The 138,890-nt window shown below is 35.6% G+C and overlaps 3 protein-coding genes across 6 annotated transcripts; all 3 read right to left on the bottom strand.

Annotated features, from left to right (window-relative positions):
* Positions 1-1,170: 1,170 nt before the first annotated feature.
* Positions 1,171-47,552, bottom strand: LOC127861781 (rab effector MyRIP-like). The gene is made up of 5 exons (XM_052400462.1): positions 46,782-47,552; positions 41,393-41,528; positions 30,814-31,035; positions 22,155-22,285; positions 1,171-1,289 (listed from the first exon to the last, which is right to left on the bottom strand). The coding sequence occupies exons 2-5, from the start codon at positions 41,509-41,511 to the stop codon at positions 1,171-1,173; spliced, it is 591 nt and encodes a 196-aa protein (XP_052256422.1). The 5' UTR covers positions 41,512-41,528; positions 46,782-47,552.
* Positions 47,553-52,448: 4,896 nt separating this feature from the next.
* LOC127862620 (STING ER exit protein-like) lies at positions 52,449-75,322 on the bottom strand. 2 transcript variants are annotated; one of them, XM_052401824.1, is made up of 7 exons: positions 75,146-75,322; positions 65,974-66,088; positions 63,487-63,528; positions 62,565-62,688; positions 58,303-58,392; positions 55,041-55,133; positions 52,449-54,126 (listed from the first exon to the last, which is right to left on the bottom strand). In XM_052401824.1, the coding sequence occupies exons 1-7, from the start codon at positions 75,264-75,266 to the stop codon at positions 54,073-54,075; spliced, it is 639 nt and encodes a 212-aa protein (XP_052257784.1). In that variant the 5' UTR covers positions 75,267-75,322; the 3' UTR covers positions 52,449-54,072. The 2 variants fall into 2 exon arrangements, with proteins under 2 accessions (XP_052257784.1, XP_052257785.1); XM_052401825.1 differs by lacking the exon at positions 75,146-75,322 and adding an exon at positions 69,445-69,575.
* Positions 75,323-90,290: 14,968 nt separating this feature from the next.
* On the bottom strand, positions 90,291-122,807 carry LOC127862150 (DNA primase small subunit-like). 3 transcript variants are annotated; one of them, XM_052401141.1, is made up of 13 exons: positions 122,619-122,807; positions 118,462-118,619; positions 116,701-116,807; positions 110,778-110,851; positions 107,195-107,331; positions 103,103-103,161; positions 102,772-102,885; positions 100,359-100,458; positions 99,667-99,799; positions 97,855-97,924; positions 95,185-95,246; positions 94,152-94,250; positions 90,291-93,537 (listed from the first exon to the last, which is right to left on the bottom strand). In XM_052401141.1, exons 1-13 carry the CDS (start codon positions 122,728-122,730, stop codon positions 93,518-93,520), a joined length of 1,245 nt encoding a protein of 414 aa, XP_052257101.1. In that variant the 5' UTR covers positions 122,731-122,807; the 3' UTR covers positions 90,291-93,517. The 3 variants fall into 3 exon arrangements, with proteins under 3 accessions (XP_052257101.1, XP_052257103.1, XP_052257102.1); XM_052401143.1 differs by lacking the exon at positions 97,855-97,924; XM_052401142.1 differs by lacking the exons at positions 90,291-93,537; positions 94,152-94,250; positions 95,185-95,246; positions 97,855-97,924 and adding an exon at positions 98,423-98,646.
* Between the last annotated feature and the right edge of the window lie 16,083 nt (positions 122,808-138,890).

A 138,890-nucleotide genomic window follows, 5' to 3' on the forward strand; every position in this document is an offset into this window, starting at 1 on the left:
CTTCAAGCCAATGGGAACTGTTCATAAACGTTCTTTTAAAGTTCCTGAGCTTGGTTCATGAACTTTTGGACATGAACTGTTCTTAGAAGACGTTCTTGAACAGTTTATGAATTATTGTTGAACACTTCAAAGTTCATGAACAGTTCTTCATCTAACCATAAATACTTAGTGATGAACATTTCATGAACCATTATTTTCTAATGACTTTTCTGAGACAGACTTTGAGGATCCATCATGAATAATTCATGAATTCCTTTGTGCTAGATGTTTCATACATATTTTTGAAAGTAATATTGAAATGTCTAACATACTAATCTTGTAAGTTGGGAGTGTGTTGAAGACATGGAAAACAATTTGAAAACTAGCCTCTGTGCTAAGCCTGGCAGTCTGTGGCTGATGACATTGTTTGTAGTCTCTCATGTTTGCTTACACTTATGATAACTTTTGTTTTATAAGACCTCAGTTGATGAACTCGTGAAGAATTATGGTTCATGAACTATTCACTGACAGTCCATGAACAGGAAATGAGCCATTGACAAATAGAAGAAAAGTGTTCATGAACTGTTCATGAACAGCAAAACCCTTAAGAATTGTTCACAAATTTTGTTGTTCATGAATAGTTCAAGAACACGTCATGCCATTAGGGTTCATGAAAAGTTCATGAACACTTCATGTCATTAGGGTTCAAGAATAGTTCATGCACACTTCATGCCATAAGGGTTCAAGAATGGTCATGAACACTTCATGCATTAAGTTTCAAGAATATTTCATGAACACTTAATGCCATTAGTGTTCATGAACAGTCCATGAACTAAAACTCAAGAACATTTCACAGACATGGCTCATTTCCTGTTCACTGACTATTTGTAAAATATTCATGAACTTGGTTCGTGAACAGTTCATCAATATTTCATGAATTATTCATGAACTGCAAAACAACATTTCGCTGAAGGGTAATAGTTTAAAATAAATTGTATCCTCTTTCTATGACAATGCAATGCCACACGTTAAGAATATGAGCCGCGTTCTGGGGAAACAGGGTTTAATGTGTGTGCATAAAGTGTTATGCCAGAGATAGTCAGTGCAGTCTGCACAGACTAATCAAGGACGACACATTCCACGTTAATGGAAATTATATTATTAAGGGAGAGTTTCATTATGCACATGCATTTAAAGACAAGTTTTCCCAGCAGTCTTATATAGCAAACGCCCTTTCCCCAACACAACCTTGTGCAAGTTCCACATGAGCTCTGGATCTTCCTCTGGAAATGCTTCCTCTCCATCGCTATCTGTAGGACAGATTAATGTTAGTTCCCTTCAGTTTTTGGACATTTTAACATTTGAATTTTTAGTTCTTGGTGTCTCTGGGGGTGAACTTAAGAAAGCTCCCCGAGTTGGGATCAACCCGTTGCCTCCTGGAACCAGTTGTTGAAACTTGGGTAAATTTTAACCCTGGGATAAATGTCGGATGAATTTAACCAGGGGTTAATTTTTTGGTTAAGTGTTGTTGCATCATGTTGGTTAAATTTTGTCTGGGTAAATTTAACCCTGGTCTAAAGGTTGGTTAAAATTTATCCATGTAAACAAAAAAATAGCCAAATTTTATTTGTATCGTAATCCACGTAAGAATCGCCAAAATTCTTTGAATGTTGTGTTATATGATGATGAAATGCGGAATCGATATCGGTTCAAATGAAAATGTTAAAAGAATTTGTAATTTAAATGGCGAAAAATATCGAAACTACTACAAAGCATTTCATGCTTATATACCATGCTTGCTTTAACGTTTACAAATGGCAAGTTCGAAATAATTCGCTTTCTTTACACTCATGATCGCGTTAAAGGTTAATTATACACGTTTTCATTCGCAATTATTTACAGAATCACGAAAAATGCCAAATACAATACATAAAATACTTACTTGTTTCAATGATCTATAAATATTTTAATGGATTGGATATAACTGATTTAAAATTTACGATTTTATAATGTTATTAAATCTTTTTCCAGAATATGCTGTCCTATTTATAGCTTGACAACATGTCGGCCATATTGCTTTTACAATGGATTATGGGATATGTGTGAAAGTTAACCAGTGGATAAATTTACCCAACATGGATAGTTATCCAGCCTGGGTAAATATTTCCAGCAACGCATTTATCCAGCCTGGTTAGTTACCCAGCTTGGATAACTTTAACCCGCGGTTAGCGCTAACCAAGGGGTTAAAATAACCTAGTGTACGAACAACTGGGTCCTGGTCACTAGGCCGAAACCATATCCGTTACAACTTGGTGATCTAGTTAACCCTTTTCCACTTAGATACGTATTTTGATGTGTTTGTAGTTTCTTAGAAATTTATATTTAATCGAAGACCTTTCTTACTAGATTCAAGTTTTAAAGGCCTCATTTCAAACTTCCCTTAGATACTGATGAGTGTTACTCGCAGGCTGTTCTGGTTTATGCTGTTTGCACATAGTAATTTTTTCTTTGCCTCGGAGTGGGAAAGTGTTCAAAGCCCACTTGACAAAGATTTACTCAATGCATTGGTAGAATGTCAAGATACACATTCTGACCAAGTTTCATTCAGATTGAGACATAAATATGGCATTATCAAGGTATGCTTTTTAAACAAATGACCAACTGACCTAGTTAATTGACACACTTGACCTAGATTCCAATTTGGCGTTGATATTGTCAAGATGACCATTTTTTTCACCAAGATTCAGAAATGTATCTCTAGAGTGGGTGAATGTTTTGTCCAAGATTTGACATGGTGACCTAGCAAAGGGACACAAGTGACCAGTATTTAATCTACACCTAGATATTGACAAGACAAATATTCTATCCATGTTTCCATCAAGATTGGATGAACAACGTGGCTTGAGTGTGGTAACGAGCGGACAGTGAAACATGTATGATACAAGACGCACAATGCATTACACAATGCTGGAAAAAAAAAATTATGATTCCTGATGGGAACCTATAACATGTTTTTTGTGAGCATCACAATATTGTAAAGGTATTGAATATGTATATAGTTGTCTTCTTCCATCTGTATTTTTGCTTTGCTCCTTCACCCATAATAAGATAATTTATTTGAACAAGAGTACCGCATAACGGGGGTGCCAACACTCAGCTGAAAAAATGAAAGCTTGTCAGAATTTTTTATTTTTTTAGAGGTCACAGCAACCTTGACCTCTGACCTATTATCCCAAAGACCCAAAAATGGGTGTGGTGTGTAGAACTCATCAGGTGCATCTACATATGAAGTTCCAAAGATGTTGGTGGAAGCACTATGATTTTAGAGCAAATGTCAAGGTTTTACCAAGACGAGGACGGCGGACACTGGAATGCCGACGACGAGCTGGCTATGACAATACCTCAGGTTTTCTCATAAAAAGCCAAGCAATTAATAACCATTTTTCAAAACAGTCTGAATTGGAAAGTTACAGTACTTAAAACATACATATCATAAGGTTAGTGTTAGAGCTCATAGCCCCTGCGAAATGTTTTAGAACTGTTCTATAAAATTTCTAGAATTATTGTACTGAAACAAATGACTAGAAGTGTTCTGGAATCATCTTTAAAATGTTCTAGAATTATTTTAGAACAGTTGTTGAACGTTAAATGAGAATAATTTCTAGAACAATTGTTCTAAAACAGTTCTGAAGGTTTTTTTCTAGAACAATTCTTGAACCATTGTTTCAGAACTATTCCAGAATTGTTCTTGTATAAATTTCCAGAACTGTTTTAGAACAATTGTTTTAAAAAAAATATCATTTAACGTTCAGCAACTGTTCCTTAAAGGGATCTTTTCACGCTTTGGTAAATTGACAAAATTGAAAAAAGTTGTTTCAGATTCGCAAATTTTCGTTTTGGTTATGATATTTGTGAGGAAACAGTAATACTGAACATTTACCATGGTCTAATATAGCCATTATATGCATCTTTTGACGATTTTAAAACCTAAAAATTATAAAGCGTTGCAACGCGAAACGATTGAATAATTTGGAGAGTTCTGTTTTTGTCGTTAAATTTTGTGAAACTACGAAGATTGCTTATATAAGGTATAAAATACGACAAGTATGTGTACTTGGCGGAATAGCTCAGTAGGCTAAAGCGTTTTTACTTCAGGACTCTGGCAGGACTCCAGGGGTCACTGGTTCGAAACCTGCTCCGGGCAATGTTCTTTTCCTTTTTTTAATTTTATTCTTGATTTTTTACTGGAGCTTTTACGATCCAATGTTTACATTTATCAATATAAAGCATTTAATGAATAAGTTAAAAAATGCCAAAATCTGTGAAAAGGCCCCTTTAATAATCTTAGAACATTTTACATTATGATTATAGAACTGTTCAAGGACATTTTCAGAACTGTTCTAGAACGTTTGTTCCAGACTTATTTGAAGCAAGCCTTCCGAACTGTTCTAAAACATAGTTCCAAGTGAACTGTTCATCAGAATTAACCTAATTACCTTACATTATTAAATAAAGTTTATATAAGAAAATATATAAACTGTATTAAACTACAACAATATACTTCAAAAAGTTACAGAATAAGAAAATAAGTATAGTATTGTTGACATCAATATTATGTATTATAAACAATAAGTATAATTAATATATGAAAGACCATTTTAAAGGGAGGAAATTGCTCTAACATACAGGGAGGTAATATGTAGAATAATTGTAGACCTTGGTTCTAGGCCTGTTCTATATGTGTTCTTATTCCCCATTAGAACTTTTGTAGAACTTACAAATTTGAATTTGAAGTCAAATGATAATTGTCTGAAATAGTTTATTTTAAATATGTAGAACAATTGTAGAAAAAATGTAGGCCTTGTTTCTAGACCTGTCCTTTGTGTTCTTATTCCCCATTAGAACTTTTGTAGAACTAGTTCTAAATGTGTTCTAAAACTACATTTTAGAACATTTTTAGAAATTTCTTGAACTTATTTTGTCCTTGAAATGTTCTAAAAATGTTCTTGAATATTATTCAGAACAGTTTAAGCCATGTTCCACAAATGTTCTTAATTTATTCTAGAAAACTGTTTTGGAACAATTCCAGAACATATGTTCTAGAAGGCAAATATGGAACATTCTAGAACTGTTCTTGATGTTCTAGAACAGTTTCCAAACCGTTCCAATTTTAGAACAAATTTTGGGCAGGGGAGATTATATCAATGAGCCAGTCATTCCAAAATGAGCTCGTGCCCGCAATGGAGAATTATTATCCTGTCAGCCATAATGGCACGCGGGTTCAGGGTTGATCCAAACCAGACTATACGTGAATGTGCAGGCTGTTCTGGAGATACGCTGGCAACACATAGAATAAGACTTATATATTGCATGCCGCCGCTCAAAAACCATAGGAGGTTATTGTAATAGTGCATACCAAGGAGAGCCATCTCTCACGAGATTGAAGCTGAGATCGAAGCCCGAGGGTTGATATTCTTCTGTTAGGAGTCAATATTTACTACATGTTTACCCGAAAATTAGCTTGGGCAGGATAGTTACTGCGTTATAGCGTCACAACATATTAGCATATACAGGTTGTACCGGTATGGAAATTTAAAGTGGCCTTTTCACAGATGTTGACATGTATTGAAGTTTGTTATTTAATGGTATATAATTGATAAACGTAAACATTGGATCTAAAAAAGCAACAGTAAAAATACAAGAGGGCCATGATGGCCCTGTATCGCTCCACTGCTGAAAAAAGGCTGAAACAATATTCTCTGCATTACAAATACTTAAATATAGGCCCTATTTAAGCACAGGTACACTTTTGGTGACCCCCTGGGCTTGGTCAGAATTTAACCCCAGGGGAATACTTTGAGGCAAACTTTGTAGAGGGACTACTATATCTCACTACATGTACATACAAATATGGTAGCCCTAGGTCCCAGATTTAAGGACAAGAATATTTTTAAAGTTTTCACAAATAAGCAAGATTATAAGTGTAATTAATCTTCAATTTTATGACCTGCGGGTCAGGCTCAAATTTGACCCAAAGGGCATAATTTGAACAAACTTGGTAGAGGACTATAAGATGTTACTGCATACCAAATTTGGTAGCCATAGTCTGAATGGTTTTCGACAAGAAGATGTTAAAGATTTCACAAATAGGCACTTTATAAGTTTTTATTCAATTTTGTGACCCCCCCAGGGCAGGGTCAAAGTTGACCCCAGAGGCATTATTTGAACAAATTTGGTAGAGGTTTATTAGATGTCACTACATACCAAATTTGGTAGCCCTAGGTCCAATGGTAATGGACACAAAGAATTTTAAAGTTTTCACAAATAGGCCCCATATAAAGCGTATGTTCAGTTTTGTGACCCCCCCCCCCCCCTGGGCGAGTCAAATTTGAACCAAGGGGCATAATTTGAACAAACTTGGTAGAGAACTATTAGATGTCACTACATACCAAATTTGGTAGCCCTATGCCATATGGTTAAGCACAATAATTTTTTACAGTTTTCACAAAATAGGCACTATATAAGCATATAATCGATTTTGTGGCCCCCAGGGCAGGGTCAAATTTGACTCCTGGGGCATAATTTGAACAAACTAAGTGGAGGACTATACAATGTCACTACATACCAAATTGTATAGCCCTAAGCCTAATGGTTATGGACAAGAATTTTTTTCAAGTTTTCACAAAATAGGCATTATATAAGCGTATGTTCAATTTTGTGACCCCCAGGGCAGGGTCAAAATGACCCCAGGGGCATAATTTGAAGAAATTTGGTAGAGGACTTTAAGATGTCACTACATACCAAATTTGGTAGCCCTAGACCAATGGTTATGGACAAGTAGATTTTAAAGTTTTCACAAAATAAGCCCTTTTAAAGCATATATTCAATTTTGTGACCCCCGGGGCAGTTTCAAATTTGACCCCTGGGGCATAATTTGAAACAAACTAAGAAGAGAACTAATACATGTCTCTACATACCAAATGTGGTAGCCCTATGCCATACAGTTATGGACAAAAAGGATTTTGAAAGTTTTCACAAAATAGGCCTTATATAAGCATATGTTCAATTTTGTGACCCCCGGGGCAGGGTCAAACTTGACCCCAGGGGCATAATTTGAAACAAGATGTGTTTGTGAAACACAATGTCCCCCTATATGACATTTGACCTTGAAGGATGGCCTTAACCTTGACCCTTCACCACTCAAAATGTGCAGCTCCTTGAGATACACATGCATTTCAAATATAAAATTGCTAGCTTCAATACTGCAGAAGTGACATTACATGAGCAATTTTGACCCATATATTTGACCTTGAAGGATGACCTTGACCTTGACCTTTCACCACTCAAAATGTGCAGCTCCATGAGATACACATGCATGCCAAATATCAAGTTGCTATCTTCAATATTGCAAAAGTATTCATAAAATAAGCGATTTGGGCCACATATATTTGACCTCTGACCTTGAAGGATGACCTTGACCTTGACCTTTCACCACTCAAAATGTGCAGATCCATGAGATACACATGCATGCCAAATATCAAGTTGCTATCTTCAATATTGCAAAAGTATTCATAAAATAAGCGATTTGGGCCACATATATTTGACCTCTGACCTTGAAGGATGACCTTGAACCTTGACCTTTTACCACTCAAAATGTGCAGCTCCATGAGATACACATGCATGCCAAATATGAAGTTGCTATCTTCAATATTGCAAAAGAATTCATAAAATGAGCGAATTTTGCCACATATATTTGACCTCTGACCTTGAAGGATGACCTTGACCTTGACCTTTCACCTCTCAAATTGTGCAGCTTCATGAGATACACATGCATGCCAAATATGAAGTTGCTATCTTCAATATTGCAAAAGAATTCATAAAATGAGCGATTTTTGCCACATATATTTGACCTCTGACCTTGAAGGATGACCTTGACCTTGACCTTTCACCTCTCAAAATGTGCAGCTTCATGAGATACACATGCATGCCAAATATGAAGTTGCTATCTTCAATATAGCAAAAGTTATTGCAAAATGTTAAAGTTGGCGCAAACCAACCAAAAGACCAACCAACCAACCAACAGACCAACCAACCAACAGACAGGGCAAAAACAATATGTCCCCCACTACTATAGTGGGGGACATAAAAACTTGGTAGAGGACTTTAAGATGTCACTACATACCAAATTTGGTAGCCCTAGCCCAATGGTTATGGACAAAAAGATTTGTAAAGTTTTCACAAAATAGACCCTATATAAGCATATGTTCAATTTTGTGACCCCCAGGCAGGGTCAAATTTGACCCCAGGGGCATAATTGGAAGAAATTTGGTAGAGGACTATTAGATGTCTTTATATACCAAATTTATTAGCCCTAGGCCCAATTGTTATAGACGAGAAGATTTTGAAAGTTTTCACAAAATAGGCCTTATATAAGCATATGTTCAATTTGTGACCCCTGGGGGCAGGGTCAAATCTGATCCCAGGGGCATAATTGATGAAATTTGGTAGAGGAATATTAGATGTCTCTACATAACAAATTTGATAGCCCTAGGCCCAATGGTTATGGACGAGAAGATTTTGAAAGTTTTCACAAAATAGGCCTTATATAAGCATATGTTCAATTTTGTGACCCCCGGGGCAGGGTCAAATTTGACCCCAGGGGCATAATTTGAAGAAATTTGGTAGAGGACTTTAAGATGTCACTACATACCAAATTTGGTAGCCCTAGGCCCAATGGTTATGGACAAAAAGATTTGTAAAGTTTTCACAAAATAGACCCTATATAAGCATATGTTCAATTTTGTGACCCCCAGGCAGGGTCAAATTTGACCCCAGGGGCATAATTGGAAGAAATTTGGTAGAGGACTATTAGATGTCTTAACATACCAAATTTATTAGCCCTAGGCCCAATGGTTATAGACGAGAAGATTTTGAAAGTTTTCACAAAATAGGCCTTATATAAGCATATGTTCAATTTTGTGACCCCCGGGGCAGGGTCAAATCTGATCCCAAGGGCATAATTTGAAGAAAGTTGGTAGAGGAATATTAGATGTCTCTACATAACAAATTTGATAGCCCTAGGCCCAATGGTTATGGACGAGAAGATTTTGAAAGTTTTCACAAAATAGGCCTTATATAAGCATATGTTCAATTTTGTGACCCCCGGGGCAGGGTCAAATTTGACCCCAGGGACATAATTTTGAGAAATTTGGTCGAGGACTATTAGATGCCTCTACATACCTAATTTGATAGCCCTAGGCCCAATGGTTATGGATGAGAAAATTTTGAAAGTTTTCACACAGTAGGCCTTATATAAGCATATATTCAATTTTGTGACCCCCGGGGCAGGGTCAAATTTGACCCCAGGGGCATAATTTGAAGAAATTTGGTAGAGGACTATTAGATGTCTCTACATACCAAATTTGATAGACCTAGGCACAATGGTTATAGACGAGAAGATTTTGAAAGTTTTCACAAAATAGGCCTTATTTAAGCATATGTTCAATTTTGTGACCCCTGGGGCAGGGTCAAATTTGACCCCAGGGGCATAATTTGAAGAAATTCGGAAGAGGACTATTAGATGTCTCTACATACCAAATGTGATAGCCCTAGGCCCAATGGTTATGGACAAGAATATTTTGAAAGTTTTAACAAAATAGGTAGTATATAAGCATTTGTTCAATTGTGTGACCCCCGGGGCTGGGTCAAATTTGACCCCAGGGGCATAATTTGAAGAAATTTGGTAGAGGACTATAAGATGTGTCTACATACCAAATTTGATAGACCTAGGCCCAATGGTTATGGACGAGAAGATTTTGAAAGTATTCACAAAATAGGCCTTATGTAAGCATATATTCAATTTTGTGACCCCCGGGGCAGGGTCAAATTTGACCCCAGAGACATAATTTGAAGAAATTTGGTAGAGGACTATTAGATTTCTCTACATACCAAATTTGATAGCCGTAGGCCCAATGGTTATGGACGAGAAGATTTTGAAAGTTTTCACAAAATAGGCCGTATATAAGCAAATTTTCAATTTTGTGACCCCCGGGGCGGGGTCAAATTTGACCCCAGGGGCATAACTTGAACAAATTTGAAAGAGGTTCACCCAAGGAAACTTCCTGAGAAATTTCATCAGAATTGGACCAGTACTTTAGGAGAAGAAGATGTTTAAAGAAAAAGTTAACGCACGCACGGACGCACGCACGGACGCACGCACAGACGCACGCACGGACACAGGACCATGACATAAGCCCCGCTGGCCTCTGGCCAGTGGAGCTAAAAAACAGAATTAAATTAAAAACAGAAAGGAAAGGTACCCTCAACTGGGCTCGAACCACTAACCCCTGGAGTAAGTCTATCCCTTAGACCATTCGGCCATCCGTGCTCATACAATGAGTGATATATTTGATACTTTATATAAGTAATCCTCATAGCATCACAGAATATTTAACGACAACAACAGAACTCTCCAAATTATTCAATTGTTTCGCGTTGCAAGGCTTTATAATTTTCAGGTTTTTAAATCGTCAAAGGATGCATATAATGGATATTTTAGAGCGTGGTAAATGTCCAGTATTACTGTTTCCTCACAAATATAATAACTAAAACGAAAATTTGCTAATCTGAAAGAACAAATTTTAATTTTGTCAATTTACCAAAACATGAAAAGGCCTCTTTAACATGTTATCATGGTGAAGTATACGTGAGGGTTTGATAAAAAACATTATACGTGTATTTATTTTCCTTAATTTCTAAATTAAAACTGAAAGTTATAACCATAACAAGGGCTGTTTGGTAAAACATGCATGCCCCCCTATATGGGCTATAAGTTTGTAGTAGCAGCCATTGTGTGAATACGTTTTTTGTCACTGAATACGTTTTTTGTCAATGTGGGTGGTGGTGGTGGTGGTGGTGGTGGTGGTGGTGGTGGTGGTGGTGGTGGTGGTGGTGTGGTGGTGGTGGTGGTGGTAGCAGAAGAAATAGTAGTAGTAGTAGTTAGTAGTAGTAGTAGTAGTAGTAGTAGTAGTAGTAGTAGTAGTAGTAGTAGTAGTAGTAGTAGTAGTAGTAGAAGTAGTAGAGTTAGTAGTAGTAGAAGTAGTCGTAGTAGTAGTAGTAGTAGTAGTAGTAGTAGTAGTAGTAGTAGTAGTAGTAGTAGTAGTAGTAGTAGTAGTAGTAGTAGTATTAGAAGTAGTAGTCATAGAGTAGTAGTAGTTGTAGGTGGTGGTGGTGGTGGTAGCAAAAGAAATAGTCGTAGTTAGTAGTAGTAGTAGTAGTAGTAGTAGTAGTAGTAGTAGTAGTAGTAGTAGTAGTAGTAGTAGTAGTAGTAGAAGTAGTGTAGTAGTAGTAGTAGTAGTAAAGTAGTAGTAGTAGTAGTAGTAGTAGTAGTAGTAGCTAGTAGTAGTAGTAGTAGTAGAAGTAGTAGTAGTAGTAGTAGAGCAGTAGTAGACGTAGTAGTAGTAGTAGTAGTAGTAGTAGTAGTAGTAGTAGTAGTAGTAGTAGTAGTAGTAGTAGTAGTAGTAGTAGTAGAGTAGTAGTAGTAGTAGTAGTAGTAGTAGTAGTAGTAGCAGTAGAAGTAGTAGTAGTAGTAGTAGTAGTAGTAGTAGTAGTAGTAGTAGTAGTAGTAGTAGTAGTAGTAGTAGTAGTAGTAGTAATAGTAGTAGAAGAAGTAGTAGTAGTAGCAGTAGCAGCAGCAGCAGCAGCAGTAGTAGCAGTAGTAGTAGTAGTAGTAGTAGTAGTAGTAGTAGTAGTAGTAGTAGTAGTATGCATTACAAAAATGCAGTTAGCCTTACATTTGGTAAAATTTAAATATATTACAAGGGAGGCAAATCTGTAACAATAAATTTAAACTTATTGCATTTGTTTCCCCTGTAGTGTATTACCTCCCCTGTCCTGCTTATATTTATATTAATCAACAAAATTAAACATTATCACAATATTTAATATACAAAATATACAAAAAATCTCATATTCTGATAATATTTTTACTGATCCACTGTATTTTACTAAAAGGATGAAGTTTCATTGGACTGATAATTATAGATTTAGGATTACAGACCAGTTGCTTCAGTAATATTGTTCAGAGTGTGCCCTGTTGGCCGCGTATGCATTCTAAAATTATCATTCAAAAAAACCATTTTACTATTTCGTGTCACCGTGACCTTGACCTTTGACCTAGTGACCTCAAAATCAATAGGGGTCATCTGCTAGTCATGATCAATGTACCTATGAAGTTTCATGATCCTAGGCACAAGCGTTCTTGAGTTATCGTCTGACAACCACCTTGTGGACGGACCGACCGACAGACAGACCGACCGACCGACAGACCGACAGACCGACATGAGCAAAGCAATATACCCCCTCTTCTTCGAAGGGGGGCATAATTAGCTGACAGTAAAGTTTTGAATAGCAAGTTTTGACATAATGTCTTATAAAATTGTTGTTTCTTACAATAAAATGTTCAACCAGTCTCCGTTTTGATAAATTGATGTCCATCAAAACCAATTTTTTAAGAAATATTTTTCTTACAAATTTTCATGAGGAAAAAGGAGACGCAAAAATAAAAAAGTCAACATACTTATTCTGTTAAATGTTTTCCACATCTGGCTGCATCAGTAATGTATTGAATCCAGAAAACACTCAAAAACACTAATTGTTCACCACAAGTCACATTCTTATTTTTATTACTTTCATAAACATTAAAACCTTTCTCTGTTCATAGCGCTTAAGTAAATTGAGATCTTTATGAGGTGAAAACTTTCTCACGAAAACATTTTTAATCGTGCAGAATTAATCTGATTAAAAGGCGACACAATTTTATCCACCTGTATTTTAGGTACAATGGATGAAAAACAATAAGCTTAATCATTTTGATGTTTAAGGTTGTTATTGAAAATGTATTTAAATGTATTTAAATGCCATACTGACAGATCACAGTGGAAAATCACACTTGTGTAATAACTTAAATGCTATTCATGAGTACGCAAATTTAATTGTGATTAACTTACAAAATTAAGACACCGACCTTGACAGTACCACCTACAAACTTTCTTTCTGACTGTACAGAAAGTGTATTTTATCCCATTGCTGGCTTACAGTAATTCAAATTCATACTGTATTGTTTACTAACGTTCGCACAGATCAATGTTTTAATTGCTTAGAGCCAAAAATTATACAAGGAGACCATATTCTTTTTTGACTTTATACTGATATTCATGCACAAATGGTCGGTTAAATCAACTGATTAGAAAACAAGATAGGAAACCTTTGAGTCCGCACAGGCTAATCTGGGACGACACTTTATGCACATGCATTAAGCCCCATTTTTCCAGACTGTTCCAATATTTCTTATACTAAGTTCAAAATATCACATGACCGTCAATCATATATATAAATATAGAAAAATACAGCAATTTAACTTCCATTTGTATTTTGAAGAAAATTATGTTACTCTATTCACTTAACTATATGGACAATCCATTTAAACTTCCAACTCAATAAAAGTTAGGTTCTAATCTCTCCTTCAATGGGCACTTTCATTTACAACACAGATCATTTCCATCACTTTTAATACTTTTAAAACTTTTACGTTTAATGACACATCCTTCTTTTGAACATTATTTGAATCACGCGGAGTCAAACGTATTCATTTGGCTAAATTTTATAGACCTAAACGATTTGATCAATATTTAAATATTTCCTGGTGTATGCACACAAAAAACATCCTTGATACAACCAGCAGTTAAATCCTTGTGCAAACATAATAAAGGGCTTTCAAATTCAATTTGGGTAGTCAATCGCTTCTGAAACATCAATCAAGATTAAGCCCACCCTTGCTGGTAGAAAGTTTAAAGATGCTCTCCCTCACATATTTCTAAGATCACAGTATTTCCTACTTTGTAGCAAGTTTAACCCTTTCAATGCTGGAACTGAATTTTGAAGGCCTTTGCAAACAATTTAGATCCAGATAAGACGCCACAGAACGTGGCATCTCATCAGGATCCAAACTGTTTGCTATTCTGATAGTATTTTTTGGAAAAAAAATCGAAGAAAATGCTAATTTTATAAATTCAGCAGACAACATTTTAGCAGACGACAAATTTCCCAGCATGCAAAGGGTTAAATAGACTCTCACTCACATATCTCTGTGATCACAACCATTCCTAGCCCGTAGGAAGTTTAACCCTTTGCACGCTGGGAAATTTGTCGTCTGCTAAAATGTTGTCTGCTGAATTTCTAAAATTAGCATTGTCTTTGTTTTTTTCGAATAATACTATCAGAATAGCAAACAGTTTGGATCCTGATGTCAGACGCCACGTTCTGTGGCATCTCAACTGGATCCAAACTGTTTGCAAAGGCATTCAAAATTCGGTTCCAGCACTGAAAGGGTAAAATAAGCTCTCTCATGCATATTTCTGTGATAACAACCAACCCATGTGAAGGACCAAAAATTTACAGGACATGAGGTCCGATACTTATAAATTTCACATTTTTTAACAATGCTAAATAATATAATTTATAATAACAACTTAATTTATACTTTTTCTATAAGAACAAAACTTTCCATTAAAAGTGAAAAAAGTTTTGATGATTTTTGTGATCGTTGAAACAGCCGCTGGTGGTGCTGCTTTTCGCATCAATTTTTGACATGGAACAGTCGACAGTCCAGAGGTTCCCAGCTTTCGATTTGATCATCACAAGTGTTTAAACAAGTAAAATTTAATTCAACAAATATAAAAAAATTGTTGTGCGGCTTAAGTCACGAAACAAGGTGCAATATTTGACTGGTTCCAAGAATAGCACTTTGAGTTTGTTACGTCACAATCAAAGACAGCAAGTTTGACTGGTTTGTAAAATCCTTTTTCTGTCGTTAAACAATCTATCGAAGTTAAGAACAAACATGAACCTGTCCGTATTTTGTTTTCATAATCCTAGTTTCATTTTCAGCCAAAGGAAATTTTTACATATTGTTTTGTGTTTTTTTTTAAACACGAGGACCGACAGTTTCAGGAACAATACCAGACCTCAGTAAATGTAATCAGAAATGTCCCAGGTCCGACTTCTTTCGCATTTGTTGATCACAACATTTCCTAGAATCTGGAAAGTTTAAATTTGCACTCTCATACATATTTCTGTGTCTACAACATTTTCTAGGCTATAGAAGTGTTGATAGGCTTTCCCTCACATATTGTTATGGTCATAACATTATACAGTATAAGCCTGCATAAAATTTTTAAAGATACTGTTTCTTTCATATTTCTGTAATCAGAACATTTCCTATCCCATAGAAAATTGAAATAGGCTCTCCATCACATCGCCCCCATTGGTACAAAAAATACCATGTGCCATCTAATTTCAAAGTCACATGGTACCTTTTTGCACCAAATGGGCAACATATTCCTGTGATCACAACCTTTCCTAGCCAGTATGAAGTTTAAAGATACTCTCTCACACATATTGATCTGTGATCAAAGCTCTGCGAGCTGCACAGGCTAATCTGGGAAGACACTTTTAAGGCATGCTTAACCTTTTTCCCCATAAAAAGCATAGTGAAAATGTCTTTTGCAAACAGCATAAAACCAAAACAGTTACTCGCAATCTGTTCAGGTTTCATGCTGTTTGATGCTCATCAGTATCTAAGGTTTGGAAATGAAGCCTTAAAAACTTGAATCTAGTAATAAAGGTCTTTAATTAAATGTAACTTTCTAAGGGACTACACATGCGTGAAAATACGTATCTAAGTGGTAAAGGGTAAATTAAAACCCCAGAGCCAAACTCAAATACCTGAAGCAAGTAACTTTTACATGATGGGGAAGTTGTCTAAGCGTTTGACTTCAACTCCAGGGGTCAGTGGTTTGAGCCCAGTTGAGGGTAACTGAGACTTTTTTCTTTCTTTAATTTTATTCTTGTTTTTTACTGGAACTTTTTAGATCCAATGTTTACATTTATCAATATAAAGCATTTTATGACAAACATCAATACATGCCAAAATCTGTGAAAAGGTCCCTTTAAAACCCCAGAGCAAGACATATGATTAGCAAGCAACTTTAACAAGATGCATTTTTGACCAGACAATGGGTCTACAGGTCTGTATCAAATTACTTTGCCCTGAGCAAAGACTTTTCAACATAACAACTGATAATTATGCCATTTATCAATGGCTAAAGATACCTATTTAAGGTTATCACAAATTCTACTGTTGAAGAAGTCAAGGGAATAGTTTAAGCAATTTTAAAAAACAGATAGTGAAAATTTCACATGCACGATTTCCTATCCTTACATAAAATATGCATTCAAGTTTGAGTGTTGTACGATGAAAAGTAAAGGAGTACTGACTGACCATCAGTACAGATGTCCTTGTTGTATCCACTTTTATCACCACTACTTTGTTGAATCATCCAATTATGATTTTTTCATTGTTGTCTTTAAATCAATTATTAACGTAATAACATTAAGTTCTTAGGAACAATTTAAACATCTTGCTTTGACAATAGGATATGGGTAAGCCATGTGTAAAGCGTTAATTGTTTCAACAAAAAATAGCAAGTGCTTGTATAATAACCACGCTGCATAGAATACATTTCTTTTGTATACGTTTCATTTTAAGCTATTTGGTGAGACCATTGTCTATTACAGGTATACATAGTTATTTACCCAATAACGCATATGTAATGGTCCATTGCCCTATTAGGCAGTCACCTGCCAGGTTTCATGACCTTAATCCAGTTGTAAAAACGCAATGATGAAAGGGTAAGTAAAAAAGCGCAATATAGGGCAAAATTCTGGTTAAATAGCAATGTGAATAAACTGTCAGAATATTAAGTGTCATTTGTAATGGATCAAAACCTGTATGTCCGAAATATTTATAGTTACGTGAAATAAGTATTTTTGCTAAAAAACAAGGTTGTCCAAAAAATGTGAGTGTCTGAAAACTTTGAGTAAAAACAGCACTTGTTCTTCATTTAGTTTATGCAAATTGAACTAAATCATATCATAAGGACCAAGTGGTTGACAAGTGGAGGAGAACTGTGTAGGATGCAAATTTGTGTCTATGGAAAGACAGACGGATGGACAGACAGACAGACAGACAATGATAAATCTATATGCTCTCCCATCTCATAAAGTGTGGACAGTGTGTTTCCATCAATTTTCTCACTTAGTTACACATTATAACATAGATAACTGATGTAATTGCCTGAAAGCCATTACAAGAATCATAGTACCACACAGTTATCTGATCTTGCTCTGATACATGTGTATGTGAAATATGATAAACCCTTGCATGTTATGAAAAAGTCCTGATTTAAATCATGTCTTTAATCTTAAAAGAGCCACTTTCCCATGGTCGTACATGTACCTCGCTCATTCATTCTTCATATTCAATCCCAAATCTCTCCAGAGAATTCCTAACTACATAGCAACGAAGAAGTGCATTGACAACGTTAATACCCACATTTGTTTACATATTCAGACCAGTTATGACAGTGGTTGACATCTTACAGTAATGTGACATTTACCACAGAAGCTATCATGCCAACATACAGCACTTAACAGGCAGTTAACCCTTTGCATGCTGGGAAATTTGTCATCTGCTAAAATGTTGTCTGCTGAATTTCTAAAATTAGCATTTTCTTCAAATTTTTTTAAAGAACACTATCAGAATAGCAAACAGTTTGGATCCTGATCAGACACCACGTTTTGTGGCGTCTGATCAGGGTCCAAACTGTTTGCAAAGGCCTTTTAAATTCGGTTCCAGCCCTGAAATAGTTAAAGAGACATATTACAGGCATAAAAGTAGAAGGTATTTCAATAGCTGTCTCATCAAAGGGGAGTAAATCTGCAATAAACTTAGACTTTTTAAGAGCAGGGTATAGGTTATTCATAGGCAATTTATTCTCTGTACATTTGCTCATCCCACAGGCAAAAGACAGCGATATGCCTTTCAAACTTACACCTTCCAACAACTTATAAAGATCCTCAAGTTCCACATAGATCTGTGAATGAATTCATGTCCACTGAATCACACAACATTGCCAGATTTTTAAATCATGCAAAAAATGTTGATATATATATATAAAACCTACACGTACTCACCCTGTAGATTTATATGTGAATTTTCAAAACATATGGTCTTTAACGCCACTCTGGAAGTAGCATTTATTAATGCATCATCAAATAGAGTAGGCGCCCATGATTTAACAGCCGTTCTGTAGGACCATCTGATATTAAACATGAAAGGCTGCTATGCACCAAACTTTCACAGCTTACAGGTTCATATATGCCTGATTATATAACTTAAAAAATATATGCAAGTTGATCAAATATTGAAAGAAAAGATTGTTTTCAATCATAATAAATTCAATCAGCTCAAAAGACACTTTGATTAGAAAGTTAATTCTACATGAATAGGCGTAGATGAATGAGGCAAGTATATGAAAGAATAATTTGCTTTTGTGAGATTCAAAATAAAATTGTTAGAACCCATGACCTAATATGTGCTTGATGGTTGTAAAACTATGCAGCAGTATGCATTATGTTGATTCAAAACTGCGGCGTTGCGTCAATCACATATAACTTATTAATAAGTCGTATAATTATTTATTGGTGTAACCCAGCCAAAAAAAAATCCCCAATCATAATGGGGATTGAACCCAGGCTTTCCTGGTTCCATATCAGGTGGACACTCTATCGGGTCGCTATAAAAGCTAGCTTATATAGCAACACAGTGTAAATTGTCCTTTAACCCAACCCTGCTACACACTCCCTCTCCATTTGCAAATTCTTCAACAAATTTCCTACTGTCCCACGTTAGGCGCCCAATTTAACCCAGTCTAAAAAATCCCAGCCCACAGTGAGGATTAAACCAGGGACCTCCCGGTTCCAAATCAGGCGGACACTCTACTGTGTCGCTATAAAAGATAGCTTATATAGCAAGACAGTAAAAGTACTCCTTATACCAAACCCTGCTACATTGGTAGTACGTCATTATTTACCAAAGCACAACCCAAGTCGCTCATATAATGTTTTGATACCAGTGAGCATTAGATAATATTTTATGGTTCTCTAGTCAATAACTGTTTTTTTTCCTAACATCAAATATACGAATTATCTTTTATTAAAGTTATACAACTAATGTTAGTACAAAACAAGTAAACACATCCCAAACATTGTTATTGAAAATGATGTCTTTCACATGATGTCAATTTGAGATGTCTTTATTACCTGTAAAATTTTAAATGGTATTTTAATAAAATTTCCAACTAAACAGCCTGTCTATTAAATTTCGAACACATTTATACAAAAGTCTTTGATTGGCAAGTATATCCCTGTTGACACCATTGCTAATCTTACAACTACAAAACATTCCAGCGCAATCAAGCAGCAAACTAATAATTGAGAATGCATTCCTTATTTTACTGAGAAGAAATGAATATGAAATTATGAATTAAGGTATAATAGGGAATTTCATTTTGTACTTTATGATTTTAGTTTGTCAGTTTTATGATCAGTTTGTCTTCGAAACAAATCATGCTTGGTTGTGTTTTAGTCGAACAAGTGTCATCAAGCTTAGCTGTTCAAAGTACTGCTAGTATCTGAGTTAGCCATAGGATGGCCAATCTAAAAACTATTTCTCTACCGATCCACAAACAAGTCATTGCGGCAAGTCAATGGGGCTCAAACTAATTGATCCTCATCCTGGGAAAACAGGGCTTAATGCATGTGCTTAAAGTGTCTTCCCAGATTCACCAGGGACAACATTTTTCACCTTAACTTGATGTTCAATTACAACAGACTTCTTTTAAGCAAACAAATCCATAAAGTCGAAACAGTCTTCCCTGATTAGCATGTGTGGACTTCACTAATGTTGGACTAAACTTTCCCTGATTAGCATGTGTGGACTTCACTAATGTCGGACGACACTTTCCCTGATAAGCCTGTGCGGACTTCACTAATGTTGGACAGCACTTTCCTTGATTAGCATGTGCAAACTTCACTAATGTAGGACGACACTTTCCGTGAAAAGCCAGTGCGGACTTCACTAATGTAAGACAAAACTTTCCGTGAAAAGCCAGTGCGAACTTCACTAATGTAGGACGACACTTAATGCAATGCAGACTTCACTAATGTAGGACGACACTTAATGCAATGCAGACTTCAATAATGTAGGACGACACTTAATGCAATGCAGACTTCACTAATGTAGGACGACACTTAATGCAATGCAGACTTCACTAATGTAGGACGACACTTAATGCAATGCAGACTTCACTGATGTAGGACGACACTTAATGCAATGCAGACTTCACTAATGTAGGACGACACTTAATGCAATGAAGACTTCACTAATGTAGGATGACACTTAATGCAATGCAGACTTCACTAATGTAGGATGACACTTAGGGCAATGCAGACTTCAATAATGTAGGATGACACTTAATGCAATGCAGACTTCACTAATGTAGGACGACACTTAATGCAATGCAGACTTCACTAATGTAGGACGACACTTAATGCAATGCAGACTTCACTAATGTAGCACGACACTTAATGCAAATTAATAAAGTTTTCCCAGAACATGTCCCAAATGAACATCCAATTAACAACCAGCAGCTAATCAGCCTAGATAGCAAACAATTTAAACCTATAAACTTAACCCTGTCCCACTCAGAAGCAATCGAATAATTGATATGTGCAAACAGCACAAAACCAGAACAGCTGCGAGTAACTCGCATTCAGTTCAGGTTTTATGCTGTTTGCTACTCTTATGGTTGGAAATGAAGACTTTCAAACATCAATATATTAAGAAGGGACTTAAATCTAATTTGATTTTCTAAAGGACTTCAAATGCCTCAAAGTGCATTTCTGAGTGATAAAGGGATAATTGTAGAAGTGTTTTCAAACTGTGCTAAGTAAAGGTGAAAGGGCGGCAACTCTATGCTGGCATCTTTAACCCTTTGCATGCTGGGAAATTTGTCGTCTGCTAAAATGTCGTCTGCTGAATGTCTAAAATGAGCATTTTCTTCGATTTTTTTTCAAAGAATACTATCAGAATTGCAAACAGTTTGAATCCTGATGAAACGCCACATTTTATGGCGTCTCATCTGGATCCAAACCAGGGCTTTTTTTCCTTCTTTGGGATCCGCCGAAAAATGGCCCTTTCCCCTCTGATTTTTTTCCCCTCAGCAGGTAAATGTTCCCCCAGACTTCATTTCCCCCCCCCCCCATTTTTTTTTTTAAACTTCAAATACATAAGTTAACCTGATCCAGTGTAGAAAATATAACATATTGCATAATTAAATCATCTGTTGCCTTGAATTTGTTTTAAAAACAGCAAAATATGTTAAATTGATTATTTAAGACTTTCCTTATTTCCCCCAAAATCCAGCGTTTTGCATGATTTTTTTCCCCAAAATCCAGCATTTTGCGTTATTATTTTTCCCCTCAAAAAAAGCCAGGCTTTTTTCCCCTAAATAAGATAAAAACCCCTTCAAACTGTTTGCAAAGGCCTTCAAATACGGTTCCAGCACTGAAAGAGTTAACTCAAGGCAGAGAAATTAACTATATGTAAATAACAATGTTTATGGCATACTCCTTCAAAATACCAGATTTGTATTCCCACTTAAGAGTATATGCTAGTGTATCATAAAGACAACACTGAAATGCATTCATCAACAGTGTCACAGAAATAGCATTTGTACCAGTACACTGCATTGATGAGGATTAGTTTCATCTACGTATCAAAATTATTTGATTTTTTTGGTCTAATTTTTTATCCAAACATCAAACGATGTACTCTTCATGCCCAAACATTTTAGCATTAATTGAGCAGGCATAATTGATACTTGAATTATTAATTGCAATCATAAACTTTTACGAGATAACAACCCTCACACTTTGGGGTACATAAGTCTTGTTGTGGAAAAACTGGGCTTAAAACATGTGCATTGAGTGTCATCCCAGATTAGCCTGTGCAGTCCACACAGGTTATTCATGGACAACACTTTCCGCCTAGACTGGACTTACGCTAAGACAAGACTAACTTTAAAAAAAAAAATCTATAAAAGTTGTCCTTGTTAAGCCTGTGCAGACTGCACAGTCCAGTTTATCTGGGACCACTCTTTACACACATGCATTCAACCCATTTTGCACAGAACAGACCTCATATGACAACTTACAGTGGAACTTTGTGTGTCCAGATCCGTCCGTGTGCTTGTACAGCGTGCGCACAACCTTGGCGCTGCCGAACCTTCGATACTTTCGGCTCACATCCGTGTAAAACCATGACTGGGACTTGAACTTCAGCTCCCTACAACCAACAATACAGACATAGAAGCAAACATGTTTAGACAAACAAGATGACCAAGAGCTTCAAGGCGCTCACCTGAGACTCCAAGAAATTGAAGTGTTCAGAGCAGGTAGTGTTCACAAGGTTTAACCCTTTGCATGCTGGGAAATTTGTCGTCTGCTAAAATGTCGTCTGCTGAATTTCTAAAATTAGCATTTTCTTCGATTTTTTTCAAAGAATTCTATCAGAATAGCAAACAGTTTGGATCCTGATGAGACGCCACATTCTGTGGCGTCTCATTTGGATCCAAACTGTTTGCAAAGGCCTTTGAAATTCTGTTCCAGCACTGAAAGGTTTAACAATACACTTATAAGGAAATTCCCTCAACATCTGACTTGATTACATTACATACCAAATGTTTGCAACATATTATAAACAAAAAATGTTTGATGCTGAGTCAGACAATTAAAAAGCATGGAGCCTAGGGGCTTCCCAAACAATGATATCAGGCTACTAAACTTTCCAAAGGCACACCCTGCAGGCTAGGATAACTCTTGTAAATGAAATGGTACAAAATATATTGTCTATGAATATAGACTTACAATTAGCGTTAGCATTTTTATGTAAAAGGTAGAGTGGGATTAAAAATGGCTTCCAAATGTATTAAGCAGTATATTTCAATAAAGAAAAACTTACAGATTTGCTAATATCTATATATAAACAGTGTGCGAAATTCGCAATAGCCCGAAGGGTTTTGGCTAGTGAAAATCCATTCGGGCTAGTGGGAATTAAATAATTTATATAGTCGGGCTAGTAAGAAATTTTACTTTTTATATATGTGTATAAGAATTTGGGCTATAACTTTTAAATCCAAATTTTGCTCACTGTATAAAACACATTGATCTGATGAATACATATAGGGAAAATATATATCAGATGATATGAATACATATAGGTAAAATATAGATCTGATGGATACAAATTCATATACATGTAGTAAAATATAGCTCAGATGGATACAAATACATATAGGTAAAATATAGATCAAATGGATACAAATTCATATAAATGTAGTAAAATATAGATCAGATGGATACAAATACATTGTAGGTAAAATATAGATCAGATGGATACAAATAGATATAGGTAAAACATAGATCAGATGGATACAAATACATTAAGGTAAAATATAGATCAGATGGATACAAACCTTAGTGAATTGTAGCCTAGGCCTCTCTCAAAATATTTCGCATTTTTCTCGTAAGTTGCCTTGCAGGCAGATGACAGTTTATCGTAAACAAATTGAATAAATGCCATGTTAAGTCCAGGCAAAGACAAGTGCAATAAAGTCACTCATGACTAGTTTCAATGCCACTTCAAGACGTTGCAGGTATTATTCCATAGAAAATGTTGCATACATGATGTCCTTTCCTATTAATGGGCAATTAATCTAAAAATTATATCCCTGAAAAGGTTTTCTTTTATTCAAGTTCATAACTGCATGCTTGAAGTAAGATATTTCAGGAGAAAGAGATACTCTGTACCATTTTTTATAATAAATAGCGATTGATACAATTCAAATTTAACAAAATTTAATGTTCTATCAGTAGCACCAATAATCCAAAAGAAACACAGTTAACACAAACTACTTCGATTTATGTAGGATAACATAACAAAAATGCTTTATTTTTCTTCTTGATAAGCGTATAAAATAAAAACAAACACAATTACAAATATTAACTGTACACAAAAAGATAGTGACTAATTGATAACGATCTCAGACATAACACGAAACAATTGGTTATTGAAATTTGCAAATGAAAAAACTGTGTCAAAGATCTTTAACATATCAGGTTTTGCTCCAGTATATTGCTAAACCTGGTGGTAAGCATGTAGACATATTTGGTCACAGAATTAAACAGGCATATGACCTTTCGGTCATAGAATGGTGAATATAGGATCAACTTTCATATTCTTCAGCAGGAAACAGTCCAAATTATTTATGCTTAAATATTTGTCATTAACATATGTGTATCCAACAATTACTGTTTGATTTCCTTAAACAAAGTTTGGGTCCCATGAAAAATAGGTTTAAATGCCAGTAGGGCTACTAATAAGACTCATTTGGAAGACTCAAACAGCGCAATGAATTCTTTCACCAAATAATGTTGGCAAAAGTATTGTAAATTTCAATAAAGAATCCTATTGCAAATAATTGGGCAAAAAAGTATTTGAATATTGAAAATTTATTTGCATATTTGGAAAGACTCCAATACCGGGAAATAATACTTCCTAAATTATTAATTATTCCTCAGAGAATTGGGATTGGGGGAAGGAGCATCATTAAAAAAGTGGGGTACAGCCAACACAATTATATTTGAGCTGTGAAAAGGGGGCTTAATGCATGTGCATAAAATGTCATCCCAGATTAGCCTGTGAAGTCTGCACAGGCTAATCAGGGACGATACTTTGCGCCTTAAACTGGATTTTTGCTATGAGGAGACTTTCTTTAAATGAAAACTGTCAGGAAAGCGGAAAGTATCGTCCCTGATAAGCCTGTACAGACTGCACAGGCTAATCTGGGACGACACTTTACGCACATGCATTTAAACCCTTTTCACAGAGCACAGCCCATTTGATTTTATACCCTCTATCACCCCCCTCCTACTGATTTTCAATACATCCGCATTCCTTCCCTCCATCCTGTTATACCTTGAATTTAAGCACTCAGTACATTTTGATATGTAGGCATACTAACTCAGCATTATAGCATTATATATAACCAGTTTTATAGTTTAATTATTTATTTGTATATCATATTTTATGTACCTATTGGCTACTCATAGACTGTGCAAACTGGAAAATAATACGAGAACAGATCAAGAATGGCAGTTCATGAACACTTACTAAACAGAAGTTCATTGCAAAAGCAAGAACAATTAAAGAAAATATAAATGTTTTAAATGATGATGGATTAATATGATGATAATTGAAATTAGAGCAATTGGGATTTGTTATACTGATGATGATGATGATGATATAAGGTCATGTTAATGAGAAGAAGAAAAAAATAACATGATGATGATGTTGACGAGGGTGTTTATAGGTTAACTTCCAATCAGTAACAAATGTATTTAAAGTCTGATTTAAGACAACTCATTTAGAATTTTACATCTTCATGAATTAGAGTTGTAAATAATTATATTAATTAAATTGTTATGTTATATCTTGTATAGCTTGTAAAACATGTAATTTTGTGCAATGTTAAAGAAATGCTATAGATCTCAAAATCTTCATTATTATAATTATTTTAGTTTTGGGAAAAAAAATATTTCTTAGAAAAAAAAGATCCCTATTTAAAATTAGAAGTCACCTGTATCTTTTTTTTTATCTTAAAACACGTCTCCTTTCCTTAAAGAAAATCACAAAATATAATGGATGTAGGATACTGCTGCTTGACAACCCTTGGAAAGGGCCTCAACAATCGAGTAAAACAACAACAACAAAAATGGAATTTAGTTTTCCACTTAATGAAGTCCAAATTAATATACAGCCATCTAATTCCACAAGTGCACCATCTAATCCATAGGTTGATATTATCAATTTCAAGAAACAAGAAGACTTGTCTGAAGTCATGTAGGCAAAATATTTAGCTAGGTCATAATTACAGGTGTATTAAAACACCTGTGCATCCTGAACCAGATAATACAACCACAATTGAACCCGCCATACAGACCGATTGGCAAAAATCTGCACAAGTATGTAATTATCTGTGACCATCTTATGGTCATTATAATGTCATTAATACAACTGACCATCAATGTTAGAAGTACACAAAATCCAAGTTCATATTTATTTTTGTAAAGCTAAATATATATATTTATTATTGTAAAACAACCATTCAAAGTTAATATTTATTATTGTAACAAAATAAATCCAAATTGATATTAATTGAAAACAACAAATTCAAGTTTTGTCTTATTATTGTATCACAATTGAACCGAGTTTATATTGATAATTGAAGTACATTCCATTTTATTTTTATTTTTTTGTTATTTATGATTACATAGTGTTAAAATCCCCTTGAAATGAACGGCTAAAGCTCCTAACAATACAGGATTTTAATCTTCATAAAAGTTTTGCTATGATGTAAAATACTTAAGTTGATAAGCTGTAATACCATTTAACAGATATTTGGTACTTGTTGACATGTGATAATTAGCATAATTAATATGCATGATATTTTATACAATATTACCAAGACAAACAGTCCTGTAGTTTACCGACTTAGTATATTCTGGTATTGTAGAGATAAATATGGAAAATAGTTGTAATGGGAGACATAATAATGGGAAACATAATAATTAATAACAATTAATAACAATTAAAATACACATCAGTTGCGATATTAACTGATCATCATTTGTGATATATACTTATTAAATATAAACAATTAAAGTTTTCAGTGAAAACACTCTATAAACCAATCATATGGAAAGCAATCTAAACTAGAGCTTTGTCACAGACGTGACGTATACCCCCACGTGCCGCATTAACACAGACTATTTTGCATGCTGTCTTAACAAAACAAGAGAATCTAATTTATGGAGATTTTTAAGAATTATTATGCTGTTATCATTTATAGCCATTTGACCTTAAATTCTTGAATTCTTTCACATGACACGCCGTCCAATGACTGTGAACAAAATTAATGTACAGAGTCATTTTAAAATCTCATAATGAATGACATAGTTATGGCCATATGGCCAGGACAAAATAATGTATTGCCATTTTTGACCTTTGAACTGAAAGTGCGACCTTGCCTTGGAGATATCGACGTAATTCTTTCGTGCAACTCACCGTCCAATGATAGTGAACAAATGTGCAAAATGATTTTAAAATCTCACAATGAATGACATAGTTGTGGCCCGGACAAGCTCATTTATGGCCATTTTTTACCTTTGAACTCAAAGTGTGACATTGACCTTGGAGATATCGACATTATTCTTTCGTGCGACACACCGTCCAATGATGGTGAACAAATGTGCCAAATGATTTTAAAATCTCACACTGAATGACATAGTTATTGCCCGGACAAGTTCATTTATGGCCATTTTTTACCTTTGAACTCAAAGTGTGACCTTCACCTTGGAGATATTGATGCAATTTTTTGGCGTGACACACTGTCCAATGATGGTGAACATATGTGCCAAATGATTTTTAATCTCACAATGAACATCATAGTTATGGCCCAGACGTGCTCATTTATGGCCATTTTTTACCTTTGAACTCCAAGTGTGACATTGACCTTGGATATATCGATGTAATTCTTTCCCACGACACACCGTCCAATGATGGTGAACAAATGTGCCAAATGATTTTATAATCTCACAATGAATGACATAGTTATGGCCCAGACAAGCTCATTTATGGCCATTTTTTATCTTTGAACTCAAAGTGTGACCTTGACCTTGGAGATATCAATGTAATTCTTTCGCGTGACAAACTGTCCAATGATGGTGAACAAATTTGCCAAATGATTTTATAATCTCACAATAAATGACAAAGTTATGGCCTGGACAAGCATTTGACCTTTGAACTCCAAGTGTGACCTTGACCTTGGAGATATCGACGTACTTTTTTCACACCACACACCGTCCCATGATGGTAAACAAACGTCATTTAAAAATCTAACGATAAATGACATAGTTATGGTCCAGACAAACTTTTTGGTTTAAAACACACTATGTGACCCAGTGACCTAGTTTTAACCCGGCATGACCCATATTTAAACTTGACCTAGACATCATCTAGATACAACTTGTGACCAAGTTCGGTGAAGATCGAATGAAATTTCGGGACAGACAGACAGACCAACAGTCCGACAGACCTGCAGACAGACCGACAGACAGACCGACAAAGTGACTTCTATATAGCCCCCATTACCATTTGGTAATGGACTAATGGGGGTATAATAAAATCCAGTGTAAAAGAAAATCTTCTAAAAATCCAGCAATTGATACCTAAATCGAAAAGTTTAGAACAAAGAGGGACGAAACTTACAAATCCAAGTCTTAGTCCAAGTCTAAGTCTGAGCCATTCATACAGTTACAGGGAGTAGGTTTTGAAATTTAGTTGAAGTATGCCTCAATACAGGTTCATGCAATTGTTGACGATAATTGACGCAAAATAGTGGAACACTGCATATATAGGTGACTACCAGTAAAAGTCTAAATGTTGATCATTCATGGGCCACAACTCTTCAGTTACTGTGTTAATTTGGCTGATGCACACATGGGACAAAAGATTGCCAATTTGGTTAAACCATTTGGGAAGTACCACAATGACCTTAATAAGTGTGTCATTGAGTACCACAATGACCTTAATAAGTGTGTCACTGAGTACCATAATGACTTTAATAAGTGTATCATTAAGTATCAAAATGACCTTAATTAGTGTTTCACTGAGTACCACAATGACCTCAATAAGTGTGTCATTGAGTACCCTAATGACCTTAATAAGTGTATCATTGAGTATCAAAATGACCTTAATTAGTGTTTCACTGAGTACCACAATGACATTGATAAGTGTGTCATTGAGTACCACAATGACCTTAATAAGTGTGTCATTGAGTATCACAATGACCTTAATAAGCTTGTCATTGAGTACCACAATGATCTTAACAAGTGTGTCATTGAGTACCGCAATGATCTTAACAAGTGTGTCATTGAGTACCACAATGATCTTAACAAGTGTGTCATTGAGTACAACAATGATCTTAACAAGTGTGTCATTGAGTACCACAATGACCTTGATAAGTGTGTCATTGAGTACCACAATGACCTTGATAAGTGTGTCATTGAGTACCACAATGACCTTAATAAGTTTGTCATTGAGTACCAAAATGACCTAGATAAGTGTGTCATTGAGTACCACAATGACTTTTATAAGTGTGTTATTGAGTATCACAATTTAAAGGTATGTCAAGGGAGACAATCCCACAGTCTTCAAACAAAATTACCATAAAAATGTTTTGGGATATTTATCATTAAAATGACCCTATGTGTAGTTGAAATGGCAACAAGTTCTGCAAAAAGCATAAATACCTATAACTACAGTTATTATCAATAATTACACGTATGTATGCTCATAAATACAAGCACTTATGTTGGTGAATATGAAAGCAAATTTATAGGAATTCCCAATATCATATCAAAGTCCCAAGTTAATATCACATAATTATGAACATAATATAACATAATCATGAAATATGACCATAATAATAATTACAAGGTCAGCAATGAAGGTTCAACAGCCAAACATACTTTTTTACCAAACATGCATTAAATAGAAAATGTTCATTAAGTTGACCCTTTTTATGTACAAATAGCTTTATACAGTGTAGTTTATACAAATAGGAATGACTTTTCTTTTCAAACCGCAATAAAAGGCTATGCAATAATCTTTTAAGTGGGCCATCATTATTGTAAGATTTACAAATACCACTGTATAGAACAGGCCAATAGGCATCATTATACCAAATTATAACACGGATCAAAAGCTATGACACTGGTGTAGAAATGTAGATAAGTTTGAAGTTCATTCTTTCGCCTTTAATTCATCTCCAATTCAGCATGACAAAACAGTGCAGATAAAGTGTGTGAATTAACACAAAACAATGTTTGAAAATAACTTTTAAAATATGTATAGTCCCATCAATGTATAATACAACACATTGCACATCTTTCCTGTAAATATTTTTTGTCATAATAGACTGTGGTATGATTTGGCTCTGGGAAAAGGTTGCTTGATTCATGTGCGTGCAGTACCAGTATTGTCCCGGATTAGCCTGTGCAGTCTTCACAGGCTGATTAAGAACAATACTTTCGGCATTATGGTATTTTTCATTTAAAGTTATTTTTTTCTTTATAAAAATTCATTTTTGGCCGAAAGCGTCATTCCTTAATAGATGGTGTAGACTGCACAGTCTGCACAGGCTAATTAGGGATGACACTTTCCACCTTAACTTGATTTTTGTTAAGGAAGACTTTCTTTATACTGAAAATATCATAAAAGCGGAGAGTTGTCCCTGATTAGCCTGTGCTGACAGCACAGGCTAATCTGTGATGACATTTTACGCAATCACAGAGCATGACCCATTTGATTGTTTCACATTTGAAACGCTTTACAATTTTCAGGTTTTAAATCATGATAAGATGCATACAAAAGATATATATATGTTAAATTATTCTATTTCCTTGCAAAAAATCCACAACTACAATGACAATTTGTAAATCTGAAACTTTTTTTTCAATTTTGTCAATCTACCAAATGTTAAAAGGGTCCCTCAGTTTTCCCTAATAGAGGCTTCTATAGTTCTTTCATTGTGTAATGCAACACATTGCACATCTTTCCTGTTGATTGCTTTATCATAAAAAACTGTTTTTTAACATTATAACACTCATAGTCATTAAGCAGGAGTTTCAAATGATTTGAGGAATTGATACTGTATAGGTTTGCGCATCGTAAATAAGCCAAAAAAGATATACCTCTCTTTTATGCAGGCGTTGCACGTGTATCCTTTTATGCCATCCTCGTACTTGGCGCAGGATTTACATACGTAGAGTTTACACGATTGGCACAGCTGGCGTCGATTGAAGATCAAACCAAATGTCTGACAGCAGCGGATGCAGCAGTTCTCATTGAACTTAAGCTGCTTCGACAGAACCTCGGTCTTCTGGTCTTCCTCCAAGACATCTTCCTCGATTTTACTGCATGACAAATGTATGGCATAATAAACCCTTTCCCACTCAAATGCAAAGTGAAAATGGCTATGTGCAAACAGCATAAAACCAGAACAGCCTGCGAGTAACTCGCAGTCTGTTAAGGTTTTATGCTGTTTGCTGCTCATCAGTATCTTAGGGTTGAAAATGAAACCTTTAAAACTTGAATCTAGTAAGAAAGGTCTTTAATTAAATGTAACTTTCTAAGGGACAACAAATGCTTAAAAATACGTATCTAAGTGGTAAAGGGTTAAAGCTGTAGAAAATAACTTTATGTGGGATATGGTTGAAATAAAATGTTTAATACTATTCCTCTTATTATTATTCAGAGAATGTCAATGCTATAAGTAAATTGTATGCAGCAAACAGCATAAAACATGAACAGCCTGCAAGCTTCTTTTTTACATTGCATCTGAGCCATAAAGGGTTATTTTTAACTCTTTTAGGTAAATTCAATGCTAAAAAAATCAACATCTTTAAGTGTTTCGGGCAAACACTGATTAAATCACAAACTATTAAGTTCACAATTGAACAGAAAAATACCATAAAAAATTTGTCTCAATGATCCCCCAGCTACTGGGATTTAAATTAAAATCAAGCACTTCTTTAAATCATTAGAAAATCAATCTTAGAAAAACAAAAATCATACCTATCTATCTGTTTGACTACAGGTATTTGCTACTTCGCTGAACACTTTTTGTTGACCTCAAACCAAGCAAGATAGTGATCTAAATGACTTAGTAAAATAGCTCAGCCTTATTGGTTGATACAGGGATTTTAATAAATTTTTAAAATCAAGAGTCAAATTACCCCATGCTTGAAATTGCCAGGCCCTGGGTCAAATGAAATTTTCAGGGGTCAAAATACTGAAGTCCACAAATTTCAGTGTATTACTGTGCTAAAAAAAATCTAAGAATAAATATGTTTCTATATGGTTAGCTTCTGGGAAACATTTGCATTAAAATGATGCAATAAAGATGATTTGCATGAGTGAAAATGAAATTGCAAAATGCTTGCATAAAAAAGCACGATTCTGCTTCAGATGAAATCTGTGTACCCTATTTAACAGGTTATAAGTCGCAGTGGCCCTATTTTACAGGTTATAAGTTGCAGTGGAGTATAAGATGCATACCATAATTTCTAAAATTTTAAAGTTTTGTCCATATATAAGATGCACCGAAGTATATGACAAACATAAAATATGGGCAGGGGGTGGGGTCATGAAAACAGCCAAAAGAACAGGTTATGATTATCACTTGCGCATTTATATGATTCTAACTTTAAACAAGAGGGCCTGAAAGGCCCAAAGTCGCTCACCTGAGATGACAAGATATTATTGGGACAAATCTTCTGACCAAGTTTTATGAAGATTGGACAATAAATGTGGCCTCTAGAGTGTTAAGAAGGTTTGACTAAAGCCATATAAGGAAAAATGCCCTGCGCCCTGGCAGCCATGTTTTTCAACATACTGGAATCATTTTTGAACTAATCCAAGATATTATCAGGATGAATCTTCTGACCAACTTTCACGAAGATGGGACAATAAATGTGGCCTCTAGAGTGTTAACAAGGTTTTACTATAGCCATATATAGCCATATAAGGAAAAATGCCCCGCCCCTTGGCAGCCATATTTTTAAAGCAAATGTAACCATTTTCAAACTCATCCAAGATATTATTGGGACAAATCTTCTAACCAAGTTTCATGATGATCGGACAATAAATGTGGCCTCTAGAGTGTTAACAAGGTTTTACAAAAGCCAAATATAGCCTTATAAGAAAAAATGCCCCGCCCCCTGGTGGCCATGTTTTTAAAGAAACCAAAACCATTTTCGAACTCATCCAAGATATCATTGGGACAAATCTTCTGACCAAGTTTCATGAAGATCGGAAAATAAATGTGACCTCTAGAGTGTTAACAAGGTTTTACTATAGCCATATAAGGAAAAATGCACCGCCCCCTGGCGGCCATGTTTTTCAACAAAAGATCCTCAGTTTTGAACGCGTCCAAGATATTATTGAGATGAATCTTCTGACCAAGTTTCATGAAGATTGAACAATAAATGTGGCCTCTCGAGTGTGAACAAGATTTTACTATAGCCATACATGTATAAGGGAAAATGCCCCGCCCCTTGGCAGCCATGTTTTTCAAGCAAAGGTTACCATTTTCAAACTCATCCAAGATATCATTGGGACAAATCTTCTGAGCAAGTTTTATGAAGATCGGAAAATAAATGTGGCCTCTAGAGTGTTAACAAGGTTTAACTATAGCCAAATAAGGAAAAATGCCCCGCCCCCTTGCAGCCATGCTTTTTCAACCAACCGGCATCACTTTCAAACTCGTCCAAGATATTATTGGGATGAATCTACTGAGCAAGTTTCATGAAGATCAGACAATAAATGTGGCCTCTAGAGTTTTACCAAGATTTTACTATAGCCATATAAAGCCATATAAGGAAAAATGCTCCACCCCTTGGCAGCCATGTTTTTCAAGCAAATGTAACCATTTTCAAACTCATCCAAGATATCATTGAGACCAATCTTCTGACTAAGTTTCATGAAGATTGGACAATTAATGTGGCCTCTAGAGAGTTAACAAGGCAAATGTTGACGCCGCACAATGGACAACGGACAACGTATGACGCACGATGGACAAAAGGCGATCACAAAAGCTTACTATGAGCAAGTTTGCTCAGGTGAGCTATAAATGTATGCGAAAAAGTCCTTCACAGTTTAACATTTAATTTGATATTAAAATCAAAAAGAATGGTAATTTTCTCTTCTATAGGTCTAAGTTGTTATTATTGTATATAGTATTTAAATAACCCTTTTCCAACAAATGGAGCAATATTCGAGCTTTTTGAAAACTTGGTTAAGTGCATATTGGTAAAGTGTCTTCCCAGATAAGCCTGGGCAGTCAGCATAGACTAATAAGGGTTGAAAGCTTTAATGGTATTGTTTGTTTAATAGAAGTGTATTCTTAGCAAAAATGCATTTTAATTGAAAAGTGTTGCCTATGATAAGCCTGTGTTGACTGCACAGGCTTATTTGAAACAACACTTTAGACACATGCATTAAGCCTGGGTTTTCCCAGACCTAGGATCCTTTAATTGTTTAAGCAGCTAAAAAAAGCAAATGTACAGTGTGTATGTCCAAATGCAAATGTACACTCCAATGTCAAAGCATATTGAAAACTAATAAACAAGGAACAAAAATAACTTTCTAAAGGCATACAAAAATATCAAATATCACCCACAACAAAAATCAAATATTCTTACGGTGAGAGAACAATTTACTCAACTGCCTTAACGTTTGACATTGTCAAACAACTTTTTAATCTGGTATTTAACAGTGATGAACATTGATAATAAATACAATAACAATCATACATGTAATAACTTTATAGTGTAATGCAATCTCGGTGTTTACAACCGGATGTGGTCATTCGATATTTTTAGATGTTATCTCGATAAATGTCAACCACGCCATACAAATAAAGAAAAGTAATTTAAAACAATTCAACCTTCTTGTTTTGCTTATTCCTTCACTAAAGTTATAAAACTGGCGACGAGTTATTGACTTCCACGATGCCTAATATAGGAAAGGTCACAGAATTTGCGGAAGGAAAGGAATCGTTCAAGAATTATGTTGAAAGATTGGAGCAGTTTTTTGCGGCAAACGAAATCAAGAATGAAAAGAAGGTAGCAGTCTTTTTATCTGTGGTTGGAGCGACAGCCTATGGGGTCGTTCGCAACCTAGTACAGCCATATTTGCCAAAGGACAAAAGCTACCAGGACGTCATCAAGTTGTTGAAAGGTCACTGCAACCCTAGACCTTGGATCATCTCAGAAAGATTTAAATTCAATAAGAGAAATCAAAACGAGGGTGAAAAGGTAGGAGAATATGTCGTAGAGCTAAAGCGTCTTGCTACAAATTGCAATTTTGGTACTTTTCTAGACGAAGCCTTGAGAGACAGATTTGTTTGTGGCTTATCATCGGAATCATTGCAAAGAAAGCTATTGGCAGAGGACTCGCTAACATTCGACGCAGCTGTCGAAATTGCACAGGCAATGGAAATGGCAAAGATGGATATGGTATCTTTCAGCGCACAAGGAAAAAACACTGAAAGCATAAATAAAGTTTAAAACAAATCAGCGGCACACCATCACAAGCAGCAGCATAAGCCGTGGAAGAATCCAAGTACATCATTTAAAGGGGCAAAGCAGTGGGAATGTTACCGATGTGGTGGAAAACATCACCCAAAGACATGTCCACACAAAGACGCCAAGTGTTACAAGTGCTTGAAAATAGGGCATCTTGCAAATAAGTACCATACACAAAGGTCAAAATCTACCAACCGCATACATGTAGAAGATCAAGAAGAAGAGTACGCACTATCAGTTTATGCAAATTCAGATGGCAAATCAAAAGCAATTGACATTACGCTGGTGGTTAATGGTTCTGAACTTCAAATGGACCTAGACACGTACTCGCAGTGGTTGAACACTCTTAAATGAAAACACATATAACAGATACCTACGGAATTGTTGTCTTAGGCCAACAGCAGTGAAAGTTAAGGGCTACTCAGGTGAAAACATCAAAACTCTTGGATAATGTACTGTTTTAGTGACAAATGAGAAGAAACCTCTACAGGCAATCATCGTAAAAGGCGACAAGCCAAATCTTCTTGGTCGAGACTGGCTTAATGAAGTAAAATTAGACAGGAAAACCATTTTTGTAAAATTTGTATCACCAAAAGTTGAGACAATTGAAGAACTTAAGTCAAAATTTAAACAGGTATTCACTAAAACTGAACAGCCTATCAAAGGATTCAAAGCCAGCATAAAACTCAAAGAAAATGCACAAGCATGGTTTCACAAGGCAAGGCCAGTGCCCTATGCAGTTAAAGAGAAGGTCACACAAGAATTGAATATACTTGCTAAGGAAAAGATGATTGAACCAGTAGACAACAGCGAGTGGGCTTCACCGTTAGTGGTAGTACCGAAAGCAGACAAAATCGCTATTTGACTTTGTAGTGACTACAAGGTATCAGTTAATCGGGAAATAAGCGAGGAACAGTACCCGTTGCCAAACGTGGAAGATATGTTCGCTACATTGGCTGGTGGAAAGTAGTTCTCGAAACTGGATTTGACACAAGCATATGCACAGTTAGAGCTTGATGAAGCTTCAAAACCACTTTTAACAATCAACACACATATGGGCTTGTTTCGCTACAATCGACTTGCATATGGAGTAAGCTCAGCTCCAGCAATCTTCCAATCCTTAATGGATACAGTAATAGCAGGATTATCCTGTGTGGTGTGCAGGATTGATGATATCCTAGTGACGGCCGAAAATGATCAGCAGCATCTTCTAAAGCTACATTAGGTCTTCTCCCGCTTGTAGAAGTACAATATAAAGCTCAACGCAGCAAAATGCGTTTTCATGGCTGAATCGTTGGTGTACATGGGTCACCATATTGACTTCGAGGGTATTCACCCTACCAGAGAGAAGACAAAAGCAGTATTGGAAGCACCAGAGCCAAAAAGTGTAGGAGAACTAAAGTCATATTTGGGCCTATTAAACTATTAAGGAACATTCCTTCCAAACCTGTCAACAATGCTACATCCATTACATCGCCTGTTGAGAAAAGATGTCAATTGGGACTGGTCCCTGTTTTGTAAAAAGGCCTTTCAAGAAAGTAAAAATCTGTTGGCAAGCAATCAGTTACTTGTTCATTATGACCAGACAAAACCCCTGACATTAGCATGTGATGCGTCTTCTTACAGCTTAGGAGCCGTGATATCACATGTTTTGGATGATGGTACTGAGAGACCCATAGCTTTCACGTCAAGGATATTGGGGCAAGCTGAGCAAAATTATTCTCAAGTGGAGAAAGAGGCCTTGGGTATAGTATATGGGGTCAAAATGTTCCACAAATACTTGTATGGTAGGTAGTTTACTTTGCTTACTGACCATTCAGCGCTAACCACAATCTTTGGACCCAAGAAAGCAGTTCCAGCTCTCGCAGCAGCAAGACTCCAAAGATGGTCTATCTTGCTGTCCGGTTATAAGTAGAACTACCAGTACCGGAAATCTATGCAACATGTAAACTGTGATGGGCTTTCGACACTACCAGTAAAGGACAATGAAACAGACGAAAACACTGATATTTGTGTGTCTTTCATCGAAGAACTTCCAGTTGACAGTAGAAAAATTGCTGAAATTACAAGGAAATCACTTTTATTGAGTAAGGTATTGATTTATGTTAAGACTGGTTGGCCAAATCACAATGATGATGAATACATGAAGCCATACTTCAGCAGACGTTATGAGTTGTCAGTTGACAGTGGTGTTTTGCTTTGGGGCCTTAGAGCAATTATACCGGAGAAACTAAGAGAAGCAATACTGACGGAGTTACATGATCCGCATTTGAGGGTTAATCGAATAAAATCACTGGCCCGTGGTTATGTGTGGTTGCCTAGTCTAGATGTAGAAGTGGAAGACATGGTCAAGAAATGTGACACCTGTCAGTCTTTGAGAAACCTTCCACCAGAAACACCACTGCATCCTTGGGTACGTACAAGTCATCCCATGGAGCTTGTCCACATGGACTTTGCGGACTACAAGAATCAATCATTCTTGATCATCATTGACAGCTACAGTAAATGGCTGGAAGTGGTTTCGATGAAAAGTACAACCACTCAAAGAACTATTGAAAAGCTAAGACTTGTTTTTGCAAGCACAGGTCTTCCAGAAGTTATAGTCTCCGACAATGTCCTCAGTTCAAAGCTGCAGAATTTCCACCCCTCCTTACCATCCGTCATCTAATGGGCAAGCAGAGAGGGCAGTTCAAATTGTCAAACATGTATTAAAAGCAAGGTTGAAAGACAATGATAAACATGTACATTCAGTCAGTGTCAACCATCTGCTGGCAGACTTCTTGCTGAAGTACAGAATCACACATAATACAACAACGGGCGTTGAACCATGCATGTTGTTCCAGGGCAGACAGCTAAGATCACGATTGAGTCTGACAAAACCAGACAAAGACAGGGTCGTGAAGAAGAAGCAATCGGAGATGAAAGACCATCTTGATCATTCAGTTAAGATGCGAGAATTTGTCAATCGAGATTTGGTTGCTGTAAAAACCAACACAACTGTCGGAAAGTGGCATTGGATTCCAGGCGTTATCCATAAAGTGCTGGGAAAAGTGACATATCTGGTGAAATGCAGTGGCAAGATTCGATATTGTCATGCAGACCATTTGATTCCGCGTCATTCATCGATGGAAATGTCATCAGATTCTTACAGACCGTTCTTAGAGTATGAAGTTGGTCCAGTGCTTGGGAACCAAGTAACATTCAACACACCAGTTACAAGGAACACCTGTCCAGCAGTGGAGTCTGCTACACCAGAGGATGTTCCAACCGAAACCAATCCGATTGTGGAAGAAACTTCAGTGGTTCAGAAGTCACCAGACCAACCAGTGGTTCCAACTTCGCCTCGAACACCTAAACATCCGCAGGAAAGGCGCTATCCACAACGTGTTCGAAGACCACCCAAGAAACTTGATTTGTAATTCAAGTGTTTAACAGCAAATTGTGTACTCACTGTGTTAAAGGCCATAATAATGCTTGTGAGACACAACAGAACATTGGTTCGGTGCACCATCATAGTCATTTGTTAAAAATTAAATTTTAATCTTTTTGTTTGACTGTTTAATGACATTATACTACACACATTTTAATCGAGTCATTTTCATCAGTATTATAGATAATCATTATTATGAAAAACTATGTGCCAAACATTTGACAGTTTTAAAAAGAGGAAGAATGTAATAACTTTATAGTGTAATGCAACCTCAGTGTTTACAACCGGATGTGGTCATTCAATATTTTTAGATGTTACCTCAATAAATGTCAACCACGCCGTACAAATAAAGAAAAGTAATCTAAAACGATCCAACCTTCTTGTTTTGCTTATTCCTTCACTAAAGTTATAAAAATACAGATAATTGATATGTGACATAACATTGATAATCAATTCACTTCTCAAATCAAGATAATTATACAGATGCATACTGGCTAAGATGAAATCGGCTTAAGTTAAGGGTCCATTTAGAAAGCTTGTTATCTTAAATATAAAAAAATAAGAATTCTTAAAACAAAATATATTTAACAGTTAATACAATAAACTTTACATCTGCTTAATCTTTGCAAAATTAAAACATTTAATGAATAATACATACATAAATTGAAGAATATTTTTTAACTCCATCAGTTTGCAGCTTCAGTTGCTAAATGCTGCAGACAAGATATATTTTTTTCAAATCTCTGGTTCATTGAATCAGCAGGTTTATGGCTGCTGACTACCCAGTTACCCGCTAGTGTCACATGCTGTAGTAATTTATATGATGGGCAGGGGAATTGAGAACAATATCATGTGACTTCACAATACTCCTCTAGTAGTTTTGGTTGCGCTTTAACCCTTTCAGCGCTGGAACCGAATTTTGAAGGCCTTTGCAAACAGTTTGGATCCAGATGAGACACCACAGAACGTGGTGTCTCATCAGGATCCAAACTGTTTGCTATTCTGATAGTATTCTTTGGAAAAAAATCGAAGAAAATGCTAATTTTAGAAATTCAGCAGACAACATTTTAGAAGACGACATATTTCCCAGCATGCAAAGGGTTAAAAGGCACATGGTGTGGGAAACTGGCAAATAATGTTTGAATACAATGGAATAAGACCTCAAACATGGAATGGACATCATTTTGGTTATTTGCTTTATCTTTATTTTCTTTTACACAACTATCTGTTGCATGTTCTTAATATGTTTGTGTAATATTCTGTTTATACAGTTTGTAAAAATAAACACTTTATATGCCCATTTCATTAACAGTGATAGTGTTTTTTAAATTTATTTTGACTTTATTTGTATGCACATATTTACACGATTTCATTATTTAAGGATTTAATAAAATCCTATAAAAAAAAAACACAAGAAAACTGAATGTAATGTTTTATTAATACAAGAGCGCCTGAAAGGCCCAATGTCGCTCACCTGAGATAACAAGATATTATTGGGGCAAATCTACTGATCAAGTTTCATGAAGATCGGAAAATAAATGTGGCCTCTAGAGTGTTAACAAGTTTTACTATAGCCATATAAGAAAAAATGCCCCGCCCCCTGACGGCCATGTTTTTCAACCAAAGGGCATCATTTTTGAACTCGTCCAAGATATTATTGGGATGAATCTTCTGACCAAGTTTCATGAAGATTGGACAATAAATTAGGCCTCTAGAGTGTTAACAAGATTTTACTATAGCCATATATTGCCATATAAGGAAAAATGCCCAACCCTTGACAGCCATGTTTTTCAAGCAAACGTAACCATTTTCAAACTCATCCAAAGATATCATTAGAACAAATCTTCTGACCAAGTTTCATTTAGATCGGAAAATAAATGTGGCCTCTAGAGTGTTAGCAAGGTTTTACTAAAGCCATATAAGGAAAAATGCCCCGCCTCCTGGCGGCCAAGATTTTACTATAGCCACATATAGCAATACAATCTAAAATGCCCCACCCCTTGGCAGCCATGTTTTTCAAGCAAAGGTTTCCATTTTCAAAGTCATCCAAGATATCATTAGAACAAATCTTCTGACCAAGTTTCATGAAGATCGGAAAATAAATGTGGCCTCTAGAGCGTTAGCAAGGTTTTACTAAAGCCATATAAGGAAAAATGCCCCGCCCCCTGGCGGCCATGTTTTTTAACCAACCGGCATCATTTTCAAACTCGTCCAAGATATTATTGGGATGAATCTTCTGACCAAGTTTCATGAAGATCAGACAATAAATGTGGCCTCTAGAGTGTTGACAAGATTTTACTATAGCCATATATAGCCATATAAGGAAAAATGCCTAACCCTTGGCAGTCATGTTTTTCAAGCAAACGTAACCATTTTCGAACTCATCCAAGATATTATTGAGACCAATCTTCTGACCAAATTTCATGAAGATTTGACACTAAATGTGGCCTCTCGAGAGTTAACAAGGCAAATATTGACGCCGCACAACGGACGACGGATAAAAGGCAATCACAAAAGCTCACCATGAGCACGTTGTGCTCAGGTGAGCTAAAAAATGACATTCTTATTTATTTATTTTTGTCAATACATAAGATGCAGGCAATTTTTGTCTGGTGAAAAGTTGAGTCTTATATTCTGAAAAGTTTTGCAAATAGCGTAGAAAAAAGTTCAGCAAAACCTAAGTCATTCTCGTTCTTTCCGACAAGTCTTGTAGTAAGAAAAACACGTACTAGTGCAGCAAAAATTGTGGGATACCTTAGTCTTTCTCGTTCTTTCTGGCGCAGCTCAAAGTCCTTCTGGATGACTCTGAGTATCTGCTCAGCCTCCTCTGGCGTCAGATTGTTCAGGTTCATCGACTTTCCCATCGATATCATTGGTGCGTTTAAAGAACCTGGAAATTGAAGGCATGTCATAGTTGAAATATTTATTAAAATGTGTGCAGAAATGTTTTAATAGGTGCACTTCTTATTAAATTGTGGGTATTACAGTAGAAATGTGTTCCCTAAGCTCAAACATAATGACAAGTTGGTATTAAAGATAACCCTTTACCTCTCAGATGTGCAAATTAAATGAAACAAGAGGGCCTGAAGGTCCAAAGTCGCTCACCTGTGATACAAAAGAAATGACCTGTTCTGTGCAGCCCAAGATATCATTAGAATAAAATATATTGTTATGACCAAGTTTCATGAAGATTGAACAGTAAAATTTAATGTAACTTTTAGAGAGTTAACAAGGTTTACTATAGCCATAAAATGAAAAATTCCCCACCCTCTGGCTGCCATTCTTTTCAACAGACCGGAACCATTTTTCAACTAATCCAAGATACCATTACACAAAATGTTTGTAACCAGTTCAATAAGAACTGGAGTATAAATGTGACTTTTAAAATGTTAAGGTTATACTAAAGCCATATAAGGAAAAATTGTCCGACCCCCTAGCGGCCATGTTTATCAACCAATATGAGCAATTTTAATACTCATCCAAGATATCATTGATACAAATATTGCGACCAGGTTTCATGAAGATCCGACAATAAATGTGGCCTCTTACGTGTTAACAAGGCTTTACTTAGCCATATATAGAAAAATGCCCTGCCCCCCAGTGGCCATGTTTTTTCAACCAACCGAAGCCATTTTTGCACTCCTCCAAAACATCATAGAGACAAATCTTCTCACCAAGTTTCATGAAGATTGGCCAGTAAATGTGATTTCTAGAGTGTTAAGAAGGTTCTACTAAAGCCATATTAGAAACACCAACCCAAACAATTTTAGATCTCAGCCATGATATCATTATGACAAATCTTCTGACCAGGTTCCATGCAGATCAGAAATAAATGTGGCCTCTAGAGAGTTAACAAGGTTTTTATAAAGCCATATAAGGAAAAATGCCCTGCCCCCCTGGTGGCCATGTTTTTCAACCAACAGGAAACATTTTCAAACTTGTTCAAGATATCATTGGCACAAATCTTCTAAAAAAGTTTCATGAAGATCCGTGGTCTCTAGAGTGTTAACAAGGCAAATGACGGACAACGTTCAAAAGGCCATCACAAAAGCACGATGTTCTCATGGCCAGCTAAAAAAAAAGAGCGCCAATATTGACTTGTTCAGTACTTCAGAGGTTTTCAGAAGAACGGCAACAATATATTATATGAGCCATCATTAACCATAACAATTGCTTATAAATTAAGATTTCTATGTACCTGATTTTAAATGTTATGTTTGAGCCTTGCTCTAGGAAAATGGGGCTTAACACATGTGCATACTGTCATCCAAGATAAGCATGTGCAGTCTGCACAGAATAATCAGGGACAAAATGTCCCGCTTTTATGGTATTTTTGGCTTATAGGAAGTCTCTTCTTTGCGTAAAATCCAATAAGGAAGAAATTGATGTACCTGATTAGCTTGTGGACTGTGCATGCTAATCTTGCCCATCAATTTATGCAAATGAATGTAGACTGTACCTGATTAGCTTGTGGACTGTGCATGCTAATCTTGCCCATCAATTTATGCAAATGAATGAAGACTGTACCTGATTAGCTTGTGGACTGTGCATGCTAATCTTGCCCATCAATTTATGCAAATGAATGAAGACTGTACCTGATTAGCTTGTGGACTGTGCATGCTAATCTTGCCCATCAATTTATGCAAATGAATGAAGACTGTACTTGGTTAGCTTGTGGACTGTGCATGCTAATCTTGCCCATCAATTTATGCAAATGAATGAAGACTGTTCCTGATTAGCTTGTGGACTGTGCATGCTAATCTTGCCCATCAATTTATGCAAATGAATGTAGACTGTACCTGATTAGCTTGTGGACTGTGCATGCTAATCTTGCCCATCAATTTATGCAAATGAATGAAGACTGTACCTGATTAGCTTGTGGACTGTGCATGCTAATCTTGCCCATCAATTTATGCAAATGAATGAAGACTGTACCTGATTAGCTTGTGGACTGTGCATGCTAATCTTGCCCATCAATTTATGCAAATGAATGAAGACTGTTCCTGATTAGCTTGTGGACTGTGCATGCTAATCTTGCCCATCAATTTATGCAAATGAATGAAGACTGTTCCTGATTAGCTTGTGGACTGTGCATGCTAATCTTGCCCATCAATTTATGCAAATGAATGTAGACTGTACCTGATTAGCTTGTGGACTGTGCATGCTAATCTTGCCCATCAATTTATGCAAATGAATGAAGACTGTACCTGATTAGCTTGTGGACTGTGCATGCTAATCTTGCCCATCAATTTATGCAAATGAATGAAGACTGTACCTGATTAGCTTGTGGACTGTGCATGCTAATCTTGCCCATCAATTTATGCAAATGAATGAAGACTGTTCCTGATTAGCTTGTGGACTGTGCATGCTAATCTTGCCCATCAATTTATGCAAATGAATGTAGACTGTACCTGATTAGCTTGTGGACTGTGCATGCTAATCTTGCCCATCAATTTATGCAAATGAATGAAGACTGTTCCTGATTAGCTTGTGGACTGTGCATGCTTATCTTGCCCATCAATTTATGCAAATGAATGTAGACTGTACCTGATTAGCTTGTGGACTGTGCATGCTAATCTTGCCCATCAATTTATGCAAATGAATGAAGACTGTACCTGATTAGCTTGTGGATTGTGCATGCTAATCTTGCCCATCAATTTATGCATTTTCCCAGAGTGAGGCCTAATTTAAGAACTTTAGACCTAATTTTATTTTTATTGCTTTGCAAGTTCAGTTGCATAATCAGGAATAAGACCACAATGGTTTCATAATTTCAATATAGTTGCAGTAATCCAACTCCTAGCTATTGACCCTAAGGGTCGTTGGAAGCTGATTTCATTACAAATGCTGATTTACTTCTAATCCTTTCAACTGCTAAGGATAATAGGCAAATGTCTGCCTTACATGTGTTCCATAGACAAGGACTGGATATGTCACTCTTTGGAAAGGCATTGCTTACTCTGACATTCTCCAATTTAGCCCATGGCTGAAATTACAATGTAGCAAATTTGGCTACACACATTTCCATTTTGGCTACAGATTTTTTCCACCAAATAAAGTATCCAAAAATATAAGAATTCGACATAATATGGTAGATTCAGCTCAAGAAAATTTTGCACCAGTGGGAGCCCCAAAAAGTCTTTACCCTCAGATATGAATTTTGACCTGTTTGTAGTCCCTGCGAAAATCAAATAAAATTAAAGACCTTTAATATCAAATTCTAGTGTAAAAGGCTTCATTTTCAACCCAAAGTCACTAACAAGCAGCAAACAGCATAAAACCTGAACAGACTGTGAGTTTCTGCTGGCTGTTCAGGTTTTATGCTTGATGAATTTAACCATTTTCACAGTTGCTTCTAAAAGCAGAAGAGTTAAGTCAGTTTACACGTAATTGAGTACGCCCCCTTTTGCACTTTTGTTTCCTTTCAGGTTGGTCAACAATAAAAAACTCAGACTATATACATTTTAAATCAACAAATGCCAATTTTCCAGGCCAATACAAACCTTTTAACATAGTGACAGGCTTACTAAAGATAGGTATTTTAATGTTTGCTTGAAGCAGGATAAATTAACTTTACAACTCTATAGAGAGAGCTTATCATTGCATGATTGGTCAATGTGGAGACTTAACTGAGTGATCATTAATAACTAGGATTTTTTTGAGCCCAAAGAAAAAAATCATAGACCCATCACTAAATCGGTCAGGTTTCAGCTGGTACAGAATCAATTGACAGTGGTATTTAAACCTTCACGCTTCACATTTCTTAAAGTTTTTACCTGTTAAACATTCAGATTGGGTGCACACAATTTGTACATAGCATTAATGTCCCAATAAGTAGAGACAGTTTATGTAAATCTACTATGAACATGTTGTTATTTTTAAGTAACGGGGGGGGAGGGGGGGGGGGAGGGGGAGGGGGGGGAGGGGGAGGGGGGGGGGGTGAGGGGGGAGGGGAGGGGGAGGGGGGAGGGGAGGGGAGGGGAGGGGGGAGCATTCCTGCAGATACCAATCCTATTTAAGTAGTCCTATATATAGTTTGCCATTCAAAAAAGGTAGAGACAATAAATTATTATTTAGTTGTTAAAATGTATTCAATAAACATATGTTGTTATTGTTGTTTTTTCTAAAAAATCCTTTATTAGAAAATAGATATTTGTAGTAAAATAAGGTCACTTTGAAAAGCCTTGCTGTTAGGCTAGCTCTTAAGTGACGCAGCAAGAGTATCTGACTACCAATCGGAAAACCCTGGTTCAATCCCCCGTTGGCGCTCAGAATTTTCACTTTATAATGTCCCTTGTATCTAGCTTAAAACCATGAAAGCTGACAAATTCTTACATGTAATTATAAAATAAATACTTAAACATATTTAATATTCGTCTGCATGAAATTTTGATTTTTTTCATCAACAAGATATGTGTTTGTCAGAAACACTATGTCCCCTACTGCGCTGCTTTGAAGCTGTATATTTGACCTTGAAGGATAACCTTGACCTTTCACCACTCAAAATGTGCAGTTTCATGAGATGCACATGCATGCCAAATATGAAGTTGCTATCTTCAATATTGCAAAAGTTATGGCAAAATGTTAAAGTTGGAGCAAACAAACCAACCAACAAACACACAGGGCAAAAACAAATATGTCCCTCACTATAGTGATTTTTGTGGATATTCTGATTTGGGAAAAAGGAATTTGAATGGTTCATTTTTTCTTTGTGTTAAATTCTTGGATAGGTCAACCAACGAAATCAATTTTGGACCCCGCTGGAAATAAGTTTTTTATGATTTATCGTCAAAGCTTTACGGGTTATCCAGTGCACTTAATATTTCTATAATTAAAGATAATGTGATATTGACCAATAGGTGTGATAAAATGTGATAGCGTTTAAACCATTTATATATATATGTTGAATAGATCTGATGTAAACTATCTGTGATATATATGAATTGTTAAAAAGTGTGACTGTTGATTGTATTGATATGTTATGTGCACAAATAAAATTATTATTATTATTACAAAATTCCATATCCTACTCATATACATTATTTTAAGTAATCATATATGCTTCGAAGACAAATGTTTTTAACTTTCCTTTAAATTGAAAAAAAATCAACAAACAAATAACAAGTGCCATTATGAAACTTACCTGTTACTGAAAAATGAAACTATACAAATACTCCAATATCTATTTCATGGTGCTCTACTCCATGTTCAGTGTACACCACAGTAAACACAACATTTAATTGAGTTTAATCCATGGACAAATTGTACTTGCACTTCAATAAGCACTTTATTCACATTGCAGCATCAGACACAATAATCCACGTGTAAATCAGTTCATAGAACACATTCAAAATTGGACACCATTTCAATTAAAGCAAGATATTTCATCTACATTTAATTTGCTTTTAAGTTACACTAAAAATGTAAGTAATAAAGTAAACTTTACGCTCTACGAATCTACATAACACTTTTATTTTTGTTAACTTATATGCACTTTCGTTCAGATATAAGTCTCTGCATTCATCTTACATCCTAGCTGTTTGTTTGGTAATATATGTAGGCGATATGTATTCATAATTTCTTGCTGATGTAAAGCATGAAAACAGTTTATTATTATTTCCCAAAACACATTTTGTTAAGCATTTATTGGAAACTTTACTCCCACTCCAATCCGTTTTCACGATTCAGTATTTAAATATATTTACATCTCCAATACACTCATACAATAGAATAATGAAAAACTTTGCCTTCGCTAATCCCCACAGACAATATTAGCTCTTTTGTGAACCGTATATATAATAACCAAAATGTTAGGTTGGCTTTTCAATGGAGTAAAAATTGACAATAACAGTAAAATTCTCTGGTTCACAATATGAAGGCCAGATTGATCTTTCCACATGCTTCATGTGATGTCAACTGTGCCCAAGGCTTCTTTTCCACACAATTGTCTGGATGTATGCAAACTACAGTTAAACTAGATTTAACAGCTTACTAATTTTTATCTAAATTATGCATCATTGACACAATTAGGACAAACAATTCCTCTTGAAAGTCCCTTTGCATTCATGCATTAATGCAATAATAAACCTGCATTGGCTTATTATATTGCAAAGAAATAAAGATATTTCAGAGGAATTCAAAGCAAACTTTTCCTCAGTGTACTAGATTGAAATGACAAAAAAATAAAGGACATTTATACTCTTCAGTCCATATTTGTACGTGTATTTCTTTGCAGTGTAATAATGTCATTACTGAAATGGAATGCAATTATACTTCTGCAAGGGAATTAAATTAATTTCTTAAAAGGTTTGCAAAATATAAATATGTATAATGTCTTGATTGACTTGTCTATTAGATTCCTTGACTTCGACTTTATCAAACCTTAACCACCCTGATTAGAACTTTGACCCATTTGAAGCCCATTAAAAACTAAAATAACATATTGATTTAATATATTTTTTAAAAGGTTCAAGTCTTAAAGGCTTCATTTCCAGCCCTAAAATACTGATGCGCAGAAACAGCATAAAACTGAACAGGCATTGGGTTTCTCACATGCTGTTTTGGTGTTAAGCCGGTTAGATATAGGCACTTTCGCTTAGTTTTTTATGGGAAAGGGCTAAGCATCACACCGTTCAATCGACTTACACAACGTCTGTGGTTCATCCATCAGCTGCGGTACTGTGTACATGTCGGTCAAAAGCGGAGTGTAAGTATTTCCCTATTCTTTATATTTTACGTTTTGAATTGAACAGGTTTGCGTGTGTTCTTTGAGAGCCTAAGTAAGAAGGACTTTGTGAACGTTATCCCTACCTTCCTAGCTGCTTACTTTTAAAGACATCCGTTAGAATGTGGTGAAAAATCAAACAAAACTCACCACTCTCTCTGTCAAACTCTAATTACACATGATTTAGACCAAAGATAGATATGAACAACATTTTATTGAAATCTTTTTAATCATTTGTCTTTGGTTATTCCAAATTGCAGCATCCCACATGGACACACAACATTTTTATCAACGTTTAAATTCAAGTGGGGTTTGAAAAACGGCTCAAGACAATGGCCGTGGCTACTTATTAGAAGGTCATGCCATCGGCTGCGAAAATAAAATTATGCTCATGCCATCGGCTGAGGCAATGAAAATGAGATGTTGACGTAACTCATTGACCATATTCGATAGAACTATCAGATATTTTGAGCACAAAAACAGTTTTAAGATTTTCATTCGTATTTTGAAATAGAAAGGGATGGGTGAGGGGATTTCGTTTTAAATAATTCATACTTTGACATTATTGAAACAAGTCATTTACACGCAATATGTCTCCAGATCATGTAGAGTACACTTGACTCTTGCTATGCCGAAGACGGATATATTGAAGTAATGGACTTCAAAGCAGCCATAGTTCTGCTAAAAATTTGTCACACTTGTCTTTGTTAGTGTTAAAAAGACCCAGAGCAAATATGTGCAGTTTTATTTCAATTTCATATGTACATATATCTAGTTGTTGCACGCCAATTTTAACCTGAAATTGTTAATTACAAATAGGGGCAACATCCCATAAATTGCAGGTCAGAGTAATGGAACTTGGCCAGTGACCTCACAAAATGATCTCAAACATGTGTGAAGTTTGAAGTGAATATTGGTACATGAAGTAGAAACAGTGGTATGGCTATCTTAATCTTTCATTTAGCAGACGCTAATGCAGACGCATACAAATGGATGAGAAGTATAATAGCTGCGACTTTTCAGTGACTTTTGAAGCCAAAAATTCTAGCCCTGTCTAAAGACACTCAGTTATTAAACAATTATATAGCGCCATCTTTCATGGGACGAGGCAGGGTAAGCGTAAACAATTGCAAACATAACGCTAAGCACTCATTGCCCATGACTGCTTATAAACCCTGTTTGGTCTTAAATGGCAAACAATCGAAAAATTCTGTAAAATCATTTATATTTGTTTCCATGAAATGTCTTTCTTCCCATTAAATGACTCTTTTTGTGGACAAAACAAATTCTTGGAAATCTGATTTGGGGAAAAAAATGGGGAATTTGTGTTTGTTATTTTTCGATGTGTTTTTTATCAGTTTTTAAGTCAACCCTTGAAATTCAACAAAATTAACAACCAATGATTAATTATGATTTTACAGTATAGTTACCCCTTCATGTAACAATTGAAATTTCAACTCCAGATAATGAAAATTATCATATGAACAAGTATACATGACGCAGATAGTTTGTAATTACAGAGAGTTATTTGTCTATCTTTGCCAGTAACATCTGTTTCAGATGTTGGATTACCATCTACAACATTTATAACAATTATATGAATATGAGATGATACATGCAACACATGTTGGTCGAGATTGCTTTGAGCTTTTTGTATAGTCAGATAGGTTTCATTTTACACTAGCTTTTTAGAAATATATTGTCATGTATTTGTAACAATTCATGGCTTAGTCACAGTGCAGCATTTGGTAGTTGCAAACGCGTGGACAAATATCAAAACTATTCCAATGGATCTGCTACAATCAACACACATTGTTAAATGGTTAAAACTTATATTTTATTTAAAAGAGCCCTAAAATGTACATACTGTTAGAGATATTTAATTGACAGATTCTATTTTTGGAATAGCTGAGGTTGAAATCAGTAAGGTCTATTGCATTTTGAATAATTGTTGTATTGTTTGCACTCAGGTTTCAATGGCACAACACTGGCGTCACGATACAGCCCTCATGTCTTCCATATGAACCACACCCTTAAATACACTTATGAAGAGTTTAGCAAAAAAATCATCCTAGGATGCATTATATCTAAACAAGCAAAACTAAAACTCCTGACTAAGACAAATGTTAAATATGAGTCGCATTCTGAGAAAACTGGGCATAATGCATGTGCGTAAAGTGTCGTCCCTGATAAGCCTGTGCTACTTTCTGCTTTTATGGTATTTTTAGTTTCAAGGAAGGCCCTCCTTACCGAAAATCAAGTTTAGGTGTCGTCCGTACTCGTGCAATTGCCACATGGTGTTTCTAAGCACAGTCATATAAATGCCCTACCATATACTACTGTGAAACCAATATAATTGTAGGACACTTATTTTGTGAGTCCTCAAGACCACAAAACCAAATATCCAACAAATGTTCAAGCCCACAGTTATATATCAGACTTAATATAAACAAGAGATGTGTTCGTCAGAAACACAATGCCCCCTACTGCGCGCTTTGAAATATTTTTTAATTTTATTTTTGACCTCTGACCTTGAAGGATGACCTTGACCTTGAACTTCCACCACTCAAAATGTGAAGCTTCATGAGATACACATGCATGCCAAATATCAAGTTGCTATCTTCAATATTGCAAAAGTTATGGCCAACGTTAAAGTTTTTTTTTTTGACGGACGGACAGACTGACATACTGACTGACGGACAGTTCAACTGCTATATGCCACCCTACCGGGGGAATAACAAGAGGACCATAGTACCTAAGGCGCTCACCTAAGAAACAAAGGATATACACTTTTCTGACTTCATGTGTGACTTCTATATTTTAACAAGCTTTTTCTTTAATTTGGCCCAGTACCTAGTTTAATCTAAAATAACCTTGTTCGGAACTGAGTTGAGATTTCATGACCATGCATAAATTACATATCTTTCAATCTTGCAATCTCAGCTTTTACTCAAAATTTGTCCCAACATTATTGAGCCTATTGTGTTAATTAGATAGGAGTGCTAGGGCACATTCCGGGGAATTCATAAAAATTTTAACAAACACAAAAACAGTGCAAATAACTTATTCCGACTGGGTGCATATATCGCAAGTTGCACATGTATTTTAATGCATCACAGACTGTGTTTACTACAATGCATTCCTGTTAAGCAAAAAACTTTTTTTTCCCCTCGGGTAAACTGGTAATGAAATACGCAATTAATGTATTCAAATAATGTATAAGTTTAACAAATGCCTTGCCTCTATCAGTTAAACAAGCCACGGTTATAGGTTTCTATCTACCTTTTTAAATTCTTCATCTGTATACCCTTCAATACAGCCTTATTTCAAATGTAATTGTATGCTCTGCATGAATGGAAAACAAAATCTTAAATGAACTGGAATGTTTGAATATAAATACGTTAAATTGCAGCAGTATGAATTTTAATGTGATTTCACGCTGACACGCTTGGTTTAACACAATATTATGTTACTGTCATGAGCAGATTTTCATGACTTCATGATCACTGTGTGATTTGTTTGAGGTTCACAAATATTTCAACAAAAGTTATGCATGTAAACTAAGTGAATTACTTCTGGTCTTTTACTGTTATTAGGGAAAATGATAAGATCCTTAAAGGTACAGCGTGCTGCTCAAAAGAGATTGAAAGCCCACCAGCTGGTGGACATTTTCTAATAATTTAATAAATCTGAGTTAAACACTTGTAATGAAGGTTTTTAATCATAGCCTTATCAATGTCCATTAAGTAATTGAAAATAAATATATAAACATTTTAATTAATTTTCCATATTTTTGCTTTTTGAAATACCTTGAGGGGCAAGATGGAGGAACCAATTACAATCCAATTACAACATCATAGCTTTACCCGTTATGTTTCATGATTGAAAACACATTATTTTTAACTGATAAATGCAAAAAAATTAAACAATTTCAAACCACTTTGTAAATAAAGTATAAATGTATGCACACTATTTGATTTCTTCCCACCTTTTTAATGTCACAATTTTAATTAAAATCTAATTCGAACATATTCAGGCCACCATTTTCTAACCTATTGTATTTCATATTCAATTTGAAGAAACACAGATTTTTTTCGAGATTTATTTACATTTCAATATCACAGTATTAGGTTCATAGATATTTACAAAAAGGCCTTACATATTTAAATAAATTAACTCAATTAAATACAAATTGATAAAAAAAAGTTTCAATCAGTTCAAAAATTCTTAAATGCATGACACAGGAACCAAATATAGTACCCATTTTCCTAACTGTCTCTTAATAGCAAATTGTCTAAATGCACTAAACCAGGTTTTATAGCAATCCTTAATTGAAAGTTTATGATAGATGAAAACAAAATGTGTATCAAATGATTTGTTTTGGGCTTGAACAATTTCTCAAAAGCTATTTAAGATAATTCACATTATTGTTCAATTAAATAATTTGTTTCAAGTTTGTATAATAAAAAGCATTGAATGGATTGTTCACATGCCAAGAAATCCTTTGGTATGCTCAGCATAGGAACGTTCAATGGACCCAAATAAAGAATGTCAATTTATCACGTAATGTTTTGATGAAACTGTGCAACACCAATCATTTTTCCTGTGCACACATCTATACAAAAATAACTCATCAACAAATTTTGTCTTTAACATGTGTTTTGACCAAAGCTGTTTCTTTGTTAATAAACGTTACCTTGAAACTGCTCATGTGCAATACAATTTTGCTACAACCTTGACATCTCATATCATCAAACACTTTCTTATTGATGGCTTTTTTCGTCTATTAGTAAGCACACATTCCGGTGCAACTGTTAAAAATATTCCATGTATAATGCACATTCTGCACTGCATTGTCAAGTCTGTTAACATTTGGTACATGAAATAACTTAAATTGATAAAATCCAATGCATGTCCTCTCACCATTATTTAAATAACTTTACAAAAGTCACGACACAAGTGTTTACTGATTGGTCAATGGTAGATGTTAACAAGTCTCCATTTCTCACTGGAAAATAATGACAAGGTTCATTTGCTTCAAGATGTTCACAAGCCTTTATTGCTCCATCAACAAGAGCTGTCACCATAGAATGACTTATGCCCCCTATGAATGCTTGATAGAAGTTATGAGCTTTTTTGAAAACCTCAACGCAGATTTCGAAACCTAAACGCGGACCCTAAGTTCAAGGTCAAGGTAACAGGGGTCAAAATTTGTGTGCGTATGGAAAAGCCTTGTCCATATACACATGCATGCCAAATATGAAATTGCTATCTGAAGCGACATAGAAGTTATGAGCATTTTTCTAAACCTAAACACAAAGTGTGACGGACAGACAGATGGACGGACGGACAGTCCGATCAGTATATGCCCTCCTTTTGGGGCATAAAAATGTTCATAAGTCTCTATTGCTCCATTAAAGATGTTCACAAGCCTTCACTGCTCCATCAAAAATGTTCACAAGCCTTTATAACTCCATACAAAATGTTCACAAGCCTAAATTGCTCAATCAAAGATGTTCACAAGTCTGTATTACTCCAAGGTATTCACAAGTCTCTATTGCTCCAAGGTGTTCACAAGTCTGAATTTCTCCATCAAAAATGTTCACAAGTCTCCATTGCTCGAAAATGTTCACAAGTCTCTATTTCTCCATGGTGTTCACAAGTCTCGATATCTACAAGGTGTTCACAAGTCTCCATTGCTTCACCATGCTCACTTGTCTATCAATGTTCCCTTGGGGCGCATTTTCTTTGCTTCCAGTTCAGCCTGGAAAGAGAACAAAAATATACTGAGCAAATATGTGTTATATGTTAATAACCTTCCTCAGTGCCAAAGTTGATGTATGTAACCACTCAAGGTCTGGCCCTAAACACCTGTCTTATATAACCTGTAGACTCTTTTTAATTTTATACTAATTTTGGAACAAAGCTGCAATTTCCAACTTTTTATTGTAAGTATGACAAGTAAAAGTTAAAGACTTAATGTCACAAGATCTCTTTGTACCTTAAATACAGGTGGACATGGCAACAAAGGAAATAAATGGAATTACTGATAAAACGTATTGAGATACATATGTTTTTAGTCTACTGTTTCTTCTCAAACACTGTAAGCTGAAATTCAATATTTGCTACACTGTCTAATAAAAACGAAAAACAATTATTGCATAAACAGATAGCTGCTTGGTATATAGATAATGTAGAGTAAGCGCTAGATAAACCATAAGTGTATTTTGCAAGTCTTACAAACAAATTAGCAAAAGGCATGCCAACTCAAAATAATGATGTTGGTTTCATGTAGTATAAAAATCATATTTTGGTAAGATGTCACATAAAAACACACACAAAATAGTAAAATTAACAATCAAATTAAAGTGAGCTAAAATGAGCAAAGGGAAAAATAATTAAGTATATATATAACGGTATCATGCGAAAATGGTTCTTATGCCATAGGCAGCCAGCAAAGATTTAGACCAGCCTGCTAAACTACGCAGTCAACAGGAGCTAACCTGTCTGCTAATGATGCCAAGAAACCACGTGTGACTTTATAGCAAACAACAAAGTTCCTTGCCAAACTTTGACTGGTCTTAAGCGACGCTGACTTAATATGGCATTGGACCCTTTTTCGTATGACACATCTCATGTATCATTTAAACCATAGACATAATAAGATAAACATGTCACCTGTTCAATAAGTTTTCGTTTGCTCATTCCCTTCCGTAGCATTTGCTTCTCTATCACCTTTGCGTTGGCTGCATACGAGTCAGCTATCTCTTTCTGTAAAGAGTAACACGGTACTGAGTTTATACCTATTTATTGTATGCCTTTTATTTCACAGTTTCAAACAGCCAAAAATAAAAGTGAAAATTAACGATAATTTTTATTGTTTTAACCAGAACTATTTTTAGATATCTTTGGTTTCCCCATTGTGACCCCCCAATTAAAGCAATTTTAACAAGGGAGACTTCTCTGCAGTGATTTTTTTATACAAATATACGGATGAGCTTTCTTTTAAAATAATGGGGGGGGGGGGGTGCCCAACATGGAATTATAATGTCCTGAATGGAAAAAATAAAAAAAATAATCTGTAATTGGTAAGCATAAAATAAAAAGCAACTTTGTCGCATTTGTTGGAATATCTATTTTAATTTTTAAGAGTGGCACAACTTAAGAAATTTTGTTAACACTTTCTGCGAAGATTTAGGGTGTTCTGCTTGTTCACCCATGAATTAAAATCGATATTCCACCAAATCCAACAAATATCCTCTTTATTTAAGCTGGATTGCAATGAAAGCCTTATGCCTATTGAGACACTACTCGAGTCCATTTCCAGTGTAGAACCAGTACTTTGTGACTTTTGGGAAGATATAAAGAACGCACACACCAAAAACGGTTTCAAACTCATGACCAACCGGTCGCTAGGCGGACACCATATCCACTAAGCCATGGCGACCTCAATAGATAGTACTTGGGCCTCGTCTCACCAACATACTTAAGTCAAAATTAATACTCAACTTAGAAGGTTTTTTTCTTTCTCAATATTGAAAGTTTTTCCTGTTTAAACTTTGAAGGAATTGTATCCAACATTTTTTTTATCAAAGTTTGATCATCATGGATACAATGAAAACAGTCAAAGAAATTACTGGTACTTATTATCATTCGTGTATTTATAAAATTTTGACTTTAAAAGTTGGGTATTATGTATCAAATATTGAGTCCAGTGCATAGATGTCAGATGTTGATTATATAGCAACATTTCATTGACGGTTGAGTCTACTGATGCAAACCTGGTTGAGTTGGAGGCAGTTTACCCTTCAGAATCTGTATTGTCCAGATTTAAACAGTTGATACTCTGCAGTTTATCCTACAGAATCTGTATTGTCCAGATTTATACAGTTGATACTCTGCAGTTTATCCTACAGAATCTGTATTGTCCAGATTTATACAGTTGATACTCTGCAGTTTATCCTACAGAATCTGTATTGTCCAGATTTATACAGTTGATACTCTGCAGTTTATCCTACAGAATCTGTATTGTCAAAATTTATACAGTTGATACTCTGCAGTTTATCCTACAGAATCTGTATTGTCCAGATTTTTTACAGTTGATACTCTGCAGTTTATCCTACAGAATCTGTATTGTCCAGATTTATACAGTTGATACTCTGCAGTTTATCCTACAGAATCTGTATTGTCCAGATTTATACAGTTGATACTCTGAAGCAAGGCTTCAGTTGAAAGATTGTTTCGTTTAACCCTTTGCATGCTAGGATATTTGTCTTCTGCTAAATTGGTGTCTGCTGAATTTCTAAAATCATCATTTTCTTCACTTTTTTTCAAAGACCGCTATCAGAGTAGCAAACAGTTTAGATCCTGATCAGACGCCACATTCTGTGGCATCTGATCAGGATTCAAACTGTTTGCAAAGGCCTTTAAAATTCGGTTTCAACGCTAAAAGGGTTTATAAACTGATTGTAAAGTGCTAATAGAAATAGGATTTCGTAGGAAACAAGAGGGCCTGAAAGGCCCAAGGTATCCCCCGCAACATATGCTTTGTTTGAGGATGGGTGCAAATTGGACGGATGAACATAATGATAGATGGACGGACGGAGGACAATAACACAAAACTAAGACAAAGGAAGGTTCTTAAGCTATGCCAAAGCGCTTCCAAGTTATGGCTCCAGACACAAAAGTGCCTATAGTAAAAAGCATTTTTTCAAGATACAAAGGGCCATAAGTCTGTTTTTAACAGATGGTGTACAATGCCATTTGGCGTGCATCATCCTCTTATGCATATATATATATACTCATATCAAGTTTAAATGAAATCCGCCAAAGCACTTCCAAGATATGGCTCCGGACACAAAAGTGCCGGACGGACAGCCGGACGGACGGACAACGCCAAAACAATATCCCTCCGCCTCTGGCGCGGGAATATATTCATACCAAGTTTCAAAGAAATCCGCCAAAGCGCTTCCAAGATATGGCTCCGGACACAAAAATGCCTATAGTAAAAAGCATTTTTTCAAGATACAAAGGGCCATAAGTCTGTTTTTAACAGATGGTGTACAATGCCATTTGGCGTGCATCATCCTCTTATGCATATATATACTCATACCAAGTTTAAATGAAATCCGCCAAAGCACTTCCAAGATATGGCTCCGGACACAAAAGTGCCTATAGTAAAAAGCATTTTTCCAAGATACAAAGGGCCATAAATCTGTTTTTAACAGATGGTGTACAATGCCATTTGGCGTGCATCATCCTCTTATGCATATATATACTCATACCAAGTTTCAATGAAATCCGCCAAAGAACTTCCAAGATATGGCTCCGGACACTAAAAAGCATTTTTTCAAGATACAAAGGGCCATAAGTCTGTTTTTAACAGATGGTGTACAATGCCATTTGGCGTGCATCATCCTCTTATGCATATATATACTCATACCAAGTTTAAATGAAATCCACCAAAGAACTTCCAAGATATGGCTCCGGACACAAAAGTGCCGGACGGAGGGACGGACGGACAACGCCAAAACAATATCCCTACGCCTCTGGCGGGGGATAATAATATACTCACCACTTTGATATTTCTTACTTATTATTTGTACTCTTTTATACAGTGTTCAGCAAAGTATTTAAATTTCCAAATATGAATGAGAACGCCGCTCATTTTTCCAATTCGACCATTACTGGTAACATTCCCAAAGTGGTGAGGAAAAATGTTGTACTCATATACTTAGTTACATGTAATTAAAATAAAATTGAGATATAATAATCATTAGACATTTATTTGAAAAAAATAATTCAAATCAGGATTTGTTTCTTCGATTTGGGATTAAAAAAACAAACACTTTTAGCTTTCGGAATGGGTCTGTCTAACGGACCCGTAAATACGCCAGGAACAGGCCTGATGATTGGTGGTTATAGCGCTATGGTTACTTACAGCTTCCAGCTCTTCCTCCTCATCCTCCATGGTTGACACGGTAACGGAGCTGAACTTGCCCATGTTTTTTGTGTGCTTTGTCAGGGTCACCTGCAGATGACAGTTGTATTAAATTATGTATATGAGCCTTGCTCTGGGAAAACAGGGCCTAATGCGTGTGCATAAAGTGTCGTCCCAGATAAGCCTGTGCTGTCTGCAAAGGCTAATCAGGGACGACACTTTCCCCCATTAACTGGATTATGCCCAAAATACTTCTTCGAAATAAAAAAAAATCGTATAACTGTGTAATCTTTGTATAAGTCATCCCTGTGACGCATATGCTGAGGCTATTTTAAACTATGTGCATTTTAACAGTGTTGAATATAATATAGTTACGTGGAGATATCGTTCACTTTGATTTACACACTGTTTGCCTTATTGTAACACACGCAGCCAAGTTTTAGAACTAGGCCCCAACAATAAAACACTTAATTAAAATATAGGGCTAAAAATATTATAAATATATATATAACAAGACTATTGCCAAGCAATATATGTCCCCTACCGGCTCCACCATTGTCAGAATTTTTAATTTATTTATTTGTTGCCATAGCAACCACAATTTTTGACGTAGAAACAAAATGAAATGATGTGTATAATATCCATATTGCCATCTATTCATATTTCAAGTTTCATGAAAAAATATGAAAAACTTTTAAAGTTATCGCAGGATCCAGAAAACCACCATTTTCAGCAGTATTTCTAGTCTATTTGTTGCCATAGCAACCAGAATTTTTGACGTAGGAACAAAATGAAATGACGTGCATAATGTCCATATTGCCATCTATCCATGTTTCAAGTTTCATGAAAAAATATTAAGAACTTTTAAAGTTATCGCAGGATCCAGAAAAGTGTGACAGACTCACAGACAGACAAACAGACACACAGAGCGAAAACCATAAGCCCCTCCGGTGAAACCTGTAGGGGACAAAAATAATATAAATATAGGGATTTTCATTTGTCTATAGAAGCTCTTAAAAACAATTGGCATATGTTGGCATATGTTGAGAGAACCCCTTTGAATAAATTTGCAGCTTTCACTAGGTATGTATGACAGTCCGTACATAGATGTGAAAACCTTATTGAGTTTTGGACGATTTAATTCAATAATCCACAAAATTAATGACCATCACATGGGGAAATTTGTCAACAGAAAATAATTATTTATATTTTGATGAAGAGAAAGCTTTTTTCCCCCGGCAGTTATAGTGCAGTTGTACCGGTGTGCCTTTAGTTCAAAATCAATGTTGTTGTGATGCTCGTTTTTCTTATTATTGTTATACACTGCTTCAAATTTTCACAAGCACCTGCAAGCTTTGATCCAACAGGTGCTTGCATTCTGCTTAAGGCAAATCGCATCACGAATGCACTAATCAGATTTTCATGTATCGCCACTTTCACAAGATGTATATGAGATTAAGAGATTGTTTTATGACTAATTTGGTCTAGATTTGTGCACCTTCGTTGTACATCGCATTCTCACTTGTTTGTATGTGACAAACATATTAATCAGAGAAGATTTTTAAAGTCATTTAGTATACAAGTCTATACATATCATGTGACCCCTGGGGCATGGTAAGTTTTGACCTCAAGGGTATGATTTGAAAATCTTTGTAGAAGACCACACGACGATATTACACACAAAATAGTAAACCTCTGAGCCATTCTGTTTAAGAGATTTTCTAAAATTTCAAACATGAAAAATATATTATTAGCTCAGGTGACCTACATATGCAGTGGACTAGAACCAATTGAACAACTTTGAAAAATGGTCATCCAAAACCATTTAATGTAATGTGCCTTTGTTATTAAAGCGTAACTTAAATGTAGTAATTTGTGATTTAACAGTGTTTTTCGAATACTGATACTTGAATGAAAAAATGTATACTTTAACAGTAATGTTTTTGGTCAATGCATTGGTGTATAGCACAGGTGGTTAGCGTGTGGCTATATAATTAATTAGTGAAAACATCATTTTGAATGATAAATAATCATATTATAACGAAAAATTAACTTTTCTGAAAAAAAAAATTCACTATCAAATATATATATATAACAAGGTATGCAACTCAAATTCAGCCAAAAACGGGGTGCATCGCTTTGAACAGTCATATCTTCATTAATTGTGCAGCGATTTTCACGATCTCGGTCTTATTCAACGCAGAAATGAATTTCCTTTCTGGAAATGTATATGTCTTGCAATATTTATACAAATGCTGTGTCAACTTTTAAGATATGAGTCCACTGTTTACACTGACCACTGGGATATGATTGAACTGTTTACACTGACCGCTGGGATATGAGTGAACTGTTTACACTGACCACTGGGATATGAGTGAACTGTTTATAATGACCACTGGGATATGAGTGTACTATTTATACTAGTGATGTCAACGAATATCTGAATATCCGAATATTCGGTCCCGCATCGAATATTCAAATACTATTTTTTAAATCGAATGTTCAGAAGAAAAAATTCAAAAAAATCGAGTAATTTCAAAGACTTTGTATTTGTGAAATTTGCTTCAAACATTGTTAATAAAAGTTGTTCCTCGTTTTATAGTGTTTATTTCGGTAGGCACAATGATGCGTTGCTATGGTGATGACAGTATACCTGTCATAAATCCCGCTAATTGCCTACCTTTAGGAAACTTTAATTAACCAAAGACAGTCACTTTGTGTCAAAATTATGATAGGTGTAAATTGTCCCGATTAAAACACCGACCCGCACTTGATCTAATGACTTGAATTACATTTAAAATGATAAAAGGTTAAATGAGTAAAGGAAAAGCCGACTTGGTGTAAAAAACAAATAAGAACTTATGCAAAAGATTTTTATTGATGTAAATCGCGTTATCCAATCGAAAATGTTTTTGTTTGCTCTAATTAAATTGAGTAAATGCGTATCGTATGGTTATAATCAAAGTTGATTTTTTTTTTCCAACATATGTTGATCGAATATCTGAATATTCGTTCGGAAGGATGAACGAATATTTGAATACCAAAATCGGTATTCATTGCCATCCCTAATTTATACTGACCACTGGGATATGATTGTTCTGTTTACACCAACCACTGGGATATGAGTGAACTGTTTACATTGATCACTGGGATATGAGTCTACTGCTTACACTGACCACTGGGATATGAGAGAACTGTTTACACTGACCACTGGGATATGAGTAAACTGTTTACACTGACCACTGGGATATGAGTGTACTATTTATACTAACCACTAGGATATGAGTGAACTGTTTACATTGATCACTGGGATATGAGTCTACTGCTTACACTGACCACTGGGATATGAGAGAACTGTTTACACTGACCACTGGGATATGAGTGAACTGTTTACACTGACCAAAGGGATATGAGTGTACTGTTTACACTGACCACTGGGATATGAGTGAACTGTTTACACTGACCAAAGGAATATGAGTGAACTGTTTACACTGACCACTGGGATATGAGTGAACTGTTTACACTGACAAAAGGGATATGAGTGCACTGTTTACACTGACCACTGGGATATGAGTGGTCTGTTTACACTGACCACTGGGATATGAGTGAACTATTTACACTGACCACTGGGATATGAGTGGTCTGTTTACACTGACCACTGGGATATAAGTGAACTGTTTACACTGACCACTGGGATTTGAGTGAACTGTTTACACTGACAACTGGGCTATGAGTGAACTGTTTACACCACCCACTGGGATATGAGTCTACTGTTTACACTGACCACTGGGATATGAGAGTACTATTTATACTGACCACTGGGATATGAGTGAACTGTTTACATTGATCACTGAGATATGAGTGAACTGTTTACACTGACCACTGGGATATGAGTGAACTGTTTACATTGATCACTGGGATATGAGTGAACCGTTTTAACTGACCACTGGGATATGAGTGAACTGTTTACACTGACCACTGGGATATGAGTGAACTGTATGCACTGACCACTGGGATATGAGTCAACTGTTTACACTGACCACTGGGATATGAGTGAACTGTTTACACTGACCACTGGGATATGATTGTACTGTTTACACTGACCACTGGGATATGAGTGTACTGTTTACATTTGGCGCAGAACGCGGCTACAGCACATTTGGCTTATTTCAATGACAGATACCCATTTATACTCCTGGGTGGAGAGCAGCAAGCTTGGGATGAATTCTATGCTTCACATTGAACAAAACCATGATTTTTACCTTCTTAGGCTGAGCAATCTGGCTGTAGACGTCTTTCTTTACTCCGTCTGTTTTCAGCGCCCCGTCAATGGCAAACATGACCGTGCTGCGACCCTGGTGATGGTACGCTATCCACAGTCCACATCTGAAATGGCACTGCTATTTTGGGTTTATTTTATAGTTGTTATTGGGTCACATTCCAAATTGCGGAAAATATCTTTCCACACAGGAAAAGGCACGGCTTGTATTTACCAACAAAGTTCTTAGAGTTAGGTCTCCGAACAAAGAATATTCTTTAAATTGCAAAAATCAATTACTGCTTTAATTTTAAAAAAAACTTGGCATTAACCATCTCTATTTACATGCCCTGGGCTTTTTTGGCTATTTTGATATTCCAAATCGCAAAAGGAATCTTTTCCCCAAAATCCATTTAATTCACAATTCATTGTTTTACTTTTTGATATTTAGTAATAGAAATGATTAGTCTAGAAATGAAGAGTGTTGCACTTCTAATATCCATTTTACTGATATGTTAATGTTTGGAATTAACTGATTTATGTAAACTTTTATCAACAATAAATTAAAATTTATACATAAAACTATGTTTTTCCTACAATCAAGAGTAAATTGACGATAAACTGCAAAATTTCATAGGCAAAGGTCATATTCCAAAAATGATAAGAAAAAAGTCCCAGAAGGAGACCAGAATCAAAAACCAATCTACATATTGAAGGCTTGAAACAAAACTTTTCTATTTAACATGTGACAAAATTAGGATGACAATAGATTTTTTAGCATTTGCTAAAGGAACAAAAAGACTGGTAATGACTTAAGATTTCTTATTGTAAAGCTTCTAAGACCATTAGAGGTAATGTAAAAACTTCATTCCGGCACTTTCAAGTAATTGTTACTTTCCAGTAAGTAAAAGAAGTAACATACTCACCTTTTGCACTTTTGCCTGTACTGCTTTTCAATGCCATTTGGTCTGGAAAAGCAAACGAGTGTAGATCAAAATTTACAAGATTTATTTAAAGGCATTTTATTGACTGTGAACAACATTTTGTCATGCTTTTTTAAGAAAATCTTTCAATAACAGTTTGTATATTATAAAACAACAAGCCACTTTGATTTTTATTTTATTTTATTATATCCCTTTAAAAATATTACTTCCCTTGTAAAAATGATCTGTACCTGCCAAATGATAAATATAAATTATCTCCCTTTAAAGCTTGTTACTTCCCTTGGATTTGTTCTTTCGACCTTTGAACTTGAAGGATGACCTTGACCTTTCACCACTCACAATGTACAGCTCCATGAGATACACATGCATGCCAAATATCAAGTTGCTATCTTCAATATTGCAAAAGTTATGGCAAATGTTAAAGTATTCGGACGGACTGACAGACAGTTTAAATGCTATATGCCACCCTACCGGGGGCATAACAAGAGCTGTCAGAGGACAGCATGCTTGACTATTCGAGTGCTTGACAGTATAACGTAAGCCATCATGGAGATGAGGTGGGGGGTATAATGTGGGTGTGTGATAATTTAATAGATGATCTTTAAAAATTAAGAAAAACAAATTTTTTGAGGGGGTGGGGGGTGGGGGGAGAGGGGGGGGGGGTATAATGTGGGTGTGTGATCATTAAATAGATGATCTTTCAGAAATAAGAAAAAATAAAAAAAATTGGGGGGGGGGGGGTGGGGGGGGGGCGTGGGGGATGGTTTGGGTGGAGTGCATTGTGGTATGTAAGGTAAGTGTTGTTTTGTCAAACTTTAACATAGATTTATCAATAATATGCATATTCTAAGTATAAAAGGGGCCATAATTCTGTCAAAATGCTTGATACAGTTGTCTGCTCTTGTTTATTGGTTGGGGTCATGTTGGTAAACAAGTATGCAAAATATGAAAGCAATATGTCAAGGGACACAGGAAATATTTGGGGAAGTACACAAACTTTAACATAGATTTATAAATAATATGCGTATTCTCAGTATAAATGGGGCAATAATTCTGTCAAAATGCTTGATACAGTTGTCTGCTCTTGTTTATAGGTTGGGGTCATGATGGTAAACAAGTATGCAAAATATGAAAGCAATATGTCAAGGGACATTGAAAATATTCGGGGTAGAACGCAAACTTTAACATTTGCTGCATATTCTGAGTGGAAAAGGGGCCATAATTATGAAAAAATGCTTGATAGAGTTGTCTGCTCTTGTTTATAGGTTGGGGTCATGTTGGTAAACAAGTATGCAAAATATGAAAGCAATATGTCAAGGGACAAGGGAAAATAATTGGGGTAGTACGAAAACTTTAACATTTGCACGGCAACGGAAACTCTGACGCCGGGGTGAGTAGGATAGCTCCACTATATATATTTCATATATAATAGTCGAGCTAAAAATAGTATATATTTATCAAAAGGACAAAGTTAATTTTGACATTAATACTACAATATGATAACTCATTTAATGATTTATTAGATTTTATTTCCCTGTATAAAATGTTCCATTTCCAAAGCTCAAAGCAACCGACATATATTATACCAGGGTGCGGGATCAAAAGGTTTTCAATGGTTTACACATGGGCTGGAAAGAATGTAATCACACCATCACAAACTTTATTTTTGCATATATCTCAAGTTATTGAAATACTTTTGCAAACATTTTTGTGCATAAAAGACAGTTTTTCTTGTAGTTTGTGTCGATATCTTATTAAATATTTAAGTTAAGATTAAAGAATAAATCCTTGAATACGTCTGAAATCGGTGTGAAAATTTCACATTGCGTGCTGCATAACTGTATACATGAATGCAGTATACCTGAGTATTGATGAAATATTTGGCCAGGAACACAGGCTTATTAAATAAAGTAATTCTGATGTATTTTAAATTGCCATAAGCAGCATAAAAAGCTGTATTTTGTGCACAAGTTCAAATGCTTAAGAAAAATTGTTTTAAACAGTTTTTTTAAATAAAGCACCACTTCTCGTTGTGTTGAAATAAAGCACCACTTCTCGATGTGTTTAAATCCATTAAGTTTTATTGGGAACCCCACAAAGTCACATGATCCGGCACCCTGATATATGTACTACTGTTTTAAATTTTAATGTATATTGATCTTTTATTTCACAACATTATTTCTGAACATCAATTTCTCCTATGTCTGATTCATGGACTGGATAATATGTTAAAACAAGAAAGCAGCTTTTAAACAAGCATGGAAATTATCAAAACTTAAGAATCTGAATGGTGTAGTACATATAACAATGAAAACACTTATAACACATCCTAAAATATATAGCAAACATTTCATAATTTATGGAAAGGTTGCCCAGGGGGCTTAGTTAAACCAAGCTTATGAAAAATATATGAAACATATTTGCATCAAATCATTGCACACTGTACTGGTCACTTTCATCATTGTTTACCTCTGCAAGTAGACTATTTCATCTGGATCACATGTGAGCTTGTAAGCATGTTTACTGCTGTCGATCACTCTGGAACCATCCCTTGGTCTGAGTGGAAGTTTCTCCATGGGACAATCTACAGCAGGATTTGTTAAAGAAACTTCAGCAAACACGTTGTATAACTTATTATCCAGCAATGGGGACTGAAGCTAAACTCATAGAGAAAGTCTACCACAGCTGTGGAAACAACCCTTCCTCTTAAGCATCCATGCTTTTCAACAACTGAAATAATTCTAACTCTGCCAAGACATATTTTAACATACGTTCTGATAGATTTCATATTATTTTAGCAAAAAAATGTGTCTTCTATAGAGTGTTGATAGGATTTTCTTCAATTTGGCAAAGTGACCTTGTGTGTGTGTTTTTTTTCGCTGATTGGTACACATTTTACACACAAATTGGTAATTCTTTGTTAAACACCTTTCAACAAGATGTGAACAGGGCACATACTTAACGAAGATGGGAACCAGTGGCCTAGCAAGAATCTTTCAGCCGTGTTCTGGGAAAACTAGTCTTAATGCATGTGAGTCCTTAATTGGCCTGTGCTATGATTGGCCCCATTTAAGGGCCTTGTTATAATTGATCATAATTTGTTGCTCCAAAACAGTAATGCTTCTGGAGACACCAATAAATAAGCTTTACCATTGTCAAAACCTTTATCATTATCAGACTGAGCTTGCAATAACAGCTGAATATTATAAAGACGCAGATAAATGGAGTAGTTCTTCTTGAATGCACTGAGCTTTTATGAGTACATACGTACAGCTTAAACTTCTTCTTGTTAACCCATTTTTTAATGTCAAAAAATTATGCAGGCTTCCTGAAAAGGCCGGCCCGCCGGTCTTGTCCCGCAAAATTCTTAACAGTCGGGCGAAGTTTCTAATATCGCCGGTCCTTGTGACAGGCCAAACAAATTATGACTAAATACTGAAAAGTCTAATACTTGCCAAAAGAACAAAAACACCCCATTAGAATCACTTGTTTCGTGAATTTCAAGCCTTTTTGTCATAAAGAACACTAACGCGTCACTGATTCTTAAGAGTGCTCTCCCTTTGAAATATTGTTATTTCAAAAACGTCAATTTCAATGGTCCAACATATAACCATCTTTCCAATTACAATGATTGTAACAAAAAACTACAAATGAAAAACGTTTGTTGTCGCTTAAGTTCTTCATTGGCAACACCAATCGTGTCATGTTATTTTGTTTTGAGTCTGACTAGAATTTAAAACGAGTATATACGGTTTTGTCAAATATAAATGAATTTATATAAGATGTGTAAAAAACTTATTATATATATCTTTCAATATAAAATAAAAGTTCAGTTGAACATGTGTTGAAAAATGCGAAATAAGCCAAATATTTAATTCTGAAATAGAAAACGGCTGTACAGTCGAATTCGCCAGCATGTATATCATTCATGTACAATTGGAATCTAAACTTAGTTTAACTGTTCATTTTAAATTTCTGCAACGATATTTATTCATACGACACACGAACACTAACTCTGGTCCTAATAAAAGGACGAATCGGTTATTGTAGGAAAATATGTTCGTCCCAATCGAGTCGGGGCGCTAATTTGTCTTTGCTGCATTTTATGAAATTGGTATTTAATGTATAGTTTTTCTTGCGTATTTTGTGTTATTGTAACATATTTTATCAATTTATTATAATTAATTACATTTAAAAATCGTATATACTCGCTTTAAAGCTGTTGTCCATCATACACTGTAATCACTTGAACACGCAAGTGTTTTGTTTTACTTTATCGAGTGTACTTATACACAGGCTTTACATTGCAATAAATATGATGATATATATATTTATTCTTCAGTTATAAACTCACGCTGTTCGGTCAGGTGAATTTTTGTCCGGACAGGCTAACTTTTCCATCAGCCTGTCCAGTTGACAGGCACTTTTTGGGACTTTTCAGGAAGCCTGAAATATGTCTCACATATGTCTATAAAATCAAAATCAATCAACCTTATACATTTTAACAAACACAATACCTGTTATTACCGATATCAATTTGCGAGTGAATTGTGCAGAAAAACTCAAAACAAAACTTTATACAAAATCAAACTGAAAGCCGATGTTCTGGAGATTGTCGGTATATAACGAGGAGATAGTCTATAGCGTTTTTTCAAATTCGGAATGACTCGAAATACTCGGCTTTGTCCATTACAAAAACATATACATTTAAAAGAACCATTGAAGTTTTTGAAACTTTGGATTAATATCAATATTATGAGAGCATAACATATCATGTAAATTGTTTTAATTTGGGCATTATGGCTATATTTACGATCTATTTGTGTTTATTTATGCCAGAAAATAGTTTATGTGGCTAATTTTTCCGATTAATCTGCCGCCCGGATTTTGGGCTGCGAGTTTCTATGGAAAATCGGGTTGTCAGTTGCAACTCCGAGCGATCGGGAGGGTCAATAGCAGGGAGTTGTATTATTGCAACTAATAAATGGAGTAGGCATAGTTAAATGGAATGGAAAAGAAGTGGAAGAAGAAGAGAAGAAGGGTATAAAACGGCGAAAAATAAATGTTGTGAACTGGTCGACGCCTTTTTGTTTGTCACCTGATTACCCCCTCTGTGTACACTTTAATTAAAGTATCTTTAAAGTACCTCTTTTCGAACCTCACCTCTTTTCTAACCCTTCATTTGTTTACATTTTATGCGCATGAGCGCACCACGTCACTGTTTTTTGTGTAGAAGTAATTTGTTTACGATGACTCGCGCAGAGCGCCAAAGCAGCGAAAATGTGTCAAAAACATGGAGAATCAGTAGATTTATCATAAAACACTTAAAAATCATTGTATTTTTTAATGCTTTCTACATATAGAAGGATTTTTCTCAAAAAACTATAAAAACATGGTCTAATTTTTTTTCTCAACTTTGCTTGACAAAATTACACATTTCGGCTGCTGCAATAAGTCATGTGACCATGGTCAAAACATGTGACTAATTAATTTTTTTATGTTGTACACTGAAGGGTTCGAAAGCAGGTACTTGTTGTTATGGCGGCATTGATAGTTTTACATGATATTGACGTGTTGGAAACTTGCAAAAATCTGTTATCAAAAGAGGATTAAATTAGCAATTTAAGGTGCCAGCCATGAAGAAACAATTTATTTATCAAATAGAGTACTTATTAGTATGTTTCACTATTTTCATTATTATACGGGCAAAAGCCTGCGAAGCGGGCGTTGACCGTTTATTTGTATCACTTTTCTGAAATACAAAGAGACATAACCTTATAGGGATACAAGTCAAATAATTTCTGCCGTCACCTATTTTCGCGATGGAAAATCATAGAGCGCTGGAGCACATAGGCACTTCGACAAACGCTATATGACACGTAGATGCATTCCTCATGAAATAATACGGCATGGCAGTAATTATTAAGTAGCGAATCGTACTCTATGTTATTGTATTATGATTTTCTACGATCAAAATACGTCTGTTTGCCTCCCTGTGTGAAACTTCCTGTTTCCCTTAATGCATTCCAAATTGAAAATTGCTCTAGATGTTGTTAACAAAATCTTAAAAAAGATAACCCGTCTAAATTATTTGCGTACTTCCGGTTTACAATACCGAATAAGATTAGTTTCGAATTAACTTCTTCAATGAACCCAATATTCTATAGTTAATATTATCCCTTTACATAAATAAACAATTGTTTAAAAGTTAAATTTGTTCACAACATGAACGGCCGTGTTTCTTTCGTCGACAATTATACATGTCTGTGTGACGTCACTGCTTTCGTCGATACATCATTAAGAAGTAAAAATTGAAACTGACATACTCTGGTGGATGTTTACATTGTTGAAATTTAATAAATTTATGGAATGCACTCAATTGGTAAGTCATTATTAAATTAAAATATTGCGTTTGGTTACATAAAACATCAATCTATATACATGTAATATTGCTATAGACTACCTTTGATAGCATGGGAACTGTTTTCCGCACATACAAAATTTCGCCGATTTTAAATTTAAGGTCATTATTATTCAGTCAAACTAATGGAACATAAAAGTTATCATTTTATTAAGTTTTGGAGTTATTTCTTGAGTATATTCTACGTGATTATTCTCAAGACCCTTTCTTTTGTGATGTATTAAGTTACATTGTGATTGTAAACAATATTGTATCTCCGACTCATACTCGATCATTTTCGTACCAAACTGTTTCAAACTGTAAAAAAAATCAAACTGTGCTTACATACACATTGGAAATAGACTAATTCATATGGATATTTTATGGATTCTTTTTGATTTTCTTTGAGAAGCTGCTCTGTCAAATGCTGGACTTCACACATTCCATGCAGCATTCTGCTCAACAACATTCTGCTCTGCTGAGCTTTGTACTCAACAACCAAGCAATTCTGGACCTAAAAAGCTTGACCGGGACTGAAACATTAGCAATTGTGACTCTGTAATGTTCAGCGTTAGTGGACTGTAAAGAAACTGCAATTATTGTGACGAGACTCTGTATGTCTGTAAGCAAAAAGAATATACAGCATAACAAATATCAGGTGTGAAAACAATGTGAAAGAATAGTGAAATTAACAATTTGCAATCAGGCATGTCAAATGAGTTGTTGATTTTAAAAATGATAGTTCCCAGGCAGCTCTAGACGTTTTTTTTTCTGTATTTCTATTACTAGTATTAATTCATAAAATGTATGCCACAATTAAAAAGCACACTCTGTTTAGAGACCATTGTGTTGTCTCATTGTGTGATGATGACTTTGAGTAATACATTGTACATTAAACAATATCTACTAAGTTGTTTTTAAGTATCAGATTTCTTGTTTATTATATAAATGAATGTTAATTTTTGCTTAAATATAAATGTGCATAATGCAGTGCCAGTAGCACACTTTGCAATATTTTAAATACAAAAGAGTGTGCTGTACACTTGAACTTATACCTATAATTAATAATCCTTGCCTAAAAATTCATTTGACACACCTGAGACCATGTTGTGTATTACCATTATTATTTTGCACATTATGCTGAAACTTTGAAAAAATTGCAAATAAGCGAAAAGCAGAAGTTTAGTCTTGTCAACTGTCTCTGATTACCACTGATTACTTACTTTTGAAGACCATATAAGAAGCGAAGTGTAGGATACGGTATTCATTTTATTTGATGACTGCTTGTTATTATTTCTTCATAGAAGGCATACTGGATGAGTGGAGTATTTTTTTTGGTTCTACATCTTTGATGAAGTCAACTCATTGACATTTAGTGCCATGACTGAGCGTCTTTTTTAACTAACAAACGCGTGGTAGGAACTTACCGAATATATGCAAACTCATAACAGTGTGTCTAATACTACATGTGTTGAGTGCACAGAAACAAGGGCGAGAAGATAGGGGTATAAATGAACATACTGAATGTGTTATTTTGTTTATGAGCTTGAATATACAAAAACTTGACTTTAATCAATTGGGATGTACATGCAGTTTAATAATCGGGTTGTTATTTAATAATCATATTCATGTGGAAACTGCCTCATTCACATGCAATACGCAGCTGCTGTCTATATGTTTAATGCCACATTCCATAATGACTGAATATCTTTACTTTCAAAACATGAAAATGAATTAAATGAAATGAAAATAAACAAAATAATGTAATTAAATTCAGGTGAAAAATATTTGATCATATTTTATTTAAATATGGTTTGGTAAATTATTTACTGGTAAAACAATTCTTGTTGATAACAGTAAATTCGTGATAATAAGTATGTTGTTGTTTATTTTTTGTCTCACACATAAAGTGACAGGTACACTCATATATTTAGCGTTAAGCTTATGATGTGGGTCTTCATCATAAACCTAAATTTTTTCTACTCGTATTTTCTCCTTAGCACCAACCTAGTAATGTTCAATCTGTGTATGCCATAAGCGATAGTTTTTACCAACTGTTAATTCCTGAGGATTCAGAAAAATACAATACGTTTACCACATTTCATGACATAAGCTCTCACAGTGCGGAAGATATGCAAAGAGTATTGTGTCCAAAGCCAAAGGTGATATTTCTGGTCTGTGTAATTTTGCGCAGTGAATGAGGTCTATGCACTTCTTTCAAGATAGACGCAAACACTCCCGCAAGCATTGTTGCATTTATATATTTATTAACATTTATTAAGTACAAAAAGTTTTTCATTTACATATGCAGGGGATACATTTACGATGTCGATGATTTAGACATGGGACCAAAATAATGAAGTATGGCACCTTTCTTTTTTTATGCTTAAGTTAAGTTCGTTTTAGAAATAATCTCACCCTAAAACATAAATGGCATCCCTGCATATGGAAAACATCAATAAAACACAGTTTCGTGAGAATTTTTTTTTTAATTCTAACATTGTTTTGAAAAATGGAAACAAAAAATGAAATACATGTTTAAGAGTTTGAAAACAGTAGTACAAGGGGTTACTATACAAAAAGCATAGCTTCATAAACTTGTTTAAGATTTAAACAAATTATATTTTATTTCTTTGCTAAATTACATATTGTTTTGTAAAGAAATTGAATGTTTTGTTGCATGATAATGTGCATACATATATTACCCGTGTTATTTTTTATCAAACATCAAATAAGCTTTTGCCCGTAAATTAGGTAGCACCTATAGACCAATTCATTGTTATTGTTTTGATTCCGAATTTTCGCGCATGCGCGATGCGCTGGTAGGCAAAAGCACTGGGTACAGTTACGATAAACACTATGTCATATAGATAACGGCACGTGTTTAGTCAATATATCGAAAACATTAACAACAACATCATAACACCTAAATACTATTAAATATATTGCATTTTTAATGTCAATATTGTTTAATTAATACATGTATTCTTATCTATAAAAAAATATATACTCGTTAGTCATTAGCATCAAGGTAAAGGTGGTCTGAAGACTTAACACCGACAATTTCACAAAACAAAGCTATGCATTAGCCGTTGTATTTCTTGCAGAAGGACTTCAAAAATTACAAAAAATAATAAAGCATCCCATTATATAATTATAATTATCAATTGTATGAGTATGAAAGTGTGGTAAAAAAAATGAGTGAAAGAAAAGGGGTGCATTAAAATCTGACATACCGTTACAACAAAGCCCTATTAAAAGCGAAGTGCATGACAGTATTTAAATGTTATGATCATTTTCTTTTAAATTGGATGATTTGTTTTTAAGGTGAATAACACTATAGATGAATCGTAATATACAACTGAAAAACACAACTTCACATGATGCAAATTAACCTGTGAATTCATGTATATTGAAATTCCTTTACACGTGTATATGAGTGACAAATATCTTACATTTTATAATATATATCTACATTGTTTTTTATTTTTCGTAAATATTATTTACCCCGGTAGTCATACGTAATTTCTTGTTTTCATGATGTCGTTTGTGCATGGCCGTAACATTCAATCTTCAAACGGAATGACGTAGTTTTCATTAACCGGTACCGCTAAATACGTTTAATGATTATATGTACATTTACCATTTATTAAATACGTTTTGTTATAAATTACCAGCAAACAGGCTAGTATCTTCAAAGCGTACATTTTCTGTTAATATATACTGGACAAATTATTATTTTTTATTTTTTTACGATATGTAGCATATCTAATTGAACAGTTGAACTTTGGCGGTATATTACTCAACCCCAAATAACTGCTCAATACTACTAGAAAGAGAAGACATGGTGGTACCATCAATTGTGTTATGACCAGACTTTCATATACCACCTGTGGTCAGGGACCTATTGTTTGTATAGGTCCCTGCTGTAGTTTATGACACTTTGCTGTTAGTTAAGTAGGGACAATATCTGATTAAAACGAGATAATCGGCTTGTGCCGAACAAAGGGGGCAATTAAACACCGGAATACAAAGGCTAACACGATTTTAAGATTGATGCAAACAATCAAATCAAACCAATTAAATTAAATTAATGTGTCAAAGTGTTAGTTTTCCTAGACAGACAGACAATACTTTTTTTAGTAATTTCCTTTTTACTCCCATCGTCAACATAATATGTTTTGTATATAACAATAAAAATACATATATGTTGCTTTAAGGTAGGTGAAACTATGCCACAAAGTATATTTACATTTTTTTTAGGGTAGTAGTACCCATTGAGCATAAAAAGCGCACAACGAATATACAATATATGTAATTTATTTTGTAAAGTCGCGATTAATTCCTTTTGTTAAATTATATTATTAAAAGGACACAAGAAAATCTATTTATGGTGTTGTTTTTTTCCCGTTTGCCTGTTTGCATTTAAAAATAAATATTTTGCCAATAATACTACCGAGTTTATAATGTGTGCATTGATGTAATCAGCTATGGTCAGATTACAGAATGATATAATTGTACAATTTAGTTCAATGTTTTGGAAGACTTTTTTTAGTTGACTTGCACAATGTACCTCGTCAACATCACAGTCATGTGGTTGATATTGATACGCGCCAGAAAACATATTTCAACAAACACGAGTATGAATAAATCAAATGTATATTGGGGTACATAAGATGAACAATGGGTAAATTACGTTATACGATTTAACAAATTTGATCTGATACTCAAAGATTCCTTAACACATAAACAAAGTGTTATTAGTTCAGACCCTGTTCTTTAGTTGCAGCAATTGTACATACTTAATAACAGATGGATTATGGATTATCATAGTGGTAGGTTAATATATGCTGTGTGCATGGAATCGATCTATTTATTGTTTGTTTTTATTCTTATTTGTTTGAGTACAGTACAACAACTTTTGGGATGTTTAAATCTAAAATCTAAAAATGATCGTATACATATCAAAATATATTAAATAATGTATTTAATATAGATGTAGAGCGTGACAATAAATATCGTGCTCGATATCTCCCCTTTGATCGTGTCTTTCTTTTGCCTACCAGAGTAGCACGGATAAAGACACGCAGGTGCGCGTGACGTCACGCGTGAATTGGTCTATTATCATATTATTTGAGTCAAATTGACGTGTCAAAAAATAAGAGGTTCGAAACGTCGAAAGATGGTTCGTCCATGATAAAGATAAACTGCAAGACTTTCCTTTTGAGTAATTATTCTTACCTAGGATAAGACACATTTGGCCACATATACAGTAATACACATTCAGTGGCTTCTCTCCTTGATATTCCTCCTCATCTTTGGTGTCTGTACAAACCAATGACTTAGATACAACTTTTGGCATTCTATTGGAGCTTTTTCTTCTTAATCGCGAAATTGTATTGCATTATTTGTAATAAACCCAACGAAGCAAATTACGGTATCGATATTTTATCGTTATATACACACAGATCTTTAGGTTACAATCTACTCATACCAACCATTATTTTTCTGTATTTTTTTTAAAGATCAATCAAGAAACATTATATGTATTTATAGATCTTGGCTTCAACTTGAAAACGTAAAAAGAACCCCACCATTTTCGAATATACCCTACATTATAAAACCCTAAAATCTGCTGAAACTGCTAAGTACCTTGGAGTAACTATCTCAAAAGATTTAAACTGGACCCATCACATTAATAAGATAAGCTCAAAGGCAAAGAACTCTCTAAGATTCATACAGAGAAACATCAAAAGTGTCCAAAGAGCTGCGGCTAATATCTAGTTTGTAATAACTATAACTTCCAAAGTAGCGTTATCCATATTTTAAATGATCTTGGCTGACCAGCTCTAGAAAGCCGCAGACTCCAAACCTCCATCATCTTACTCTATAAAATTCAGTATAAACATGTTTACGTTGACCATGAGCACCTCACCCCTACCCGTAACTTGAACTTCCTGATCCCTCATTCCCGTACACAGTTCCACCTAAACTCCTTTTTCCCCAGAACCCTAAGGCATTGGAATAGCCTCCTATACCAGGTCAAGTCCAGTCCCAGCCTAGATATCTTCAAAGAGAGGCTGGTGACAGTTACTTTCTAGCCACCTTTCTATGTTTTTAATCTTGCACACTTTGATATTTTAACCTGCACTAATATCTTAATTTGAACACAGTTTTCTTGACAGCGCCTCCCAGTTATAGTCAGAATTGATTGCTCGGGAGTAACACGTAGACGTAGACGAAATTGTGTTAAACGTAAAGACAACAGTTTGTATGTAGAACTCCCATAACTTCAATAACCATACATGTCTTAAAGAGTAACCTGAGCTGAATGAATTAAAATAATAAAAAGATATATCTCCAAGAAAGAACTTGACGAGCAACAAAGTTCAACTTGTTTTCGGGCACTTTTTGTTTATTTTAATCGGCATTCGCGCAAGTTTACCAATGGATCTGGTTTATCGCTGAAGTCTCCTATCTCCAATCTTACAACATGTAACTTACCGCGATTTCTTGGTGAACATAAATGCTTTCCTGGCACACAGTTAAAAAAAAACAAGAGACATTGACTTAACTTATATCTTACAGTGCTGTACATTAAGATGAGTATTTAGTATACAGTAACCTCAAATACTGGACGCAACCCTGTCCAAGGATGTACGTACAAGTACCGTTGAGGTCCGAATAAGAATTGCCATGGCGACCGCGCTGTTATGGCCAGACTGAGCAGGTTGTGGACAAGCTAGCAGTTCCATCAGCTTCCCCACCAAGTACAGACTATACAAGTCCCTTTTAAATAGCTATACATAGCTTATGTTACATTGTTATATATGCACCGACTTAAAATAAAATTTGTATTGTATTCTATTGTAGTCTCCATCTTATTCTACGGATGCGAGACTCAGATGCTTCGCGCGGACAGCCGGACACAGAATGCAGGATACATGCATTTGAATATAAATGTCTCCGAAGACTGCTCTGCATCTCCTATATGGAGCACAATACCAACGAGTTTCCGGAACATGACTGCAACACTTATTGGTCCTACTGACCGTCAAACGACAAAAGCTGGCTTGGTTTGAACATGTCATCAGGTACGACTCTTTGTGCAAGATTGTTCTCCAGGGCACGCCAGAGAGAGGTCGACGTCGAGGTCGTCAGAAGAAAAGCTGAATTGATGATATTACCGGTATATTGCAAATTGTTGAATTTACTGTAAAACACAGATTATTTTTTGCATCTTTTAAGGACACAAATATGCTTTATATTCTTTCATTATTTTTATAATTGTATGATACACGATAATGATAGCCGATACACAGCACATTGAGCCATTAATCAATTACACACACGTTTAAACAATCACGTATCTATGTCCTACAAATATCAACGCGGTTGATCCCTACTCGGGGAGCGTTCTTTAGGTGAAGAGTACAATCATAACTCAAGGATCAATCTCAAGGTTTGATCAACAATTCCGAGCGTTCTGAACGCGACGGGTTAACTCGGAAAGTGTTATCAATATGTCTGGTCTGATCTCTATACCAGGAGCGTACTTAATGAGTTGGATTTGATCCGGATTCGAGGAATGTTCTAAATATTAACCCATTTATGCTTAGTGGACTCTACCATCCTTCTAAATTGGATTAATTTATTTCCAAAATAAGGGATGTCTAGTAGATTTATTTCTATATCTGGAATATTTCTTACAGAAATTCCTTTAAGCAAACAGCGCAGACTCTGATGAGACGCCGCATCTGTTCTCATGATGTCGATTTGATCCACAGTCGATAAGCGATCTCAATATGTCGGGTTTGATCCCCGGTCGGTTTAGCGTTCTCAATATGGTGAGTTTGATCCCAGTCTGGACTACAGCCCATTTGGAAACGCGAGGACCTTTTTAAGTTGTATCATCGTGTTGTTCAAAGCAAATAGATGTATTTTACCTTTGTGGTGAGCACAATTTTACCCAATTAAATCGCTTACTACATTGGGATCTTGTTGATATAATAGATAATTCGGCCATTATTCCAAAAGAAATAGAGCAACTGCCAAGGAGATGGCGCTAAGAACAGGAGGCCAATGTTCACTTTAGCTATTCTATATGACATATGTTATGTACTGATTTCCACACAATGTTTCAAGGACTTATATTCGTGAGATGACTATATAAATAGTCAAACCTATAAGCAAATTTGAGTTGCATACTTTTTGACATACATATAATCAGATCAAGAAGTAATCAGAACAATAAGTTTTTAGATGGTCGCTTAGCGACCGTCTAAGGTGGTTAGTAAAAAATTCAGGTCGATACGCCTTAGCTACTAGGAGCCCAATACCCGCTTACTACGCGTATCCGCGCGAGAAAGAGTTGTATAATTCATGCAAGAGGTTTGAGTTCTCCAATTATATTCATTCACAAATGGAAACATTATATTAATATCGTGTTAAATGCAATAGTTTCGAACGGTGCTTTTATAGAAAAGTATAAATAAACAATGATCGTATTGTACGTGTCGAGGAGGAGATTGTTTATGAATGAATAAAATGGTCCACTTTCTGCAGCGTCTTCATGACGTAGTATTTTTGCTCAGTCCATTCATAATATGAGGCTATTAATAGATGCGCCTGTCGATAAACAAAGGAAAGTCCACGGGCGATAACAACGCAATAGGTTACGCTCTCACATACACCTCAATGACGTAGTACAGGTCATTCGTAAATTGAGGCTATTAAAAGATTCGGGGAAAAATTAACGCTTATTTATATTCTCAATTTATAAAACGTTGAACATAAGTTCAAAAATAACTTCAGCGATACGATAGACAAAAACAAAAAAATGTTTCATAATCGCTAAACCCGAATATAACAAACAATTTATAATAATAATACGAATGACCTGTTTCGTAACCTCGTTCATGCTACTACAGCGGGTATTTCTGGAAAACGTTCTTTGGTTCTCAACAGATAGCGGCGATCTTTTGTATTTACGGGTACTAGTAACGCAATAGTAGAAGGTTAGTAGAAGGGTTAGCTTGTTTATATTCACAGTTCTCAATACATAGACAGTTGGATATGAGTTCATCAATTTCTACAGGCATACTATAGGCAACCTCGAAAATGCTTTATAATCGCTAAAACCGAAAACAACTAAATATATTATATCAAATATATGTATAACAATAAAATATCTTTTAAAAATGAAGTCGGCGTAAATGCTGACTTTGAATTAAAGTTTGAAATTTGCTTTTCTAAATAATAAATACAATTAAACAAAAGTTAAACTATTGTGTTGTGGTTTTCACCTGTAAGTTGCATATTCACCGCATGAAATGTGTGTTAGCATTGTCAAACCACACTTAAGTGTGAGTAGATATAGAGAATACTAGGTTAGCGTTGAATACAGAGAAGTTTATGTTGCGAGGCTTAGAACGCCGGAAGCGCGAGCCTTGGCGAGCGCTTTCGGTGTTCGAGCCGAGCAACATAAACTTCTCTGTATTCAACGCTAATCCTAGTATTCTATTTATCCCATTTGATTTTTTCAACGTGACATTTAACAAAAATAGATCTAATAACCTTACTAATAATTTTAATTCAGTCATAAAAGCGCTTAAAATCTAACAAATGTAACCATGCGTAGTGATATACATGTATTTGTTCTGGTACGCAAAATAGTCTTTAAAAAATTCACACAAACTGTAAAACAAGTAAAAATATCACCATATGCCTACATTTAATTTTACGCAGTATGCGAATTTTAACACATTACGACCGCGAAAAGAAGATTTTACTTTACTATAATTCATTTTATTTTCGAAAGAAAATGATCAAAATCCAATATGGCGGCGATTGCTCCTGACAAAATGCTGTCGATGTCAACATACATGTGCACCATCGACGACCTAGTTCTGGCTACCATAACTTTAAATGTCGCTTTTTATGATTTTTGACTGGCGCGACTTTGTACAGGTCTGTCAATAGTCTAAATAAACTGTACGCTGAAGTTTCTTTAGCTATCGAAGACCTTGACAATTTTGACGAGTAAACAGACAATTGCAGCGACTGACACTTTATTTGACAAAATATAATACAGGGCAATACGTTTTCCGACTTCGGACGACGAATTTAAGGACGCGCAGAACGTGTTTTTTATATAATGTTATGGGTATGCCGTGTGTGATCCGATGCATCAATGGCGCCCATGACATGGGCCATATTAAAATCCTTTCCCCGAGAACAGGGAACGACAAAAGTACAAACAAAAATCAAAACACGTAAGAACTAGTATCTTACCTTTAATTCTCCTTTAAAATCCATTTAATAATCCATTTAACTCAATAATTGACGATTTGCATCCAGGGTCTTCAATAATTATTTTAGCATACTGGTCATGTACGTAATTCCGGCCACTTTTGGGACTATTTAAGAATCAAAGCGCTGAAGGCACTGAAGATGTTCGCTATTGCATAATTTAACACGCAATTCATTTTTCAAAATCAATCGCAAGTTTGAAATGAACACACGCCATTCAACTTTAAAAAGTGTGTGTCATAGCGCACGGGTCGAGTTTTGTGTGCACTTTTTATCACCCTTATTATTTCATAGAAATAACTAAGACAAAATAAAAACAGCATGCTTTTTTGGAAGTTCTGAAAGCAAAGAAAGTATGATGAAAATGGTAATGAGAACTTAATATAAAGAAAATTTGCAGTCACCATCATATTAAAGGAATATTTTTTCTAATATCAAATGACTATCTCACCAAGAATATAAATTCATAATGAAAGTTCCGTGTACAAAACTTTTGATTTTTGACACCATATACAAATTCAAAATATACAATAATCTTCGTATCTTGTATATGGAGGAATAAAAGTATATAAACATTGCTGTTTATGCTTTACTTGTTACCCGAGCAGTTCACACGGTGTCAACAACGCTGACATAAACATAGGTATAGAGCACTAATGCGCTTTTAGGCGAAGCTGTTTCAGTTTTCATCTTAGTGACTTTAACATAACGCCAACAGACACGCATGAATATTTTCGAATATTTAATAAGCTGATTCGAGATACAACCTCTGAATTTTTGCTACATCACTGCGTATGTGCTCAATTCAAAGGATGTAGCACTGTTCAGTGTAAGGAATTCCGGACTACTCTCTGTATGCTCAAACGACACAAATTGTGGCCCTGTTACAATAACGCGTTACAATCCATCTCGCAGAATTTCAATTTCGCCTCCAAGATGAGAAAACAATCATTAGCGAAATAGTATAATGTCACGATAAGAGAAAATCGTTTAATTATCATACCACAATGTTTGCCGTACTTGGTCAGCACGTCTGGAAATAATTCCTTAATGCGTCGATAGGCTGCCATTATTAACAAGTTTGCTATTTTGAATTCAATTTTGTATCAAAAAGCATTGTTTTTAAATGTGGGATTTTCAATTCGCAATGAGATTTGTAATGACCCTCGTCATGGGAAAACGGGTCTTATTCCATATGCGCCCATCATATAAATAGCCCACTCAGCTATCCCTCCTTCTGGTAAGGAGAAACATAACATATTGAATGATTTTAAAGCGAACAGCGTCGCCTATGGCCTGACTGCGCAAGAGCACATGTTGGGTTTAACAAACGCTTGCCGAAACGCATAAGACCCATTTTCGCATGACGGCGCTATTGACGTGTGATTTAAATGTGACGAAAGAAAACTGCGTTTAAATCAAATATAAACATACGATATATTTCGATAATGAAGAAAGATACTCATAACAAGGCATATGAGGACACATATGAAGTGCTCTCCCGTAGTATATTTTTTATTTACTCACACTAATGTGTGGTTTGACAATGCTAACACACATTTCATGCGGTGAATATGCAGCTTACAAGTGAAAAACACAACACAATAGTGTAACTTTTGTTTAATTGTATTCAATTATTTAGAAAAGTAAATTGCTAACTTTATTTCAAAGACTACATTTTTAAAAGACATGTATTGTTATAAATATATTTAATATAATATATTTAGTTGTTTTCGGTTTTAGCGATTATAAAGCATTTTCGAGGTTGCCTATAGTATGCCTGAGTAATTGATGAACTCATATCCAACTGTGAATGTATTGAGAACTGTGAATATAAACAAGCTAACCCTTCTACTAAGCTTCTACTATTGCGTTGCTAGCACCCGTAAATACAAAAGATCGCCGCTATGTGTTGAGAACCAAGAACGCTTTCCAGAAATACCCGATGTAGTAGCTTCAACGAGGTTATGAAACAGGTCATTCGTATTATTATTATAAATTATTTGTTATATTCGGGTTAAGCGATTATGATTTTTTTTAGTCTATCGTATCGCTGAAGTTATTGTTGAACTTATGTTCAACGTTTTATAAATTGAGAAAATAAATAAGCGTCAACTTTTTCCCAAATCTCTCAATTTACGACCTGTACTACGTCATTGAGTTGTATGTGAGAGCGTAACCTATTGCGTTGTTATCGCCCGTAAACTTTCCTTTGTTTATCGACAGGCGCATCTATTAATAGCCTCATATTATGAATGCCAAAACACCCGCGAAAAAGAACCACGTGACCAAATAGGACGCTAAACGCAAATACCATGCGACTACGACTTTAAGAACGCTCCGCAATTCCTCTGAAGCCGGGGCCTTGTGATTGCTTTTACGTAAAGAATTGACCTCTAACTGAAGTAAGCAAAGGAAACGCAGCACCTAATTGACCCATTCCTTCTATGTGCGAAGGCAGATTGAATTTTACTAATGTATGGTTTGCCTATTATAACACACATTATAATGCGGTAAATATGCGACTAAAAGTAAAAAACACTATAATTAAACTTTTGTTTTTAATTAAGTTATTTAGAAACCAAAATTCCAAACCTTATTTCAAAACAGCAACACTACATTTTTTAGAGAATATTCTTGTCATATTTAAATGTTTTTTAACAGTTTCAGCGATAATGAATCATTTTTATGTTGTCTATCGTATCCCTGTAATAATTGTTGAACTCGTGGTCAACGTGTTATTAATTGAGACCTGTGAATATAAACAAGCGTAACCTTATACCAGTGCGTAATTCTCACCCGGACTCCCCTTTGTTTATCGCCAGCCTCAGATTTATGAATGAGATGAGCGAAAATACTACGTCACGCAGACGCAGCAGAAAGTGGACTATTTTAATCATTCATAAACAATCTCCTCCGCGACACGTGCAATACGATCATTGTTTTTTTTATTCTTTTCTATAAAACACCATTCGAAACTATTGCATTTAACACGATATTAATATAATGTTTCCATTTGTGAATAAACATAATTGGAGAACTCAAACCTCTTGCATAAATTATACAACTCTTTCTTCGCGCGTAGTGTAAGCGGGAATTGGGCTAATCATACCCAGGCCGTATCGACCTGAATTTTACATCAAGCACATTAGACGGTCGCTAAAGCGACCATCTAAAAATCTTTAGTGTTAGGCAACTGGTTGAAACTAAACTTCACATATATAATCCTGGGTTCAAAACTCACCTGGCATGAAAATTTGAATAGAATTCGATCGGTGAATGTTACTTAATGAACAAAAGATGATGACATGTAAACTATCCATTTTCGTAGGTTAAATGTACCTAAAAAATCGGCCACTTTTCAGTTTGATCTGCAGATAAAATTACAAAGCAATATCTTAAGACAAATGTCCTCAATTTCAGAGTATTAATCAATGTTTATACTATTAAAATTTTGACTTGAAATTTAAAATAAATGTGCAATTTTTATACCAGTTACTCCCCCTACCTATTTTAATAAATTTAAACAATAAAAAAAACTTGTTTTTAATGGGTTTAATCAATTTTTTCAAACACAGCTAAAAAACTAAACACATTTTGTTTAAAAAGTTTACTTCAGTGTTGATTATTAGTAAACGCTTATATATAATATTTAAACATGTAATCTAGTAATATTCTTATCAAGGAAGGTAATTCATATATCAAAAATTTATATTTAGGTTCTGATTTGTATGTTTTGAATATAATTTGTTGTACAATTAATTGGTAAAACTTTAATTAAAGTTTATTAGATAAAATTTAAATAATTTTGTCAAATATATTTGTTTCTTATATGAATATAATTGTTGCAACTAATGATGACATTCAGGTCGGGCTACCGTAACCTCGTGAAGAGGCCAGTAGGACCTGTAAATAAACTCTGAAACACACACTAATGATGACATCACTTTCCCCACGAGCCAAATATTTCCTGCTATATTTGTGACATTTTAACACAAAAGTTTACAATGATATGGTTCTTACATTTGCAACATATTGAGAGTAGGGATGGTTTTCATGTTGTTTTTTCTAAATAAAAACAAAATAAGTGCGTGAAGATCATGAAAATGATTTTACACAGGTGGCCGATTTTTTACGTACAGGCCGGAATTACGTACATGACCAGTAGTTAAATAAAGACCCTCATGCCATTCTATCACTTTATTCAAATGAGTTTATGAACGCGATAAACTTTCTTCTTCGTCACACGCTACGTCATGTACTCTACATTACTGCTGTTCAAATGAACCGGAGCAGTTTATCTAAGAATAGCCGTTGGTAAACTCGGTTGCATTTGCAGATTTCTGCATACAAACATAATTATGTTTAAACTTGCACAATGTTTTATTTATCTATGGTAAATGCCCTTATTGTACGAGAAAATAATTTAATATATAAATACACAAAGAATGGAAAACATTCCAGTACACAACAGATAAATGAGTAGAAAATACCCGTGTACAAAATGGGACGTTCCCAATTCCAGTGTGGTGCTATTTTTACCATCTTATACTTTACACAGCTCTATGCCTTACGTGAATTAAAAAGGAAAGCAAACATAGCAGATTATTCATGAACTGTGCGATATGTGTATGGCTTGTTGTACATTCTTAATATTTAAGTTAAATGTCAAAAGTATATGCTTTGGTTATAAACAATGCACATTACACGAAATAAGGAAAATGTGATCAATTGACAATTCAGATATGTCGACATACAGTACATGTAGAAAACATGTGAAATAAGTCGCGTTTATAATAAATCGTCCAAAAACATGGGGAAAATGAAGCAATAAGTATGTCAATTTATGACGCCATCAATCAGCTGATTCATTATACGGATGGCGAAAAATTATGTCATATGACTAGATTTAAAGGTTGAAGGTCGTATAATTTTGAGCTTAAGTTTTGTCGACTTTGTTTCTTATGAAAAATCATTCAGTGGTAAAGTAAATATAAATAAAAAATAACAAAACAAAAATCGTGTAATTTTATATTTTATTTCAACATTTCTTTTGGTGAGCACGCTCTTGTTACCCTCGCCAAGGCTCGCGCTTCCGGCGTTCTAAGCCTCGCAACATAAACTTCTCTGTATTCAACACTAACCTAGTATTCTCTATATACTACGGGAGAGCACTTCATATGTGTCCTCATATGCCTTGTTATGAGTATCTTTCTTCACTATCGAAATACATCGTATGTTGATATTTTATTTAAACGCAGTTTTCTTTCGACACATTTAAATCACACGTCAATAGCGCCGTCATGCGAAAATGGGTCTTATGCGTTTCGGCAAGCGTTTGTTTAACTCAACATGTGCTTTTGCGCAGTCAGGCCATAGGCGATGCTGTTCGCTATAAAATCACTCAATATGTTATGTTTCTCCTTACCAGAAAGAGAGATAGCTGAGTGGGCTATTTATATGATGGGCGCATATGGAAGAAGACACATTTTCGCATGACGAGGGTCATTCCAATCACATTGCGAATTGAAAATTCCACATTTAAGAACAACGCTTTTTGATACAAAATTGAATTCAAAATAGCAAACTTGTTAATATTAGCAGCCTATCCACACATTAAGGAATGATTTCCAGACGTGCTGACCAAGTACGGCAAACATTGTGGTATTATAATTAAACGATTTTCTCTTACCGTGACACTATACTATTTCGCTTATGATTGTTTTCTCATCTTGGAGGCGAAAGTGAAATTCTACGAGATGGATTGTAACGCGTAATTGTAACAGGTCCACAATTTGTGTCGTTTGAGCATACAGAGAGTAGTCCGGAATTCCTTACACTGAACAGTGCTACATCCTTTGAATTTAGCACATACGCAGTGATGTAGCAAAAATTCAGAGGTTGTATCTCGAATCAGCTTATTAAAATATTCGAAAATATTCATGCGTGTCTGTTGGCGTTATGTAAAAGTCACTAAGATGAAAACTGAGTAAAACAGCTACGCCTAAAAGCGCATTAGTGCTCTATACCTATGTTTACGTCAGCGTTGCTGACACTGTGTGGACTGCTCGGGTAACAGGTAAAGCATAAGCAGCAATGTTTATATACTTTTATTCCTCCATATACAAGATACGAAGATTATTGTATATTTTGAATTTGTATATGGTGTCAAAAATCAAAAGTTTTGTACACGGAACTTTCATTATGAATTTATATTCTTGGTGAGATAGTTATTTGATATTAGAAACAAGAAATATCTTTAAAAAAGATATACGGCGTTAATAGTTCAATGAATGAGATCAAGGATAGCGAATGTCTCTCGGTCAGCTGCTGGAGCGTGCGCGTCGCGACCGAGGCGAGAGTCGCCCGCAGAAGATTTTCTCACCTGTACATATTTCCTTATAGAGGGGAACTTCTGTGGGTGGCTCTGCTAATCCAGCAGAGTCCGTCACCCTCGAGCCGGACGTCTTCCACACTGCTGGGATTGCTGTCTTCTCCAAGATGCAGCGGACTTGTCACCCGCTGTTTATCGTCGAGAGCTCGCCGGCCCGGACCTGCCAGAGGTCCCGTCTGAAGAGGGCCGGGGACGGCGGGACAGCGAGACCACCAGTGTGGGGGACATACCCCCTCCAGTGCTTCTGCGCTGGGGGGAACCCAAGAACATCGAGGGGGTGGCTTTAAAGAGGGACCCCGGGGCGGCGGTACCTAGTGCGCTCAACGCGCTGGGGAAACCGTCTCGGGGATGAAGACGACGGCTGATGACAACAAGTGGGCCATAAAGGCGGAGCTGTGTGCTGCAGCGGTGCTGCGTTCAGACATGAATTTGTCTTTTGAGATTGTCTAACTACCAGTGCACATTAAGGTCTCATTGGCCACCGTGCACTGGTCTTTTTGGATCTAAATTATTTCTTTGGCGAATACCCGGGAAGCCGGGGTAAATTTGACCTACTTTGGATCAAAATTAACCTTTTTCCCCTGAAAGGTCACAGGAGCAGGTCGGACCATAAAGACTTCATGAAGGGGCCGGTAGGACCTGAAAATAAACTCTGATTAAAAAAAAAAGAAAAAAAAAAAGATAGCGAATGTCTTTTTTCTGTGCAGTTCTTAGCTGCATCACACGCAGTACGGGATGTTACGCGGAGTTTTCGCGGCTTATTTTACATTATTACATATTGCTGGTCATAAGCCTATAGATACAAAACAGAAAACCAAAAGAAGAATGGAAGTGAAATTAAAACATACGAGTCAACCGGCCACACGAGAAGTAACCGTATTTATAGGCGCGTTCTTCGAACAAACCTGTTTTAGTGGTTTGTCGGGCGTTGCTATTTGATTCGATTATTAACAGTATCGATAATCATCGCGCTCATGCTTAATACATTGGTCAATATGGTGGAATAATTATTGTTAAATTAATCAAAAATAATATTTATCATTGTATTGTTGAAAACACATTAAGAATCTACATATTTCTGGTCTAAAGAAAATTCCAGGTCACCTAGTTCACGGATAGCGTACTTATTATTTAACTATTATTTTACTGGCCGCGAACTCCGGTGATGACCTGTATATAAACTCTGACATTCATACACTGGCCGCGAATTGACCCGGGTTGAAATGCAATGTATTAAAGTGAGGCCTCGCTTCCACTGCTCTTTATACTTTTACATGTTGACAAGAATATGGAAGTAAGTACTAAATATGAGAACATAGCCTTTAAATATAAACGCGTTGCGCTGGTAATTCTCTGAAAATAAAAGGTGCACGCGCAAACTGTATTGATGTCGAGAATTGAGTGTAAAACTGTTCTATCTATTAAGCCTTTTCATTAGAAATAAAATTGTTTCATGCAGTAAGACAGTGTTACAAAGACGCGTATATGTTTCCAATGTTCTGGTGAAATACTCAAATCAGCCAATGGAATAAATGAAGTGTATTCATTCGTACCTAGCCGCGGGAAATTGTATTGGACACTTACAAAGGTCAGGAGAGGTGAAAAGCTGGCTTAATACAGCTTACGCCGAAAAATATTCCTTTAATATGATGGTGACTGCAAATTTTCTTTATATTAAGATCTCATTACCATTTTCATCATACTTTCTATGCTTTCAGAACGTCCAAAAGCATGTTGTTTTTATTTTGTCTAAGTTATTTCTATGAAATAATAAGGGTGATAAAAAGTGCACACAAAACTCGACCCGTGCGCTATGACACACACTTTATAAAGTTGAATGGCGTGTGTTCTTTTCAAACTTGCGATTAATTTTGAAAAATGAATTGCGTGTTAAATTATGCAATAGCGAACATCTTCAGTGCCTTCAGCGCTTTGATATTATAATGCCTTTATTGATTTAAACGTTCTTCTTTGTAAGATAAGAACATTAAGCATTTAATAGTTTTAAGTGTTTCATTAAATGGCTGTTTGCATCCATTGATCCCCTTCCCTGTTATAACTGTAATAAGGGGACAACACTCATCATTTTGAACAGACGTAACATCTTTGAATTATTTTGTGAATAACAAATGTACCTTACTGTATTTACAAATTTGTTGTTGATTAACTATTTTGAGAATGTTGAGAGTATATTATTTTTTGGTTATTTACTGTAAAATCTGTTTTAGGCAGGTTGCCGACTTCTTAATTGAGTTGGTTGCTTATATATTAAAATATTACATATTTTTTTAACAATTAAATGTGTATAATGATATGTACAGGTTTGCGTGTAAGTATTAATGATGAAAAGACAGAAAGCAATTTAAAAGTAACATTATGTATCAAATGTCAGTCATGTACTGTTACTTCACATATCTTAAATTATCATCACTTCTTGTCCGTGGCGCAACCTCCATGGTTTTCGGAAAAAGGCATAATTATCTATAAAATCTGTAAAAAGCAAACGCGTTTGTGCATGTAGCAACTAGTATAAGTTGAATGCGATCGTAAAGTGCTCGTCACACAGGCAAAATACATCAATTTGATTTTAAAAACACAACTATGCCACAACTTATAAATGTACGCAGGTTTCCAAATGGGCTGTAATTGTATGTTTCTGTACCTTTGTGGATAAATTAATCTTCGCTGCATTGTCTGATTTTTAAAACATGCGAAACATGCAAAACAAAACAAAACCTCATTGTGAAGAAGTATCCATGAAAACATCCGGTCCCCAGCACCACCTCAGAAAGTAGCATGGGTTCATTTATTAATACATCCCATATAGAAGTGGCACCCTTATAGCACAATACAGTTAAGAACAGTATAATGTTGCTAGGTATAGTATAGTGGTCTAGTCTAGTATTAGTTTAATCTAGAAGCAGTCTAGTGCAGTGTAGTATTAGTTGAGTCTAGTAGCAGTCTACTCTAGTCTAGTATAAGTTTAGTCTGTATTACTCTTGTCTAGTAGCTGTCTAGTCTAGTGTATTATAGTATAAGCTAGTCTAGTCTACTATTAGTTTCATCTAGTAGCTGTCTAGTCTAGTATAGTATAAGTTTGGTCTAATAGCAGTCTTGTCTAGTCTAGTAGCAGTCTAGTCTAGTGTATTATAGTATCAGTTTCATCTAGTAGCACTCCAGTCTAGTGTAGAATTACATAAATTTAGTCCAGTATAGTATATTATTAGTTTAGTCTAGTAGCAGTCTAGTCTAGTGTACTTTAAGTTTAGTCTAGTAGCAGTCTAGTCTACTATTTGTTTAGTCAAGTGAAGAATAATATATGTTAAGTCTAGTCTAGTACAAGTCTAAAAGAAGTCTAGTCTAGTGTAGCCTTGTTTTGCATAGTGTAGTAAAGAACAGCACCGTGCAGTGTTATGTATGTCGCTTACACACTAAGAGTGTACAAATGGTTTAGGCACTATACTGTCAGGTGCAGAAATTGGACTGAACAAATTTAGTTATTTAACATGACGGCAGGGAGAAGAAAATAAGTAACCATACCGAGGTCAAAGTGTGCTAGAGTTGATCTTTTAGGATCTTAACCAATTACATCAGAACTTAATATGATGCCAATTCTAGCAGGCAGGTATGTAGGACATTTCTAACAAGTGCGAAAGCCAACTGTGCAACAAAATGTGGGGGTAATTTTTTAAAAACTTTATTTCAATATTCCACACCACAAATCAATTTGTTTACATACAATTATTGAAATAATCCGAACAGCCAATATACTTTTTTCAAATATGTGAGAGTGTTGTTAACAGTGTTTTCCAGAAAAAAATGGAGTAGCCAGCTTTATTATTGCAGTAGCCGGTGATTAAGCGCGAAGCTTGTGGCGTGCCGAGTGTGAAAGGTTTGGGAGGGGTATCCCATCCCGTCAAGGGGGTTTGGGGGACCTCCCATTGGAAAATGTTCAAATTGAAGGAGTGAAATGGTGCAATCTGGCGCATTCAAGAAAGCTTTTAAGATTGAAATAATACAGCATTTTTTCATAGAAAATAAATATTTATTTAAAATCTCTCAAACTTAAAAAAAACACACAAAACATTTTAATTGCAAAGATTTTCAAATTTGATTAATCTGAATCAGATTACAAGTTCTAACTTAAGGGCTTGGAGGGCAAGCTGATATTTAGCCTCTCCAGATTGCAGGGCTGGCTGCACTTGCACATTGCTAATTCTAATGCAGTTGCAGGTCCTCCTCTTCCAGTGATTTTCCCTGTAGTGGCATCTATTTGAACATAAAGAACTGCCACATCGTTTACTTTAGAAGAAAGACCAGTTAAATTATCAAGGGCTTTTGCAGAGTATTAAACAAAACCATATAATGTATCAAACACGTCAAGTACACGTATCTCATCCAAACTTCTTTATAAATTTGATTGATTTTGTACCGGTAAAAACAATACAATTCAATAGACCCTTGCGGCCCATGTTGCAGCCGTTAATAAATGCAGAAGAGCATCGTTTACACAGTCTACCGGTTATATGCAAGGTGCTGAGTTATATTTTGGTTGATAACACAATCAATTGAATTTAATATGTGTAAACAAAAGGTAAATGTGTTATCTAATACAATATTGATTACCCAAATCCCTATTAGGGGCAACACAACTTCAACAGACTAATTTTAGGCGTCAAAATGGGGCACTCGAGGATATGAATAATTAAATTCAGCTAGTTTTTTGACACACGAAATCGAAAGTATCGCGCCAAAATTGGTATAAACACGGACACTGGCCGTTTCTAATTGATATTTTTTGGAAAAGTAGCCGGCGCCTAGAGTATTAGTAACAGGCGAAATCGCCGGCCGCCGGTGCTTCCGGAGACCACTGATTGTTAACTTTATTTTATTTCATATATCAAATTAGGATTTTCTTGATAACGTCTGCCAGTTTCAATACATTTCATCCATACATGTATACATGTAAGAACAACAAAATGCAGCCATATATTCCAAAATGTACTTCTCCGTTCAGGTACTGTCCTTTTGCTGTAACATGCAATCACCTGGTACAACGGTAGTTACAAATGATAATATTAAGTCAAGACATAATATAAACATATAGTTTCAACACCCTGTTCCTTACGAGAACATGCAAGGGTAGCAAATGATACGTTTATCAATAATTGTAATACACCATAGCAATGAATGTATAAGTAGGAACACCTAAATAACACATGAGTATTTGATATCTCATTTCATTATCTGGCAGCTATTTTATGTTTGATTCTGAGGAGAAAAAACAACAAATTTCTACCCTGTTAACATAACGGTATATTGAATTATAAATTCATTATTGTACACAACTGAACACGAATCAAAGGAGTTTGTTTTTTTCAGGTCAAGTTTGTCAAAATAAATATGTCAAGTGCCAGTTTCCATGTACAAAGTCGACACTGCAGCCTACATACTTCAAATCATAAGTATAAATTAGACAATGATAAATACAAAAATATATATGAGCCTTGCTATGGCAAAATGGAGTTAAATGCATCTGCGTAAAAAATGTAGTCCCAGATTAGCCGGCGCAGTCTGCTCAAGCTCATCATTGGCAACAATGTCAGCATCAAGTGGACTTTTGTTTACAAGAGATTACCTATAAACAAACAAGAGGCCCATGAGGGCCTGAATCGCTCTACTGGCTGGAAACAATAGGGCTCAAGCCCTTGATAGTATGTACAATCTGAGTAAGTTTTTAATAAACAGACCCAACATGGGAAATTTATCGTATAAACAAGAAGAAACGTAAAATTTAAACTTCAAATGGCTCCTTCTCAACAATAAGATGGACAAATTTTCTTCACTCTCAATGGGGTTCTGGCCCTTGATGATATAAAACATCCGTTGAAGTTTCAAAAGGAAAGAACTTTATATGTAAACAAACAAGAAATGTGTTTGTGGGAAACACTATGTCCCCTTCTGCGCCGCTTTGAATGTTATTTTTGACCTTTGACCTTGAAGGATGACCTTGACCTTTCACTACTCAAAATGTGCAGCTCCATGAGATACACATGCATGCCAAATATGAAGTTGCTATATTCAATATTGCAAAAGTTATGGCAAAATGTTAACGATTTTCTTTTCTTTTCTCAAATTCAAGGGGAGATAATTCTGGACTTATAACTCCGATATTGCTCATTTTCAATAGGGTTTGACTCATCATTCAGATAAAGACATTGTGCAAGTTGGGTAATGATTGTATGAAAACTGTGGACTTTATTGCGTAAACAAGCCTTATTTCACAATTTTCTCAAATACAAGGGGAGATAATTCTGGACTTTTTACTCTGATGTAACCCATTTTCAATAGGGTTCGAGTCCTCATCAATATAAATACACTGAACAAGTTTAAAAAGAATTGGATGAAAACTGTGGACTTTATCACTTAAACAAGAAAAAGTCTTACGCACGCACGGACGGACGACGGAAACCACGCCATGACATAAGCTCTTCAGGCCTTTGGCCAGTAGAGCTAAAAACTCCATAAAGTGGAAAGGGAACTGCACAGGCTAATCATGGGTAACAATGTCTGCATAAACTGGACTTTCATTAAGAAGAGACAACCTTTAAACAAAAAACTCCATTAAGTGGAAAGGGAAGTGCACAGGCTTATAAGTGGCGGCACTTAACCCACATGTATTAGACCTAGTTTTCACAGACGTTTCATATTCATTGTAACACATCAATTGTGTTGGTATAAATATGTTCAGATGTAGTCATAAGGTGTTTGTGGCTGTCATGTAACCAACCAGGAATACCCTTCGCCTAAAGGACTTCATATCCAAATGGGACAGGGCAGGTGAGATACTGAATGACACAGTGACACTGCATGTTGAACACAGATTGGTGTAATCATGGCTGAGGTCTCTAAAACTCCATTTTCATATCTGAAAAAGGAAACCAGTAAAGTAAAATGTACAGCCTCTTTAAAAGAATCTACACGAACATAAATATGATATTCATGGTGAAATGGTACAACTCAAGGTAGCCATTATTATACTTTTGCATTTCATGCAGGATAATAAATACTGAATGATTTGGACTATATTTCAAGAATTGAACCGACATGGCTGAGTGTAACCAGGCTCTTTATCAAGGCACTGAATACATATCATTCATTCATGCTCCACCATCATGGTAAGATTATTTGAAACTATGATCATACAAACGCTATATGAGTCATGTTCTGAGAAAACTAGGCACAATGCATGTGTGTAAAGTTTCGTCCAAGATTAATCAGGGACAACACTTTCCCTTATTTTGTTATTTTTAGTTTCAAGGAAGTCCCTCCTTACCGAAAATCAAGTCTAGGCAGAAAGTGTCGTCACTGATTAGCCTGTGTGGACTGCACAGTTTTCTCACAACACGACTCATATAAACTTCCAACAACAAACTGGATTGCCGAGATGATGCAAGTTATACAGGTCAATGTGACTGAATGCAAAATTGTCCCTCAACAATGGAACAGACAAATGTCAATTTGATGTAATAGGTTACACACCACTCCGCTCGATGAGCTTCCCTTTCCAGGACTTCTCTAGAGCAACCAGAAACCGCATAAACACGTCGATGCATGGCTTGAGGGATGTGTTGTTGTAATCTGCAAGATTGTGGGTAATCATTAATATTTCAATCCTAAACTTGAAAGACATACAGTTATAATCTACAATCGTTGTGCTTATTCTGGAAACTGTTGATGATCACTGAACTGTTTGAGAGGTTTGCAACATCTGAAGAAGGGCTTTTTACCTACTTCGGTGGTGGTCATTTTAAGGTGTAATCATCTCATACATTTTTTCTGTTTTCCCTTAAAAATAATTTAACATCAGGAGCTTTTAAATGCCCTATTTTATATCTCTGTCTCAAATAATAACACTACATGTAGATTATAATATTTCCAAATAAATTTGTGCAAAGGGCTCAATCCACAATAAAAGATACAAACCCTAAATAGTCTTGACCTTTCAGTCCAATAAAAACAGTAACATACACAAACGATGAACATTATACTTGGCTTCTATCAGTACAAAACCTTAATTACAGGAGCACATGCTACTATCTCTTCACCACTCAAATGCACATTGTGTGGTTTGTAGTCCCTAAGAAAATTTAAATAAATTTAAGACCTTTCTAAATAGATACAAATTTTAAAGCCGTCATCTCCAAACCTTAGATACTGATGAGCAGCAAACAACATAAAACCTTGACAGACTGCGAGTTACTCGCAGGCTGTTCTGGTTTTATGATGATTGCATATGGCCATTAACACTGCCTTTGAAAGAGAGAGGGTTAACCCTTAGCATGCTGGGAAATTTGTCGTCTGCTAAAATGTTGTCTGCTGAATTTCTAAAATTAGCATTTTCTTTGATTTTTTTCAAAGAATACTATCAGAATAGCAAACAGTTTTGATCCTGATGAGACACCACGTTCTGTGGCATCTCATCTGGATCCAAACTGTTTGCAAAGGCCTTCAAAATTCGGTTCCAGCACTGAGAGGATTAACACATGAACTTGTGGTGTACGTGTACACCCACCTCTGGCTTTCTTGCCCTCCTCACTGCCCACACTAGATTTATTGAGCTCTTCCACAATAGCACTGAAATACAACATTGATAACATAAATGGATTGGATTAAAAACAATACTTATCCGGTATAAGCTGCCAGAATTCTGTGCTGCAACTTAAATCAATCTATTCTTATTGGGAGAACAAGTTAACTGTCATAGCAACTTGTCCTTTTAATCATAAGTAGTAACCTACATTTTTTTCCAACCAAGTTCCTAGTTCCTCTTAAAAACAAGAGTCATAAACAGCCAGAATTCTGTTCCGCAACTTGAATCTATTGATTCTGTCATAACAAGTATCTACAACACTTGATGACAATATTTTGTATAAAATTTAATTCATGTCAACTGTTTTTCACAAAGAGTTAGCCATTGTCAATTATAGTATTGGCTGTACGAATATACTGTCATAGACTAAGATGACATATTCAAAACATATATTGAAGTCTAAAATTGTGATTTTAGAATTGCAAATATAAAACAACCAGATTTTTTTCTATAAGCTGCAATCGTAAATCGGCTGATTTCCCCCCCCACCCCCCCACCCCTGCTCAACCAGCGCCCTCACACTACTTTGGGGGAAGGGGTCCGCAGCCCTTAGGAGGGGGAATTTTTTGTAAATGGGGGAATCTTTATATAATAACAAAAACAACAACTGTGTTGAACTGTTATAAACATATATTTCTATATATGTAACTGTCTATAGTACAGAAAGGTGGACTTTTACTCAATCTATATATTAGTAATCTTATTTAAAAGTCCAATATATTGCAGTTGAAGGGGTCCAAAGATCGCGACCTTGATATATCCGGCGCGCGATATAAATTGTCAGGTTATTCATGCATGTTTATGTATGCATTAGCATTGTTCAGCAATCTCAAAACACGCTATTTACGTACCTTATTGAAGTATGTGTTATCCATATGTTATTCATTGGTATAAAACAAAACATTACAGTGATGTACAATGAAACCAAACAATCCGGTCAAAACTGGATTATGAATGTCGGATTAAACAGAAAATTAAAGTGGGTGAAAAAAGGGTAAAATACTAGCTTGTACCTGATTTTATCTGATTATGCTCGTCACATTTTAGGGAGCAATAACCATAGCCGATTTGTGATATATTGGACAACGCAATAAAACGGACAGTGATATATTGGAGTCAATTTTCAACTATAAATTAGCAATTTTTTTCTCATTTTCTGAGAAGGAAAAAAAATCAGTTTTGGGGGGGGAAAAAATATACTTTTCAGATGGGGGAATTTCGGCGGCAGATTTGATAGATTGAGGGCCCTGTGAACCTACATTTCTCACAACCCAAGTTTTAACATTTCCCTTTTAGTGATAAGTAGCAGCCAAATATCTGCTATACCCCCTCCCTGCTGTACCAACCTTTGACCCCTCACCACACACCCCTAATTCTAAAATTACCCTTTTATTCGTTAGAAGTCATCAAAAATATTTGCTAAACCCCAACAATTTGGATCTACCTACCCTTTTTTTATTCAGAAAGTAGTTACCTAGTAACCTACATTTTTTCCAACCAAGTTTTTAATTCTCCATCAGTCAGCCTAATGTTAACAAAGTGGCATGGGATAATACTAATACAAAATGTGTAACATTACTTCACTACATTTAAGATAAACAAGCAAATGACGTTGAAATCTTTAAAAGTTTATGACAGACTGACAACACTGAAACTATTTCCCTCCGCCTTTGGCACTGGACAATAGTTATTTATCATAGCCATTAAATTCAATGTAACCAGACCTAATAATGGGAATTTGTCCACTTGTGCTTTACTTACTTTTAGCACACATTTTAGTTGTATCACTCGACATGATCAGTTGTAGTCAATAACAAAATGATTAAAAACTCATAAAGTTATAATGTACGAAAAGTACTTCAATGCAATAACAAAGCAAAAAATACATACAGGATATAATGTTTCTGTTTTTAACCAGTGTTATTATTAATGTTTTCTGTATGTAACTGTAAAAAGATGTGGATTTGTGCGAATCGTCTTAAGAAACTGCGCCATCAACAGTGAAGATGTCACTTAAAGAAAAAAGATTTCACTTGGCTGTTCATTTCTTATTTCAAATGAACAGTTGAGTTGTTTTTAAATCAAACTAATGGTCGCAGTGGTGTGATGTATATGGTGTCCTCCTAACAACAGGGGGTCACGGGTTCGATCCCAACTATGGGAGCGTTCTTTAGATCTCCCCCAAAGACACAAGTACTGCATGATTCTAGGCCCAGGAAACAGGCTTGAGAGCATTTTAAGTAGTAAGTACTTTAAATGCAATCGAGCTTAAATAAAAAGGTTTAATCTGAACTAATATTAAACTGCAACATAACTGTCAAACATAACATAAGTTTTAAAAGACCTTCACAATATGTTTGCTGCTTCAATTGTATTTTCTAAATTACTAAAATAACTCAAACCTTAAAAAAACTAATCTGTGAATATAATATGAATATCAACAAATATTCCCATGGCATAACACATTTGTCCCCGTTTTATAAGTCTAGGTATGCCACCCACCCCAGTCAATAAAAAACTAACAACATAATTATATGCATAAGTGTTAAGTTGGAAATAAAATGGTGTGCTTACAAGTTGACAAGATCTCACCTGACCGTTGGAACTTGGAAAGGGTCAAAGCTGTCAATGTTCTCTGGATCGATAGGCACACACACTCTGCCTGTGAAAGGGATCAAATATTGGTCAATAGGCACACACACTCTGCCTGTGCAAGGAATCAAGTATGGGTTAATAGGCACACACAATCTGCCTGTGCAAGGAATCAAGTATGGGTTAATAGGCACACACACTCTGCCTGTTAAAGGGATCAAGTATGGGTCAATAGGCACACACACTACACTCTGCCTGTGAAAGGGATCAAGTATGGGTTAAAAGGCACACACACTCTGCCTGTGAAAGCGATCAAATATGGGTCAATAGGCACACACACTACACTCTGCCTGTGAAAGTAATCAAGCATGGGTTAATAGGCACACACACTTTGCCTGTGAAAGGGATCAAGTATGGGTCAATAGGCAAACACTCTACCTGTGAAAGGGATCAAGTATGGGTCAATAGGCACACACACTTTGCCTGTGAAAGGGATCAAGTATGGGTCAATAGGCAAACACTCTGCCTGTGAAAGGGATCAAATATGGGTCAATAGGCACACATACTCTGCCTGTGAAAGGGATCAAGTATGGGTCAATAGGCAAACACTCTGCCTGTGAAAGGGATCAAGTATGGGTCGATAGGCACACACACTATGCATGTGAAAGGGATAATGTATGGGCCTATAGGCACACACTTTGCCTGTGAAAGGGATCAAGTATGGGTTAATAGGCACACACACTCTGCCCGTGAAAGGGATCAAGTATGGGCCGATAGGCACACACACTCTGCCTGTGTTAGGGATCAAATATGGGTCAATAGGCACACATACTCTGCCTGTGAAAGAGATCAAGTATGGGCCAATAGGCACACACACTTTGCCTGTGAAAAGGATCAAGTATGGGTCAATAGGCACATGCACTGTGCCTGTGAAATGTATCAAGTTTAGGTCAATAGGTCCATTCACTCCCACTGTGTCGACTGCACAGGCTTATCAGGGACAACACCTTACACACATGCTTTAAACCAACTTTTTCAAGAGTGAGGCTAAAATATATTAAACAAGAGACCAATGCGAGATCATTCTGACCTTTTTTGGGGTGTTTACAAAAAATAGAGATAACTGACCAGTTTTTGAGTGTATACTGAATATTAAGATATTTCTTGACCTGTGTTTGGGAAAATTGAGATAACCCTGAAATGTTTTTGTGGTGTATACAGAAAATTGAGATTACTCTGATCTGTTTAAGGGTGTAAACAGAAAATGGAGATGACTCTTACACGTTTTTGGTGTGAATACAGAAAATTGAGATATTTCTTTACCTGATTTGGGGGTGTATACAGAAAATTAACATGACTCAGACATATGTTTTTGGGTGTATACAGAAATTCAGATAACTGAGATATTTTGGGGTGTATACGGAGAATTAAGATAACTCTGACTTGTTTTTGTGGTTTAGGGGGAGAGAACATTAAGATAACTCAGACATATTTTTGGGGTGTACAGGGTCTTTTGAGGTGATCATCACCCAAAGGGAAATAATTCAGACCAGAAGTGGGATGTATTCAGAAGGGAGATCTTAAGTCTTACCTGTTTAGGGGTGTACACAGAAAGGACTTTTGAGGAAGTGATCATAGACAAAAGAGAAATTAATCTTACATGTTTTGGGGGTGATTTTCAGAAAGGAAATAACTCAAGTGTGTTTTGGGATGTTAACAGATGGGAGATAACTCTTACCTGTTTGGAGGTGTATACAAGGGAGATAACTCTGACCTGTTTTGTGGTGTATACAAAAGGGAGATCATTCTGACCTGTTTTGGGGTGTATACAGAAGGGACTCTTGAGGAGGTGGTTCACTCCCTTGCTGACATTGACATCCAGGCGAGGGTAGCAGTACTGCAACATAACCTCGTCCTCCAGATTTGGAGACTTCTTGGCATCACTCTGCAGATAGGAAAGGGTGATAGCATTAAAGCCTAATTTTGGGAAAACTGGGCCTAATGCATGTGCCTTTCACACGGGCTAATCAGGGATGATACTTTTTGCTTTTAAAAAGTATTTTGTTCATATGAATTTTTTTCTAAATAAAAATTAAGTTCAGACTTAATGTGGTGTCCCATATTTGAAGGCTGAAGCCCCCTCCTCAGAGCCACTTTATGACAAATCATGCTGCATGTATACATAAGATACTTATAAATATTTCAGCCACATGATCAACCGATTGTGAAATAGTAAAATGGTGGCCTTTTTAAAGTCAAATTTTCCTTTTTTCTTTTTTATGAAACTTGTTTCCACCATTTTGGCATTAAAAAAACAACAGTGCATGTGAAAAGTTATTGCAGGTAAAATGAGTAGCAAACTGTTAAAAATTGTGAAAATATTAGTTGCTTATTTCTTTAAATTGTGAAAATTTGAGCCACAAGCTTTTCAAAATTTTGAAAAACGGCCTTTGTCTAAGAAGGAAAAAAAGCCCAGTAGGGTCAATGTTTTTAAACTGTGTTACCTTCTGCCTGCGATCCTCACACATTTTCTCAAAGAAGAGCCAGCGTTTATGTGTTGTGTTCATTGTACTCTCAAACTCCCGCTCCATTGTTTCAGCAAGCTGTACAGAAGGGGTTAAAGAAATGGGGTCATTGTAATGGTATAACAAGATATGTCCATAGTGCACAGACACACACTCAGTTGACTTTTGTCTTAAAGCTACACATACGTACAAAAATAATCAACCTTAATTTGAATTTTTTATGAAATGCCAACAAGATCTGAGCAACATATGTGTAAAAGGAAATGATTGTTTTTTTAATTGTACACACAAGGAGGTCTAGGTTGCCAGTAATGAATACAAGATGCTTTGTTCAATAAATTATCAGGATCCATTTATTGACCTATATGAATAAGCTTTAGTAAAAAAATTTGGTCAATCTGAAGATGAAAATTAGGTCAGGTGACGTGAGTCGGCTCAGGGTTGAAAGGAAGGCATCAAAGCTTTTTAGTTAGTCATATTTATGTTAAATGAACTGTTAAATCAGGTAAAACATTACTTTGGACCTTCTGCATTCCTCAAGGTCTTAAAAAAGGAGGTTAATATCAAGGTCAAAACAAAAATATCAGTAAAACTGATGGATGCTTCCCGATGATGCGCTTTGTCATGTATGTGTTAATAAACACCTAAACAAATCAATTATTAGCCTCACTGGCCTTGACCTTGACCCCAGTGATCTCAAACCTCATCAAAAGGTAGAGGTCCATGCAAGGTACCTACATGCCAAATATGAAAGCGATTGGTAAAGTATTGAAGGCGCTATGAGAAACGTTAGCAAAAGTGTGACATAACAGTGTTTTTTTATGGCAATTTCGGGGCCGATATTCGGCCCCATTCCCCTCAAAAAAGAGTATGTATTTTTCCCACATTTTGTAATAACTTCATAAACACTAAAAAAGTATATAACAATAATTTATATTATTTCGAATTATAATAAAGAGTTATATTAAATAGTTTTTCCCAAATCAGTGGACTTTTCACATTAATTGCATTTTTCTCCCAAAATGGCCAGGAAAAGGCCTGAAGTACTTGTATCTATATTGTTTCACTATTTGTTGATAAAATTATTCCAATTTGGTAAATTTTATTGATAAAAAATGCTCAAATTTGCCATTTTATCGATTTAAAAGATCCCAATAAGACTCATAATGGCTAAGAAAACTGAGACTGCGCATGAAGGATGAACTGTCTGAAACTAATGTTGAAAAAATCATTGATATATATTTTTATTTTAAGAAAAAGGACAAAGACATTCAGCTGTGAATATAATATTCATACAAACATGTGTATTAAAATAATAAATATTACATATAAACAAGTAAATTTTTTTTCCCCTTTTCCTAAAAATCTACGCATTTTTTCCCCTTTGGACGGGCCCCGCCACCATTCCCCTATAAGTGAAAAAAGAACACTGCAGAAGGAAGTCTATTATTAGCCACGGTGACCTTGACCTTGACCCCAGTGACCTCAAACCTCATCAAAAGGTAGAGGTCCATGCAAGGTACCTACATGCCAAATATGAAAGCGATTGGTAAAGTATAGAAGGTGCTATGAGAAACGGTAGAAAAAGTGTGACAGAAGGAAGTCTATTATTAGCCTCGGTGACCTTGACCCCAGTGACCTCAAACCTCATCAAAAGGTAGAGGTCCATGCAAGGTACCTACATGTCACATATGAAAGCGATTGGTAAAGTATTGAAGGCGCTATGAGAAACGGTAGCAAAAGTGTGACGGAAGGAAGTAAGTAAGGAAGGACAAACTGGCAACTATATGCTACGCTGAAATTTTATTTCGGGGAGCATAAAAATAGGGTCAGGCGACGTGAAAGTGTTCAACTGTAACATCCATTCAAGTATCAAAGCTTTGTAGGAATAAATAATAAAGTGAAGTAACACGAGACCTTGTATGGCGGAAGCATAGACAGAAATACAGAAAGGCAAATAAAAAATTGCATTTTATTTTAAAACAAGAGGGTAAAAGGCCCAAGATTGCTCACCTAAAACAATCATGTAAGAATATTTTCACTAGGCTGAAAAATAAACACAAATTACACAAGTTAACCCTTAACCACTTAGATACCTATTTTTACGTATTTGTAGTCCCTTAGAATTTGAAAGTTAAATTCAATTAAAGACCTTTCTTAATAGATTCAAGTTTTGGTGGCTTCATTTCCAAACCTTAGATACTGATGAGTAGTAAACCGCATAAAACCTTAACACACTGCCATTTACTCACAGGCTGTGCTGGTTTATGCTGTTTACAAATAGCCATTTTCACTTTGCTTCTGAGAGGTTAAGGGTTAAAGCCTCAATATGCCATACAAATTCACACTCTTCATATCACAAAAACCATTGACAATGCTTCATAAAAGGATATTTTCATCCGGAACAAGCTGGAGGACTTTCTTGTATTTGTCCTCATTCCCAAGGAAGTCCTGCTTCTTCACTGCATAGTCCTTGAAGCGGGACCGCACTATCTCCAGCGAGCTCCTTAAATACAAAAGAAAGAACCCATTTTCTCCAGAGAGCTTCTTAGTAAGAGTAAACTTATTTCCAAGACTTAACTGAGTCTTCCAAACTATCCATTTTGTTAATCATCAAATTTCGCACAAATACTGCTATACACTTACATAAACAAAACATATCTATCACACATACAGCTTTGCTAGGGCTATATCAATGGACCTCAACACTTATGAGCACATACGTGATGGATGGATGCGGCCTATCGTCCAAAGAAACCTTCTTTGTTTGATTTTCCCCACCCTGAAACACAAAACACTTTTAAAGGATTTCTGAATATTTATTTAATGCATGTGATACAAATTGTGCGTAACATTTTGCTTGAAATCTTCCTTTTTAGAACAAAACAGTTCTGCATGGTTTCTGAAAATATTTTATTTACAGAATATAATACTCAATTTATACAATTATTTGTGTCGAGATTTTGCTTACTTTTAATAAAACTCAAATCAATATCACACCTTACGCCAAGAAATTTTATTTTGTCTGAATTTCCGAACAATTAAGTCTGAAGGCTCTAGGTCGCTCACCTCAGACTTGTAAAAACTAACCTGGTTTGAACAGATTTTGTGATGTTTGTGCAATAAATAGGGTTTTTATCTAGTTTTTTTTACTTTGTAAGAAACAGACTTATTTTGGTGAAATTGGTCTGCGACAGTATTGGAACAGTAAACTTTTTCTTCTATAAACATATGAATTAACAACAATTAACCTCTAGAGTGCGGCCAATTTCCACCCTCGGACATGATTTGAACAAACTGAGTAGAGGACCACCACCAAACATTAAACCCCTAGCTCTTGCGTTTTCAGAGAATCAGATTTCTAACTATATTTTTTACATAACTCTACAATAAATCATGTGATTCCTGAGGCATGGTTAGTTTTGATACCAGGTGCATGGTTTGAACAAACTGATAAAAAAAGCGAAACTGTACAATGTTACACACCAAAGTATGCATTTATTCCCTGACTCTTCAATCATTTGACCCAAAGGAGAGGATTTTATTTCCTCAAACATGATTTGAACAAACTTAGCAAAGGAGCACTATATGACCTTACGTTTTAAATGACTTACAGATCTAGAAGTTTAAGGGAAGAAGTTTTCCCTGTATACATGTAAAAACAAGAGCTGTGTTTGTGAAACACAATGCCCCCTACTGCGCTTTGAAGCCACACGGCAGCTATTTTAGAAACAAGGTTATATTTTGAATGTAAAGGTCACAGTGACCTTGACCTTTGACCTAGTGACCTCAAACCATGTTTGATTGTAGATCTCAATGAGATGCATGCACATGTGAAGTTTAAAGAACATAGACCCAAGAGTTTTCATTTTATGAAAAGGTTAAAGTTTTGGGACAGACACACACATGCAATGACAGAAAGACAGGCCAAAAACAATATACCCCCTGATCATTCGATCTGGGGGCATACAAATAAAAATAAGTGGCCAATTTAGAAACTTGGTAGTGGACTAGTATACCCTGTCAGTGATTTTTTTCACCTTTTTGGGAATAGGGCCGGGTCCCTTTGGATTGGGAAAATTTGCGCTGTTTTCCCTAAAATTGGGAAACTAGTGTTGTTGTTGTGTTTCTAAAAAATTGAGAATACAAGTGTTTTCAGTATTATATTTACTAAGGTTAAACTTATAAGGATGGGAGATGAACAAAATATTGAGATCTAAAAAAATTTTTTTTTTTTTTAATCCTCCATTAGGAATGTTTAGCTCCCATTTGGGAAAATATACAATCTCTTCCATTGAAATGGGGCTGATTACCAATAACGATTTTGAATGAAAAAACAACACTGCGTGTTAAACACCAAGTAAAACAAGAAAAATGTGTTTGTCAGAAACACTGTCCCCTTCTGCGCCGCTATGAATTTTTTTTTTGACCTTTGACCTTGAAGGATGACCTAAACCTTTCACCACTCAAAATGTGCGGCTCCATGAGATACACATGTATGCCAAATATCAAGTTGGTATCTTCAATATTGCCAAAGTATTCATAAAATGAGCGATTTTGGCCACATATACTTGACCTCTGACCTTGAAGGATGACCTTGACCTTTCACCACTCAAAATGTGCTGCTCCATGAGATACACTTGCATGCCAAATATCAAGTTGGTATGTACAATATTGCCAAAGTATTCATAAAATGAGCGATTTTGGCCACATATATTTGACCTCTGACCTTGAAGGATGACCTTGACCTTTCACCACTCAAAATGTGTGGCTCCATGAGATACACATGCATGCCAAATATCAAGTTGCTATCTTCAATATGCAAAAGTATTCATAAAATGAGCGATTTTGGCCACATATATTTGACCACTGACCTTGAAGGATGACCTTGACCTTTCACCACTCAAAATGTGCAGCTCCATGAGATACACATGCATGCCAAATATCAAGTTGCTATCTTGAATATTGAAAAAGTTATTGCAAATGTTAAAGTTGGAGCAAACAGACCAAAAGACCAACGCACAGACCAACAGACAGGGCAAAAACAATTTGTCCCCCACTAAAGTGGGTGGGGGACATAAAAAATAAACCTGAAACTGGTGGCTTCAAAGACCATTTAAAAAGGTGATTACTTTACACATAAATATATCGTGTCCCTTGGGTGTGAACAATTTTGATCCCAAGGACATGATTTGTATACACTTGGTGGAGGACTAATCTTTCAAACAATTATACTTGCCAAATATCAAATACCGCTATCATACCTCTTGGGTTTACAGTTTCTGAGATGATTTCCATAATGTTTACTACATACAAATCAGGAAACCAAGTAACCCCCACAGAGGAGGGAGGGGGGGGGGGTGGATAATTTTCACCCCAATGACATGCTTTTAACAAATGTAGACGATCATTATCCAATGTAACACATCAAATACCTAATCCATGACCCTTGTGGTTTCATAGATTCCTTTTAAAGTAATTTACTATTAAAATCTGTATAAAACATGTGATTAATATGGCGTGGCCAGTTTTATCCCCGAGGGCATACTTGAACATACTTAATAGAGGCCCATTACATGATGTTACGGACCAAATATTAAAGCCCTGACGCTTGTGGTCTTAGAGAAAATTTAAGAAAAGTTTTAAGTTTCCATTAAAAATACATTTTTAGCTTCATATGCTATAGACCCAAACAATTCAAAACATTTTTAAATAGGATCACTCAAGAATTTCAATAGGGGTCATTTAATGTCCAAGGCCAATGCAAATGGGAAGTATCAAGCCAATCGGTAATTTTTTTGGCGAGTTATTGATTGGAAATGATTTTCACACTTATTGAGACAGTGACCTTGACCTTTTGCAAACTGCCACCAATTTCAATAGGGGTCATTTACTGTCTCAAAGGCCAATGAAACTGGGAAAGATCAAGCCAATTAGTAAATTTGTTGACAAGTTATTTATCGGGAACTAATTTTACACTTATTGTGACAGTGACCTTTGACCTAGTGAAGTCAGTTTGAATAGGGGTCATCTACTGTCCAAGGCCAATGCAAAAGTGAAGTATCAAGTCAATCAGTAAATTTGTTGACAGGTTATTGATCGGAAACAATGTTTATTGATCGGAAACAATGTTCACACTTATTGTTAGTGACCTTTGACCTAGTGAACTCAATTTCAATAGGGGTCATCTACTATCCAAGGCCAATTCAAAAGTGAAGCATCAAGTCAATCGGTAAATTTGTTGACGAGTTATTGATCGGAAACAAGCTGGTATCTCGACCCGCATCCAGCAAAATATTACAGCCCCGCTTCTTCAAAGGGGGCCATAACAGTTAAACCACACAAGCACAACACAGTATCCTGCAGGTTCCTAATGAGAACTATGAGCTCAGGGGTGGTATTCCAGAAACATCTTAAGTCAATTCTTAAATTATTTCACTTAAGTTCAAAATTACAATGTTTTGTATTTCTTCACTTAATAAGGAAACACATGTTTTTATTGTTTTTCATAAAATAACATTGGCATAATGATGTTATTTAAATGTATATCTTGATGTCAATCTATTGCAATATGAAATCAAACACTTAAGAAAATTTCCCAATTTAAGGATAAATATAAAATTAAACTTAAGATGTTTCTGGAATACGACCCCTGGTGAGCAAAATAAAATCCAACACTCAAAAGTATTCTTTGACATGAAGGTTCTCATGTGCAGTCTCATAACAGATGGCAAAAAACAGCGTATCCTAAAAGCTCCCCATGATATGTATTGGCCCAGGTGAGCAACAATTATATGACACTCTAAAGAAATCACCTTGACGACACTCAGGTACTCTGCTATCGCTGTACGCCCTGGCTGGGACAGTTTACGTGCAGTCTCATCACACACCCAGCAGTGGACACCACGACGCCCGGAGTAGACCCACAATAGGTGCTCAAACCCAAAGTCATCTGAAAGTTCAACCACAACACAATGCTTAAAAAAGTAAATATTTTATAGCATGTGCCTTTTGGATTGGGAAAAATAGCACAATACACAATGAAATTGGGAAAAAATAAACATTTTTCACATGATTATTAATAAGAGTATTTAAAAAAGTTTATAAGCACACGTTCAACTGCATAATCATATTTGTATTGTAAAGTGCAATGAAATTATAACTCCGTATAATGAACTCATAATAAACTTAATAAATTTTTAATTGAGTTTATTGGAAAAGTTTGTTTTGTTTTTTGTTGGGTGTGGGGTCGGTTGACTTTTGGTCAGATTAAGGGGAAAAAATGTTTCTATTGCCAATTGGAAACAGCATCTAAGAGGCTGTAATTTGGGGCACCATATATCACTGGCAATAGAAGCTAAAACCCAAAATCATCTGGGAATACTCCCACAATACTTGTTTAAACCAATAGTCATCTCAGTGGGTGCTTAAACCCAAGATCATCTGAAAATACAAGTGCAATAGGTGCTGAAACCCAAGATCATCAGAAAATACAAGCACAATAGGTGCTAAAACCCAAGATCATCAGAAAATACAAGCACAATAGGTGCTTAAACCCAAGATCATCAGAAAATACGAGTGCAATAGGTGCTTAAACCCAAGATAATCAGAAAATACAAACACAATAGGTGCTTAAACCCAAGATCATCAGAAATACAAGCGCAATAGGTGCTTAAACCATAGATCATCAGAAAATACAAGCCCTTTTGGTGCTTAAACCCCAGATCATCAGAAAATACAAGCGCAATAGGTGCTTAAACCCAAGATCATCAGAAAGCGCAATAGGTGCTTAAACCCAAGATCATCAGAAAATACAAGCACAATATGTGCTAAAACCCAAGATCATCAGAAAATACAAGCCCTATTGGTGCTTTAACCCAAGATCATCAGAAAATACAAGCGCAATAGGTGCTTAAACCCAAGATCATCAGAAAATACAAGCACAATAGGTGCTTAAACCCAAGATCATCAGAAAGTACATGTGCAATAGGTGCTTAAACCCAAGATCATCAAAAAATACAAGCGCAATAGGTGCTTAAAACCAAGATAATCAGAAAATACAAGCGCAATAGGTGCTTAAACACAAGATAATCTGAAAATACAAACGCAATAGGTGCTTAAGCCGAAGATCATCTGAAAATACAAGCGCAATCTAGGTGCTTAAACCCAAGATCATCAGAAAATACAAGCGCAATAGGTGCTTAAACCCAAGATCATCTTAAAATACAAGCGCATTAGGTGCTTAAGACCAAGATAATCTAAAACAAGAGCTGTGTATGTCAAAAACGCAATACCCCCTACTGCGCCGCTTTGAAACTATATCTTTGACCTTGAAGGATGACCATAACCTTTCACCACTCAAAATGTGCAGCTCCATGAGATACACATGCATGCCAAATATCAAGTTGCTATCTTAAATATTGCAAAAATTATGGCCAATGTTAAAGTTTTCGGACAGACACACAGACTGACAGACAGACAGACGAACTGACGGACAGTTCAACTGATATATGCCACCCTACCTGGGGCATAAAAACAAGTGAAATAGGTGCTTAAACCCCAAGATAATCTGTAATTACAAGCGCAATAGGTTTTTAAACCCAAAGTCATCTAAAAAACTTGCGCAATAGGTGTCTAAACCCCAAATCATCTGAATATACACCCGCAATTGGTGCTTTGACCCAAAGTCATCTGAAAATGACAACAGGGAAAATAATTATTAATCAATTATAAGACTTGGCTATTCAAAAATAGACTCCTGTGATCTAATTGGGATGTGAAAATCCTATCCCTAAATTGTCACATACGTAAAATTCTGTTACCGTATCTCTTAAACTGCTGTTTTGTACACTGCAATGCCGATATATCGCGGATCTGTATATCGCGCTGTCCAAAAATCCGACAAGCATGAGCACTTAATGACATGTTTTAATCTGAGAATTCGCTAACTTAAGCAAAAAAAGGTTCTAGCTAGTATTAACACTCTATATTTCATGGCTTACTATGGCACGCAGTGAAGCGTGAAAAACAGTTGATTATTGACAATGTTGTTTACACACAGCTGGGGTTGTTTTTAACACTTAAGAAACAAGACTATTGCCAAGCAATATATGTCCCCTACCGGCTCCACCATTGTCAGAAATTTCCATCATTGTCAGAATTTATTTATTTTTTGTTGCCATAGCAACCATAATTTTTGACGTAAGAACAAAATGAAATGACGTGCATAATGTCCATATTGCCATCTATCCATGTTTCAAGTTTCATGCAAAAATATGAAAAACTTTTTTAGTTATCGCAGGATCCAGAAAAGTGTGACAGACAGACTGACAGACTGACTGAAAGACTGACTGACTGACAGACGGAGTGCAAACCATAAGTACCCTCCGGTGAAAGCTGTAGGGGACAATAACCAATTAGTGTTATTGCAAAGGTAATAATGGCAGTTTTCTGGTATATAAATCATTAAATTTCGGTACTAGTCATGAATTTCTTTGTCCTGATAAAAAGCGTGTGAAGATTGGTGTGGGTGTATTTATTTGTAAATACAAATTTTGTAGCGGGTACAACATTGAGATAATTTAATTTCCATTAAAAGTTTCGTTGTAAATTTAAACTAAAGTATAACCGCGGTATCTCGTGAATTATGTGGCATTGACATTTCCTCGTAATAAAATAAAATTCAAACACGCTGTATCGTTACAGTTACGCTGTTTCAGTTCCTTCATTAGGACTATTTATAAGGGTATATTCAAATCTATGAAAAATTATTTTTTACACGTTTTTTTACGGCAAGAATTCTTTTTAGCTGATTCGCGAGCGATCATACATGAAAATAAAAAATATAATTTACATTTTGATTTTTATGATAAATACAGAAATGTATGTAGTTATGAAAATGTTTATTGTATAATTGGTTTGCAATTATTACTATACAAATATGTAGCAGCGCCATATATAAAATGAAAACATTGGGGAAATTTGACAAATTAACCGCAATACAAATAAGTTAGACATTTCTCGAGTTATATCGCGCGTCGGATATATCGCGCTCGCGATCTTTGGACCCCACCAACCGCGATATATTTGCTTTGCAGTGTAGGTGTTTTTTAACAAAGACCACTAACTGTCGTTTGATGGGTAACAATTAATTTGTAACTCGTCACGATAATAAAATTTCAATGTTTCTGAAAAGACTTTGTTTGTAGCTTGTTTAGTTTTTTTGACAAAGACCACTTTTTGGTGTATCATGAGGTGTTTTGATTAATGCCTAACATTTTGTCAAATGAGAAAATTACTGTTACCATAATTATCTCTAAAATAGCTCTGTTTTGAAGTGCTTTTAATAAAGACCTGTTACTGATGTCTCATGTGTACTGACTAATCCACTTTACTGACCTCTGAGCGCCCTGTCGACGATCTTGATAGCAATCTGCATTAGCGGCCAACATCTCTCACATATATCAGCACCCCTGCAAGCAAACAGAACAGTGGCCAACATCTCTCACATATATCAGCACCCCTGCAAGCAAACAGAACAGTGGCCAACATCTCTCACATATATCAGCACCCCTGCAAGCAAACAGAACAGTGGCCAACATCTCTCACATATAGCAGCACCCCTGCAAGCAAACAGAACAGTGGCCAACATCTCTCACATATATCAGCACACCTGCAAGCATACAGAACAGTGGCCAACATCCCTCACATATATCAGCACCCCTGCAAGCAAACAGAACAGTGGCCAACATCTCTCACATATATCAGCACCCCTGCAAGCATACAGAACAGTGACCACCATCTCTCACATATATCAGCACCCCTGCAAGCAAACAGAACAGTGGCCAACATCTCTCACATATATCAGCACCCCTGCAAGCATACAGAACAGTGACCAACATCTCTCACATATATCAGCAACCCTGCAAGCATACAGAACAGTGGCCAACATCTTACACATATATCAGCACCCCTGCAAGCAAACAGAACAGTGGCCAACATCTCTCACATATATCAGCACCCCCGCAAGCATTCAGAACAATGACCAACATCTCTCACATATATCAGCACCCCTGCAAGCATACAGGACAGTGGCCAACATCTCTCACATATATCAGCACCCCTGCAAGAAAACAGAACAGTGGCCAACATCTCTCACATAAATCAGCACCCCTGCAAGCAAACAGAACAGTGGCCAACATCTCTCACATATATCAGCACCCCTGCAAGCATACAGAACAGTGGCCAACATCTATATCAGCACCCCTGCAAGCAAACAGAACAGTGGCCAACATCTCTCACATATATCGTCATGCAAGCAAACAGAACAGTGGCCAACATCTCTCACATATATCAGCACCCCTGCAAGCATACAGAACCAACATCTCTCACATATATCAGCACCCCTGCAAGCAAACAGAACAGTGGCCAACATCTCTCACATATATCAGCACCCCTGCAAGCATACAGAACAGTGACCAACATCTCTCACATATATCAGCAACCCTGCAAGCATACAGAACAGTGGCCAACATCTCTCACATATATCAGCACCCCTGCAAGCATACAGAACAGTGGCCAACATCTATATCAGCACCCCTGCAAGCAAACAGAACAGTGGCCAACATCTCTCACATATATCGTCATGCAAGCAAACAGAACAGTGGCCAACATCTCTCACATATATCAGCACCCCTGCAAGCATACAGAACCAACATCTCTCACATATATCAGCACCCCTGCAAGCATACAGAACAGTGGCCAACATCTCTCACATATTTCAGCACCCCTGCAAGCAAACAGAACAGTGGCCAACATCTCTCACATATATCAGCACCCCTGCAAGCATACAGAACAGTGACCAACATCTCTCACATATATCAGCACCCCCGCAAGCATTCAGAACAGTGACCAACATCTCTCACATATATCAGCACCCCTGCAAGCATACAGGACAGTGGCCAACATCTCTCACATATATCAGCACCCCTGCAAGCAAACAGAACAGTGGCCAACATCTCTCACATAAATCAGCACCCCTGCAAGCAAACATAACAGTGGCCAACATCTCTCACATATATCAGCACCCCTGCAAGCAAACAGAACAGTGGCCAACATCTATATCAGCACCCCTGCAAGCAAACAGAACAGTGGCCAACATCTCTCACATATATCAGCACCCCTGCAAGCATACAGAACCAACATCTCTCACATATATCAGCACCCCTGCAAGCATACAGAACAGTGGCCAACATCTCTCACATATATCAGCACCCCTGCAAGCATCCAGAACAGTGGCCAACATCTCTCACATATATCAGCAACCCAGCAAGCAAACAGAACAGTGGCCAACATCTCTCACATATATCAGCACCCCTGCAAGCATACAGAACAGTGGCCAACATCTCTCACATATATCAGCATCCCTGCAAGCAAACAGAACAGTGGCCAACATCTCTCACATATATCAGCACCCCTGCAAGCATACAGAACAGTGGCCAACATCTCTCACATATATCAGCACCCCTGCAAGCAAACAGAACAGTGGCCAACATCTCTCCCATAAATCAGCACCCCTGCAAGCATACAGAACCCCCCTTGTTATTGAGAAGCATGGCAAGTTACATGAAGGAAATACAGACAGCAGTTTTAAAAATTATCTATTTTTTACCTTGTAAATTCCATACATGCTGAAAACTAATTTTTTGTTACAAGCAAAGTTCAATCTCTAAAACCTGGCTTGTCTTGTCTGGTATTTTATAATGGTATGATACAAAATGGCTCCTATTTACAACATATGCTAGTGTTTTTTTAAATGGCAAAAAAGTGTTAAGAAAGACACACATTTTCATGTGAGAACCCTTAAATGTCTGATAAGCCAAACATTTTCATGTGAAAACTCTTAAAATGTCTGATAAGCCACACATTTTAAAGTGAGAACCCTGGAATGTCTGAAAAGCCACGCATTGCCAAGTTAGAACCCTGGAATGTATGAAAAGCCACACATTTTGAAGTAAAGAATCCTGAAATGTCTGATAAGCAATACATTTTGAAGTGAGAACCCTGAAATGTCTGTTAAGAAATTTTTTAGATTTATTATAATGAGGGCCATGAACAATTCAATCAAGCTCTGTCATTGTAAGAGCTGAATACCTCCGCAGTTTATATAAAAATTATTTCAATACATTTAATACTGAAAGAGTTTTGCTCCAAACAAGAAAATCTGCAAAAGGGCAATAACTCTGTAAATGTATAACCCCATGAAAGAGTTACAATCATTGTACTCAGAAATTTTACCTAATGCCCTCATTATTTGATGTTCTAATTAGATCCATTTTTTACTTCCTAAATTATGCACTACCAAGAAACGAACTATAAACAAGAGGGCCATGGGCTCTAAGGTGCTCACCTGAGAAACAAAGGAACTAAGCTATTCTGACTTTAAATGAGACTTCTAGATATAAACAAGCTTTTTCTTTCATTTGACCTTGTGACCAACTTTTTTATATTTCAAATGACCCAGTTTAACAAGAGCACCGCCTTGCGGGTGCAGACCGCTCATCTATTTTCTTTTAAAGGTGAAGGGACTCTCAATTTCAATCACAAAGGAGGGAGGGGTGGAGTGAAGAGGGGTGTATAGTGTTGGGGTGTGGACATTTATTACATAATCTTCCTAAAATGTGGAAACAAAATGCAAAAAAAAATAATTTCAGGGTTGCAGGGGGGGGGGGGGGGGGGGGGATTCTTGGGTGCGATGGTAAGACGGCATTTCAAAAATAAAATAATAAAAATAAATATTTGTGTTTTTTAACCGTTTCAAAAAAAATAAATTTGGGGGTGTGGGGTGGGGGGTAAAGTGTGAGGGTGTGGTGGTCATTTGTGAGATGATCTTTCAACTGGTGCATAAAAGACAAAAAAAATAGGGGGGGGATTCGGGGGGGGAGGGGGGAGGGCACGGGGGATGGTTTGGGTGGTGTCTATTGTGGTATGTCAGGTAAGAGTAGTTTTGTCAAAGTATCAATCAAATCTAATCATAAACAAAGAAGTGATGGCAATTTTAGCAAAATTTAATAATTTGACCTTGAGAGTCAAGGTCATTCAAAGGTCAAGGTAAAATTCAACTTGCCAGGTACAGTAACCTCATGATAGCATGAAAGTATTTGAAGTTTGAAAGCAATAGCCTTGATACTTTAGAAGTAAAGTGGATTGAAACACAAAATTTAACCATATATTCAAAGTTACTAAGTCAAAAAAGGGCCATAATTCCGTAAAAATGACAACCAGAGTTATGCAACTTGTCCTTTTACTGTACCCTTATGATAGTTTGCGAGTGTTCCAAGTATGAAAGCAATATCTATGATACTTTAGGGGTAAAGTGGACCAAAACACAAAACTTAACCAAATTTTCAATTTTCTAAGTATAAAGGGTCCATAATCCCGTCCAAATGCCAGTCAGAGTTACATAACTTTGCCTGCACAGTCCCCTATGATAGTTAGTAAGTGTTGCAAGTATGAAAGCAATAGCTTTGATACTTAAGGAATAAAATGGACCTAAACACAAAACTTAACCAAAATTTTCAATTTTCTAAGTATAAAAAGGGCACATAATTCTGTCAAAATGCACGCCAGAGTTATCTAACTTTGCCTGCCCAGTCCCCTCATGATAGTTAGTAAGTGTACCAAGTTTGAATGCAATAGCATTGATACTTTCTGAGAAAAATGGACCTAAACGCAAAACTTAACCGGACGCCGACGCCAAGGTGATGACAATAGCTCATTTTTTTTTCAAAAAATAGATGAGCTAAAAATTAGCTAAGATTTCATTTCGACAAATATTATCTCAAAATTTCATGAAGATTGGACTACAAATCTGACTTCTAGAATTATAACAAGGTTAAACTATAGCCATATCAGAAAAACTGCCCAGTCCCTGGCGGCCATGTTTTTCAACAGATCGAAAGCATATTTTTTTAACTCGGCTCAGATATCAAATAACAATTGTTCCAACCAAGTTTCATGGTGACCAGACTAAAAGTGTTACTTCTAGAGTGTTAAAAAGCTTTTACTTAAGCTATAAAGGAAAAATGCCCTGCCAACTAGTGGCCATGTTTTTTAACGAACTGGTCCCATTTTCAAACTTAGCCAATATATAAGAACAAATGTATTATCCAAGTTTAATGAAGAGCGGAAAACAAATGTGACTTCTAGAGTGTTAACAAAGTTTACTACAGACACATAAGGAAAACTTCCCTGCCCGCTGGCTGCCATGTTTTTCAAAAGACTGGAACCATTTTTGAACTCAGCTCAGATATAATTAGAACAAATGTTCTGACCAAGTTTCATGAAGATTGGACTTAAACTATGATGTCAAGAGTGTTAACAAGGTAAAAACAAGAGATTTGTTTGTCAGAAACACAATGCCCCCTATAGCGCCGCTTTGAAATAAAATTTCAATATATCATTTTGCAGGTTTAGTAATTATCTCCCTTTTAAAGCTTATTACTTCCCTTGGATTGTATTTCTTGACTTTTGATCTCAATGATGACCTTGATCATGACCTTTCACCACTCAAAATGTGCAGCTCCATGAGATACACATGCATGCCAAATATCAAGTTCCTATCTTCAATATTGCAAAAGTTATGGCCAATGTTAAAGTTTTCGGGCGGACTAATGAACGGACGGACAGACAGACAGACAGTTCAAATGCTATATGCCACCCTGAAAATTGATTAAAGAGTTGTGCTATTTGAAATCGGCATTTTTTTTCACAATGTACCAAAATTTATGCCAATACCTTAATTACAAATGGAGTTATTCACTGCACAACACACAAGTCAAGGAAAATAACACTGTAAATCCTAAGAGAGTTAAGGTTTTTGTACTCAGCACTTCCCTGCTCAATGATTACATTTGTATATGCAGTTCATAAAAATCCCTTCACTACTTCCTGAGTAATGCTGTGCACAAGAAGCCGAACAGAATGTCGGATGGTAATCCACATGGACGTTTCGATTACTATATGCCCCCTTCTTGTTTAAAAGTGTCTCACTTTGTGCACAGGGGATTAAATCAATGTGCGTGAAGTGTCTTCCAAAATAAGCCTGTGCAGTCTGCACAGGCTAACCAGGGACAAAACTTTCTGCCTGCATTGGATCTTGGTCATGATTATTCATCCCTTAAACAAAAGTAAAATAAAAGCAGAAAGTGTCGTCTCTGATTAGCCTCTGCGGACTGCACAGGCTAATCTGGAAAGACACTTCACGCACATGCATTAAGCCCAAATTTACCCAAAACAAGGCTCAAATATTCCGTATACGTACGAGCAACACGACCTCACATCATCATAGTCGGTCATATCAATATCAAAGACGAGTTCTTTCTCCTGTGCCTGGAAGGCCGCAGCCTTCACAGTCTTGTGTTCCTTGGGCTGCGGAAAGACAACACAGTGTTTATTTTCTTTCTTATACATAATCAGGCCTTTTTTCATGTTTTTAAGAAGCGTCTTTGGCCCCCCTATTTTGTGAAAAAATGAGTTGCAAACTGTTTAAAATTGTCAAAAATGAGTCACAAACTTTCTAAAATTGTGAACATTTGTGTCGTTAACTGGTTGTTATTTTGAAAATTTAAGTCGTGATTTTCCCAAACTTGTGAAAAACGGCCATTCACACGGAAGGAAAAAAAGCCCTGATACAGGACCGGTATAGTAGTGACCAATGCTCGGTGGAAATAAGTATACATATTTTTTTCTTTAAAAAAAAAAAGAGATATTTTTTTAATCAGTCAACATTGTGTTCATCTCTCATCCAGCTTTATAGGTTAAAACTTAGTAAATATAATACTGAAATCAGTTTCACTCTCAATTTTAAATTTGTTGTTAAAAAAAATAAAAAAATACTTAACTCCCACTTTTAGTCAAAACAACACAATTTTTCCTAATCCAAAGGCACTCTTCCCCATCAATTTTTTTTACATTAGAGAAAATATAATATTTGTTTTATAAATAACATTTGAATAAATATAAATTTAAGTTGAAATAATATCTACTCGGTAACTTGTCAGTAAAATGGTTATTACTGCTTTAAAAAGTATTTAAGTATTTAAAGATGGGGGGGGGGGGGGGGGGGGGGCCGGGGGACTGGATTTGGGGTAAAAGATACATTGTACATGTTTAATGAAAAGATGAGCAAATAACAGCTATAAGTCCTGGCACTAGACCCAAATGAAGAGAAAAAAGTTGGCACCATTTTCTTTTCAACAAAAAAATATAATAAATATTATAAAATTTGTACTAATATTAATACTAATTTTCGTGGACTTTTAAGGTGCCCTTAATCACAAAAATGAATGCCCAGAGTCTTAATGAATTAGTCATTCGTTAAAATTCCATGAATTTAAGATTCTGGATCACATGCCTTTGTGGGGTTCCCAATTAAATGTAAATTGATTGTAAACACACCAGTAAAACGTTTTCTTAAGAATTTCAACTGGTGCATAAAAGACAGATTTTTTTTAGCTGCTAATGGCAATGTGAAAAACATCAGAATTACTTTATATAATATAACGCATGTGTTCTTGTTTTAAATTCTATTTTTACTGCATTCATGTATACGGTTATGGTTAACGCAACATGAAATGTTGTCACTGATTTCAGACGTATTCAAGGATACACAAACTGCAAGAAAAACTTTGTTAATGCACTAAAGATGTTTCCAATTGTATTTCAATAACTTGTCGAGATATTTGCAAAAATTAAGTTCTTAACGGTTGCCCAGCCCGTGTGAAATCCTCTTTAAACCCCATTGATTCAGCACACTGTATTATTACTGGTCACTGTTAAAAACTACATAAAAAGAAAAGTGATGCATTAACCCATTTATGCCTAGCGTCTAGAAAAAAGGCCTTGGCAAACAGCGTGGATGCGGCGTCTCATCTGGGTCTGCGCTGTTTGCTTAAAGGAATTCCTGTAAGAAATATTATAAATATAGAAATAAATATACTAGACATCTAATTTTGGAAATAAATTGATCCAATTAAGAAGGATGGGAGAGTCCACTAGGCATAAGTGGGTTAAACCATGATACCCTGTGAGAGAAGACAGCTCCAATATCTATCTTGTACGGACATCTTTTCTGAATTTCCTTCTCCATTTCATCTTGGTTGGAAAAACTCTGGTAACGAATGTAGATGTCATCCTTAAGCGTGAACGAGAATTCACGCTTACTAAAGTAATCCTTAGGAACTGAAAAGTTAAATGAAGTCTTTATTAATCAAGCAATGTTTGTAAAACATGTATGGCCCCTGACTCTCAGCAAAGTCGTCCATATGCTGTTTATCTCAGATCTCCTGATTTGAAAATCATCAGGAGTTATTCTTCGTCAAGACTTACCAGCATACTAATAAATATAATCCATAGATCTCTAGAAATTGAAAAGAAACCAATTTCATGATACAAGCCTGACGACTTCAGATTTGTGAAATTGACACTTTACCAATAATGCCAACTTAACTGTAGTTATTCATCAGTATATTAGTTTTTTTTATTACTTACAAAACTCTATACATTTTTGTAATTTCTGGCCAATATTTACAATAAATGTGTTAAGAATTTCATGAGCACAGACTTTCTCCATTTTCCGGAAGTAAACCCACATGACATTATGCAATATGCGGATGACTTTCTAATGTGAAATCGGGAGCATCGCTTCTATTTGAAATCCACTCGAGACAAAGTAGATCATGTAACTTGATGTGTGCGCATCAAGCGCTGATTTTATTAAACAAATTATCAATTAACTCTAAATTTAGATTGATGCAATATTTTCTTACTATTTTCTGAATATCAGTCGAAACGAAATGAAATTAATGTGAAACATCAATGTGTCATCACACAATTTGTTTGATATAAAAAACACTTTCAGGTGGTATAATACACAGAGTACCGCGTAAAAGTTATAATCTTCAGACTTGATTTGGGCCATGAAATTCAAAAGCAGTCTGTTTTTAATTCACTACGACAGTGTTCAACACCAACTAATCTGAGTAAGGAGTCCTTTGGACTCCTTACTTTTGAAATTTAGAAGTCCGAACAGATTTCAAGGAGTCCAATAATTAAAGTGAGTATATACGATTTTGTCAAATATTAATGAATTTATATAAAATGTGTAAAAAACTTATGTATATATTTCAATATACAATAAAATAAAAGTTCAGAAGAACATGTGTCGAAAAATGCGAAATTAGCCAGATATTTAATTCTGAAATCGAAAACGGCTGTACGGTCGAATTCACCAGCATATGTATATCATGCATGTACGATGTGAACCTAAACTTAGTTTAACGGTTCATTTTAAATTCCTGCAACAATATATATTCCTACGACACAAGAACACTAACTCTGGTCCTAATAAAACGACGAATGCTTCGGCTATTGTAGGAAAATATGTTCGTCACAATCGGCTCAGGGCGCTAATTTGTCTTTGCTGCATTTTATGAACTTCGTATTTAATGCATAATTTTTCTTGCCTATTTTGTGTTATTGTAACATATTTTATCAATATTTTAAAATTTAACACATATAAAAAATTGTATAATCTCGCTTTAAGACACTTCTTATATCGTATTTTTCGGGTCATTACACATGTCAATACATGAAATATAATTTTTTTATTTTATGTTTGTTTTTCATCTGTTCAAAGAGACTGCTGTTAAATATGTGTTATATCACATTGCAAAATATTTTACACATTCATTTAATATTTAAGTTAATAATTAACTTAATTACTGTAAGGTTTGAACATATACTATTTTCTATGATGCATTATATTTGATTGTTTAACCTCGACATTATGGCTACAAACCATTCTCGGAGCATTCTGTTTTGTTAATGTCATAGTTAATAAATCACATCATAAGGATGTAACAGCCCTATACTTCTCCTTGCTTTATACAAAGTCATGTTCTCCATAATATTGCTAAGAACGTGGAAATTGGGAAATGCAATATAATTCTATCTTTATTTTAATTTAATCACTGGGTTTTTACACCATGAAAACATGCAATAAAAATGTTTAGACAATTTTATGCATGTAAAGCGCAATTTCCCTGTTGCCATCATCAGTCTCTCATGTAACTTGCCAGGATTTTATCGTGGAAGAGTACATCGTAGGAACCAATAGTGTGGTTGGTATGACAATTCCTACTAACTGCAATAAACCTCTGGCACTGAAATCATCTATTGTCGATAGTTACACGGGTAATTAATGCTCATATGATTCAAAGCTGGTCCCATCTTCAGTACATTGTGGACAATGTCAGGTCTTGCAATGATTTTTATAGTAATGAGAGACTGTTTGGCGAAGCTAGTTTACTTTAGCAAAAATATCAGAAGAAAACTGCCACGCTCGGTGTTTCATGGTTTGCACGTTCCATTTTTACTACACGCACGGGCAGCGAAAGGGGGGCCAAAATAAATAATTTCGGAGTCTTTTGTATTTGTCCATGTGTTCAAGCAGAATGATTTGTGGCACATTTTTCGGATGCACAATAGTTCGGACATTCTGATCTTGCGAAACAAACAAGAACCTCAAAGGATTTTTTTAAAATTAAAAGATGATTTTAAAGGAGTCCGACGGACTCCCTCGACACAAAAACAAGGAGTCTGAGTCTCATTTTAAGGAGTTCTCGGACTCCCGTTAGTGTCGAACGCGGTACGATGCATCTATCGCTAGCAATTAGCGACCCCATCCACAAAATCACCATGGTGTGAATTTCCGACTGATAATCAATAATTTGCTGATAGATCTCTGATAAAACGTCCAAAACAACACAGGTTCACCCGGCTTGTAGATATCGTTTGTTAATAGGGACTGGGCAATAAAGGGATAAGCATGGCAATTTTAAGCCAGACAGAGCTTGAATGGCGATTTTTATTGTGAACTTATAGAATGTATGATATTTTTTTTACGAATGTCGGGACAAATTGTGTTACATCAGGACGAGGGGATTAACACCCTAAAAACAGGACTGTCCCGCTATGATCGGGATGTCTGGCATGTATGCTTTTACCATGTATCAAGAGGTTAACGTAAGGAAACCAGTAAAAGCATTAACGAATTAATGCAAACAATGTAGCAATAACAAATTTACCTTTAAAAATTTATTATTTGCCCATTGAATCCATGTCAAAATTGTTTATTTAAAGGGTGATAATCAGCGCAAAGCAGATAGTTCCTAACACACCCGCAATTACATCCACTATGCGGGTGTTTACCTGGTATCGCGGCGTCATACTGGAAAAGGAGTGTGCTTGAATGCAATGAGCATTTATTAGACCAATGCAACTTATAAAATTTTGTTCACTTAACTATTTAAAGATTTTATATAATAAACTTCCAATTGGAACAATGGTATTCCCACTGATCATGTGTATATCCCCTGACGAAATGTGCGCTCTTTAATTATGCTAAATTCTACCATGATTTCATAATTCGAAATTTTTTAAACAAAATGATCGATATTACCAGCATTTCGATAAGAGGGAATTGTATATCATTTCGTAAACAAATTTTGAAATTTATTATTAATTTTTTAAATAACAGGGCCCTAATTTGGCCGTTTTTGGAGCCAAAATTCTGCCCCATTCCCCCCTTAATATAGTATACTTTTTCCCCCTATTTCAGCTAAAAATTCCCCCTTCCCAAACACATATATACCAATGTTGCCAGCTGGTATCATGCTATTAATCATTGATTAAATGTATATTGATGTATATTACATAAAAATATAGCTACTATAAGTGTCGAATGTTTGGTTAAAAGATATTCTAAATTTCCCCTTATCGCCCAAAACGACGCGAAATTCCCCACTCTAAGGGCCCCAAATCCCCCAAAGTGTAGCAAGGGCCCTGAATTATCAAACTTAATGATACGCTCACAAATAACTGATGAAAATTTGCAATGACGTTACATTACAACATTATGCTGTCATGCAGGGCGTAGTACTTAGATCCGCCTAGGCCAGGGATCAGGAGGTCACGGGTTCGATCCCCACTCGGCCTTTGTGGGAGCGTCCTATAAATCTCCCCCAAAGACACCAAGTACTGGTCCTATCTAGGCCTTAGACTTCTTGAATAATCATATCGCGTCGACGCTCTAAAGGAACCCTGCAATTAATGGGAAGAAGAATGGTTCGACATTGCCTGGGGACGATCGATCTAATAACAAATTAAACTAATACATACCGCCGCCATAGTTCAACCATCTATAGTATGGACCATAGGGAAACAATTTCTTATAATATATGGGAAGGAGGTCTGGTAGACACTCAGGGTCGTAAGCATTCTCTTCCGGCATTGTTGAAATTGTTTGTCAATAACAAAATGAAAGTACAATTTGGCGCCAAATAGCCGTGACACGAATTACGGCGGCCCACGAATTACCAAAATCTACACAATGCACTTCAATCGTCCCAAGACTAGCACGTCTATCCGTTGTGTCGGCCCTCTTAACTCCTTACCACATAACTTTACGTATTTTGACAAACGTGTAGTTCTTTAGGCTTAGAAAGTTAAATTTAATTAAATAATTTTCTAACTAGATTCAAGCTTTACTGTATTCTATAGGTCTTTGGCATCAAACAGCATAAAACCTAAACAGACTGCGAGTTGCTCGCAGGCTGTTCTTGTTTTATGCTGTTTGCACAAAGCCATTTTCATATTGATTCTGATTTGGGAAGGTTTAATGAATACATACGAATGTGTTATATGTCAATATTTTGTTAAATGTATATTATTGTAGATCTACATAACAATGAAAACTGCATTAAAATCATAATTTTTTGACAAAATACTGGCTAGACTGAGCTCCATGTAGTTTACTCAAACCTGGTTGTCTCTCGGGTCGGTTTGTCTCGCGGTATTTCATAAGCGCCCTTTGGATTTTTTAATTTACAAACCTGTGTGACCTACTTGTTTGATCTGACAGAAATGTTTCGATTTTTGGTAAGTAAATACCCCAAAACGATGTAAAACATCATTTAACCCTTTACCACTTAGATACCTATTTTGACGCGTTTGTAGTCCCTTGGGCTGTTAAATTTAATTAAAGACCTTTCTAACTAGATTCAAGTTTCAAAAGCTTCATTTCCAACCCTAATTAAGATACTGATGAGCAGCAAACAGCCGGTTGCATAAGCCATTGCCACTGTGCTTCTTATGAGGGAAAGAGTTAAAACCAAAATAATGAAAAATCAATCTTAAAATGGAATTTTTCCTATCAACTTTTTCCCTTTTTGAGTTCGTCTGCTTGCGAGTATTAAGTCATACTCTAAGGGCGACAAAGGGTACAGGAAGCGATACACAACATTTTGCGCGACAGTCGCGGCGACGCACGATATTTTATTTTTCAAATATCGCCCATATTATCTGAATCTCGTGAATCGCGGTCTTATTTCAGACCGCGACAGTAGACACACGAAGCGATACTCGATATTTTTCTTTACAGTCCCGGCGACGCACGATAATTTTCTTGACAGTCGCGGCGACGCACGATAGTTTGCGCGACAGTCGCGGCGACGCATGATATATTTAACACGATATATCGATATCGCCTTTTGGGCTACCTACACAAGAGCGATATATCGTCTTAAATATATCGTGCGTCGCCGCGACTGTCGCGCAAAAATATCGTGCGTCGCCGCGACTGTCGTGCAAAAATATCGTGCGTCGACGCGACTGTCAAGAAAAAATATCAAGTATCGCTTCGTGTGTCTAGTGTCGCCCTTGATGAAAGAAGGGCGAGATAATAGATTGCACTATCCGGATTCCGTATTTAATACATATCATTACTACATGTATAAGAAGTAACAAATTGAAATCCCCAACGGATAGTTATTCGTATATGCCGGACCAATATGATAGAATCGGCCGATCTTCGAAGCCTGTACAAAAGTCCGATCCCAAAAAAGCCAACTGAACAAAATAGCGTCCTTATCATTCTTAGCCAATAGTGATACATAAAATATAGTCACACATAAACGAAACAAATATAAAAAAATACGCAAAACATAATCGGTTTAATCAAAATTTCCATTACAACTGAAGTATCGATTTAATGCACGACAAGCTCAATTCAATGACAACTTAAATTCAATTCTTATAACAATAAAAAGTACAACGATATCATCTTCAATTTTCTGTTCTTCTATTTATACTTGGATACGTATGTATCGAATGCTAACCGTTCTGACCAAAACAGGATTTTCGAAATGACCATTAAGATCGATGTCATCTATTTCTATTGTAGTTTACAATTTTGCATGAAAACAAACACTCCGAAACATGTTTTGGATTTATGCAAAGCGTAGTTATCTATTTCTCTTTCAATAGATTACTATTAAAAACAAAAACGCTTGAAATGCTTTCCCTAGAATCCTGAGCGTATATATCAAATTAGGCGTTTCGTCACTGAAATTATGTCACGTGATAGAATTCATACAATTTGGGGCGCCGTTTTTCTTTAATTTAAAAAGTGCATTTCTGATAAAAAATGTATTTGATGATATAAAGAATTTAATTTTTCTTCCTATCAAGAAATCTATCGAGCGCCGTTGTGCTATATTTGAGATATTTATTTACAGTATATCAATATTTCGAATTCTTGATATCAATATTTATTTGTCGCTATCATAAAATAATTCCTAATGTTAATAAATGATATAAATAACATATTTTTTTATATGAATAAATATAATTTTTGATATCAGAAAATCGATTTCTTCTTATTTTTTAAAGGTCATCGTTTTATTTTATTTGTATCAAGAATTCGAATTTTTGATAACAAGATTATTATTTTGATATCAAGAAAATGAATAATTTACATCAGAAATTCCTTTTTTATCAAGAAATCGATTTAATAACATTAAAAATTAATTATTGTCATAATGAAATCGAATTCTTGATCACACAAAAATAGGCTCGATTTCTTGATATCAAGAAATCCTGGAATGTGATTTTCGGTCTAGATATAACAAATAATTAATACAGAAATGTCTACAAAATAGTAGATAAAATGCGCAATCAGTTCAATTAAAAGAACGAAAATATTGTTAGGTAAAACATTATTCTAAATGAACTTAATCAAAGGTGGAAGTAACGAACCCTGGATAGTATATAGACCCAGGAGCCCAATATATTCAAATAAATATATGAAATCAGAGATGAGAGAAAAAATGACAAAGAGTCATGAAATAAAATCCCGACCCTCTGATATTGGAATCATGATAAGTTGAGCTCGATAACACGTCAGACTGCAACAGAGATCGGACTAAAGTATCTTGTGGACTATATGTATTTTGTTCATAGAATATTTTGTAGACTTGGAAATTGTCGAGTTAAATAGCAGAATGAGTTTCAATTAACATTTCTTCGGGTTGTGCGTCTTTATTCCGCCGAATAAATTTGCAATATATTTTTCTTAGTTTATCTGAAAATTATCCAGTAATATTGTATATACATGTATTGTGCTCAAAATACATGTGTTCACGCTTTAATTAAGGCTTCTCAAGAATTGTTGTAAATTAAAAAATAAGATATATATATACATATATATATATATATATATATATATATATATATATATATATATATATATATATATATATATATATATATATATATATATATATATATATATATATATATATATATATATATATATATATATATATATATATATATATATATATATATATATAAACATACATTCATGCTGTGTCTCTTACTAATTATAATACGTAACTATAGCATTTCTGTCTTATACTGCTTTATAGTGACTGAAAGATGTAATCTCCTAAAAAACATATCTTTAAGCCAAATCAAAGGAATATTAGTCGATTTCGTGGATTAAATCAAGCATGCTCTGTAGATAGCCTTCCTGTCAAGTTAATTGATCCATATATTTATCAGAAAAAGGATATATGTCGACTCTCGCGTTTTTCGGCGTAAGCTGCATAAGCCAGCTTTTCACCTTAGCCTGACCTTTGTAAGTGTCCAATAAAATTCCAATAAAATTTCCCGCGGCTAGGTACGAATGAATACACTTCATTTATTCCATTGGCTGATTTGAGTATACCACCAGAACATTGGAAACATATCCGCGTCTTTGTAACACTGTTTTACTGTATGAAACAATTTTATCTCGAATGAAAAGGCTTAATAGATAGAACAGTTTTACACTCAATTCTCGACATCAATACAGTTTGTGCGTACACCTTTTATTTTCAGAGTATTACCAGCGCAAGAGCGTTTATACTTAAAAGGCTATGTTCTCATATTTAGTACTTACTTCCTTATTCCTGTCAACATGTTAACATGTAAAAGTATAAAGAGCAATGGAAGCAAGGCCTCACTTTAAAGCATTGCATTTCAACCCGCGAGGTATATCGGGTCAATTCGCGGACATTCAGAGTTTATATACAGGTCAACACCGTAGTTGGCGGCCAGTAAAATAATCGCTATATAATAAAGACGCTATCCGTGAACTAGGTGACCTGGAATTTTCTTTAGACCAGAAATATGTTAAATGAAGATATTCAGCAATATAATTATGGTATGTAAATAATAGATTCTTAATGTGTTTTCAACAATACAATGATAAATATTATTGTTGATAAATTTAACAATAATTATTCGTCCATATTGCCTAATGTACTAAAGTGATATTATGAGCATGTAACAGTTAATAGGTGTCTATCGCAACCGTTGATTATTTTTGATGTTTCTACTTCATATACACTTATATTAATTAATGCAGCTTCATCATACTAAAACAATATACCAGAAAGAGAAAAATAATGCATTTGAATATCAACCGTACTTTCGTTTGACAACTGATCATGCGTTTACGAGTTGAACCTAAATTTATTTTTAGTGCAGATTTGTTCATACGACACAAAGACACGAAATTGTTTTACGGATCATTTCAGCTTACAGGACTGGGTGGGTCACGTAAGAATATCGAATATAAAATATATTTTTATAAACAACTGGTAGCAAGGTGAGTTGCAGATAATTAATCAGTAACCACATTTTAACTAACTATTTTGACCTGTTAATTCTTTTCAGCTCAATTCAACAGTGCAAAATGCCCATAATATCACTTTAAGCATTAGCACGATGATAATTGATACTGTTAATAATCGAATCAAATAGCAATGCCCGACAAACCACTAAAACAGGTTTGTTCGAAGAACGCGCCTATAAATACGGATACTTCTCGTGTGGCCGGTTGACTCATATGTTTAAATTTCACTTCCATTCTTCTTTTGGTTTTCTGTTTTGTATCTATAGGTTTATGACCAGCAATATTTTATAATGTAAAATAAGCCGCGAAAACTCCCCGTAACATCCCGTACTGCGTGTGATGCAGCTAAGAACTGCACAGAAAAAGACATTCGCTATCCTTGATCTCATTCATTAAACTATTTACGCCGTATATCTTTTTTAAAGATATTTCTTGTTAAAACTGTGTTACATTAATTTTTAACCATTTATTATCAATATGGCTGCCCTCGACACACTCATGCTTGATGCACATGCTTGGTGACGAAAAAATATCCCCTTTTTGTCTCCCCTGATTTTTTATAAAACGCGAGAGTCGACAGGCGATATCATTGTACACCGATGTTTGAACAGTACAAATATCGCGTGTCGCTTCGTGTATCGCGCAAAATATCGAGTATCGCTTCGTGTGTTAGGGTCTGAAATTAGACCGCGTTACACGAGATTAGGATAATATGGGCGATATTTGAATAATAAAATATCGTGTATCGCTTCGTGTGTCGCGCAAAAGTGTATAGCTTCGTGTTTCGTGTGTCACCCTTTGAACGCGAGACACGATATTTTACGCGATACTCAAAGCGACACACGATATATTGCGCGATACACGAAGCGACACACGATATTTTGCGCGATACACGAAGCGACACGCGATATTTAGCGCGATATTTCACCTTTTGGGCTACCTACACGAGGGCAATATTTCGTGGTACATTCTCGCGCGTCGCTTCGTGTAAAATAGCATGTGTCGATTCGTGTGTCGCGCAAAATATCGTGTATCGCTTCGTGTGTTGTGTGTCGCCCTTGATGAAAGAAGTGCCTGAATATAGATGGCACTATCCAGGTTCCATAGTTAAAACCGTATAAAATTATGTATTTCCGTGACTGATAGAAAAAGGTGGTTATTGAAAAACGGTAGTGGGGAATACATGTATGTTACATAATATTCGTGTCGATCAGTCACTGAGTATGGTCCATAAAAGTGAAATTTCATTTTAAAATGCTCTATAACTTCAGTCTCTAAATACAGATAAAAAGTCACCAGTATGCAGGATTTTACGTGTCATTTTCATTTTTTTTTAGGGGTAGGACCTTTAGCCCCCACCCCCGATTTCAGGAGGGGGACAATCCCTCCCGAAAATACCCCCTTCGCCACTTCGTTGCTCAATAACACGCGTTGATGGGAAAATTCGCACCCCCTTTTGAAAACCGTAGCTACGGGCCTGCTGGATGTCAAAATAACGTAGGGACCGTTGTCCTGGCTGTCAAAATAACTTAAGAACCATTGTCCGGTTGTCAAAATAATGTTGGAACAATTGTGCAAGCTGTTAAAATATTGTATGAACCGTTGTCCTGGCTTTATACAAATAACGTATAAACAATTGTCCGGGATGTCAAAAATTTGATATACCATTGTCCTTGTTGTCAACATAACATAGTTATTAACAGGTCAACGTGGTGTAATAGATATGGTGTCCGCCTAGCGACCGGGAGGTCACGGGTTCGATCCCCACCGTGGGAGCGTTCTTTAGATCTCCCCCAAAGACACCAAGTATACTGGTTCTAGGCCCAGGAAACGGACTCTAGAGCGTTAATATAACCTTAAGGCTTTCGATGCAATCGAGCTAAAATAAATAGGTTTAAACTTACATAACATAGTGACAATTGTCCGGGTTGTAAAAGTAATGTAGAAGCAGTTGTCCGTAAGCACCGCTATCCCGATACCTGTATACAAAGAGCCCATAGTAATGAGTAAGCACATTAACTTAAAGATAACGTTTCGGTAACCAAAACAAGTAAACATACAATAAAATAGTTTATTCCAATTGATAACAAATAACACTGTTGGTATCTATCTATCTATCTATCTATCTATCTATCTATCTATCTATCTATCTATCTATCTATCTATCTATCTATCTATCTATCTATCTATCTATCTATCTATCTATCTATCTATCTATCTATCTATCTATCTATCTATCTATCTATCTATCTATCTATCTATCTATCTATCTATCTATCTATCTATCTATCTATCTATCTATCTATCTATCTATATCTATCTATCTATCTATCTATCTATCTATCTATCTATCTATCTATCTATCTATCTATCTATCTATCGATCTATCTATCTATCTATCTATCTATCTAGTCTATCTATCTATCTATTCTATCTATCTATCTATCTATCTATCTATCTATCTATCTATCTATCTATCTATCTATCTATCTATCTATCTATCTATCTATCTATCTATCTATCTATCTATCTATCTATCTATCTATCTATCTATCTATCTATCTATCTATCTATCTATCTATCTATCTATCTAATCGATCTATCTATCTATCTATCTATCTATCTAGCTATCTATCTATCTATCTATCTATCTATCTATCTATCTATCTATCTATCTATCTATCTATCTATCTATCTATCTATCTATCTATCTATCTATCTATCTAGCTAGCTAGCTAGCTAGCTATTTAGCTAGCTAGTAATCTATCTATCTATCTATCTATTTATCTATCTATCTATCTATCTATCTATCTATCTATCTATCTATCTATCTATCTATCTATCTATCTATCTATCTATCTATCTATCTATCTATCTATCTATCTATCTATCTATCTATCTATCTATCTATCTATCTATCTATCTATCTATCTATCTATCTATCTATCTAGCTAGCTCGCTAGCTATTTAGCTAGCTAGTAATCTATCTATCTATCTATCTATCTATCTATCTATCTATCTATCTATCTATCTATCTATCTATCTATCTATCTATCTATCTATCTATCTATCTATCTATCTATCTATCTATCTATCTATCTATCTATCTATCTATCTATCTATCTATCTATCTATCTATCTATCTATACTGTCTAACTCCCCTTGCGGATATTATTGACAGGTGCCCTATTTATAACGCTGATCTAAAACCGAGCGTTTAATGAATTGAGACCATTTTGAACTGAGGCCGTTACATGTATAAGTAGTGACCATTTCAGCTTGTCCTTTGTCATCACGTGATCATCTAACGCCCGACCTGCTCGAGATGGTAAAACGCGGGAAAGAAAAATATGGCATTTAAAGATCAATGTAAACATTGTACTTGTAACAGTCAGTAAAGCTTATCGGCATTACTTGATGGATTGTGATCACACCGGCGTTTTCCTCCAAATTTGGAAAATTATTTATTATGCTGAAAACTTTATAAAACATGTAGATGTACAATTTAAAAGTTCCATATTAAAGGGATTTTTTCACGTTTTGGTAAATTGACCAAATTAAAAAAAATGTTTTTTTTTCAGATTAGCATATTTTCGTTGTAGTTCTGATAAGCGTGAGGGAACAGTAATACAGAACATTGACCATGCTATAAAATATTCATTATATGCATCTTTTTAGGACCTGACAGTTATAAAGCATTGCAACACGAAACGATTAAATAATTTCTAAAAGAGTTTTTTGTGGTTAAATTTTGTGACACTACGCGGATTGCATATAAAGTATAAAAAACATCATAGTATGAGCACAGCTAGATGGCCTATAGTGGTCAGCGATAGACTTTTACTCCAGGGGTCAGTGGTTCGAGCCCAGTTGAGGGTTACTTTTTAGCTCATCTATTTTTTGAAAAAAAAATATGAGCTATTGTCATCACCTTGGCGTCTGCGTCGGCATTGGCGTCCGGTTAAGTTTTGCGTTTAGGTCCACTTTTCTCAGAAAGTATCAATGCTATTGCATTCAAACTTAGAACACTTACTAACTATCATGAGAGGACTGGGCAGGCAAAGTTAGATAACTCTGGCGTGCATTTTGACAGAATTATGTGCCCTTTTTATACTTAGAAAATTGAAAAAAAATTCCGTAAGTATCAAAGCTATTGCTTTCATACTTGCAACACTTACTAACTATCATAAGGGGACTGTGCAGGCAAAGTTATGTAACTCTGACTGGCATTTGAGCAGAATTATGGGCCCTTTATACTTAGAAAATTGAAAATTTGGTTAAGTTTTGTGTTTTGGTCCATTTTACCCCTAAAGTATCAGAGATATTGCTTTCATACTTGGAACACTCGCAAACTATCTTAAGGGTACAGTAAAAGGACAAGTTGCATAACTCTGGTTGTCATTTTTACGGAATTATGGCCCTTTTTTGACTTAGTAACTTTGAATATATGGTTAAATTTTGTGTTTCGATCCACTTTACTTCTTAACTATCAAGGCTATTGCTTTCAAACTTCAAATACTTTCATGCTATCATGAGGTTACTGTACCTGGCAAGTTGAATTTTACCTTGACCTTTGAATGACCTTGACTCTCAAGGTCAAATTATTAAATTTTGCTTAAATTGCCATAACTTCTTTATTTATGATTAGATTTGATTGATACTTTGACAAAACTACTCTTACCTTACATACCACAATAGACTCCACCCAAACCATCCCCCGTGCCCTCCCCCCCTCCCCGCCGAATCCCCCCCCCCCTATTTTTTTTTTTTTTTTTTTTTAAGATCATCTCACAAATGACCACCACACCCTCACACTATACCCCCACCCCAGCCCCCCCCCCCAAATTATTATTTTTTGAAACCGATAAAAAACACAAATATTTATTTAATGTTTGAAATACCGTCCAACCATCGCACCCAAGAATCCCCACACCCCCCCCCCCTCCCCCCACCCGAATCCCCCCCCCTAAATTTTTTTTTTTTTTTTTTTAAGATCATCTCACAAATGACCACCACACCCTCACACTATACCCCCCAAACCCCACCTCCACCCCAAATTTCATTTTTTTTTAATGGTTAACCCCCCCCCCCCCCCGATTTTTTTTTCTTAGCATTTTTTTTCCCATTTTGGAAAATAATGTAATAAATGTCCACATTCCCATGCTATACACCCCTCTTCACTCCACCCCTCCCTCCTTTGTGATTGAAAATGAGAGTCCCTTCTCCTTTAAAAAGAAAATAGATGAGCGGTCTGCACCCGCAAGGCGGTGCTCTTGTTTATATACTTTTTTTCACTAGACTTATGTTCAAATGTTTACATTTATCAATATAAAGCATTTGATGACAAACTTCAATACATGCCAAAATCTGTGTAAAGGCCTCTTAAACATCAAAGTGGTAAATGATTTCCTTCAAAACCCTGTTTCTATCAACATTAAACAATTAGTTTATTAAACCAATCACTCTAAAATTTAACTTACGCTGTGCTTGAAAGTATGAACTGTCTTAATCAGGACTCTGAGCCTCATGTCCGGTAGGATAATCTGCCTCTAAATGAACCAGGTTTACGTCAGTAGACTCGACCGTCAATGAAACTTTGCTGTAATCAACATCTCACAACAATGCACAGGACTCAATATTTGATAAACAATCCTCAATTTAAAAAATCAGAGTTTTATAAATGCGCAAATGATAGTCAGTACTGGTAATTTGTTTGGCTGTTTTCATTCTACATCGAAATTGTTTACATACTCAAGGTTGGCGCTAAGGAAAAAAATTAGTAGCCAAATTTCAGCGTTATGATGGCGACCCACATCATAACCTTATTTGCTCTACACATAAGTGTACCTGAAACTGTGAGTTTGAGACTAACAAAGAATGAAAATCATAATAGTTTTTAGCCTAAATGTATTAGTATCGACAAACATTGTTTTTAATTATCAATAAAACCACATTTAAATAAAATATTTTTCACATGACATTTAAATGCTTCATTTTATTTAGTTTTATTTAATATTTTTTCATTTTAAGGTATTTCCCTGTATTAACAATAACTGTATATAATGCCAGAGCCTTACCCAAGATTGTTTTCAGACGCTCTGGTCTTTAACGGGCCAGTCTTGTGATGGGTATCCGCCCCTTCTCACCAATATTTGTTATTGTACTTGTCAAAACAACATAGTTTGATGCTTGAATTGGGTCACATTATGGTAAAGAACTTCTCAAATTGGTCCAATAACTGACAAGCAATTAATTGAAAACAAAATGCTTTATTCATGACAGTACAGGCACACAATAATTGGTCAAACATCAAGGGCTGTTATATGTACAGAAGCCAAATGCTGGTCATTGTCATTGCATTTTCAGTGGCGTAGTTGGGTTGATTTTCAGTGTACGCAAACGGCATGGTAGGGGGGTCCGGAAATTTTTAACCAGGTTTTCCGAAGGAAAAAACTGGTTATTAGATTGGCGAATGCCGGCGGGCTGGCTGGCTGGCGGGCGGGCTGGCGGGCTGGCGGAATAAGCTTGTCCGGGCCATAACTATGTCGTTCATTGTCAGATTTTAAAATCATTTGGCACATTTGTTCACCATCATTGGACGGTGTGTCGCGCGAAATAATTACGTCGATATCTCCAAGGTCAAGGTCACACTTTGAGTTCAAAGGTCAAAAATGGCCATAAATGAGCTTGTCCGAGCCATAACTATGTCGTTCATCGTCAGATTTTAAAATCATTTGGCACATTTGTTCACCATCATTGGACGGTGTGTCGCGCGAAATAATTACGTCAATATCTCCAAGGTCAAGGTCACACTTTGAGTTCAAAGGTCAAAAATGGCCATAAATGAGCTTGTCCTGGCCATAACTATGTCATTCATTGTGAGATTTTAAAATCATTTGGCACATTTGTTCACCATCATGGGACGGTGTGTCCCACGAAAGAATCACGTCAATATCTCCAATGTCAAGGTCGCCACGACTAAAAATAGATTTAAAAAAAAAAAAAAACTTACAAAGGGGGTTAATTTTTTTTGGTCATTTCAAAAGTTCAGTTTGAGTTTTCTCCCTTTATCAGATTTTTTTTTCACAATGAAAACCTGGTTTTGTGACAATTTTGTCCCTTGTTTATCTCTTCGTAGCCGTATGTGCATTCTAGAGAGTTTTCAGACAATATTATAGTAGAAAGATCCTACCACAGGCATACAGGTATATATTTTTAATAAAGGAAAATCACGTTTTAAAATCGAAGAAAAATGGTTTTATATCCGAGTTTATCACAGCATATATTTTGAACTCGCATCGCTAGATTACTAGTTTTCCACTCTATAGCCATAGAAGCAATTGCGTAAGACGAAAAATTAAATCAATATATAATCAAATGCTTGATATAATTTCAAGAAAACAGCTTTTCCATATTTTGATTTAATGATTAAAATATAATAGACTAGTTTTAATTCAACATTGTAATAATTTTTTTTTATAATAGATCTACAATATAATAGACTAGTTTTAATTCAACATTGTAATAATTTTTTTTATAATAGATCTACAATTACTTTTATGCTACAGTAAATTAAACATTCCATGGACAGGTGGATCTTGTGATAAAATTGGGGTTTAAGGCGTAAGTTTGGCGACAATTAATTGTTGCATTTACTTTTTCAGTTATTTAAAATAGAAATCTACCTTGTAGGAAATGTGAAATGTAGCACGTCAGTCCATTCTTTCGTCAAAAGACCTATCTTTATTAATTTTTCATTTATATGGAAATCTGCAAAAACATCACAATACGGCAGGCTATGTTTATGTTCATCCGCCATTTTGAAGACTGCCGTGTAGTGTTTAAGCCTAAATCATTAATATCAGCTAATAAGTAGTCAGTTCAAGCATTTAGCCTTAAACACTACATGCCACATGAAAAACTTTTTTTGGATACAAGGGGCGTAACTAAGATAGATCTACCAGCATCTAAAATAATTACATATCAATTAACACAGTTTGTGCCCCTTTAATCGCATACGATTACAGTAGGTTAGTGTAAGGGGTTTTTAAGTGAATGGAGCAAATCGTAAATAATGAATTAATACCTGATCTTTAAAACATGTGACTTTTGTTGAATATTACTGACTGTATTGAATGCCTTGGACCTGACCCTCTTAGGTTTATGTTTTTATTGCATTTTTTGACCACTTTATTTTTTTATTTATGCCAAAGAATTGTACTCAAATGAGTACTTGAGTACGCATGTCTATGCCGCTGATTTTGCACACATTCATGTAGTTAATTTTGTTAATTACATTTTCTGTACTTTGTTAGTAGTTTGGAAAGCAGTTGTAGATGAATTGATGCACTGTGTGACAATCTATATCAACTTTCATAAATATATTGGACCCACCCACTTATGTTAGTAGGTCACATTGGGTGCAAGGTTTGTGGAGCAAACTTCTTCCACATTTCTCAAGCCATGTTAATTGCAACATAAAATATGTCATTGACATGAAGTTTAAATGTCAAAGAGATCCCCAATGATCCGCACTCTTATCTAAGGGCATTTGAAGACAATGGTGACAAAGCAGAGCAGGAGATATTTATTAAATTGCATTTTTGACAAAACTCTGTTTGTCATGAGAATAAAGCTATCAATTTAACCCATTTATGCCTAGCGTCGAGGAAAAAGGCCTTTGCAAACAGCGTAGACCCAGATGAGACACTGCATGATGCGGCGTCTCATCTGGGTCTGCGCTGTTTGCTTAAAGGAATTTATGTAAAAAATATCTTAAATTATAGAAATAAATATAAACACTGTATTATGTGAATTGGGAGTAAGACATCAAACTGGGAATGGGCATCAATTTGGTGATTTTTTCAAACAAAACTATTCATTTCATGATCTAAATGTATTTTTGTACTATTTTATCTATACTTCAAGCTTAATAAGCAATTTTCTATGACTTTTTCATTAACAGTGCGAATGTTTTTATGACCCCCACCACTATTGTGGGGGACATATTGTTTTTGCCCTGTCTGTTGCTTTGTTTGTTTGTTTGCTCCATCTTTAACATTTTGCAATAACTTTTGCAATATTGAAGATAGCAACTTCATACTTGGCATGCATGTGTATCTTATGGAGCTGCACATTTTGAATGGTGAAAGGTCAAGGTTTGGGTTATCATTCAAGGTCAAAGGTCAAATGTATGGGTCAAAATTGCTCATTTAATGTACACTTTTGCAATATTGAAGATAGCAACTTGATATTTGGCATGCATGTGTATCTCATGGAGCTGCACATTTTGAGTGGTGAAAGGTCAAGGTCAAGATCATCCTTCAAGGTCAAAGGTCCAATATATGGGGACATAGTGTTTCACAAACACATTTCTTGTTTTAAAATTTGAACTGTATTTTTTAACTGTGGTCATGCGCCACATGGACACAGTTTCATTTTATAAGGATTTAAAAAAAATTAATAAAAATCCAGTTTTGTAGTAAAATCAGTTAAAATGATGTTATCATATATGCAAGTTTATATTTTAATTATAATTTGTAAAACAAAATAAATACAACTGTTGAAAAAAACTCAATTTATTCCCAAATTGATGTCTTATTCCAACTTCACATAATACTGTGTTATATACTAGACATCCCTAATTTTGGAAATAAAATGATCAAATTTAGAAGGATGGGAGAGTCCACTTGGCGAAAATGGGTTAAGCAGGAAAAATACTAATTGACCTGCCTTATGCCTAGGATGTGGCTCAGAGAGTGGTGGTGCTGCTGATTATGGCAGCCAAATTCTGTTGCTGCAGTTGGTGCCTGGTGATGCTGCTGCTGATGATAACAGCCAAATGCTGCTGCAGTTTGTGCCTGGTGATGATGCTGCTGATGATGACATACACGCTGCTGCTGCAGTTGGAGCCTGGTGGTGGTGCTGATGATGATGACAGTCAAATTCTGCTGCTGCAGTTGGTGCCTGGTGATGCTGCTGCTGATGATAACAGCCAAATGCTGCTGCAGTTTGTGCCTGGTGATGATGTTGCTGATGGTGACATACACGCTGCTGCTGCAGTTGGTGTCAGGTGGTGATGCTGCTGATGATGACAGTCAAATTCTGCTGCTGCAGTTGATGCATGATGATGGTGCTGTATTAAACATGTTCATACCTGATGGTGCTGTATTATACATGTTCATACCTACGCAAATGCAAACTTCAAATTTGACCATAAAATAACTTGAACTGGAGTATCATTCAATGTCTGATAAATAATGCAAGAAAGATTTTTAGACTTTAAACATTTCTTTAGACTTTAATTCTGTTATTTAATAGGAAATTGTTTAATTTTGTTCACGATACATAGGCAATTGCCATAACAGTCTGAGTGTTGAAAAGAATTGCAGTAAAAGAATTGTTGACATTTGTAATGTTGTTTAAGAGACTTTAAATGATTAGTTTAAACATATTTATTTTAGCTCGATTGCATTGAAAGCCTCAGGCTTATTGAAAGGCTCTAAGAGTCCGTTTCCTGGGCCTAGAACCAGTACTTGGTGTCTTGGGGGAGATCTAAAGAATGCACCCACAGTGGGGATTGAACCCATGACCTCCCGGTCGCTAGGAGGACACTATATCTATTACACCACGGCGACTGCTTTATTTGCTGTTTTAGGGACATAATGTTTGACCTATTATTTTAGGTGTCGTTTTGTCATATCCATGTTCACATGTTCACATGTTTGATTCAGAAATGCAGCTGACAAGTTGGATTGATTGAACATGATCCTGTCTCACCAAGACCAGTAGCTGTGAGCTGAGCCTGATCATCTTGTGCACGTTCTCATGAAGAAAGAAAGCTACCACGAGATTGCTGATTCGGATTATTTGAGATAATTCATTAGGATTGAAGCTCTCTTTGATGTCATGGGAGTCATGTTTGTGTTTTGCTCATCTGAGCAGAAAGTGCTCATGTTGAGCTATTGTGGCTTCTCGGAGTCTACTACACACATCTACTACTACATACAACTGACTACTAAATACAATTGACTACTGCATGTTAAGTTCTCTCAATGATGGCGTCTTAATTTCTCTCAATGATGGCGTCTTATTTTCTCTCAGTAATCGCCTATAAGTTCTCTCTGTTCTCTCAGTGTTAAGTTCTCTCAGTGGTCGCGTCTTTAATTCTCTCAATGATCGCGTTTTAAGTTCTAACAGTGATTGTGTATAAGTTCTCTAAGTTCTCTCAGTGTTAAGTTCTCTCAATGATGGCGTCTTAATTTCTCTCGGTGATTGCGTCTTAATTTCTCTCAGTGATCGCGTCTTATTTTCTATCAGTGATCGCGTATAAGTTCTCTATGTTCTCTTGCTGTTAAGTTCTCTAAGTGATTGCATGTCAAGTTCTCCCAATAATCGCGTCTTAAGTTCTCTCAGTAATCGCGTACAAGTTC

Source organism: Dreissena polymorpha, chromosome 16 (assembly GCF_020536995.1).
Source record: "Dreissena polymorpha isolate Duluth1 chromosome 16, UMN_Dpol_1.0, whole genome shotgun sequence".
NCBI lineage: Eukaryota > Metazoa > Mollusca > Bivalvia > Myida > Dreissenidae > Dreissena > Dreissena polymorpha.

What these genes read in the sequence shown, in the direction of transcription:
- LOC127862150 (XM_052401141.1), bottom strand. Translation starts at nt 122,730, where the DNA reads ATGCCGGAAGAGAATGCTTACGACCCTGAGTGTCTACCAGACCTCCTT. An exon ending in ATGGTTGAACTATGGCGGCG is followed by an intron (nt 118,620 to 122,618) that starts GTATGTATTAGT and finishes TTAACTTTTCAG; the next exon opens with TTCCTAAGGATTACTTTAGT. An exon ending in GGAGGGCAAGAAAGCCAGAG is followed by an intron (nt 94,251 to 95,184) that starts GTGGGTGTACAC and finishes ACAATCTTGCAG; the next exon opens with ATTACAACAACACATCCCTC.
- LOC127862620 (XM_052401824.1), bottom strand. Translation starts at nt 75,266, where the DNA reads ATGCCAAAAGTTGTATCTAAGTCATTGGTTTGTACAGACACCAAAGAT. An exon ending in GAAATAGTCTACTTGCAGAG is followed by an intron (nt 63,529 to 65,973) that starts GTAAACAATGAT and finishes TTGCTTTTCCAG; the next exon opens with ACCAAATGGCATTGAAAAGC. An exon ending in AGGAGGAAGAGCTGGAAGCT is followed by an intron (nt 55,134 to 58,302) that starts GTAAGTAACCAT and finishes TACTCTTTACAG; the next exon opens with AAAGAGATAGCTGACTCGTA.
- LOC127861781 (XM_052400462.1), bottom strand. Translation starts at nt 41,511, where the DNA reads ATGATATCGATGGGAAAGTCGATGAACCTGAACAATCTGACGCCAGAG. An exon ending in AAAGAACGAGAAAGACTAAG is followed by an intron (nt 31,036 to 41,392) that starts GTATCCCACAAT and finishes TTTGTCATGCAG; the next exon opens with TAAAATCGAGGAAGATGTCT. An exon ending in AACGCCTGCATAAAAGAGAG is followed by an intron (nt 22,286 to 30,813) that starts GTATATCTTTTT and finishes TGTTGGTTGTAG; the next exon opens with GGAGCTGAAGTTCAAGTCCC.